General features: G+C 47.0%; 1 protein-coding gene, 1 long non-coding RNA gene and 1 other non-coding gene across 4 annotated transcripts; 2 read left to right on the forward strand and 1 right to left on the reverse strand.

The window, feature by feature from the left end:
• Positions 1–38,634: 38,634 nt before the first annotated feature.
• LOC111151371 (A-kinase anchoring protein 1) lies at positions 38,635–75,778 on the reverse strand. 2 transcript variants are annotated; one of them, XM_022509349.1, is made up of 11 exons: positions 75,709–75,778; positions 54,094–55,705; positions 51,434–51,567; positions 49,724–49,850; positions 49,015–49,142; positions 47,024–47,201; positions 45,470–45,620; positions 44,929–44,996; positions 43,561–43,634; positions 43,272–43,334; positions 41,729–42,695 (listed from the first exon to the last, which is right to left on the reverse strand). In XM_022509349.1, the coding sequence occupies exons 2-11, from the start codon at positions 55,679–55,681 to the stop codon at positions 42,621–42,623; spliced, it is 2,586 nt and encodes an 861-aa protein (XP_022365057.1). In that variant the 5' UTR covers positions 55,682–55,705; positions 75,709–75,778; the 3' UTR covers positions 41,729–42,620. The 2 variants fall into 2 exon arrangements, with proteins under 2 accessions (XP_022365058.1, XP_022365057.1); XM_022509350.1 differs by lacking the exons at positions 41,729–42,695; positions 75,709–75,778 and adding an exon at positions 38,635–38,732.
• A 398-nt stretch (positions 75,779–76,176) lies between these two features.
• On the forward strand, positions 76,177–85,041 carry LOC111151722. The gene is made up of 3 exons (XR_002640871.1): positions 76,177–76,324; positions 77,928–78,129; positions 84,949–85,041. It is a non-coding gene; the product is annotated as an uncharacterized LOC111151722 (long non-coding RNA).
• A 15,871-nt stretch (positions 85,042–100,912) lies between these two features.
• Positions 100,913–100,985, forward strand: TRNAK-CUU. The gene has a single exon. It is a non-coding gene; the product is annotated as a tRNA-Lys (tRNA).
• Positions 100,986–111,590: the final 10,605 nt, after the last annotated feature.

The raw sequence follows: 111,590 nt of genomic DNA on the forward strand, positions 1-111,590 counted from the left end.
CTCCTATTCTGTTGCCTCATCTTCACTCTGCTGCCTCTGCTGTCTCCTCCTATTCTGTTGCCTCATCTTCATTAGAGGAATGCACTGCAGCAGGAGCTAACAGGTTTAAGGTGAGCAAAAGCCTCAGCCCCAGGAGCCAGGTGAGCGCTGCTTCTCTGGACCTACAGACCTCGTGTGCCCCATCCGCATTCAGAGCCTCCGTCAATTTCTTGGCCAGCTGCCAACATCCACTCAAGCAGCGCTCTGGGCCCTGGTCTGAGCCCCGTTCTCCATTTGTCTGCCTGGCTCCTGCTACCCCTGCCTCGTACCTTGATCGGTTTCTGTCCTTGGTCGGAAGACCCCCCTGCCATTCTCAATCCAGCTGCCTTGCTTGGGGACGCTCCCATCACAGATGGGGTTTGACCCTTTCGGCTCCTCTGCCTGTGTGCTGACCCTCTTACCCTCTTCTTGCACGGGCCAGGGGGCAGAGAGCAGCATTCCCCAGAGCCGGGTGAACTGAGGGAGCACCCAAAGCACTTGCTAAGGTCATAGGTGTTTTTTTTCTACCTGGCTCCTGCCTTGCCTACTTGCCCAAATCCTCATTTTATGCCTCTCAAAGCCCATGTTCTCATCTTGTAGTTTAACTTTCAGAGCCTTGCTCCTTTGAGGCAGTTTTGATTTATGTTTTATGGTGATCCTTAAACTCATAAGTGAAACTTGTTTGAAATGCCAGTCACTCTGTTATTACAGAAACAATATAACAAATATTTTCACATAAGTCTTTACGCTGAAAAGACAAATTGTTCTCAAACTCAAATATACTGGCATGCTTTGAAAATATCAGGACGAAGAGATGGAAAAAAGGAGCCAACAGGTGAGAGACATAGAGGAATAAGTGAGGATCCAACCAATCCAAGTTTGTGGAAAAAGAGGAGAAGGAACAGAGGAGGGGCGCCTGGGTGGCTCAGTCAGTTAGGCGTCTGCCTTAAGCTCAGGTCATGATCCCAGGGTCCTCGGACTGAGCCCTGCTGCTCAGCAGGAAGCCCGCTTCTCCCTCTGACTGCTGCTCCCCCTGCTTGTGTTCTCTCTCTCTGTCAAATAAAATAAATAAAAATATCAAATAAAATAAATGTCAAATAAATTTTAAAAAAAGAAAAAGAAACAGGGGAGAGGAAATTATCAAAGAATATAGGAAAATTTCTGATAGGCAATGGACACAATATCAGAACAATGAATGAAGCAAGGCCCACATCTGGGAACGACAATGAAATAACAAGTCACCAGAAATAAGGAGAGGACCCTAAAAGCTTCCACTGAGGGTCAGGGTCCTTTTGAAGTGATAACAATGAGAGTTTTCAATGGGAAAATCAAATTTTTTCCATTTTCGAAGGGGAAATAGAGCAGTGCCTTCAAAGTTATAAGCAAATTTAAGGGCACCTGGGTGGCTCAGTCAGTTAAGCAGCTGCCTTTGGCTCAGGTCATGATCTCAGGGTCCAGGATATGATCTCAGGGTCCTGGGATCAAGGCCCGCGTCGGGCTCACTGTTCAGCAGGGAGCCCGCTCTCCCTTTCCCACTGCCTCTGTGCTCTCTATCAAATAAATAAATACATAAATAAAATCTTTTTTAAAAAGTTATAAGCAAATTTGATTTACAACCTAAGATTCAATGCCCAGTGCAATCAAAAATCAAGTACAAGAGTAGAATACATAAATTCCTTCTTTTTTTTAAGATTTAATTTTTAAGGGCCACCTGGGTGGCTTAATTGGTTAAATGTCTGCCTTCAGTTCGAGTCATGATCCCAGGGTGCTGGGATCAAGCCGCACATTGGTCTCCCTGCTCGGTGGGGAGCCTGCTTCTCTCTTGTTCTGCCTGCCACTTATGCTCTCTCTCTCTGTCAAATAAATAAAATCTAAAAATTAAAAAAAAAAAAAAGATTTAATTTTTAAGTAGTTTTTACACCCAACATGGAGCTCAAACTCACAACCTTGAAATCAAGAGTCCCATGCTCCTCTGACAGAGCCAGCCAGGTGCTCCTAAATAAATTTCCAAAATAAAAGATTTGGCAATTGTAGTCAAATACACCTCTGCCTAGGACATCATTTACTCTGGCAAATTATGCTCTGGCAAAATAAGGGAGGAAAACTCAAGAAAAACCACCCAAATCTCAGGAACTTTGGGTTCAGGTCAGGGAATCAGTGAAAGGAAGCTCCCAGATGGTTACTGTCCAGATTGAAGCAAGATGACAGAAGGTTCTAGAAGGAAGATCTTGGGGAGAGGGGAAAAAAAACTCAACAGAATGCCTGTTAGGATGGATAGTAGGGGGAAATGGAGAATATGCTAAGTCAAATAGTGCAAGACAGGAAAAAAAATGCTATTTGGAACTCCAGCTCTAAGAAAAGTACTCCAAGGAAGTGAATATTAGCGGGAATGCTACCTGCTGGGCACAGAACCATACGGGTATGTAAGTAAGTGTCAATAATGATGGTACTGGTCATTGATTTTAGAATCAATCTTTAAGTAAAACATTGATTCCAGTTATGGAACAGAATGAGGATGCCATCTATCAGACCTGTTAAAGTAGGTGTGACAGAGATGTGGAGGAGAAGAAGGATGGAATGGGGGAGGGGAGCCTGCAGCATTAGGTGGGGGACCTCAGGACTAGTAAATAGTGAACAAGAAGAGTGTCATGTAGTTCTTAAAGTGACAGTCGTATATATATATACTATACCAGTTTTTTAAATTATACTATATACTTTTTTTAAATTATCCATTCATATGTCAATGGACATTTGTGTTGTTTCAATATTTTGCTCACTGAGAATAATGCTGCTGTAAACATCGGTGTACAAATATCCGAGTCTCTGCTTTCTATTGTTCTAGGTATATCCGAATTCATCCAGAAGTGGGTGAGTTTTCAAAAACAAATCAAAACTCTACACTCTCTGTTTCCAGCTTTTCAGAAGTCTGGGAAGGGGAGGCAAGCATTACAGAAGAGTGGATGGGTAGGAGAAAATATCTGCAAATCATATATCTAATTAGGAGCTTGTATTCCAAGTATATAAAGAACTCTCACAACTCAATAATAAAAAGACAATCCAATTAAAAAATGGGCAAAGGAACTGAATAGACATTTCTCCAAAGAAGTTACATGAATGGCCAATAAGCACATGAATAAATGCTCTGTATCATCAGTCATCAGGGAGACGTAAAATAAAACCACAGTGAGATACCACTCACACCCACTAGGATGGCTGGAATAAAGGAGTCGGACAAGAACGAGTGTCACTGAGGATGTGGAGAAATTGGAACCCTCATATACTGCTAATGGGAATATGAAACAGTGTGAACACTTTGGAAAACTGTCTGGCTGTTTCCTCAAAATAATTAAACATAAAGATAGCATATGACCCAGCAACCCCACTCCTAGGTATATACCCCAAAGACTTAGATATTAAAAAATGTGTACAAGAATGTTTGTAGCTGCATTAGTCACAGTAGCCAAAAGGTGGAAACAACCCAAATGTTTATCAGCTGATGAAAGGATAAGGGACACCTGGGTGGCTCAGTCAGTTGTTTGTGACTCTTGATTTCAGCTCAGGTTATGATCTCAGGGTCATGAGATCAAGCCCCATGTTGGGTTCTGTGCTCAACATGGAGTCTGCTTGAGATTCTCTCCCTCCGCCTCTGCCCCTGCTCCCCACACTATTTCTCTCTCTCTTTCTCTCAAAATAAATGAATAAAATCTTTGAAAAAAGGATAAACAAAATGTGGTGTATTTATGCAATGGAATGTTATTTGACTGTAAAAAGGAGTATAGCAGCCTTATTCACAATTACCCAAACTTGCAAGCAACCAAGTTGTCCTTCGGTAAGTGAATGGATAAATCCACTGTGGTCCATCCAGACAATGGAAGGTTATTCAATGCTAAAAAGAAATGAACTATCATGTCATCAGAAGACATGTTACTAAGTGAAACAAGCCAATCTGGAAAGGCTACATACTATATGGTTCTAGCAAGGTGACATTCTGGAAAACACAAAACTATGGAGACAGTAAGAAGACCAGTGGTTGACAGGGGTTGGGGCTGATGGGAGAGAGAAATAGTTGGGACACAGAGGATCAGTGAAACTATTCTGTATGAAGCTATCATGGCAGGTACATATCATTATACACTTGTCCAAATCCACAGAATGTACCACACTGAGAGTGAGCCCTAATGTAAACTATGGAGCCTGGGCTGTGTGTCAAAGCAGGTTCCTCTTTTGTAACAAACGTCTCACTCTGGTGTGGGATACTGATAGTGAGGGAGTCTGGTTTGGGTCAGGGGTGGGCCAACTCTGGGTTAGGTCTGGTTTGAGTCTGGATGGGCCAGGGATGGAAACTTTCTATACCTTCTGCTCAATTTTTCTGTGAACCTAAATTTGTTCAAAAATATAAAATCTGGAAAAATAAAATGAAGTATTGACGCATGTTCCAACACGTATGAACTTGGAAACTATTTTACTGAGTGAAAGAAGCCAGTCCCAAGAGACCACATGTCATTTGACTCCATTCTATGAAAGGTCCAGAGCAGGGAAAGTATCTATAGAGGCAGAAATCTGATTAGTGGTTGTTTAGGGCTGGGGGATACAGGGTATGGGTGCTGATAGAGAGGTGGGAGCCTAAGGGAATGGGATTTCTTTTTGAGATCATCAAAATATTCCAAGATTGACCGTAGTGATAGTGTATCGATCTGTGAAGATACCAAAAATGACTGAATCCCACACTTTAATTGGATGAATTGTATGGTATAGAAATTATATATCTCTATTAAGCTTTGAAAGAAAGAAATAAAAGGAAAGAAAAGAGAAAGGAAAAAGCATGTAGGATGGCAGTCTCCCAGAAGCCCTTTCTAATACCGTCCTCTGTGGCCAAGGGGCTGCCCCACCCCTAGCCCAAGCCTTTCTCTAAAAGAAAATGTTGGACTCAGCATCTTGAGTGATGAAGGGTGGGGCCCAGGTTCCCACCAGACCTGAGAGGCAGCCACAAGCTCTGCTCAGCTGTCTGCCAGGCGTTCTCACCTCCAGTGGGCACCTAGACAGCCACACCCTCGCCCTCATGACACTGATAGAGCCCAGCGCGGAGGGGACACGGCTGCCCTGTTGTAGGGGAATCAGCCAAATTGGCCAGTGTGAGAGAGGGCCTGGCTGTGATTTAGGAGCCCTCAAGGTAGGAGGAACCATCCCTCCCTCAGCCCAGAGGCAACTGCAGGCCAAGGCAGATTCCGGAAGCCCAGGAGCCTGTGGCTTGACCTTTAGACTTAAAAAAAACAAAGAAAGAAAAAGTTCTAAACGTTCAGACCTGAAAAAGACTTGAGAGGTATGCAGACAGTGGCTTCTAGACTTCCAGAGTTCATAGCCGATATCATTCCAAAGTATCTGGGAAGTCTGACAAGTTTGACAGCTTCTTATTTTGCTAAATAAAGACAATTTTTAAAATTAATATCCTTATTTGATTTTTTAACAAATTGAGGAGGCAGAATGTCAGAATAAAGAGAAGCTGTTTAAATGGAACAAATTTAGCTTGATGAAAAACTCACTACATTCCCCAATCCCATGAAAACTTGCCAAACACAAGGAAAAACTTTATCTTGGAACAAGGTGGCTTTGGGGCAAGGTGACTTGGGGCAAGGCTTTGGGCACCCCTTCCCATTCAGCACTTGAATCTTCTTGAAACCATCTCTGGAAAACAGCTTCTCAATTGATAGGGTTTTAGGGCCACCAAGATGTGGGTTCAAATTCTGCCTTTGCAACTTACTGGCTCTATATAGACTTTTGCAAATTTCTTACCTTCTCTGAGCCTCAATTCCGTTATCTTTAAAATAACGCTTATCTCACAGATATTTTTATAAAAATTATTATAAAAGAAAAATATGAGAGATCTTGGCACATAGTATGACATTACATTGTTGTTTTCATGCCTAGTGATAAAAATAGTCTCCAAGGGGCACCTGTGTGGTCGACTTGGTTAAGCCTCGGTCTTCGGCTCAGGTCATGATCTCAGGGTCATGGGATTAAGCCCTGCATCAGGCTCCTGGCTCAGTGGGCAGCCTACTTCCTCCTCTCCCTTTGTCCCTCCCCCAGCTTGTATTCTTTAGCTAGTTCTCACTCTCTCTCAAATAAATAGATAAAATCTTAAAAAAAAAAAAAAGTCTCCAAGACAATGCATTGCATTGTTCCAGCACTTTAGCTGATAAAAAATTTCTTCCCTAAGCATAGCTCAAACTGCCTTCCTGTCTAACTACCCCTTGATCTCACACATGGGCTTTCAAGTCACAAGGAACAAATTCAATCTTTCTGCCATGGCAGGTCTTAGTTCCTTTTTAATCTTCCATTCTCTAGACAAAGTACCCTCTTCCTGTCAATCATTCCTCAGAGATGTCCTCACCAGCCTGTTTGTATCAGTCAGCTACTGCCAGAATAATGTCCTGTAACAAACCTCTCCAAAAACTCAGTGGGAAAAACCAAACACTCAACAGCACACAAGCTAGGCCTGGTAGGGCTTCACTCCATGCTTCACATCAGCTCGAGGTGTTTGTCTGTCTCTCATCTTCCGCGGATTCCCCGAGTCTTGTTCTTTCAACGACCAAAGGCAGAAGTGTGTAATATACTCAAGTGTGTAAGCATATGTCTAGGCTTTGCTGCCTTCACATACCATTATCCAAAGCAAGTCCCCAAGGTCAAGCCCAAAAGCAAGAGGTCATGGTGAAGGTATGGATTTAGAATACAGAAAGGTGAAGAATTGAGACAATAATTCTATCTTCCCTCTGCTCACTTTTCCTGTGTGCTCTTGGCCTTAACCTATGTACATTGAACATACTCCTCTAAGGTCTTACTGAGATGAAGCAGTAAGAGGTCTGGGAGGAGACACAAAGCCTCACATGATCAGGCCCCTGCCTACCTCCCTTACCTTTTCTCCTACCATTCTCCTCCTTGCTGTCCATACATTAGCCACACTGGGTTTCTTTCATTTTCTTGAGGGCTTTAACCTCTTTGCCACCTCAGGGCCTTTGCATGTGCTTCTTCTTAACACTCTGCACAGAAAACTCTTCCCCCCAACCCCTTCCCCTGCTCCTAGTTTAAATTTCTTCTTACCTTTAAAATAAAATTATATGTCATGCTTCAAAGAGATGTTTTCCTGACCACCAAATCCAATTAAGTCTCCCTCTTTTGCTCTCCAGCAGATGAATCTTATTTATTTTCCTCTTCATACTCTACTTGGATTTGCAATTATTTATTTGTTTATTTAATTTGTTTTTTTCCCCCTGCTAGACTCCAAGTTCATGAAGTCAAAGACCATGTCTGGCTTGCTCATGGTTGTGACCCCAGTGCCCAGCACAGGCACAACACACAGTAGATGTTTAATGCATATTTACTGAGTGAAGGAACACAGGATTAATGCAAAGGAATAAATGAACAAAGGATTTCCCCTTCCCTCTGTCCAATGACAAAAGGTAAAGGAGGATAGGAAGCATAAAGCTGGTCTTGGAACACAGCCTGGAGAAGGCTCCTAATCTTTTCTTAGGTGCATAGCCTTTGCCATCACTGCTTAACTTTTTTTTTTTTTTTTGAGAGAGACAGAGAGCATGTGCAAGGTGGGGGAGGGGCAAACGGAGGGAAAGAGAGAAAATCTTAAGCGGGCTCTACTTCCAGCACAGAGCCCAACACAGGGCTCAATCTGATGACCCTGAGATCACAACCTGGGCCAAAATTGAGAGTGGGATGCTTAACTGACTGACCCATCCAGGTGCCTCTCCTGGACTATTTTTTTATGAGGATTTGCTTCCACAACTCATTTTGCCTAGACATCTACTCAGAGGAATTCAGGCTCTCTGACCACATGCTTACTATCCAGGTAGGTGATCAGATGTGCACCAGGGGGCTTGGGATCAAAACATGCCACCAGTAATTCTCCGGAGAGATACCTGACAAGGGTCAGCATGGGGAAACTACAGATAAATGGAGCTCCATGACACAAGCCACTGCTTGTGGGGTGGAGATGTTTGATGATGACAGCATTGTTCTACCTGCCAAAGTGCCCATTCCAGCTTCCTCTCTGAGATCCTTCTGTCTCCTCTCACGCAGCCTTTCAATCAGACTTTGTCCTACATCACCCCCACAAACTGCTGAACCAAGGAAAAGTTTTGGTCTAATCTGTCTGTGGCCCTTTGAAAACGTCAGCATCTATTTAATAAAACCCTCTGTAGCCTAGAAAAACAAGAACAGAAAGTCAAATTCCTGAATCAGTTTCCTCACCTGATAAATGGGCATGGCCACACTCAGCAAGAGGTGATGAGGACTGGTCGAAACAACATAACAATCAAGTGTTTCCTAAACTGTGATTGACAATTCAGAGGTTAGTGGTATTTTTTTTATCTCTTTCAGTCAAGTAAGCTTGTGTTGTGGCACACAAAGGGTTAAGGATTTGGGAACCAAAAATTCTTCCTAGAACAGAAGAAAAGAGAAAAAAAAAATGCCCACTTCTCCATGCACTTGAAGGACAGATTGCTTAGGATGGGATTGCAATCGGGTCTCCAAGTGGGAGAAATGATTGCCATCCTCATCAATATTACTGCCGACTGAGTCTACATGGGACTCGATCAGGTAATTGAGGCCCCAAATTTAGTTTTTATCCAGACACCAAGATTAATAGGAATGGCTTCTGGAATTAACTCTTTGTAGCTTTCCAAGGCACAATGCACTTAGGACTTGATGTTAACATTTTAGACCTAAACACTTGAAAGGCAAAGATCTATCGTCTGGTTTCACTAGCCCGAATGTTAAAAAGGTCAAGGTCATTGGATCCCTGTATAGTTGTCAGTTCTGGTTTGACCTGGGGAACTTCAGCTCCCTGAACTCCTACACAGCTGCTTCTAAGTTGCTGTAGGTCCCCTGGAAGAACGAACAGTCATAACTGGGGACAAACCACCTTAGATGCTAGAGAAACAACAACAAACCGACAGTACATAAACATACAACTAAAATATGCAACAATATTGCTCTGATGTTGTTAGGGCAGCAGCATTTTTATCATTAACTCAATAAGTATTTACTAAACCTTTATCATGTGGTCAGTACCAAATTAATAGTGAAAGAAAAGCTACATGACCATCTTAATAGATACAGAAAAATCATCTGAAAAAACAATCCAATATCCTTTCATGGTAGAAACTCTCAATAAACTAAAAGAAAACTTTCCTCAACCTTTATAAGGGATCAATGAAAAACCCTATGCTAACATCACACTTAGACTGATTCTTTCCCCCTAAGAATCAGGAAGTAGACAAGGAAGGCCACTCTTGCCACTTCTATTCAATATTGTAGCCAGGAAATTCTTGCCAGTTCTTACCATTAGGCAAGGGGAAAAGAGGCATTCAGATTGGAAAGGAAGAAGTAAAACCATCTCTATTTACAGATGACGTGATCTTACATATAGAAAACTCCTAAAGAATTCACCCACACCAAAAACAAAACAAAACAAAACAAAAAACTATTACATCGGGAGGGAGACAAACCATAAGAGACTCTTAATCTCATAGAACAAACTGAGGGTTGCTGGGCGGTGTGGGGAGTAGGGAGAGGGTGATTGGGTTATGGACATTGGGGAGGATATGTGATATGGTGAGTGCTGTGAAATGTGTAAGCCTGACGATTCACAGACCTGTACCCCTGGGGCAAATAATACATTATATGTTAATAAAAATAATTAATAATAAAAAATGGCAAAAAAAACTATTACAACTAATAAGTTCAGCAAAGTTGCAGGATTAATATACACAATGAGCTGTGTTTCTATACACTAGCAATGAACAATCTAAAAGGGAAGACAACAATTTCATTCACAATAGTATAAAAAAGAATAAAATAGTAAGGAATAAATTTAACCAAAAAAATGTAAGACATGTACACTCAAAACTACAAAATGTTGTTGAAAAAAATTAAAGAAAACTCAAATAAATGGAGAGACATTTTGTGCTCATGAATTGGAACACTGAATATTGCTAAGATGGCAATACTCTCCAGATTGACCTTCAGCGCAATCTCCAGCAAAATTCCAACTGCCTTTTTAGCAGAAATGGACAAGCTTATCCTAAAATTTACATGGAATTATAAGGGATCCCCACATAGCATAAACAGTTTTGAAAAAGAATGGAGTTGGAATTCTCATACTTCCTGATTTAAAACTTACCATAAAGCTACAATAACCCAAACACTGTGGTACCAGCATAAGGACATGGGTAGTTAAATCAATGGAATGGAGTTGAGTATCCAGAAATAAATCCATACATCTATTTATGATCAACTGATTTTTTACTAGGGTTGCCAAGACCGCTCAATGGTGAAAGTAATACTCTTTTGACAAATGGTGCTGGGACCACTGGATATCCATATGCAGAATGAAGTTGGATCCCTACCTCACACCATATACAAAAATTAATTCTAAATGGATCAAAGACCCAAATGAAAGAACTAAAAACTACTGAACTCTTTAGAAGAAGACATAGGTGTAAGTTTTTATGCCCTTGGATTAGACAACAGTTTCTTTCTTTTTTTTTTTTAAGATTTTATTTATTCATTTGTCAGAAACAGAGAGAGCACAAGCAGGGAGAGTGACAGGCAGAAGGAGAAGTAGGTTCCCTGCTGAGCACGGAGCCCAATGTGGGACTCAATCCCAGAACCCTGGGATCATGATCTGAGCTGAAGGCAGATGCCTAACTGACTGAGCCACCTAGGCATCCCTAGGCAACAGTTCCTTAAATATAACACCCAAAGACAAGCAACAAAAGAAAACAGAGATAAATTAAGCTTCATCAAAATTTAAAAACTTTTGTGCATCAAAGGACATTATCACAAAAATGAAAGATCACCCACAGAGTAGGAGGAAGTATTTAGAAATCATGTATCTGTAAGAGTCTAGTATCCAGAATATATGAAGAACCCTTACAACTCAACAATAAAAAGACAGCCCAATTTAAAAAATGAACAAATGACTTGAACAGACATTTCTCCAAAGAATATATACCAATGGCCAACAAGCACATGAAAAGATGTTTGACATCATTAGTCATTAGGGAAATGGAAACCAAAACCATAAGATACCCCTTCACACACACTGCAGTGGCTATAATCAAAAAGACAACAACAAGTGTTGGTGAGGATATGGAGACACTGGAACCTCAGACATCACTGGTGGGAATGTAAAATGGTGTGGTCACTGTATAATTTGGTCATTCCTCAAAAAGTCAAATACAGAATCACCACATCTGCCAGCCATTCCATTCCTTGGTATATACCCCCAAAGAACTGACAACAGGTGCTCAAAAAACTGGCAGACAAATGTTTATAGCAGCACTAGTCACAATAGCCAAAAGGTGGAAATGACCCATATGTTCATCAACTCATGAATGGATAATCGTGGTGGGGTATAGCTATACAATGGAATATTACTCAGCCATGAAAGGCAATGGAGTACCGATATATACTGCACCATGGATGAACCTTGAAAGCTGCTAAGTGAAAGAAACCAGACATAAAGGTGGTATGGTATGATTCCATTTATATGAAACACCCAGAACAGGTGAATCCATAGAGACAGAGAAAGTAGATTAGTGTTTGCCAGGGGTTGGGGAAAGGGAAAATGAGGTTTGACTCTTTAATGAGTATGGGGCTTCTTTTGGGGGTAATGATTATATTCTGAAATCAGGTAGAGGGGATGGCTGCACAACATTGAACTAAAATCACTGAAATGTACACTTAAACGTGGATTAAATGGTGAATTTTATATAGCACAAATTTTATCTCAATTCCTTCTCTTCTTATTTGTTGACTTTTTCAGTGAAGTGTACTTGACCCACATTGTTATATTAGTTTCAGGTGCACAACATAATGATTCAACAACTCAATGTGTTATACTGTGACCATAGTATAACTACTGTCTGTCACCATCAGGGACAGATTCCAAATCCCATCAGTCTATCACAGGGCCAAGAAAACCCTGAAAACAGTGGGACCTCAAAACACAGAGCCAGCCCATCAACAACTGACCCAGGGAGAAAAATGGGACCACCTTGACTCTTACCCAAATCCAGTGGTGCCTCTTAGAGTAACAGTGTTTACAGAAAAAAGGAACTTCCCCCAAACACAGGATAGCACAGAAAAACAATCTAAATTTCTTCTTCTTCCACCCCTCCTCCAAAGTCTAAGGCATCAGGACTGAAAAAGAAAGCATCCCCAGGCAGGTGCGATGAATGCCAAGGTTACCGAAGGGAAATCACGTTGATTATTGAAATATAAAGATCCATCCACTCAAAGCACTAGGAGCTGTTAAAGGCAGAATGAGCCAATTCCACGGAGGAATCAGACAGCCTTTCAGGGGTTATGATGACAGAGTTTGGAATGCTCATTTCAGAGCAAGTAGGAAAAAAAATAAAAGCCAAAACTATACTTCATCACCTGACATTGTCACCCTTTTCTCCAGGCTTGGCTAAGCCCCACTCTCAGATTCTCAGACACTTAGCTCATCTTTTCCCTGCACCACAGTGAAGATACATTCTGGGGTGTGGACGAGAGTTCCAGCCATATCAAAACCCCCCAGTTGCTCGTCAGCCTGAGACCCTGCCTGTTCTGCACTTGGTGTCAGTCTTTCCACCTCCTGCCGTTCTTCAAACGTACACGTCCCTGGGTCTTCACCGAAGCTTCCACATCCCAGGCTGGATGCCACCACTCCTCCTCAGTCCTCACAGGCTCCAACTCCATCAAAACCTGCCCCTGCTCCCTGCCTTTACCTCACCAGACTGTGGGCACTTTGGAGGTAGGAGCTTGTGGTTAACTGCCTTTATTTAAACTGATAACTGAGACCGCCCTATCGAACATGTCTCCTCCTCCATAAAATCATGGGGTTGGACAACCCCCTCATCATTGATGTTGTCTGAAGATGGCCTTCACGCCTATTTGGCCCACACTGTACGATTGTATTTAAGTAAGCATTTTAAAATTGGAAAACTTGGGCACCTGGGGGGCTCAGTTGGTTAAGTGTCTGCCCTTGGCTCTGGTCATGATTCCAGGATCCTGGGATCAAGTCCCAGATCAGGCTCCCTGCTCGTCAGGGAGCCTGCTTCCCCCTCTGCCCCTCCCCCCAACTCATTCTCAAAATCTCTCTCTCTCTCAAATAACTAAAATCGTTAAAAATAAATAAAATTGGAAAGCTTTATGTTAAAACCTTGATTTCTGTCTTGTCTAGAAAACTCAGGCGATCTGGCAGCATGGGGCCCATCTTTGTGGCTGGAACAGTCAGCTGCTCTATTGAGCACTGGGGTCCCTCACTCATCTAGGCTTCTGGAGGCATTGGACTTGAGTCTCCTGGTCTAGGTGCCTTCTTCTCTTCCAAGTCTGAGGCTCTACCATTCCATCATTCCAATTTCTCTTCCTCCTCCAGCCCATCATCACTGGGTTGTTTTGTCGGGGTTTTTGTTTGTTTGTTTGTTTTCTGCTTTTTGTTTTTTAAATCTTCAACTGTCCGTGTTTAGTTTTCTTTACTTTCCAAGCACTACTACACTACGGCAGGAGCCACAAGCCTCCCCAGTTAATTCCTCAACAATTAATCACCAGAGACCATCCTTACAAACAATGCCAGTCTTCTAAAAAACCACTATCACTTTTAGGTTATGCAGACCACTCTCCTCTTTCTCAGCACGGGACTGGGAACAGAAAAACTCCCAATTTCAAAAGCACATTTCAAAGGTAATCCAACTGAATGCAGACTTCTTAAAAGGACATCAAATGCTTGAGTAAATACTACCTCTATATAATCATTTAAGCAATTTCAAATACATTTCCGTTGTATAATTATGCGAGGACTTTGGTCATAAAACATCTCTGGCAAACTTAAGAGAAATCGCCACAGATTTCCATTTGTGAGGAAAATGCCCGGTTGCAAGATAGACACCTGTCATCAGCTTCTCAGTGGCTTTCCATCCGGTCATTCCCCACCAACCTGCTGGCCTCAGTGGGTCCTCACTCAGGTGAACAAGCACCCAGCCCAAAGAGGAAACTCAATTAGCATCTAGCTGGGCCTGAGCAGATTGGCTTGTAAGGCTGCAGGTTTTGAGCCTTAAAAGCAGAAGTCATTATGTTTCGGTATATTAGTGAAAAGGGACCATTATTTCCTCCAGAAACCTGCTATTCCTCCCGTATTCCCTATTGACAGACTTTGGAGCAGTGGTTCTCATCCCTGGCTGCACATTAGAGACACCCTGGGGATTTTTTTTTTTAAATGCCAAAGTCCGGACACCGCTGCAGACCAATTCAGTCAGACTCTCAGAGAGGGGAGCAGGCTGCCATCAGAATTTTGAAGTGCTCAGGTGATTCCAATGCACAGCCAGCGCTGAAAACCAGGGGTGTATGGGGCTGCACTGGTTCCCAAAGTGTGGTGCCCAGGTCAACAGCCTCAGCGTCACTCAGGAACCTATTAGAAATGCAGATTCTTGGGTCCCACCCCAGACCTACTGAGTCAGGATCTCTGGAGGCAGGGCCCCGTAATCTGTATTGCAGTCTGTCCTAATATATGCTAAGGTTTAAGGACCACTGGTGTCATGGACTCCATCAGGCTTGGGTTTCCATCCCAAACCCACCACTTACCAACTCCGTGACCTGAGCCAAGTGCTTTCCTAGATGAGGCTCAGTTTTCATATCTGTAAAATGTGTAGAACGAGGAATTAAATTGGACAATGCACAGAGTGCACTTAAGATATGCTCCAACACAGAGTCAGCACTCAATTAAATGTGGGCTTCTGTTACCCAGGTGCCCCATCTGTAACGTATCTCCCATTTCCCTTCACAATGCACCGTCTCATACAAGGTTCGGCCAAGTCTATCCATCCCTCACCCTTAATATTTCTTCCTCTCTCCTCCCTTCGTCCCACCACTACCCCCGGGGTCGAACAGAGTGAGGTACAGATTCTGCACAAGGGCTGAGAATAGGAATGAGAAGACAAAGGGAATGAGACAAAGGGAATGAGACAAAGGGGAGCTCAGGCGGGCATCCCTAGGACATGAGTCTTCTTCTGAGAAAGAAGGTGAGTCCCTGCTGGTCAACCATACCAATCTTTTCTCTCCTAAGATTTCATGCTGAGTGACACGTGTGGCCCTAAAATTTTGAATAAAACCCCTTGAGATGACAGACCTGCTGTCCCTGCAGCAGGATACATCCCAGGACCTCCCGTGTGATTTGTCGACGCTCCAGGCACCCACGAGACCTAATGAAAATATCTCCTGATCGGTCCCTGGGGGCTGCCCTCCAGGAAGGAAGAATACTGCGGGCCGGGGGGGGGGGGGGGGGGATGTCAGCTTCTTAATGAGACCTGATCAGTTTGTCCTGAAGCAGCGCCTTCAGCTGGGTCCTCAGATCTCCTCTGTGAAGGGTGTGATTGCTCCAAGAAACAGCCCCTCGTGTGTCCTGCTTGGGTGACTTTTCCCAAATCATCTCCCCAGGCAACAGTCACATGGATGGAATAAGAAGAAACAGGGGATGGGGACCCAGAGGCTTGGTGAATGTGGCTGGTCCCAACCTCAGTGGACTCACTACCACTCCTCAGGCTCACCAGGCCCACTCCTGCCGGTGGCCATCCCTGCTGCCCCGTCTCTACCTGACTGACGCTTCCCCCGAGGAGCCCTCCTCATCCTCACATCTTTACTCAAATGTCACCTTTCCGCTGAGCCCCACATCGACCACCCTCTCCGTACTTGCGGACCAACCCCCACCACACGCCCTCTCTGTCTCCCTCCCTCTGCTCTTCCACTCTCTTTCAGGTTGGGAACTCGCAAACCTGAGTCGCATCAGAATCTTCGGGAGGGCTTGTTCAAACACAGACGGCTGGACCCCAGCCTAGCAAGTTCTCAAGTGGTACTAACACTGCCTGTCCAGGACCCTGGCTCTGACAACCTCTGGGCTCACATACCGCACACCCTGCCAGCACATCCCCTGTGAGGGCAGGCTCCTTGGTTGGCAAGTATGGTCTCGGGAGTGAGACAGCCCTGAGTCTAAGTCCTAAGTCCACTGTTTCCAAGCTGTGATCTTGGGCGGGTGATGTTACCTCAGTTTTAAAGATTTTACTTATTTATTTTATTTGAGAGAGAGAGAGTGAGGGGTGGGATAGAGAGGGAGAAGCCGACTCTCCGCTAAGTGCAGAGCTCAGAGTAGATCTCCATCTCGTGCCCCTGAGATCGTGACCTGAACAGAAACCAAGAACCAGACACTCTACCAATGGAGCCATCCAGGCGCCCCTACAATGTCAGTTTTAGAACCTCAGTTTCCGTTTTTGTAACGTGGGTATAATTAGGACTGGCTGCCACATTCTCAGGGTCCAGTGTGGAATGGCAATATAGAACTGTTGTTAGAAAACTATTGGGAATTTCAAGGTTTTGACCAGCTGAGGATTTAAGGGCATGCAGGGCCGTTGCTGAGCACAAGGTTCCCCATACGGACGACACTGGTTGCAATGCCTAGGACGCTGGGCCTGGGTTTAATGATGAATAGTATTTATGTCTCTGGTTTGTTGTGAAGACCAAGTAGGATAAGGTATGTAGAAACACATTCTATGGATCTTGGCACATACTAAGTATTTAAAAAAAAATACAAATACAAATACCACCCCCCTTACATCTTCCCTTCCTCTTCCACCCATCTGTTGTCTCTCAGGATAAGCCTTCTTGGCTCACATGGCTGTAGTCCTCACCCTTGAGCTTGGTCCTGCTGGGAACTAACAACAGAGCCCTCCCCCATCCACTGCTTGGCCTTGGCCTGCTGGGGCTGCTGGCTGCTGGCTCAGCTGTTCCTGGGAAGTGGGGGCCATGGCCCCCTGCCTAGGACCCTTTGTGGTCTGGGTAGTTCAGGGGGGCAGTTCCGGGAGGAGCAGGCCAGGCAGCGGGAGGAGCAGAGCCCCAGGCGGGTGGCCGTGCAGCTGGCCCCAAAGCCTATGGCCTTGGGCAAATGAGCAATCATAAGCACGGGGCGCTCCACTGGGCTGCTGACCTCCCACACGAGTGAGCCCCATGCAGGGCTGGTGGCTTGCTCCTCCCACCCACCCGAGGGGACAACCAGAGGCACAATTATTTTTGGAAGTGGAAAACATCACTTTCTATTGCTTTTCTGCGTTAGCTTGTCTCACAGACTCTGAAATGATCAGATCCAGCAGAAATGACTGGCCCTTCGGTGGGTGTGAGTTGGGGCAGGGGAGGGGGGTGGAGGGGGTAGGGGTGGCAAAGAATAAGAGCCTGCCCCCCATGCACCACCCTGAAGATACCTCCTACCCATCCTAGCTGCAAGCCGGAGTCAAGGGCCTGGCCCACATCAGGTCACAGCAAACCAAGGCAAGACTGAGCTCCTCATGGTGTGCACATGATGGCACTGGAGCAGAGGGGAGGGGTAGGGAGCAGGGGCTGGCAGGGGGGCCGGGTATCTCATTCCTGTTTTATAACAGGAATAAGTTCCAACTCCAAAAACTCACAGACTTACACAGAAGCAAAGAGAGGGTCACATCTTCTTATGACCTCCCCTAATATCTCGTTTTAGGTCTTAAAAAAAAAAAAGGTCTCCTGGTAAATACCGTAATTCAGTTTACAGGATATCCATTTGTGCTTAGCCTTTCAAAAAGAGGAGCGCCTGTCCCGGGAAGTAGGCGTCCCCAGGGCCACGTCCCTGCATGTGCGTGTGCAAACGCCAGCCTGCACGTGCGTGTGTAAAACTGACAGTAACAGAGGCTTCACGTTTTGCTTCCCCACTGTGCTAGGCCTTCTGGTTCAAGTCCTGGGATGGCACGTACTAGCTAAGTGACCCTGCCCGAGTTTCTTATCTCTCTGCTCTGCCTTTTTTCTCTTTTGTCCACAGAGGAGTCATGAAGATGAGCGATAATTAATATTCACAAGGTGCCTGACACAGGGTGATAGTTACTCACAGCAAATTTGCAAGGCTGTAGAACAGCCAGAGTGGGGGTACCAGGCGTGTGGAAGCTGCCCCAGAAATGTCCCCTGAAAGGAGCCGAGGACCCCAAGTCAGACACTGAGACCCCACGATGAGAAGTGTAACCCGGGTTCTCTTCCCCGCCCCCTCCTTTCTCCCACCCGGCCCTCCACTTCTCCATCTGGTTGTCCTTTTCATTACCTCGTTGACAGAATGGTGGGATTTCGGGGGGGTCCCCCCTTCTCCCCAGCACCAGACTGTTTGCTTGGTGACAGGAAGATGATGACTGAAGGCCGATGGGTGGCAGTGCAATGGTTAATTTTAGGAGCTGAAGGCCCAGAGAGCTGCACATTGTCATTTCTGGGTGTGCCCCTGGGCATGTTTCTGGAAGAGACGAAGCATTTAAATCAGTAGACCGAGTACGGATCATCCCCTGATGGCCCAAATACAATATGGAGTCCAGGAAAGAGGGAATTTATGGAGTTGAGGGAAGAGGGAATTTATGGAGTCGAGGGAAGAGGGAATTTGGTCTCTCGGCTTGAGCGAGGGTACCCACCTTCTGCTCTCAGAAGTCGGTGCTCCTGGTTCTCGGGCCGTCAACTTCTCTGTACAATGCATGCACAGAGGAGCACCAGAAGGGGCCGAGGAAGATAATGGTCACCCTATGTCTCTGAGTGTGTATTCCACACGCCCACGTGCTGCATTAAGAGGGAGGACCAGTCAAAGCACTTTAGGAAACCACTGGGAAGTGTCATCTGAAGCTGAACGTACACACACCCAGCCCAAGGCAAGGGAGTGCATACGGTCCCCCAAAATCCAGGCCCAAGTGTATCATCTTGGGGGGCGCCTGGGTGGCTCAGTTGGTTATGCATCTGCCTTTGGCTCAGGTCATGATCTCAGGGTCCTGGGATCGAGCCCCACATGGGGCTCCCTGCTAGCTGGGGAGTCTGCTTCTCCCTCTCCCTCTGTCTGTTGCTCCCCCTGCTTGTGCTGTCAAATAAATAAATAAAATCTAAAAAAAAAAAAAAAAGAATATTATCCTGGTCTGTTCAGGCTGATAGAACAGAAACATCAGAGACTGGGTGGCTTTTAAACAACAGAAATTTATTTTGAACAGTTCTGGAGGCGGGGAAGCCGAAGGTCCAGGCGCCGGCCAATTTGGTGTCTGGGGAGAAGACGATGGCCGATGGCCGTCTTCTCACTGTAACCCCACATGATGGGAGGGACAAGGGAGCTGTCTGGGGTCTCTTTGATGAAGGCTCTAATCCCATTCCTCAGGGCTCTACCCTCATGACCTAATCACCTCCCCAAAGCCCTCCCCTGCTAATACCACCACACTGAGGGACGCAAACATTCAGTCTATTATCAATGTGTGTTAACAGTCTGTTCATCACAGCCCCAAACTGGAAACAACCCAGATGCTCATCAGAAAGGGAATGGGTAAGCAAATTGTACATCGTCGTACAACGGAATACCACACAACAGTGAAAAGAGTGCACCACAGCCACATGCAAAAACACGGATGATTTGGGACATAATGTCCAGTGAAAGAAGACAGACTCAAAAAATATTCCTTTTATATGAAATCCAAGAACAGCCAAAACCAATCCCCGGTGATACAAGTCATAATGGTGGTTGCCGGCTGGGGGTACTGACTTCAGAGGGGCATGTGAGACCTTTCTGGGAGCTGTAACTATCCTGATCTGGGTGGTGGTTACAGGGGTGTAGACATATGTAAAAACTAGCAAGCTGCATACTTGGGATCAGTGCACTTTACCCATGCTTTACTATATGTGTGTTATATCTCAATAAAAATGGGGAAAAATGGGGGACACCTGGGTGGCTCAGTGGGTTAAGCCTCTGCCTTCGGCTCAGGTCACGATCTCAGGGTCCTGGGATCGAGCCCCGCATCGGGCTCTCTGCTCAGCAGGGAGCCTGCATCCCCCTCTCTCTGTCTGCCTCTCTATCTACTTGTGATCTCTGTCTGTCACATAAATAAATAAAAAAATCTTTAAAAAAAAATGGGGAAAAATGATTATATTCTTTCACCAGATTCTAACATATGTGTAGAGGATACAATGAAGGAATCCAGTAACTGTCTTGGGAAAAGCACACTTATATTGCATTATATGATCTTTTTTGTGCAAATGGCTTTAATTTTAAACAGGCACACATTTGAAATAAGCTACAGTTCTTGCAGCCAGCTTTGATGTTGGTTCATTGTTTAACAAAGCGAAGCTTAAAGACAGCAATGGTCTGGCCCGCTCTGAGCTTCTGGGAGGCCGCATCAAGGACACAGCCACAGGACAAATAAGAACAGTCAGGATCCCCAACACACAGCCTGGAGAAGCAGTGGGGTCTGGCCAAGTGCCCACTTGGGGATCCTGATGAGGCAGGAGGATGGCCTCATGGTGTCCAGTCCACACCCTGAGCCCTTTCTGCCTCCTGCCTGGGAGGCACCCACCACCGTCCCAAACTTTCTAAAGCCCAGGCTGTGCTGGTCCTTGCCACAGCTTTCCCTGCATCCTAAGGCACACCTCTGTGAGAACCCCGGCCTGGAAGAGAGGCCCAGGAGCCAGAAGATGCCAGGAAACTGCCAAAGCGGGTAGTCCGGACTGACTTCCTGGGCGTGTGTTGTGTGCAGACACACAGGACCCCATGAATGGTGTCACCGTCTTGAAATTCTTAATAGTTGTTGGATAAGGGGCCCCACATTTTCATTTTTCCCCAGATTCGATGGCCAGTCCTAGAAGTTGCAGAGCCTGGTGTTAACAACCCCATGTCCAGCATTAGGGTCTAGTCCCCCTCTGCCCCTCGCCAGGGGGAGCATCTGGGCCAGGATGCTTCACGTCTGTGCCTCTGGTCCTGGTCTGTAATGTGGGGGTGACAGCAAGACTCACCCAGGAGGTGTTAGGGGAATTAAACCAGCCTGCAGCAGTGGGCCTGCCACATTACAAGCGTTCAGTAAAGTGTTGTGATTGGCGTTAAGATGATTGAGGGCCGATTACTGAGGCTGCAGTCTTGCCTGGACCTGTCTCAGAAATGCCTTTTCTAAAGGCAGGAGCCAGAGAAAGAAGCTTTGGGATTAACTCTTCCAAAATAGCAAATGTTCTCTCTTTGGCATTAGGTCTAACACCAGCTGCATTATTACACCCCAGGAGAAATGTGTCCTCATCAAGTCACAAAAGCCTGGTTTCAACCCAAGGAGAGAACAAAAAAAGAGTCTGAAATCCTGAAAAAGCCAATAGCATCAGGTACACGATATCCAGTCCATCTTTGATTTGGGGGTTCACTGAAGCATGGCTGACACGTGGTTATCTTGGGTCCTAGGTGTCGCTTCTGTAAATAGACTTTTGTTTAAAAAAAAATTGACTGACTTGGAAAAAAAATGAAAGAAACACAAGGAGCAGCTATAGCTTTTCCCATAGAATCGACAGATCTGTGAACTCCAAGGATCCTGTCTGTTCACACATTAATTAACCTCTTCTAGCCTCCTTTCTGCCCTTGTATGCAGAAGTACACAGCAGCGATTAGGAATGCAGATGCTCGAGTCAGACTCCATAGGGTGTCTTAACACCCTTGCTCCCCAGCTGTGTGGCCTGGGACCAGGCACTGGGCCTCACTGTGCTTCTGCCTCCTCATCCATAAATAGGAATACTACTGGTAATTCCCTCCAGGGGTTCTTGTGAGGATGAAGCAAGCTCATACATGTGAAGTGTAGAGAACAGCGCCTGGCACATAGTGAGTGCTGCGAAAGCGTTAGCCACAGGTCATGAGTACCAAGCACCCAGCTACAGTCACACAGACTCATGGGAGAAGTAGCGGTACTGCCAGTTGTTGTTGTTTAGACTGCCCCAGGGTCTTTGGTCATATGACTGCAAACCCCTTCTGAGGAAGCCTCCGGAAGGCAGAAGGCAAGAGGAACATGAGGGATTGTTCAAGGTCTCGGGAAAACCTCAACCCAACTGAGATCTTCTCAACCTCGCAAGGGCCATGGCCACAGAGCTGAGTCATTTTAGATGTCAGAGGGGAGGAGAAAAAAGAGACCCTAGAGGTCAGCAAGTCCACATCCCTCATCTATACATGAGGCTCAGAGAAGGCAAGCGAACTGCCCAAGGTCACACAGAAGAGGGGCTCTGCTGGGCAGACAGCACAGGGTTTATGACTTGCCACAGTCCCACCCAGCTCGATGCCTCCTACAGCTCATTCAGCCAGAGCTTCCGGCTCCTCGCACAGTCCTCCTCACCCCTCCATCTCTCTGGTGGGCTTTCTATCAGGCTATGGGCTCATCTCATTCTTGGCCACATCCTGCTGAAGACCCATTTTTCTTACTGAATCAGGCCGCCATTAGGCCCTGAAAGCCCCATACGTCTTCTATGGATGAGCAGATCCCTTAATCTATTATTCCACAGTCCTATTTATATATATTTATCCATATGGCTATATAAATAGGGCTTTGAGACATATACGTGGCAGGTATTGCTGTGGCATAGTTGTTCTCCCCAAGAGGAAAACAAAAATGATGTATGGCCAAGGCTCTTTTCCATGCAGAAAGCTCCCGCCTGATTTATTAAGAGTGAGGTTGCAGCCCTATGCTCTGGAGGTAGAGAAGCTATTGCAAAGTTATCTAAGAACAGGACACTCTGCTCCACATGCCAAAAGGCAATTGAGGGTGTGTTGGAGCTCAAAGCATCTTAGAGCGGTTGCTTACAGGCACTTGCTGTGTCCCAGGCTGTTAACTAGGATTCCTTTGGTTGCAAGTTTAAGCAAAAAAAAAAAAGGGGGGGTGTTTGTTATGAGGGTACTGGGTGTCTCTGCTAAGTCAGAGAAGAATGTGGCTGGGTGTCAGGAACGGCTGAGCCTGGAGAGATGAACGCCAGCGTGCCACTCTCCCTCTCCCATCTCTGCCCCTACCTAGGTCCATTCTCTCTCCCTCCAGAGTGACGTCCTCCATATGGAAGAAAATGTGACAGCCAACGGCCTCAATGGATTGACTCTGTGCTTTCTCTGGTCCCAAGTACAAAACCCCATGGAATGGGACTCATGCTCCCTGCCTGGGCTGGGGGTTGTGGGCAGGGTCTTGAGAGCCCAGTGCAGCTGCCACAGGACAGACTAGATATAGCAAGGAGCAGGGCCAGTAGACAAAGCAAGCAGATGGGTTCCATTCACTGTGTGGGCTCAGAAAGGCACTGAATGTCTCTGCGCTCCAGCATTCTCACATAGTAAGTCAGGATATTGGTGCGCTCCGTAAAGGCAGAGAATTTTGACTGTTTGGTTCCCTGATGGATCGCCAGTGCCTAATCAATGCCTGGAACGTGGTCCTGTTTGATAAATACTTACTGAATAAATGAGTGAATGAAAACTCCCTTGCAGGACTGTTGGAAGGATTAATTGAGATAAAACATTGAGAGGGCAGGGGCGCCTGGGTGGCTCAGTGGGTTAAAGTCTCTGCCTTCAGCTCAGATCACGATCTCAGGGTCCTGGGATCGAGCCCTGCGTCGGGCTCTCTGCTCAGCAGGGAGCCTGCTTCCCTTCCTCTCTCTCTGCCTACTTGTGATCTCTGTCAAATAAATAAAATCTTAAAAAAAAAAAAAAAAAACATTGAGAGGGCACTTCTGTGCCAGGAACAGGTCTAAGCACAGAATCAAATATAGGAAGCACACTTATAACAGTGCCTGGTGCTTGCGGGTACACAGAAGAAAAAACTACTTGCCCAGGTCACAGCAGGAGGTGGCGTTCTGAAGCCACTACGCTCCCTTCCCTTGCACTAATTCCCTCCAGTCCCGTAGTCTCCAGCCACGGGGCAAGAGACAGAGGGAGTCAGAATAAATCTGGGGTATGGAGTATGTGTCCACATGCGTATAAAACATGGTGGGCAAACTGAATAAATTATGGTGATCACGGATACGTTGACGGCTATTTCAAAATCTATTACATGTTACACGATTTAATGAAATACAAATTCATTATAAATCATGAATGAACTCACAGTTGCCTAGGATCATGCTGTATTTTCTCAGTCACTGACTACAGTAAGGACATGTTTTTATGGGGAAGGTTTGGAAAATTGCATTTCGAGTAAAAACATTCTGATTAGGAACCTGTGGCTCCTTCTCATGCCACAGGTGCGGAGAGTCAGACTTGGGATCAGGGGACATGGCAGGAAGTGACTTGCCCAAGGTCACACAGTGAGTTAGGATGGGCTCGGCGCTAGAACACAGGACCATCAAGGTCTCCAGAGGGCAAGGGTATCACATACCAGAGGGTTGGAGGGGGGCACTGCCTCCTTCCATTCGGATGATACAACGTAGTGGTGAGGAGGAGAGCCCAGGGAGTCATGCTCATTAGCAAGAAGTGGGGCATTCTCTATTAAGCACTTGGGAGAGCAATCTGGAATTTTCCCAGTGAGGTCGAGGCCACATACACCCTATGACCCAGCAACAGCACCTTCAGGGAAGCTCTAGACACGTGAACAAGGAGGTACGTTCAGGATAGTTCACTGGAGCTTTAAAAAATGGAAACAGCATAAATGAGCATCTGAAGAACAGACAGGCTGAAACAGCCAATGACTTCCTATCCAGCAGTTCCCAGAAAAATGATTCAGTTACATCCACTCATAGAAATAAACCCTATGGCCGGGAGCAGGACAGCCTGAGCTGGTCCTGGACTTGGGAGACCTTAGTTCATTTTCCCGGCCGGGCCTCAGTTTCTTCATCTGCAAAATGGGAACTCGTGATTAGACTGGTGGTTTTCAAACCGTTTGGCAAAGCCCTAAAGGTGCTTCATGGGCTCTGCAAATGATTGATTCAGATGTCATCACCCATAAAAAGTTTTAACTTTTAAAAAACAGTGAGAACAACATCCACGCACTCCAGTGTGCTTTGTACAAAACATTAACCCATTGCAGACTGGCACTGTACTGCCGTCACATTCTACAGAGCTCACAATGAGCTCCTTGTCTTCTCAGTCTCAGAGCGACAGATCCCCAAGGCCGTGGGACTGGCAGCTGATAGGACCCACTGCCATTTTCAACCATTTCGCGGAGTCCAGATTTCTTTCAATATTGTGTAACCAGAGCAACACAAAGCAATAATCTGCAGGTTGTACAAGATGATCATTGTTGCACATAATGTCACATAGATAGTTTTTATTTGTTAGATTTTACTTACTAATGCAATAAAATTTTTTAAAGTTTGTTTTTTTTGGGGGGGGGGTGTCTCCGGGAAATTAGAGAGGAATGTGGCTGGGTGTCAGGAACCCAGCCTGTTCATTTATTTATTTTTGGTTCCCCAGGTGGCTCAGTCAGTTAAGTATCTGCCTTCAGCTGAAGTCATGATAGCAGCGTCCTGGGATCCCTGCTCCTCGAGTAGTCTGCTTCTCCCTCTGAAAGAGTACGTGGAGCGGGGAGAGGCAGAGATAAACTCTGAGATTACTACCTGAGCCAAAACCAAGAGTCCGATGCTTGACCAACCAAGCCACCCAGGAGCCCCAGCAAAAATTTTTAAATAAACATTTTCTTTTGGTAATTTTGTATTCACACTTACATTGCAAAGATAGTCTTGAGAGTTCCTGAATATTCTTCGCCCCATTTCGATCCCTCCACCTATCTGCCTTCATACAGGATGGCATTGTCAGACAGGACATAACATTTGTCAAAACAAAAGACACCAACATATTGAGTAAAAAGATGTCACTGGTTTTCTTTTCTTTTTTTTCTTTTTTAATAAGATTATGTGTTGTTTTTTTTTAAAGACTTTATTTATTTATTTGACAGACAGAGATCACAAGTAGGCAGAGAGACAGGCAGAGAGAGAGAGGAGGAACCAGGCTCCCTGCTGAGCAGAAAGCCCGATGTAGGGCTCCATCCCAGGGGGCTGGGATCAAGACCTGAGCCAAAGGCAGAGGCTTTAACCCACTGAGCCACCTAGGCACCCTGTCACTGGTTTTTCTACTTACATCCTTTTTCTGTTCCAGGATCCAGCAATCGAGGCTACCACATCGCTGTTAGACTTACATTTTCATCGAGCCAATGTCCTCATTTCATAAGTAAACATTATAAACACAAACCTGGAATTTTATGCTAATAAAATACCAACTTTATCTTATTTGGCAGAATGAAATGCTAGGAAGATTTCTTAGAGGAGAAGACAAAAGGGATCCACTGCCTTTTTTTTTTTTTTTTTTTTTAAGTTTGCCAACAATTGAAGGCATTGCTCCTAGAGGCCGGGTCTGACTGACGTCCCCCCCGCCCCCCCAAGGCCCCAGCACAGAACTAGGTCTGTTGGGACTTGCCAAGAACAGCCAAGTGCCCTCAGTTCACAAGATAGAAGTTTCACACCCATTGCAGGTTGAAATTGCCCTGGACTGTTCATCCTGGGGGTGGGGGGCAGGGAGGAATTTTCTCCAATAAAATGAATGTAAGCTGGGTGTTCATTTACTCATTCTTTCTTTCAACCTGCTATGTACCAGCAACTCTAGGAGCTGGAAATACCAGTGAGCAAAGCAAACAAAGGATTGCCTTTGTGGAGTTTATATTCCAATAGAGGAGATGATGATGAACAAGAAGGAAGTAAACTATATTATGTGTCAGATGATGATGCCTAGGGAAAAAAACAAGATGGGACAGGGGGAAATAAAAGGTTGGTGAGGGAGAAATTTTAGCAGACATCTGGAAGAAGAGCATTCTAGGCAAAGGGGAAAGCAAGTGCAAAGGTCCTGAGGCAGAAACACACCTGTGTGTTTGAGGAACAGTAAAGGGGGGCCAGTATGGCCGCCAAGGACTGAATGAGAGGAAGAAACCAGTCAGCAGGCTGGATGAAACAGGAAGAAATCTGATGAGAAAGCCCAGAGCCTTCCAGAAAGAGCTGGACACCCCGTGGGGTAGCAATGAGGTTCCAGCTCAGCACCAGGGGCTGGGTGTTCATACTGTGAGCTTTCACAGGAGTGTGACCATTGTGCACTTCTGGGGGCAGCACCCAGAATACACCTGAACACAGTTGAGAGGCACTACCGTGTCTGACTTGGAGCAAACTGGGAGAGCAGGGCTAGCATGGACATTGAAGAAGTCTCCAGGACTTCTTCTGGCCCAGATCCCTGAGGAGCCACAGACACGAGGAACAGGCAATAGCCTGCCCCCAACACTCAGGTCCCAGCCGGCCAGTACAGATAAGGCAATGAGGGCAGAGTGAGGCAGGGAGTGGCCTAGGGCCTGAGTCTGGACACGTCTCCCCATGCTGGCAGCAGGCCCTGAACTGACCAACACACGAAGAAGTGAACCCCGCAGCCCTTAGGGCTCTTAAGAATTGAGAAGCCTGGAAAGAGAGAGAAACGTCTTGCAATTCCTAGCACAGGGAGTGTTAGCGATATTTTTGTTTGAAGATCAAACCCAAACGTCCTCCCACAGGCGGCTGGATAAATAGTGCGGTACCTCCATGCAACGGAACGCGGCACAAAAAGGAGAGAGTCGATGCATGCACCAATACGGACGGGACTCAAAGCACGCTGAGCAAAGGAGGCAAGCGGAAGAGAGTGCACGTCACGTAATTCCACTTACTGAAACCCAAATGATTGACAGAGACATGCAGCAGACTTTTGGCTGCCTGGGGACGGCATCAGGAAGGAACAGGGGGATTATAGAGGGACTCAAGTAAACTACTGGGGGTGACTGGATCTGTTCATTATCCAGTGACTCTGGCAATGCACTCACTGGGGCATTCACGTGAAGATTTACCAAGTTGTACACTTTAAATACATGTGACTGACTCTAGGCCAATTATACAGCAATCAAGTTGAAAGATATAAATGGACTAAACTCTCCAAATAAAAGTTAGACGTGGTCAGAGTGGGGAAAGTAAACGACTTGAGTTTGTGCCCAGATTTCGTTTATATAATATTTTATGTATATACATAAATTATACATATTTAAATCATTCTTACATGTTCTATATTTTATGTATAATTATATACATGATATTATACTAGAATGTATACTTTTATATGTGTTATATTTGTATTATGGGAATATATTTAGCTTTTATATCTTTTTTTTTTCCCCTAAGTAGGCTCCATGCTCAGCGAGGAGCCCAATGTGGGGCTTGAACTCATGACCCTGAGATCAAGACCTGAGCTGATAACAAGAGTCAGACACAACCAACTGAGCCACCCAGGCACCCCTGCATTCTATATCTTTTATATTTTATCTCTTTTATGTGATTTTTTTTACATTTATAAGTATATTTATACATACTATGTGTAATTTATTCATATTGTATGTGATGTATAACTTCGCATTTATACATTATATATATTATGAATATATTCGTGTGTGCGTGTGTGTGTTTACATGGAGAATCCCAGATGTCAGCCACAAGAGACCATGTCACATCTCTTGGCTCCAGAATGGGTAACACTGATCCAACTGCCCCATTCCACAGATTCCCCAAGATTTCTCCAAATCCCCAGCTGCTTGAAGTTCTAGACTTCCAGCCTCCCCTAGTTCTGGCTCTCAGCCCTGTCTCCTGGATGTGGCTTTATCGATCCCCTGACATTGATTCACAAACAAGACATACACCTCTTCTCCCTCCCCGCACCCTAAGCAACTCAAATACAAGGCTGATATCTAAAAACTGAATTTTCCATGAAGACTCCGGAGTGACACAGGCATTTCATGGCAAATAGCTTAAATAACAGGGTATTCCTCCGGCCCTCCTTGTTGAGAAGGTGGTGGTGGGGTTTCTCCTTGACCACACCAACTTAGCCCTCCTCCGTCTTGTCTCCTCCCCTCCTGACCCTTTTCCCCCTTTGCACCCCCACCCCTGCTGGACCATCTTCTTCTGCTCCCCAAACTCTCTTCAGAGGAGGCCAGTCCTGCCCCCTACAACAGACAGATTTATAACTACCCGTGCAAATGTATCCACATGCTAACCCAAAAAGCAGCACCTGAGACTGGCAAGCCCCCCCCTCAGGGCTCCTTTCTCCCCTGCCCATGCCCAAGTTCCTGGGACATGAGGGCTCAGAACCCCTGCCTTGCCCCCTCATGCTCTCACATGTCTTTCCTTCCTGTCCTAAACTGGGGCTTAGCACCCCCAGCCTCCCCCTCTGGAGGCTGCGTTTCCTGAGTAAGGAGCAAGCCAGCCAGTACAAAGGCTGAATAAATAACCGGTAGAAATTAACTTGAATGTTCAGGGAGAAGAACAAAGACTTTTGACGTGAGCTGGGGAGGGAATCCTAATTGCCAGAGAGAGAGAGAGAGAGAGAGAGGAGCGCCAGACTCCTGGCTATATCCCTGGGACACGGGACATAGTATGCTGATGGTGGCTGAGACAGGCAGGGGCGCTGCTGATTTGGGAAGTAGAAGGGCAAGAATTCTAATTGAATGAAGACACTGTTGGGAAGGGGAATTGCGACGGAGACAGGAAAGGCGGGTGAGGGGTCCCAGAGGCAGCCAGCTGAGGACATGTGCTGGGGTGAGGCGTCCCAGCCTCTCCCCAGGAGAGGGCATTTGGGAACAGAGGCCTGGATGGTAGGGGTTTTGATGGTGGCGTCCCCCTACAGATGTAATCAAGCTAAGGAGACATCCTGTGGTGGTTCCAGAGGATGAGCAGGGAGTAGAGATCGACAGTGGGGTTTTCAATGTGGAGGAAATGATAGGCCTCCTGGACCCAGAAAGAAGGGGGAGAGCCCATCCTGAAAGAACCCACAGAAACAAAGATGACCAACCAGTCTGAGAGATTTCTACAGATCTTATCCTCATGCCTACCCCCTGTGGCAAGCTGAAGGCCACAAATAATAAAATATTTATCAAGTGCATCCTAGGTGCCAGGAAATTCACATTTAATTCCTACTGTTGGAGGTGACTCTAGATTACAGATGTGCAAGCTGAGGCCCAGAGAGGTTAAGCAACTTCCCTGAGATCACAGAGCTCTTAGCCAGTAGGCCAACCCAGAGGCATCCATATGCGCAGACGGCCTTTGAAGCTGGGAGGTTCCGGTCTTAGTGGCACATACCTGTGATACATCGTGTTCAAGGGCCCCAAACCCAGATACATCGTGTTCAAGGGCCCCAAACCCAGCAGGCTATGTCCTTTTTACCATATGACCTCACATCTGAAATGCCAGACCTAGCCCGGACCCACCAGCAGCAAGACGGGCACCCTCTGTCCCACACCTCCCCGCCACTGGCGTGAGCCACTTGCCCGCGGCTCCGCACACATTTCCTCACATAACCTCCTCCAGCTCCCCTGAACGCAACTCTTAACAGGCACAGGTGGGATCTAAGGAAGGTTCCTGACCCAGAGGCGTGAGAGGCTAGAACCCAAGACAAGGTAAGCGTCAGGGAACCCCTTTGGGGCATTTCATCCTGTTAACCGAGTTTCTGCGGTATCTGCTTGAAGGCAAATGCCCTCAATCATTTGTTCACTCAACCAAATATTCTTGAGGACCTCTGACGCTCCGGGTCCTGTTTCACGTGCTAGAGTTACCTGAATAAAAGATACATACCCCGCTCGCAAGGAACTCACAGCGCCAGGAAGTGACGTCACAGCAGCAGGCCACGTGGTGGACTCTGGGAGGGGAGCTGCCGCTGGTTATATCCCACAGGTGGGGCCAGGGAGGAGTGAACAGGAAGTACTTCCTGGAGGAGGGAACCTCCGTGCGTTCGGAGAAGAAGGGGAGAACCAACAGGGTACACCAACCATGCAGAGGCTCAGAGGGGAGAGGCAGAACTTTCTACCATCTGCAGTGAAGGGAGTTGAAGGTGGCAGTGAGGCGGGGGCTCTGGAGGCCCACAGGTTCTGGGAGACTGTCTAGGGGGCATCAGGGATCTCCCCTGAGGATGGTGAGAATGGCCGGTGCCATCCAGCTTGGAAAAGGGGCTACAGGAAACTTCTACTCCCCAGACTTCCCAGGCCCTCTGACCAGGTCTACCCAGGCTGGTCCACCAGGATGTGAACTTCGGCACCCGCACCTTCCGGAGGGTAACTTCTCCGGGCCGCCTCCGGATGCCCCTGAAAACCGCAGGAGGGACGCGCCATGTCCCTGTTGCCTAGTCGCACCGTGTTCCGTATGTCCTCGGGTCCGTGTGCAGGCCATAAATATTCATGGCTAGAAAAACAAGGTGACGATCCTTCCGTGCTCCGGAAGAAACCACAGAGGGCACCTGGCTTTCCCATCCTCCTGCCTTTAAAGGCTGTGTCAGAGCCCAGGAAGAACCACACCTTCTAAAACCCGCTTCCTTAATTTGTTTAACAAAAGACATCTCCATGCTCTGTGGCCTCTTAATTTCCGTAGATGTTAAAGTGCAGAGAATTAAAGAATCAATGGCCAATTAAGGAGGCACTGGCAGCTTCTAGCCAAGAGCATATTATTTATTTATTCAGCCAGCCACAGTCATTTTTAAAGCGCCAACTTGCCATTTTGTTTCTGACATCAAAAATAAATCAAACTAAACTGTATACGTCATAGCCGAAAAAAATTATTTGCATGATGCATTGCCCCCTCTGAAGCCTCAGTAGCCACCTGCAAAGGAAATTTGTGTCAAAAAAAAAAAAAAAAGATATAAATTCATTCTGGCACTGGACTCCCCTTAGGATACAGATAGGATTGAAACGATAGAAATAAGATTTTAATTCACCAGTGATTTTTCCACCTACTCTCGAGATTCTTTTTGATTTCTGAGCATCCATTTTCCTGGATTGCCCTGGGAGGGTTGCAAAGGTTTTAGTCCATTAACCGTGGTGCTTTGGTGAAATGTCAGAATGGGCAGAGTGGGGACACAGGCTGACCTTTTTCTGCTCCTGGTCCTGGCCTTCCATCCAGAGTGGGGGTTACCCAATGACTCCCTTTTTCCTCCATCCAAATGACACCCTTTGACATGCCTTACCTTAAAAGAAATAGGAATTTGCCACCCAGTCTCTAGTCCCTTAACTGCTTTCCCATTTGCACAAGCCCTCCCCAAATTTGGACAACAATTTGGAGTTGTTCCTGTGATGGCTACCTTCACTCTCCACCCCCCATCTGCCCCCCACCCATCCTACCTCACTCCCACCCTCTCTCCAGCAAGCCCTCAATCCCACTTTCCACTTACATCTACCCAAACTACCCCAAAGGTCGACTCTAGGACAGTGATTTCAAACATCCATGTGCACCCAAACCACCTGGACAGCATGTTGAAAAACAGTTTCTGATTCAGTGGGTCTGAGGTAGGGCTTGAGAATTTGCATTTCTGGTAAGTTCTGAGAATGAGACCTTACTTGGAGAACCACCTTGGAGGCAGTTGTAGGAGAGCCTCCCTCCCGAAACTTGTGCTGTGGCGCCATCTAGTGGTCCAAGGCCACAGTGACAGCCATCTGCACAGGGCAAGTTGCAAGACCCTGAAATTCACTCCCCCCCCCCCCCCCCCCGGCTTCCCCCCCCACCCCCACCAAGAACTTCATGGCTTGGGAGCAATGTATTCACTTTTGTTAGCTCTACGTTCTTGGTAAGCTTTTTATTGAAATTAAATGGTCTCTTTTCATCCTTGTAACAACCACAGGGCAGAACTGAGACTGAAACCTTTTGAGGCCAGAAACTACACAGTACAAAGAGACCTTGGTGTTTGTCCTCCAAATGCTGCTAACAAAAGGCATGACAATCCTCACACAGGGGCAGACAGCAAAACAGCCACCTCGGTCACACAAAACCCAAACCCCAATTTAACCCAAACCTTGGTCTGGAATACTCCTGGTAGCCAAGTCAAGGTAGGAAAAAAGTTTCATCTTTTCCCAATCTGAAGAAAAGGAGCATACCTTTTAAGAGGGAAATCAAGCTGCCCCAAGTTCTAGGAGCAAGGGAGCTCAAATTTAAGTGGGCATGAGTTTAACTACGAAGTTAATTGAAAATGCAGATTCCCAGACCCATTAAGAGTTTCTGGGTAGGGCCCAGCAATTTGCATTTTTAACAAGCCCTGCATGTAAGCTCTGAAGCAAAAGGCCTGAGCCCCAACTTGAGAACATTATTTGAAAGACTGTGACCCCCTCTAATGGCGTTCCTCCACCCACGGCTGTCCCACAGATGACAGGAGCCATGAAAGATGTGCGCGCATCCACCAGCCAGCCTTTAAAAAGCAAAAAGAAAACACATGTGACTGATCGTATCTTATTTAACCCACTGTAACCAAAATGTTTCATTCTTCTTCTCTAATCACACCTTTTCTCACGAAGTGTATAGTTTACGCTTACAACACCTCTCCATCTGGACAAGTGGCCAGAGGCTCTACATGTGGACAGCGGCTACCATGTTGGACAGCACGGTTCTCGATGCACTGAAATTTGGAGAGGGTAGAAATGTTCTGTGATCTGCATTTAGGCATCATTTATTGAACATGTTCCACTTTCCACCGTGCCCCGTGCTAAGTGCTTTCCATGCTTTATGCCAGTGGTTTCATGCCACCCCTCTTAGTGCAATCAAGATCGAGGGGATGCTGGGAATCATCCACTGCCACCACCACGACCACATGTCCGGAGGGCCCAGAGGATGCAGAAGGAAGAGCGTGATGGACACTGAGCTCAGCCACTGCAGGTACTGAGGACCCGGAAGGGAGAGATACTAGGGCAAGTCTGGAATCCAATCAACAGGGATAAAGTGGATGCAGGGTGGGATTGGCCGTGGAACCACACATCTGGTTAGAGAGCAATCATAGTGGCAAGCAACAGAAATGGATTAGGGATTACCCGGAAGGCCACTGGGCAAAGCAACAGGATGGCAGCCGGAGGGCAGGTGGGTAGGAAGAGCTTGGAGCCGTCTGTCTCTTGAGCAGGATTCTCAGTCCCAGACGCACATCAGAGTCACCTGGTCACCTTTTATTATGATTATTTTTTAAAGATTTTATATTATTCTTTAAAAAAACTTATTTAAGTTATCTCTACACCCAATGTGGGCTTGAACTCATGATCCTGGTATCACGAGTCACATGTGCTACTGACTGAGCCAGCCAGGGGTCCCCCTGGTGAGCTTTTATCAATCCTGATGTGCCAATAACCAGAAGCTAAACATAGTCCAACCCCACGGCCCAGGAGTCCTCTTCCCAGGTGCAGGCCCAAGAGGAATGAATATATACATCCACCAAAAACCCAGGAATGAATCATGGCAGATTTATTCACTCCAGCCCCAAAGGGACACCTAAATGAACACTCATCAGAGAATGGTTAAAGAAGCTGTGGTATGTTCATGAGGCAGAAGACACACACCTTCTCATATCTCGTGGCCAGTGGAGAGAGCAGGACGCAAGTACTTATTGGATGATTCCATTCATTCAAAGTTCCAGAATAGGCGAAACTGATCTTAGAGAGGTCAAAGAATAGTGGTCACTAGGGAGAGGGCGCTGGCCAAACAAGGGCATGAGAGGAACCCCTGGGGTCCTGGAAAGGTCTATCTTCACTGGACTAGAGTGACCCAGGTGTATCTGTGTAAGAGTGCATCATACCCTAACCTCCAGAACTGTGCACTTTGTGTACTTTAATACTGGTGTTATACTCCAAAAGTAATAATTTTTAAAAAAATGTATCTCAATGCCCACGCGGCAACCCGGCACGATGTAATCTGCATCTCTGGGGCATCTTGGTGGCTTAGTCGGTTAGGTGTCTGCCTTTGGCTCCGGTCATGATCCCAGAGTCCTGGGATCGAGTCCCCCCATCAGGCTGCCTGCTCACCGGGGAGCCTGCTTCTCCTTCTGCCTCTGCTGCTCCTGCTGCTTGTGCTCTCTCTGACAAATAAATAAATGAAGTCTTAAAAAATACATCTTTCAGTGGGTTTCATTATTTAAAAAAAAAAAAAAGAAAAGAAAAAGAAATCTGCGTCTCTGAGAACGGGTCTGGGTTTCGAAGCAGTTCTAGCATACAGCCAGAGTTAGACACTACTGCCACAGAGCGCGACTCGAACTTGCCTGAGCACATAAATCCCCTTGGGGTCTTAATAAAAGGAAGATGTGGGTTCAGTAGGATGGGGCGTGGGATCCTGCCCCCAGGTGCTGCCAGCAGTCTGGAATTGTGGACCACACTCTGCTACCCAGAAAGGGCCTTCCTGGTCTACCCCGGGTTAGTGCCCACCCTATGAGAGCGGAGGGTTCTGGGCTGGATTGCCCTGGCCAGGACAAGACTTCTACCAGGACGGGGTCTACAAGACACAGAGCTGCCCACCACGGAGAACCTTAGGGACACTGAAGATTCTGTAATTCTAGAAGTCTAAAGAATTCATGGTTGGAAAAGAGGCAGGAAATACTAAGGCTGCATTTAAGTTTGGTTAAATAGGGGCAAGTATGCAGGAGTGTTTACAGTAAACTTTTTCTGTTAAGGACTTTATGTGGGTTTTTTGTTGTTGTTGTTTTATTTAATCATTTGACAGAGCACAAGCAGAGGGAGCTGCAAGGAGAAGGAGGGGGAGAAGCAGGCTCCCCGCTCAGCAGGGAGCCTGATGTAGGGCTCCATCCCAGGACCCTGGGATCATGACCTGAGCTGAAGGCAGATGCTTAACCAACCAAGCCCCCCAGGCACCCCAAGGACTAGGTATTTTTGACCTTGTAGGGCATACGGTCTCTATGGTAGGTCCTTAAGTTGGTAGTTTTAACACAATGGACACTATGCAACCCAGTGACCATGGCTGTGGGCCAATAAAACTGCACGTACAAACACCAGTCAGGTTTGTGACCTGAGGCTGACACAATGCTGTCCCATGGGTGTGAGGGATGGGCCGTCTCGTAGAAAACATGAGAAACTCAATCATCTCCCCTGGAGAAGAAACAGGGGAGCCTGGGGGACACAGAAAGGAGAAACCTTTCCCTGGTTATCTTTAGCTATCCTTGGAATCATGAATTGTGTGTATCACCTATTCAAAAAAAATGAGAAAAAAAAAAAGTTAGGACTTGTACACATGACATATTTGTAGACTGCCTCCTGTGACATGACTCCTCCTCTAACATCTCTCTCCACGTGTCCCTGAGCCAGAGCTATAGCACAGGCCCATCTTGGCAGGATGGTGGCCCTACCACCTTCACCTCCTTCCTCAGCCTCCTCTATCTTCAAGGTGGTGGAGGCTACCTCCTCCAAGGAGCCCTCCCAGAAACACGGGAATGCTAGCCTCACTCATCCCCGCCATCAACATGGCCCCTTTGGCCCCTTTGGCCCCTTTGGCTCCTCTGGCCAGGAGAAGCAGAGACATTGCATGAAGGGGAAGAGCAGAGTCTGCGGTCTGGAAGGCCCAAGTCCCAGTCCTGCTGCTGCTGATCGGGAGCTCACCTCCCACTTTCCCAGCAGCTACCAGGATCCCCTAAGGAAGTGAGGGAAGGCACCTCCACAGGAGAGCACCATCTGCGTAGAGACCACCGAGCCCCCCCTCCCCAGGGAGATATGCTTCCCTACGGGCCTGTGTCTCTCCTCGCAGCCCCCTCACAGGATGCTTGGCATACAGCAGGCACTCAGTGGAGAGAAAGACATCAGTGGGAGTGGGCAGAGCTCCTGCCTGTCACCAAGCCAAGGAAGCTGGAAAAAGGCAAGAAATCCATCCCAGGTCGAGGTAGGAGGTGTCTGCCTTCCGGGGCCTCTCAAATGGTGTCTGTCCGACCAGATGTCAGCCGGGCTTATTTCTAGCAACAAACAGCCAAAATCTCGCTTAGATAATTTGCTTTGTAAAAATACAAAGTCAGTCAGCCTCATTAACAGGAATCTACAGGAAGCCTCTTATTTACAGAACAAATCAGTCTAAAGGCAAAGCTGGCAAGTACCTCTGTGTTCATCTAAGTCACCCCCAGGTTTTACGGATGGGGGGATGGGGGAGAGAGGGCGAGAAACTTGCCCCAAGCCCTATGGCCAGAGCTCTGAGTCCTCAGAGCAAAGGTCAGGGGCCCAGGATGAGAGACCATCCGATCAGGACAGGCTAGAACAGGCTGCAGATGAGACACCACCTCAACCCCAGTGACTTACACCAGACTTGCTTCCCATACCAACATCCAGGGATTGGCTGCAACCCTGCTCTATGTCGTCTTCACACTGGGATGCAGGTGCATGACTTAGGCTCCACCTGCAACACAACCACCATCGGGAGGGAGAGAACAAGTGAGTCTGCCTCTTGGGACACACACTGCCTCTACCCACCTTTCAGGGACCATGCCTGAGTGCAAGAATACAAGGATTGCAGGGCGGGAGGGGAGAATTTTTGGCAAGGTGACCTTCACTCCAGCAGAAATGCTCAGCCTAATAACTGCTGGTATTGTCGGGACACAAAGAAATGTTCAGACATACAAGGTGTTCTGAAAACCAGAAAAAGTCAAAGTCATACTCCAGACGAAGTCAATCAAAATAAAGACCTCAGGAGCAGGTGTATAAGAAACAGCAGGAGGAAAGCTGGAGAAACAAAGTTGGGCAAAAATGTTTCCTGGAAACAAACAGGGTCGCTGGCAGGTGGGGGTGGGGAGGCATAGGGTGGCTGGGGGATGGACACTGGGGAGGGAAGGTATGTGCTATGCTGAGTGCTGTGAACTGTGTAAGACTGATGATTCACAGACGTGTACCCCTGAAACAAATAATACATTATATGTTAATAAAAATGTTTTCTGGAAACATGACCGAAGTTTAATGTCACCATTCTAAAACTCCCGAGATAGAGGCATATGTGAAAAAAGTTTGTAATCTGAACAGGATTCTAGATGATTCTAACAAAACCCAGGAGAGAAAGTGTGCGGATGCACATTTGTAGGAAGAAAGGCAGAAATTTTTCTGCTGAGTTTCCCTTTTGGGGGGAAAGGAGGCCTTAACTATGTGATATTAAGAGAAACATAAATTCAAAGTTATTGGCCAATAACTGATACCCACTTAAAACACAGAAACAAGATCTGAAATGCTAAATTTAGGGGTGCCTGGGTGGCTCAGTTAGTTAAGCATCTGCCTTTGGCTCAGGTCATCAGGCTTCCTGCTCAGCCAGGAGTCTGCTTCTCCCTCTCCCTCTGCCCCTCTCTGTCCACCCCTCCCCCACTCCCCGCTTGTGCTCTCTACTCTCTCTCAAATAAAATCTTTTTTTTTTCAGGTTTAAAACAACAGTGTGGATTTTATTTTATTTTTTTATAAATTTATTTTTTAATTATTTTTTATAAACATATATTTTTATACCCAGGGGTACAGGTCTGTGAATCGCCAGGTTTACACACTTCACAGCACTCACCATAGCACATACCCTCCCCAATGTCTATATCCCCACCCCCCTTCTCCTAACCTCCCTCCCCCCAGCAACCCTCAGTTTGTTTTGTGAGATTAAGAGTCACTTATGGTTTGTCTCCCCCCCAATAAAATCTTTAAAAAAAAAAAAAAATGAATGCTAAATTTACTACAGGGAAAAATCCTGATCAAGCAAATGAGAAAAGGAAAAAAAAAAAAATCACAAACCAAAAAACCAAAACCACCCAGAAACAAAACATAACAGAAAAATGAACTAAATGGCAAATAATAATATTGCAACAGTGATCACAATGAACAAGTCAGATTCACATACTGACCTCTTAGATTTCAATAAAAGAAAAAAATTCTAGCAGTGTGCTGTTTACAAGCCATCCACCCACCTCATTAAATGACAGAAAAAAATATATAAAATTTAAAACAAAAAGCACCAGAGTATCAAAGATACCTCACATTGATGAGAAAATATCACCCATGAGCTTTTTCAAACTAAGCAATGTAACAGCATCTTTCAGAAGTTTCCACTTAAGAACAGGAAAACCAGAATCTTTCAATGCATTTTTCCTGGGAACGGACAGAAAGTACAGACAAGGAAAAAAAAAAGGGGGGGGGTGGGAGAGGGTAAGAAAGAAAAACTAGATATGAATAATTTACAAACTCAATTTAATATAATACATAAAACTTTATAACAAGCCAACAACATGCATTATTTTTTCCAAATGTCGGTAAAACATTCACCATGATTCCCTCTCAAAAAAATCATGCTAAAGGTCATCTGGAAAAGTAAATGTGCAAAAGAACCTAGAGCTTTCTGAGTAAGGACAAACATCAACATAAGGCTGTCAGTATCGGTGTGATGCTGATCCGTGGGACAGTCTGGTACCCAACAAGGCAGCCACCTGTGGCTGAGCACCTGAGCCGTGATTAAGCAGAAAAGACAGGCTAGAAGTATAAAATGTACACACAGGATTCCCCCAGACTCAGTATGAAAATACTATAAAATCTCATTGATATTTTCAATGTGCATTATGTATTGAAATGTTGGATTAAACAAACTATTTAAACTAGTCTCACCCGGTTTTCTCTTATTGAGGCTCCTATAGAAAAATTTTAAAATTACACGTGTGGCTCCCATGTTTCTACTGGACTGTGCTGGTCTAGAAACAATCCAGATGTTCTCTTTTCTGTCTATATCCCTGATGATCTTTCCCAGCGGAGGTTTTTTTTTTTTTTTCCTTTTTAGATCAGCAAGGACCAAAAATGTTCACTCTGGCTGGGATGCTACATGTTCTTCCTGGCTTTGTTTACATTTCTTGAATTTTAATTTCTCCTATAAGCAAAATGATCACATTCTGGTTTTTTTTTTTTTTTCCCCATTCTCAGTTACAAGACTGTTTTGTGGGGTGATGACTTCATGACTGTAGCCTTTACTTGGGGATGCAGAATGAAGCATGATCAGTTCTCACGATCCTTCAGAGGAGCTGTGGTGGAGACCTGCCTTGGGACAGTGGGCTGGCTTTCAAGTGCAGTGTTCAACTGTAAACCACTTTCTAAGTCACCGTCTATTTCCAAGGTCAGTCCCTGCCTCCCTGGGTTGTCTTAAGGACCAAGTTTATCTCCTGCAAATGAGCACCTTGTCTCCATCACTCCAGCTACTCATCTTGCTTTATCTTAAGCTGGAGATGGTTAAGAGGTATGCGCAAGGCTGTATCGGGCTTAGCAGGAACACGGGCCCCAGCATCCATGCTGACACCCCACCAGGAGCAGCCACACCTGGCAGGGCCCTGAGCACTGGTGAAGGGCGGGAGGTGGAGAAGCGGTTGAAATAAACACCTATAGTGAGAACAGACTGGAAGCTCTAGGCTCCTGCACCCAGCACTCCACCTGGCTCCACCATACCCTCGGGCAGGTGACCAGCACCCCTCCAGCACCATGAGTTTTCAAAGCCATGCTTAAGCCATCCCCTGGATGGCCCAGCTAACTCAAAGCAGATGTCTAAAATATACTGTCCAGAGGACTGATGTCCACAGTCGGGGAGTGAGGACCTCAATAAATCTACCCCTCTGTAAGAGCAACAAGATTACCAGCAAAATGGTCAAAACCAACTTTTTCTGAACCTGTATAATCTGAGAAGGGTTAATTCAGAGTATGTGACCTTCACCAACCTCTACACTCACTTTACTCCCGTATACCAAAGCCTCCTTAAATGGACTCACCCCTGAAAGCTAGGACTATTAAGTCCCACAGTAGCCCACCTCCTCATCCCCACTGCCCATCTCCCCTAGTCCTGGAGGCCTTGTCCAAGGGATCCTGACCCATCAACTTGTCACCCCAAGAGCTGTTCCATAGAACAGCATCTTATCTGGACTACCCTGACTTGGTCTTGGCTTGTCCTCTATCCTGTCCCCCACTAGGCACCAGATTCTGTAGGTCCCTCTCAATAGCTCCCAAAGGCCAACTCTGAACACCAGGCTCTGCTACTCTCCCCACACAAGCTTGAGGGCTCCCACATACCCTTGTCTGTTCCAGTGATACAGAAAAAGCTTGTACAGAAAAAGCTTGGGTATAACCCAAGCTGGCCAATGTCACAGCCAATTACTGCTGGGACTTAGGATGACCTCCAGCTACAACTGCATGAGAGCTTGCCCAGGGCCAAACTCTGTACAAGCAGGGGACACTCCATGATTTTGCTTCATTGCTTTGAGGTTGGTCCCATAAGCTGATCCTACAGATGAGGGAAACAGGCCGTTAACCACTTGTTACCCATGGCCGGGGAGGGTAGTTGCAGCTCTGTGGGGCAGCCTCCACCTTCCAGAAACCCCTTTTGAGGGGGTGGGAGTGGGGAGCGCCAAGACACAGGCCAACGGGCCCAAGCCTGCCTTTGCCCTAAAGAAGAGAGGCCGTTAAATAAAAACTTCATTCTGGGGCGCCTGGGTGGCTCAGTCAGTCAAGCATCAGACCCTTGATTTCCATTCAGGTCATGATCTCAGGGTCGTGATATCAAGCCCCATGCTGGGCTCCATGCTCAGGAGGGTGTCTACTTGATTCTCTCTCTCCCTCTTCCTCTGCCCCTCCTTCCTGTACGCACACACTCCCTGTAAAATAAATCCTTAAAAAATAAAACTTCATTCTGTTCTCCCCATGTAGGTGTAAATTGTTCCTACACCACAAAAGAGGACATAACTTCAAAGATCTCTTGAGACGGCCCAAAGAATTATGGAAGCCAGTGCTTTAAACTCAGGCCTGGCTTTCTGAGACTTTCACTAGGGGAAGCCAGAGGAAGCATGGCTGCCACCTTGTGGGGCAAGGAGAAGGGGAAAAAAAAGAAAATCTCTGGCTAACTGGTCTTCCCAGCGCCCTGGGGCTCCCTTAGAGGGGCCCCTCCAACCCACCACATTCACCACCACCTCCTCACTCCCCACCCCAACCCTCTCACCCTGGAAGAAAGGGACTCAAAGCTACAGTGCACACAGTTCAAGATTTATATAAGTTACTTTCTTATGTCGGCACAATGCTGAAGCCAATCTAAAAAAAGAATCAAACACACCACGGGAAGGTAATTCAAATGAGTTGATTTTTTTTTTTTTTTAAACAAATTTTTACAGGAAAAAAAAAAAATCCCCTCTCACAATCTATCCCCTATAGTCACCCTGTCCAGTATGCAGGAAGCCACAGGAGGAACCTGCATTGACAGCTGCTCTGCTCACAGATGATGTGGGGTGTGGAAAAAATCTTGAGTTCCCTTTGTTCTCCAGTGTATCTTATACAAAATATTACATTTTTTTAAACATATATTTACAGAGTTTGCACAAATAGAAAATGGTTACAAATTACAACCAGGCTTGGCAAGATAACGTTCCCCTCCACCACCGACCAAGGCAGGAGGTCTGACTGCTTCGTATTTACATATGCATTAAAAAGTCTGCCTTCCTAGAGACCTAGATGAAGTTTATAAAAACTGGTTAAATATCATAAATTCATTGACATAAGCTGTACAAATAACCAATACCAATTAGTGATTTCATGTCTTGCTCCCTGAAGAAAGATTTTGAAGGAAAAGAAACCCTCCCAGGCAACACATCCCTTGGCCCGTCTGCTGCGGTTGGTCTGGTTCTGAGTGAGGGGAGGAGGTGGGAAGGAAGAAGGGAACGGAGGTGGCAGAGGACAACCTGGTTGAGACCGTTTTACTCTCATTTTTTCTTTTTTTTAAAGGCTTGGAACCAGGCTAAACTGACTGGCTTGTTCAACACCATCCTATGGCTTTTGAAAGAACCCATGGTTCCTTCCTTGTCTCAGAGACGAGACTTCTCAACATGACTACAGTGTGGGGAAAAAAAGACGACTTTCTGGGGAAGACAACGATTGTTATTCTGATGTAATGTCTTTGCCTCAGCGCCAAGCCCAATTTCAACAGTGCAAAAAGACTCCAGAAGCGTCTGTCAGGGACGGGGGTCAGAGGCTCGCGTAGTAGCTGTCTACCCATTGAGCAAGTCCTCGCTCCACCAGCGACCGGTTTATCAACACCGCCTGGAAAACAAAGTTCCCTTGAGAGCTCGGCCCACTGCACCTCGGGGCCAGCAGTCAAGGCCAGCGAGTGTCCTCCCACTCCAGGTCCCAGAAGACCACCGCAAGCTATGAGTAGCAGAAGATTGGGGTGGGGGTGGGGGACAGGACTCTTCTAGGCTAACGCGGGGTATTTACGGAACGTTCTGTTGGCATGAGGGCAGGCTTCTCAGTACACTAGAGAAATTTAAGCATGAACACCACGAAATGGGGTGGGAAAACCCACTGGACACAGGGTCCAGAAAGATTCTAGGTCCCAGAAGGACCACTGACACTTTGTTGTGGGGCCTATTCTGTGCACTGGGGCATGTTTAGCAGCACCACCCTGCCTCTACCTACCACACACCGTTAGCATCGCCACCCCCAAATGAGGCAACCTAAAACATCTCCGGACATTGCTAAATGTCCCCGGGTGGGGGCTGTGGGGTCCACTGGTTAGTTACAACCTCTGATTAGCTCAAGAGAAGATAGTGGCAGAATCAGCTCCAAATCCATCCATGACTGCTGGCCAATAAATTACAAGAAAAGCATAGAACTTACTTCATTTCCAACCACACTCCATAGCTGAATTAGAGGAAGGCCAGTCGGGCTGTAACTTGTCACCTAGAAACAGAACAGAAGAAAGCAAGCATATTACAAAGCTACCCCACGCACCCCTCATTAAAGACTGCTGACCAAACCAGGGCCCAAGCCACAAAGGAGAAAGGAATTCAAAGGTCAAAGAATCCAAGATCCTTGATAACAGAGGCCGTGGGAGGCACAGCACAAAAGCCAGCAGGAGGCTCCTCAGACAGACCCTGTCCAGCCTGCCTGCCCCCCACACACACACCTGAGCCAGCAGCGCAGTATTTCCGGTCATCTCGCTCATGGCTGCATCTGCTTCAGGGGAAAAGTGGTCATCATCTTTAAAAGGAAAAAGAAAAGCAGCATTTAGGTTTTCACGGAGGCAAAGCACCCTTGTCACTCACACAATTTCCAGGTGTTTCCAGAAGCCTCGGATGCTGCCAGAGCCCGGGGAACTTAGTCTGGAAGAGCCACCTGTGGCAGGAACAGAGGCCAAGCCTCCATGGGGCTCCAAGTGGATACACTCATGGGGGCCCTGCTACAGGCTACCTGCTGGGGGACAGGAGCAAATGAACGGAAACTCTGCCTTCAAGGGGAACAGCATCACCGCCACCATCTAATTTGGGTGCTGACCGGGATGAACCTTCCTCGCGTGAGGCAGTGACACCTGGCGAAGGTGGGGCCACAGAGCACAGCATGGGCAGCCCCCCACTGGTGGGCAGGGCACAGGGGCAGCAGTCTCCATCTGCTTACGCAGCTACGCACAAGCGCACAGCCAAGGCAAGAGGCGGCAAGGATGGAGAGGCAGGGTCAGGGAGGTCTGCGTAAGGCCTGATGGAGGAGGGACCCCTTGGCTGGGCTTGGACAGACCGCGGAGATGTGAACTGCACAAAAGCAATAAAGGAAAACAGGAGGAGGCTGCCAGGACACCAGTGAGCCTGCAGGGCCCCCAGCACGCTTCCTGTACATGGACCAGAACAGTAAGAGCAGAGCGGGGCACAGTCGGACTATCACCTACAAATACAAAATTCCCCGTCGTCAGCAGCTGCAACTTGACCACCGTCCACATCCCAGTTCCTGGGTTTATGGGATTCCCTCGGCCTCCCTGAAGGACAGATACTATCCCGTTTTCCAGAGGTTTTAAAAAACTAGCAAGGCTAACTTAACATGCCCCGGATCACTCTGTCAGTACCCTTCTGTCTGGGGACAGGGTCAGTCTAGGATACCACACAGGTGAGTGTCAGCACAGTCCCCACAGTGCCCGGGGGCTGAGGCCCAGCTGAGCAGTGCGGCACGCCTCCACACATACCCCTTGACCACAGAGGCTGGACCCTAGGTCCCAACCATGTTCCACAAAGTGCCCGAGTTAGAAACCTCTCAAAGTTGGCGGCCTGGGTAAAGCCCGGAACAGTGGCCCTGAAAGGGTGGTTCATGGGCCAGCGGCACTGGCATCAACTGAGTACTGGCCAGAGAGGCACGTCCTCGGGCCTCGGCGCTGAACTATCAAATCAGAAACTCTGACAGAGGCACAAGCTGTGTTAGCCTAAGTCCTCCGGGCACAAACGAAGGTTCTCAAAGAGAAAGACCTACTCTCAACCACGGTTCCCACCATGTCAGAGGCCCCATCTGTTACCTGACAAGGGCATCACGCTGTCCAGAAGGACCTCTGCTCCCTGGAATGGCAGAGTCACAAAGTCAGATCTAGAAAGGCAAGGAAGGAACAGTTTATGAACTTGAAGGATGATTCCATTTCAGGCCAATATTTACCTGGTGCTTTAACGCTGTGCCCTCACCAAACCCAAGATGAAGCCAAGCAGAGCCATGCAGGACGGGCAGCAGAGGCCGCAGCTCCCAGCCATGCAGGACGGGCAGAGGCCGCAGCTCCCAGCCATGCAGGACGGGCAGCCTGACCTCAGCAGGACTGCTGGCATCAAGTTCCCAGAGAGAAGCCTGCCCCACTTCTGTCCAAGGATACTCGGGGGACCTCTGCCACAAGACCAGCCCTTCTAGCAGAGGCGAGCAATGCAGCCTGTCTATCAGGCTCTGCCAAACCAGAATAGGCAGCCAAAAGAATCAACCCATGTCCCAGGCTTGGCAGAACTAAGCCAGCTCTGCAGAAATCCCACACCCCCTGACACACACAGAGTGTGCATGTCTGAGGAGTGTGGACCCACCGGATCTGCCGGAGCACATCCACTTTCACTCTCTTATAGCCACCGTAGTCCACGTAGCGGATCTCCACTTCATTGCTTTCCTCATAGGAGGCCACCACTTGGGCTCGCCACCAGGCACCGTCCACGCCGGGGGCAGCGCAGATGACCGTTACTGCAGGTCAGGAAGAGAGCATGTGGGTACTCCTGGCATAGGGCAGGGCACCAAGGGTCACCCAGTCGATGCTACCCACATCCCCATGCTACTTCTCAGAGGCCTGTGCTTCTGGGGCCAGGAGTCTCCAAAGCTTCCCTGGAGCCTAAGACTGGCCAAGGGAAGGACCTGGACATGGGAAATCTGGCCTCCCATGTATGCCACCCAAAAAGCTCTCCAGACCAAAAAGCAGTCTTCCAAACCCATTTATTCTGAAACTTACTAAAACCTGAGAGGGACAAGGATTGACCAGAAGGAGCCAATCTACAACTCAGGAAATGGGATATATATTCTTAAAGTCCCAGAAAAAAATCAAGAACCTCCGAGTACGGCAGATCTTGTCGACCTGGTGTCTAGAGCCTGTTCTGGCCTGTGGCGACTCAGAAGTTGATCAGAAGAAGATCCCCAGGCTTAAGCCCCCCACTTCTAGCCTTTGCTTCAGGAAGGCACCAAGAGCACAGCTGTCCCAGGCAGCCAAGGCCAGGGAGCAAGCGCACCAGCAGTCACCAACACCCCCATGGCAGCCGGGACAGGACAGATGGAACTCTGGGGTGAGGGCCTGCACACACAGCTGACCACACTATGTCCTCCCTTTGACTCTTAAAGGGAGCCCCTGGCACAGTCACCTTTTAAACCCCAGTTCAGTCTTTACTGGTGGATCGAAGTAACATTAAGAGACTCTGATGATAATTAAGTCCTTATTTCTGCTACAGGTATCTTCAAAGTTTTCCCTAAAGCCTTAAAACCATCAGGGTGCTCCAGGTTAGAAGCCCCTGCTACGGGTGGATGAAGAGATGTTGGGACATTAGATTCCTGCCAACAAGGCAATAAGGAAAGAGTGACAAAGCACAGACCTAGGAGCACAACTGAGTTTAGATCCCCGTTCCTGCTCAGGGATCACCTGGGCCAGCCACCGGACTTGAGGGCCCGTTTTCTCATCTGTCACATGGAGGTGAGACACCCCACAGCAGGAGTCTATGGCTCGTCAAGGAGCTTCTTCGAGAACCATCATCTGGATCAGGCACTTTACATACAACACACATACAATCCAACCCGACTCCTGAAGCAAGCGGGCACCGCCCCACTCAACAGATAGATGGCAGAGCTGAGACCTGAGCGCATGTGTCAAAAATCTACTATAACCCCAAGGGACTCTGTCAGCCAGTGGGGAGACCATTTCCACTGGGACAGCTGGGAAACTCAGCCCAGAGTAACTCCACGCTGACGGCAAGAACTCAGGGATGCTGCTCCAATGAAGGATCTTGGGACAGCCTCCTCCTGGGTCAAAACCAAGGGCAGCAGAGGCCACCCCCAAAAGCCTGACTGAGCCCAGGGCTCCCCACTGACCTGCGGGCAGCACTTACCTTCCACGGGGGTGGGCAAGGTGGGGATCCCGGGCTGAGAGTAACACAGGCACATCTGCTGGTCCAGACTGCGCAGCGCGTGGAAGGTAGGGTGCGTATGCTGCTGCACGAACAAGTGCCCGGCGTTGACCTGGTTGACCACGATCACTTCCACAGTGACACCGTCAGGCAGCATGAGCTGTCAGGAAGGGGAGGGGCAGCAGGCACTGCAGTAATCCTTCTCTTCTCATGTCTGGCATAAGCCCTGAGGCCTCCAGGCAAGCCTCTAAGCTGGCATATCTTTGGAAAGGGCATGGTAGCCCAAAGCAACATGGCACCCAAATGAAGGAAGCCCAAGAACAACAACCTCAGCCATGCAAAGTGTGGCCCTGCGGCCCTTATCCTGCAATGCCAAGAATCACCTCTCGAGGAGGCCTTGTCACAAGGCAGGGAGGAGCCAGCTGTGGATGCCCTGTAGGGGCCTGGGCAAAGGCCTCTCTGGAGGCCAAGGAATGAGGGGCCATGGAGAAAAAGGCACCGGAGAGTAAGAGGTAGGCAGGCCCCAGGTCCATAGCCAGCAACCTGGGCCCTGCAGCTGACCCCAGGAGCTCCAAGTCCCACAGGGTCCCTCTACTCTGCTTTCCTGCCAGCAAGAAACCAACAGTCTGAGTCATCCTGTCTCCTCCTTTCTGCCCTCCACAGATAACCTCCCAGCTCATCCCCACTCTGGGATGTGGAATGTGGGTTGCTCCGTGGTCAGGTCCCACATTAAGACCCTAGCAGAGGCCAAGATTGCTCTCAAAATGACGTGTCCCTAGACACTAGTTTTCCTGATGCCAAGTTACAGGCAACAACTAGGTGCCCTCGACAGAAGGATGTAGAGGTCACCTTCCAGTCAGGTGGCCAGGTCTCTGACTAAGAGTCCTGACCTCCCTCCTTCCCCCATGCAGCTAGTTGAAAGGCACCTGCGACCTCCTCTCCAGTTCCACCAAGCCACACAGAGAACCAGGGAAGGAAGCCATCCACCTGCTCAATTATTTACAATTAAAGAGCGTGGCTGGTCCAAGCCTGCTGGGGAGAAAATGCTAGGATTCAGAAGTAAAGCATGGAGTGGGTTTCAGCCCACTCCCCAATATCCAGAGGAAAGTAACAGGACACCCACCCCTCCCCCAACAGCACAAACTCTTTGGAGGGGGCAAGATACAGAACCAAGAAGTCAACCCTCCCAAACCAACCCCAGGGAGACAATTCTCTGGAAGCAGCACATCCAGCCCATGTGTGAAGTGTTGTCGTCATATCTGGCCTACAGAGCCCTACAATTCTTCTCCCGGGGAGAGGCGGCTCAAGCAGAGCTGTGGGCATGCTGCAGGATCCTGAGGGACAGGCCCCAGAAAGCCCACAGACCCCAGCACACAGGGGCCTCAACATGTTAGCTTTCCCTCCAAAGAGCCACCTGGCTGCCTGGGGCCGGATGGGGAGAATTTCTTCTCCTTTATAGTCCAGGTACCTCCTGTGAGAAGGAAGGGGAAGGGATTCCTTCACCAGGGCCACCACTAGACTAGAACTAGGAGCAATGAACACAAGGACCCACTCCAAGCCCATGCAAACACACAAGGGTGGGTCCCACCCAGGCCTCTGAGGTGTTAGGCTGGGACTCTGAACACATCACCAAGCCAGTCTGGTGCACCCAGTCTCCTATATAGACTATATTCCTTTCTAGGCAAATGCCTTGAAGACACAAAAGATGCCAGGGCGGGAGAGCCCAAGAACGGTCCTTCCAAGTGGGGACAGAGACACATCTGGCTTTGAACCAGCACTTCAGCCCCAAAGCCCAGCCACAGAGAGCACAGGCTAGAAGCAGAACCAAACTGACCAGAGGCCAGCGGTGAGAGGTCACAGCCATCAATGAACTCTGGCCTTCTCGGCCCAGTGTTGGGAGTTTCTTATCTGGGGCAGGTTGGAGTGAAAGGGAGACAAGAAGGTCTTGTCTGGTCCCCTAGGTGCATGCTCACCCAGGAAGTCATTGGAAGAGAAGGCAGTGCCAGTGACGGCAGTGGAGGAGCGTAGATATTGGTGAGGTTCAGTTCTTTGAACTTCTTCCCAATTAAGTTCAGCGCCTTGTCTACATGATGCTGAGAACCTGAACAGGGGCAGAGGCAGGAGAGTCATAGTGGGTGTGATGAACAGCAAACCAAACTCACATACATATCCCACCCCACAGTTTTCTTAGAGTTAAGGTGTAACTTGGCATCTTTAAAGGTGCCAAAAAGCCAAGTTTCACCTTAAGAAGAAAGGCATCTAATGAGGCTTGAAACCCACTGTCCTTTCAAATGGTACCTCTCTGGTGCCGTGTCCATGCTCTGAACGCAACAGAAGGCTAGCTAATGGGAAAGGCCTGCCCTCACCAACCAAAGGGGAATCACCTTCTGCTCTGACGCGATGCAGCAGCAGGCACCATAAGCCCGGGCCACCCCACCTGCCCGTCTGAGTGCTCACACCTCTCCCGGCCAGAAGATCTGGGGGAGGGAGCCGAGGCTCCTTCAGGTAGCTGAACTGGAGAGGAAGGCTGAAGAAGACCCCCCTACCCCAGGCTCCCTTCACCTGGGAATAAGCAGGGTTTTCTATTCAGAGATGTGGATTTCAAAAAGGGGAATAACTGGGACTCAAATGCTTTACATTTCAGGCAAGACAATGAAACCCAGGCCAGCAGCTGCCACTGACCTTCTATGTGGCAAATCTGGATGTTCTGGGTGTAAGGCAGGGTTGAGATGTAGATCTTGGCACCAGACGTTTGCTTCAGAAAACTCACATAGCGCCCCTGCTTGCCAATTAGCCGACCAACTAAGTGCTGAGAGAGAGAGAGACACAATTGGGGGTGTTAATGGGAAACCAATTCCCTACGTTCCCAAAGACTACCTTTGTTTTATACAAGGTCAAGCTCAAACATATCATTAACTATGAACATGCCAGCACTCCTCTGCCACTGTTCTGAGCGCTTAGCTCTGAAACCGATACCTTTATCACCACTTCACAGATGAGGTTAACGAGCTCAAGGAGACTAAGTAACTCACCCAACATGACACAGCTACCAAGTGCTGAACTACATAGTCTAGCTCCCAGACTCAGCAGTTCTCCTTTCTTCCCCGACAACTTGGCCCACATCCAGAGAACTGCAAAGCCAGCATCTTCTCCTTCCAAATCTACACTAGGAGAGGTTTTACCAGCACAAGGGTGGGTTTACGACTTCTCCGACCTCTTCAAGTCTATCCGTGCTCGAAGATAAAGAGGCTCCATTTGAAAATAAAAGTTGAAGAAAGAACCTCTGGGCTTCTGCTGCTCACTGATAGCGGCCCAGGGCCTCCGGAGCACAAGGCTTACCGAAGTGCCTGGCGTGCCAAGAGCTCAAGGCAGACAGAAGCAGCCCAACTTAGCCATGATGTAAGTAAGACAAGCTCTGAGACAATCCCAAATGACCCCACCCCAGCAGAGCTACCAGGGACACAGCTGCTTGGTACACAGAGCTGCCCGCCCATGCCCTTTGAAGAGGGCATGACGGCTCTTGGGGTCACAGGGGGAGAAAACACCAAGGGAGCCAGCACCCCGGGGTCAAAGCAGCCTGCCTAACCCAGGGTTCAAACCAAGCCAAGTCTCCACGGCAGCAGGGAGCTAGTGCCCAGGAGAATTCAGGTGGCCAATTATTTCTGAGCCCCGGTGATAAACATCAAGATCAAGCCAATAAAATTGTTAAGTCAGAACAGCAAGAAGCTCGAAACTACCTCAGTACCCTGGATTTGAGGACCGGCGAAGTAAACTGACATTCATACAATGAATAATGCAGTTAAAATCCTATTTTCGAAGAGTAACACAGGAAAATGAAATTGGTAAATATTTAAAAGCATTAATTAGAGCACCATCATCTCAGTTTTGTTTAAAAACCACAGGGTGCAAGACGAGAAGGAAACACACGTCTTCACAGTCACTCCCGGGGTGAGATTAGAGCAGCCTGTTATTTTCTTCCTACATGCCTATACTTTTCAAGCTCTCTGAAATACGGATTTATGCTGTGCTCAATTATCAAAAACACTTTGCGTTGGGGAGCTCTGAGCAGGCACAGCAAAAGGACTCTGGGCTGGCCCACATCCTCAGTCTGGTTTTTGGTAGCTTCTCCAAACAGACTGGAGCCCCAGCAAACCCAAGGAAGCCCAGGGAAGAGTGAGTAGCCTGTGAGTTTTAAAGGAGATGAGAACAGGCCCCTCCTGAAGGCAGCTGCAGGCACTTCACATCACAGGAAGCTCTCAGGCCCTCGCAGAATGTGGGCCTCCTTTTCCCTCCAGCCCCTGGCTCACTCGGGGGCTGCTTTGGGTTTACTGTCCCTCCCCACTCAGCCCGATGACCCTGGGCCTGAGGCACCGTGGACCTTGCAGCCCTTACCTTGGGCACCTCGATCTCCCAGATGATGAGGTCCACCTTCTTAGGACTGGAGCCCACTTGGGCGTTCTGGAAACTGTCAGTCTTCCTGGGCCCACAGCAGCCATCCACTGAGTCCATGCTGTTCCCGTCCGAGCCTGCAGGGGAGGAAGCAGCATGCACAGACATACAGACGCCAGCTAAGAGCAGTCAGTAACACAGAACTTTCAAATTCACATTCCCAGGAGGCCCCCGCCCCACACCCCCTCCTCAAGCTTGGCAGGTGACTGTCAACCCGAAGTCTAGAAGGCTTATTAGAACAACCCCAATGAAAGGAGGACTGGGGGTGTAGATACACCTAATTTTAGCCTGTCACTCACAGCCCCACTTGCTGAACTGGCAGCCACACCCAGCCACAGCTGCCGGAGCAGAGACAAGTGGTGAGCTGGGAAGGGGGGGTCCATAGGGTGGGGGAGCAGGCCAACAGGTCCACATGGTCCCCTGAGCCAGCTATCAGGGCTGGCCTCCACAGAGACCAACCAGTCACAACGAGCCCACGCCCTTCAACTGCGCCAGCCCCTCGGACCAGGGGACTCTAGTCCCCCACAGCCCCCAGCCTGGGCTCATGGGCTGTGAACTTCAGTCAAGCAGAGCTAGAAGAGTCCTTCCTTGATGGCTCGTCTAAGGGCCCCATTCTTATCCTGCCCTGGAGCCCTACTGGGAGTAAATGAAGGAAGGAGGCTCCCCCTCTTCCTCTGTGGAGGCCTGACTTGTACACTCTGCATACTCTTTGGGGCTCATGGCGGGTCTTTACCCCCCCGGTCAAAAGACTCAAGTTCATGCCCCAGACGACAGGGCAGGAAGCAGGACCCTGGCATCGATGTGGTCTGCTGCACTCCTTTTCATGAGTGTGCCCGAGGGGCTATCCCGGAAAAACACAGGTACAGACCAGCTCAAGAGGAAGGATTCTGGCTTAAACATGGGACAACTTAACTGCCAGAAATAGATTGCTCCTGAGATTCTACTAATTAGGTTATTATCCACATGGTTTCTCCAAACTCTGGACATAATCCTTTGCCAAGCAACACATGTTGTCTGGATGCAGAATAAGACTTAAAAGAGATTCTGTCCCCAGCTAAGGATGAGTCACCTGCGAAATGGCCTTGTCCCTCAACATCAGGGGCCCCTGCCTCCCCTGGATAGAACAGGACTGGCCGATATGGGTCACCCCAGGGATACGCAGAAGTGGCTCAGACTCCAGCAGGCTGCGCTCACAGGCCAGCCTCCTCAGTCGGCAGTCCCCGGCCCCTAGGTTCCAACTTCCTCACCCATAGGCAGGGCTATGCGCGCTCGGGTGCAGATGCCAGGGAGGCGGGAGCCTGTGCTTCGCACGAGTGCCGAGTGATTGGCACTGGCAGCCCCTGTCTGTGGTCCCTGTACCTCCCGGCCACCAGCCGCTCTCCCGAGAGGCCTCAACTCCAGGCCCTCGCCACACCTGAGCAGCTGCCATGCTGCATCTGCCGGTGGCAGGACATGGCTAATGGGCTTAACTCAGCAGAGGGCCAGCGGATAAAGGGAAACTCCATTCTTAGAAAAATTTTTGTTTACTCATGTTAAGATCTTTAAACAACATTTTAACGTCCCTGAAATCTGGATGCATCTTCGAGTCTCTGGCTTCTATGATCATGATCACAATGATGAGTTTTCTTTCATTTAGAGGTAGAGGAATCAGTGGTGTCTTAATTTAACAGCCATCTCAGAGATGACAAAACACGGTGTGGGGTACACACCAGATGTGGCTGGAAGGAGTCAAATTCCCACAAAAGACTCCCAACCTTCCTTGAGCGGAGGCGGTAGGGAGTGGCTCCGGGATAAGCAAGGCAGAGACCCCCACGGGGAATTCATGGCCCCTTTTGCAGGAGATAACTGAAAATACCCCAGGGTGGCTGCGAAACCAGGGTCAGGAGCTGCTGACCTGTATGTGAGCGGTCTGAACTGCCTATGTTGGGGTCAGCACTCGAAACCCCAGTGGACACTTCGTGACCAAAGCGCCCCTCTTTCCCAGGGACGGAACTGCAGCTGCACAGAAAGTAAATGGCGGAGGCTCTCTGCGGAGGAATAGTGGCGACAACAAGGCAGGAGAGCGAGAGCCTCCCTCAAGTGTCAAGGCTGTGGCCGCTCTCTGGGCACTTACCCGGTAAGAGCTTCTGGAGAAGGAAGGCAGGTGAAGACATGGGAACAAGCACATGATTAAAAGGAAATAAACCATTGAAAAAAAGTTCACACCCATTCTTGGTACTTGGGAATTAAAGCTAAGGAGGCCTCTCCGTTATAAAAACCTTTAAGAGTTTAGGGTTGAGAGAGGAAAAGAGGCAGGTGGAGGTTAACCACCAAACCCAACATGGAGCTGGGTCCTTCAGGAGGACTGAGGATGGTCCCCGGGTGCCGAACCAAGTTATAGCTCCTGTGGCTTTGGGGGGTTGGGGAAAGCCTAACTTCTCAGCTACCCACCAGTGCTACACTGGGCCCCGACTTTCTGCAGGCCCACGGGAACACGGAGTTGAAGAGCATTACTACTGCGCAAGTAGCAGAGGGACAGGCAGACTGGCAGCCTTTGCCTACAAACAAAGGAGAACCACCCCCCACTCCTTCCTCTAAGAGAGGACCATCCAAGACCCTCCTACCTCCCGAATGATCTGCTTCTGCATCCACGGTCCATCCATCCTCATTCCCCAAGTCCGAGAGCTCCCCTTTCAGCACCCCATTGCTGAAGGGCACAGTACTTTCTGGCAGCGGCGGGGAGATGGCCTTGCTCCTGGGGCTTGAGTTGGTGTCTGTACACGAGTCTTCAAGCCCTGAAGTGCTGGTGGAATCCGAGCACTGCTCCGAGGCCACTGAAGGGACATCCTGGCCACTGTCAGAAGTGCAGGGGACGCAGGGGACGCATCCGGCATTTTGCACCAGGACACTGGCTTCATCAGGCGACTCTCCCTGGGGGACGGCTGGCAGAGGGCAGGGGGCCAGGGAGATGTGGTGTGCAGAGTTCTTTGGCTTCCTGTCCTTGGTGGGACTGGACAAAGGGCTGCTCAGGCAGCTCTTGTAGGTCTTTGGTGGTGGCAGGTCCTCTGCGGGCAGTCCTGGCGAGGGGAGGGAGGCGTCTGTGCCAGAGGCCGCCTCCGGCTCCACGGTGGCAGGAGCGGGCTCCCCGGCATCTTGCCCAGGGGAAGGTTTCTGGCAGACTGGCCCAGAGCTCTCTTCCTTCTGCCCTTGGAGCTGACCAGCTGAAGCCTGATACACCCGATCTGCAATCCTGCCCACGGTGGTGGCCAGCACCTCTTCAGTTGCCTCCAAGATCACTCTGGAGATGATCTGGTAGGCAGCCTGCTCGATCTTCTCATTTTGCTCCACGGCCTCCTCCTTGCCCAGCCCCCTGGCACCATCTGCGTCACAGGCTCGGTCGCCAACCCGGGGTGCCCGCAGCTCATCATCCTCCATCAGCTCTGAGTGAGCCGACTCGATAAGGCTGCTCAACAGCTTCCCCACAGCATCCTCCTCCGTCTGTGCCGGTCCGTCCTGCCTCTTCTCCCCTGGACTGGGCGCCTTGCGGATCTCTGAGTCGGAGTCATGCTCCTGGTACAACACACCCTCCTCAGGCAGGCTTTCTCCAGACACTGCGTCCCCAGTGCCTTCAGCCCCACCCGTCTCTCTTGGCTTTTCTTGGGGGGCTGCAGCCTGGCCCTGCCAGCCCCGCCCTCCCATCGCACTGAACAGCGCCTCTTGCTTGCACATCTGGGCCGCCGAGTGGGGGAAAGGAACACTCTTTGGGGTTGGAAGGGGACGCTCTGGAGGAACCGACCCGGCTTCGTCACCCGTCAGGGCTAGTTCCACCTTTGCACTGTCATCTCTTCGCGTTCCTGGTCGCAATCTTGTATCTGTGGTGTTAGGAAGGCTGCCGGAGGACTCGGACCGGCGACAGGATGCATGTGGCCACAGCAAGGCTGGGGGCTCCGAGGGAGGCTTGCTCACAGCGGACGGCTCTTTTTCCGCCGGGGCTCCGATGCTGGGGGGCGGGGACACTACTCCAGGACAGGGGTCCTCCCGGGCGCGTGCCTCTTTGATGGCACGGCCAGCCCTCCGCTCCACAGCGCCGGCCTCCACCTGTCTGTCCTGGCTGCTGACGTGCTTTTTACGAGAGAAAAACCACCACCAGCCGAGGACTGCCAGCATTCCAGGCAATGCCAAGGGGAAAAGTGAACGGAACTGGATGGCCATCCTGGAGGACTGAAGAAATTATACCTGGAGAGGAGGAAAAGAGAGAGGGATGCTATAAAAGCCAAGTAGGGGGATCCTGATGCCACTACACAAGCAAGACAACCAGCTGCTCTCTCTCCCTTTCCTGCCCCTGTAAGGGGCTTCCTTCCCCCTGCTCATATCCACAGAACGGTCCACCTGAGGCAGGTGGGCAGGGAGACAAGCCCCCTTCTGCTCCCTCATCCACGCACACTCCCTTCAAACAAGATGAGCCTTCTCTTGGACCCAAATCCCTTCCTTCATCACTTCTCATTGCCAAATTCCATGTTCCCCCAAGGGGATAGCATGTTTAGTATTTTAGTTCTCTGAACTCCCAGAGCACTTATCTACTCAGGTGACACTGGAGGGTTTTTTTGTTTGTTTTCTTGTTTTGTTCTGGATTTTTTTTTTAAAGATTTTTATTTATTTATTTGACAGAGAGAGAAATCACAGTAGACAGAGAGGCAGGCAGAGAGAGAGGGGGAAGCAGGCTCCCTGCCGAGCAGAGAGCCCGATGTGGGGCTCGATCCCAGGACCCTGGGATCATGACCTGAGCCGAAGGCAGAGGCTCAACCCACTGAGCCACCAGGTGCCCCTGTTCTGGATTTTTTTGAAAGAGAAAGAGAGGACACGGGAGAGAGAATCTCAGACTCCCTGCTGAATGCAGGGCCTGATGGGATCCACTGATCTCACAACCCTGAGAGTTCATGACCTGAGCCAAAATCAAGTCAGATGCTTAACTGACTGAACCACCCAGGCACCCTGACACTGGAGTATTTTTAAAGACCCGTGAAACTACATGTATCTATGTCCTTCACATCGCCCACAAAATCATCAGTCAATGAAACAGTTATGCAGCAAGAAAGCCCTGGGACCAAGGATGAGTATGATTTCGAAGGGATGAGGGGGAGGCTCCAGGGGGACGGACCAGCAAAACAGACAGTGGCATGGAGGTACAGTCATGCTTGAAGAATCAAGCTGTTTGGTGGACTAAGTGAGGGTTCTGGGGCCTCACTGTGGAGTCTGGACTTTAGCCTGTAGGCAACAGAGAACCCTCGGAGGTCTGCAAGGCACACACACCAATCTGTGTTCCCAGGTGATCCTGGGAGTAGGAGAAACAGGATACCAAGCGACAGGAATCTGGACACCTAAGTCAACTGGATCCGGGCGAGGAGAAGGCAGTAGACACATAAAGGAGATAGGAACCTCAGTTTTCTTCCTCATAAGATGGGGTCACAGCTCATAAAGCATGGCTGGTACAAGGATTAGTTGAGATATGTATTAACGGCTATGCAAAGCTGGGTTAGCTCTCTTTAGAGGTTTGTGACAGACTTATTTTAGAATGCTTATAATTCAGTACCTCCCATGCCAGTAAATTTTACTGTCTGCGAAAATCACGAGCCTTCTTAAAACCAAAAATCCTCCACTGATATTGCAAATTATACCTTAATTTGGATTTGTGCTTTATTGTGCTTAATTTGGATTTATGCCTCCACTGGGAACCACTGCTCTAGGACTCTGCTTCTTAAAGGGTGGTCTATGGACCAGAAGCACTGAGCATCACCTGGAAACCTGCTAGAAACAGAGCCCCAGCCCAGACCTAAATCACAAGATGCAATTTAATAAGACCCCCAGGGGATTCACAAACACATTACAGTTAGTGAAGAACACAGGAACCATGTTCTACCCCAAAGTGAGGGGGCGGGGAAAGCCATAAACCTTCTTGTTAATATCTGAAAGTGAATCTCTGGGACTGAAAAATATCAAGCAGAGCTAAGCAGTGGCCAGGCTCGGAAGATCCTATCAATCCCTCCAGGTAGAAAGTTCAACGACACTCCTCACAACTTTAGATTCCAACAAAGAACCCCATTAGGTGTTCTCCCTTGTATCACTTAATCCTCAACCACCTGGTCTGGAATGTATTGCCATCATCAAGGTCAAAACAGCTCAGGGTCAGCAGGGCACCTGGGTGGCTTGATCGGTTAAGTGTTCCACTCAATCTCGGCTCAGGTCTCGATTCAGGGCCCTGGTCTCAAGCTTTGAGTTGGGCTCCATGTTGAGCGTGAAGCCTGCTTAATTAAAACAAAGAAAGAAAAAGCTCAAGCAGGGCACGTGGCTGGCTCAGTCAGTGGTGCATGCGACTCTTGACCTTGGAGTCATGAGTTAGAGCCCCATGTTGGGTATAGTTATTACTTAAATAAATAAGTACTTCAAAAATAAAAAAGCTCAAGGTCATATAGTCAAGGATTGGAAGTCAGGTTCTATTCCACGTCAAGTCTGGAACACACTAATGTGTCTGAGGAAATGAGGCAGCATATGGACCAAGGAAAGAGGGAGTTCATATTGCTCTTAAAACGTTATAACTATGACCTAAAAACCTCACACCTGCCATCTTAAAAAAAAAAAAAAAAATTCTAGGGGCGCCTGGGTGGCTCCGTGGGTTAAAGCCTCTGCCTTTGGCTCAGGTCATGTCCCAGGGTCCTGGGATCAAGTCCCACATCGGGCTCTCTGCTCAGCAGGGAGCCTGCTTCCCTTCCTCTTTCTCTGCCTGCCGCTCTGCCTACTTGTGATCTCTCTGTCAAATAAATAAATAAAAATCTTTAAAAAAAATAAAGAAAAAAATTCTGCATAGGCAAAGGCCTATATAAAAGTTCACTGGGGCATCATTTGAAACAAAGTTCTAGAGACTCACTGCTAAATATACTGCAGAATCCAAGGACATACCAGTGATAGAGAAGTAGGCTGATCTCCCATACAGATGTAGAAAAACAGCCGTGACAACAAAAATAAAAGCTGCAGACCACCATCCATGGAATGTCTACATCCGCATAATCCTACTGAAAAACCGGGAAGGATACAGGCCAAGCCTTCCAATTGTAGGAGAGGAGATGGTTTTGCACACGGATCCTGTATCCTATAAACTTACTGACCTCATTTATTAGTTCCAGTAGTTTTTTTCTTATCTGCTAACCTAAGATAAAAATCTCTTCCTTTTGGGGAGAGAGATTTAAACTGCTCTCTCTCAGCAGTTCTCCAACTCAGTGGCACCTTATCATCACTTGGGAAACTTTTAAAACCTCAAGGCCAAGGTGGCACCGAAATCAATTAAATCATAATCTCTGAGAGTGAGACCAAGGTACCAGGTTTTTTGGTTTGTTTGGCTGGGGGTGGGTGTTGTTTAATATTTTTCTATTTTTAAGTAATCTCTATACCCAACATTGGGCTTGAACTCACAACCCCAAGACAAACAGTTGCTCGTGCCACTGAGCGAGCCAGCCAGGTGCCCCCAACCCAGGTGATTCCAATGTACACTCAAGTTAGAGAATCACTTTCCTGAACAAAGTGCACAGCCTCGAAGAAGTGGTAGATGACATTAGAGTATTTTCTTTGCAGTCAAGGTCTTCCACATAAAAATAAAATCTGAGAAGGAACAGAGGCTTTGGGGGAAGGGTGTGCTCAGGATAAAGCAGTATGACTGTGATGTGGCCTACTGTCAGATCAGTCCCACCCAATAGGTAACAGGCAACAGGAAAAGTGTGGCTGGGATCTCAACCTGTGTTCTCCTCTTGCCAATTTAGATTCTGATTCCTTACTAACTAGTCAATCTCATTTCAGCAGGATTTATAGTTCTGATTCCCATGGTCTTCTACCAATTCTCTGATCTGAAGAACAAAATTCCATGGAATGGGGTAGAGAGGAAGATAAAGAATCCTAAGGTAGAACAACCTATAGAGGGCAGTCTCCTGTTTTAACAAAGGCACAAGGCCAAACTCAAATTGAGGTGTGCAAGGAGGGAGTTGCTACCCAAGATACAAACTGCCTCTCGAAAGAGCTGGGAGAAGCCCCCACCCCTTTGGTACTAGAAGTTGATCCTAAGGACCCAGCAGTTGACCCCGGTTCACCTCTGGAGATCCCAGGAATGGGCTATAAATCAGAAGCCCACACTCGAGCATACCCTCCCAGCCTGGCTTTGGTCCTACACCCTAATTGATCCACACTACAACGTACCCCCTTGCCTGCCCCCGACCCAGGTCACTGTTCCCCAGCCCCACTTCATCCCTTTTTCTCCCGGACCAGGTTCACATTGAGCACAGGACCAGTCACCTGGGGACACAACACTGCCCTGTAGTTTGGCAGGAGACCCTCACCACACACCCACCTAGCCCTCCCCACCCTGGCCCACTAGTATCCCAGAGATGGAGGCTCTGAGCCCCCAAACCCACCCTCCCCAGCCTTCTGCAGACAGTCAGCTGCAGCTACGTGGCTAATTACAGCTCAGGAAACCATTTCGGCACCATTTCCAAGCCAGATGCCTCCTGCTGTTGTGGCATGAAGGCCCCTGAGGTTCAACACTGGTACCCTGAGGCGGCATCACCCAACCCCAACCCAAAGAATAATGAATGCCCCACCTGGATCCCCAGTGCCCACCACTCTGCCCTCGGACTAGAGCTGGAGAGCCAGGAGACAGGACCCCTGCTCCTCCATGCAGACCTCTGGGGACAGGAACTACCCAACTGAAGTGCTCCTGCAACTTGAGGAAAGAGGTAGGAGATCCCCAGGCAGGAGAAGGCAGGCTTTGTTTTTTTCCTTGCTACCTGGGGACTGTGGTTAGACCTACCAGTCATCTCCACCAGGAACAGGCCCAAGAGCCTAGAGGATGAGCAGCCGGCCAGCCCAAAGGAGCCTTGCTGGGACTCACTGGAGGCACTGCTGCCCAGAGGCGCCGCTTGGGAGCACCTGGTGACTGAAGGCCCCACTTCCCGCAGTCCTGAGAAGTCCCTCCCTTCCTCAGCCCTTCACTTCCAAGACTCCTACCGGAGCCAATCTCACCTCAGTCAAACGGATTTCTTGTGAATCCGTACAGTGCCATTTTCCCTGCTTTACATGGTCTGATAGGCCTGGACAGGTGCTGAAGAGTCCCCTTGCCCTTCCTGAATTCTCAGACACAGCCGCCTTCACCCGCACATACACACGCAGGCCCACGTGCACAGGTGTGCACGCTTCAGCCTACCTGCCTTCTCTGGGAACAGACTCTCGAGTTACTCTCTTTGCCCCGGTTTTTGGGTTTTTGTTTTCTGTAAAAAACCCAAACTTCAAGATATAAGTGGCATTTAACACCATTGGTCTACAAGCCTTCACACTCACAGCTAACTGAAGGCACCACCTCCCCCAGGGACTCCCCCTCCAGAGGCCCCAGACACTCTGGCAAGCCAGAGAAAAGCCTTGCAGAAGGATGCAGAGCCCTGCCTGAGGGCTGGCAGGGAGAAGCCGCATCTGTTTTGAATCTGTTGGGATTAAATAGCTACCTGCTTATTTTTAGCAGGTCCGTTTGCCCGGGGATAGATGCATGCTGGCTGCCTGCCCAGCGGTCACACAGAGCCCAAGGCAGGCACGTGCTGCGGCCCCACAAAGCCTTAGGTTCACCTGCTCTGTCTGGGTTCTAAAAGGATTCCTTTCCTTCCTCCCAGAGGAACCTGCAGCTTCTCAGAAAAGCTTACCTCTGGAGAAGTAATGGCCTCACTCCCAGCACCGATGACCAACCCAGTTACTGCAGTCTAGAGCCTTCTGCTAAACAAGAAAATAAATTTCTGGGAACAGTACAAACTGTGGGTCCCAGTGACTAAGCCCCTTTGGCTGCAGTTATTGTGGGGAATAAAAGAGCTTCATGTAGCTGACTGATGGGAAAGCTGATCATCAATACAAGCACTTGGGAGCCGAGCGGCCACCAAGTCCAGTGCGGACCTGGGCCTGGTCAGTGAGGTCACATACACTCAGCAATCTAAACGGACTTTTATGTAATGCCCGCTCCAAGTGGAAATATGAATAAATCCATTATTCCAGGCCTATGTGTTCATATCACCAAAGACTCTCCCCAGGTGTTCAACCCAGTCCATCTCTAGAATGCTCAGCCCATCAAGTTGTTGCTGAAGGCCTTTTCCCCTTGAGGGGGTCTTCAAAGAACAGGAAACAGCCACATGATCCAGAACCTGAAGTCCAGGACTTGCTGCCACTGCCTTCAAAGAGCAGATGGCTGTGGGCCAGGTCAAGTCTCCCTCGCCCTCTCCCTTTCCCACTCCACCCCCACCAGTCAGCTAGAGGAAGACCCCACACACGGAGGTCTGTGCAAGACCACAAGAGGGCCTTTTGGTTTCTACAGGATGGGTTTACCTGACTCCTCATCAGGTTGAGGCTACACACATACATTCACTCATGTAATAATTCACACATAAATAGGTTTAAGTTGCTGTCAGGAAAAGACTCTGTCCACCAGAAGCTCACAACGCATACTGAAGAATCTGTGTGCGTCTCTCACACACCTGCACCAAGCTGAGCCCGATTTCAGAAACAGGCAAACAGAACCCAGACAAGATTGCCTCAGAGGCAGCCAGAATTTGCTCAGGTTGCAATGGTGGGTTACAGACATAAATTAAAGTTCTAAACCCAAGATGCCTTTGGGGATGGAAGGGAGAAGCAAGATCCAGACAGAGCAGAACAAGTCCTGGGAGCCAAAGCTGAAGAGCTGGTAGGGGGCCAGACAAAAGGAGTTTGACCTTTACTGTCAAGGCAACAGGAAGAAGAGGCAGCAGCTGAAACATGGCCAAAGCAGAGCAGGTCACAAGAGGCAAAGGCCCGGGTGATCTCCAAGTGGAGACTATCTGGCAGCTACTTACTCACTTGAAATGTGACCAGTGTAACTGAGAAACTGAATTTTAAAATTTTATTTAATATTTAAATTTAAATAGCCACATACAGCTGGTGGCTTCCTACAAGAAAGCGCAGTCCTAGAGGTGTTCCCAGCAGACCAGAAACAAACACAAGAGCTGGGTGAATGCTGTGAAAACCAAAGCCTACCTTGTTGGGCAGAGTCTGGTGCTGCCACTGAGGGTGAGGCTGATGGTAAGCTGGGCCACTCCCCCTCAGCAGCATGGCTGGGGCCTGGGAATCAGAGTGCTGGAGCCATGCCTCAGCGATGTAGCTCTCAGCCCAGCCCTGATGTTCAAACAGTTGTTACCTTCAACCGTAGGGGGGCTGTGTGGGCTGTGACTCATGCTGGCACCGTGAAGATTCCAAATTAGCTCACAGTGGGGCTGTGAGGTCCTGCCCCATACTTTCCCCCCCACCCTTCATTGTGATGGCCCCACAAAGCAGCCAGGTGAGGCACTGTGCCTGGCCCAGGCCCATTCCCTGTTCTCAGTAGATCAGCTATCCAGAAGTCACAGATCACTTCCTGGGCTGCTCTCCAGGAAACTGGAGGCTTAACCCAGTAGTGTCTGGGTGGGAACACCTGCTCAGTGAAGGTTTTTCCAGCCAAAATGGAGACCCAAAGCCCAATCCCAGGAACTCCAGGTTAAGAAAAGCCAGAAGCGAAAAATCCCCTCTCAGGACATGGTCTCAAATTAAGAGCTGTTTCTCCTCTAGATCAACTACAAATTAAACGAACTCCCAGTTTGGAAAACTTGGTAAAAAGGAGAACTCCATACAAAGGTGACATGCCCAGTCTCCCTCACTCTGCTGACAGAACACTTGACAGGTCCAGTCTCATTAGGTTTCAAATGATAAAGGGGAGATGGGGGGAAATCAACATTTTCTACAAAGGTCTTCCCACTGCTTCATGGGGGGGGTAGGAATGCAGCTTTCACATGGTTGTCACATCCATCCTGTCCCTTATTCCCAGCTCTTGGCCACCAGATTGCTTTACCAGTAAATTCTGACAGATTTCTGAGGGTAGTGATAAAGCAGGTGCCAGGGAAGTATTCCCAGGTACACAGAGTTCCCAATCATGACCACGGAACACTACCCAAGACTGCCCGAAAGATAGGACTGATAGGTTCTGACAACAATCTTACCCAAAAAAGCTAATGAAGAAGACACACACCTTCAGAAGGAATCAGAAAAGACCGTGTAAGGCAAGCAGACCTTCACACCATCACCTCAGGTAGGCAAAGCAACAGGTAAGACAATGATTTCCCAAATGGCAGATAGTGGAATATGACCAACTCAGAAATCACATAAAGGCCTAAGGTCATTTCCACCCAACAAATATTTATGGGCACCTACAGGGTACAAAGCACAGCAGAACACAGAAATGAAACAGACAGACTGTACTTTTGAGGCACTTTAAAGTCTGTTTCTTTGGGGGCAAAAAAAAACAAAAACAAAAAACAATGACCTTCTTCAGTGGGCCTCTTGGTGCCACCATCTGCCACTGACCAACTGACAACTTTGGTCCAAGAGTCAGGCAAGTATCCTAGCTGGGGCTGGGGACAAACAGAAATGAGGCTGCCAGTTTCCACAGATTAGAATGTTCCAATGTCCCGGGGTGGAGAGGTTGTCAGTTTGAACACCAGCACTGTGAAAGCCAAGAGGGCTTGCTTGGGTTGTCCCATTCAATACGTAGACTTTCATTCCATACCCTTTCTCCTCACTACCCGACGTCCAATCCAGATCCCCTCTCACTGAAACTATTCCATAAAGTGAAGCCAGATAACTCGGCTGGCATGGTGAAAGGACTGTGGGCACCTCGTTGTCTTTGCTGACTTCCCACCAAGTCTTCAGCCACACCCCAAACCCATCCCTTCAAAAGAACTTGTCCTTGAACATGAATCAACTTGCTTCTAGTTGGCTGCCCACCCTCCCCCATTTTTTCCTCAGCAAGCTCCTGAAGACAAGACACCAAGACACCTTGTCCACCAAGACAAGGGAGTAATCCAAGAAAGGAGGGGGACACCCATCCACAAAGCAACACAAAAGAAGGGAAGAATGGATTCCCAGGATGAAGGGGAAGCAGAGTCAGGGACAAGGGTGCCTCCCAGGAACAGCATGAACAGCTGAGAACCTGCTGTGTTTAAGCATAATGAGGTACTCAACTATGGCCAAGGCTCAGTGAGGAGCTGGAGATCAAGTGAGACATAGACAATGGAGGTAAAGAAACACAGGAAATGAACTAGGAGAGGAAAGGTGGGGGGGGTGGATACAAGAAAGGAAATAGGGAAAACCAAGAACTTTGAGGCCATAAGCAATATTTACATCATAATGTACACTTAACAGCAGCTTGACTAGAAGTTGTGCTAGCTACCCCCATGCCAAGAAGATGAGGGGAGAAAAAAAGTGTAGGAATGAGCCAAGTCCTTACCTTCCAAAGTAGAAAAACAATCACGTAATATTTAAAAAAAAAATTTTTTTTTAAAGGAAGAAAGAAAGCAAAGAAAAGCATCCCACCTAGAAATACAGATGTAAATGGCAAGGAGGACAGCCTAGAAGAATTGAGGGCAGCTGCCTCTAAAGGAGAGGACTGGTCAAGGAACACTCAGAAGAAAGGGCTGTTCTTTCAAAGAGTAACTGTGTATAACTTGTGTATCAAATCTTTCTACCAGCAGTGCTTTGATAGAACAAAAAATATATTCTTGGGCACCTGGGTGGCTCAATCAGTTAAGTAACTGCCTTTGGCTCAGGTCATGATCCCAGTGTCCTGGGACTGAGTCCTGCATCAGGCTCCCTGCTCAGCAGGGAGTCTCCTCCCTCTCCCTCTGCAGCTCCCCCTGCTTCTGCTCCCTCTCTCTAATAAATAAAATGTTTTTTTTTTTAATTCTTAACTATTAAATAGCAAGAGATGCTCTATTACCATAGATTTTTTTTCTTTTTTTGAAGATTTTATTTATTTATTTGACAGAGAGAGACAGCAAAAGACAGACTACAAGCAGGGAGAGTGGAAGAGAGAGAAGCAGGCTTCCCCTTGAGCAGGGAGCGGGATGCAAGGCCTGATCCCAGGACCCTCCTGGAACATGACTGGAGCTGAAGGCAGACGCCTAACGACTGAGCCACCCAGGCGCCCCTCTATTACCACAGACCTTTAGGATTCTTGTTAACCAGTATAGCCTGTAGTGTCAACTCTATGTACAAACTTGGATTGCTTTAATTTTCCCGTAGTTGACGTCAATTCTGCTTCAGAGCCCCCGAACTGCCCTGCCAGTATGACAGCAGTAACCACAAGAGCAGGGGCTTTAGTGACGACGGCAAGATCCTCCAGCACTAAGGTACTGGGGCTCCCCACCCTCTTGAGGTCTAAACCAGCATCAGGCAGCAGGACCCCTCAGGGTTAGTCGTTGAATAAAGCTTTTAATTCCCACAGTCAGCCAGGTCCAGTGGAGGGGGCTGAGGAGGTGGAAAGAGCCCTCAGAAAGCAAAGGTAGCGGGAGGGGTAGGCAGTCACATTTCAGAGAAGACGCTGTGAAGATACAGCGACCCAATAGCATAAACCTGCAGCCTTGCAAGGGTGTTCAGGGAACGGAGCCTAAGCACCCCTTGTAGATAACAAATTAACTATATTCCTGTGCATCTGGAAGGGTACTAGTGGAGTTAGTCGCTCAGTCACGTGCTCTGTAGTTTAGACGAGGAACCCAGGTCGAGAAGAGCTGGGTTAAGTACGCCTGGCAGAGGGAGCTTCAGACAGAATGGTCAGGGAACGCCTCTCCAAAGGTGGCAGCAGAGCTGGAACAGTGAGGGGTAGCCGTGCCAAGATCTGGGAGGACAGGGAAAGGAGAGGCAAGAAAGTTCCAGGCAGGGAGAACATGTGCCAAAGTACCAAGGCAGGAACACACTTGGCTGACTCCAGGGACAGCAAGAAGTGGGGAGAGGAAGAGGAGGTCGAAGGGCTGCTGCCGGAGAAATCGCTCTCCACCATCACCCAGCTGAAGCTGTGCTGAAGGTCAAGAACCTGGAGGGACAGGTTCACCCAACTTCCTCCAGAGAGGAGAACGGACTTGCTCAGCTCAAAAAGCCAAGGGGCTACAGTTTCTTTTCGTTTCTTTTTAAAATTTTTTGAGTGATGCAGTTTTGAATTTTATTTTTTTAAGAGTATTTATTTATTTGAGAGAGAGAGAGAGAGAGAGAGAGCATGAGGGGGGTGAGGGGCAGAGGGAGAAGCAGACTCTCCACCAAGCAAGGAGCCCAACGCAGGGCTCAATCCCAGGTCCCCGGGATCATGACCTGAGCCGAAGGCAGACACTTAACTGACTGAGCCACCAGGCATCCCTTGATTTTTATTTTTGAAGTTTTATTTAAATAATCTCTACAGGGGCGCCTGGGTGGCTCAGTGGGTTAAAGCCTCTGCTTTCAGCTTGGGTTGTGATCTCGGGGTCCTGGGATCGAGCCCCGCATTGGGCTCTCTACTCAGCGGGGAGCCTGTGTCCCCCTCTTTCTGCCTGCCTCTGCCTACTTGTGATCTCTTGTTTGTCAAATAAATAAATTAAATCTTTATAAATGAATAAATTATCTCTACACCCAACACGGGGTTCGAACTCACAACCCTGAGGTCAAGTTGCATGCTCTTCCAGCTGAGCCAGCTAGGTGCCCCTATAGTTTCTTAATTAATAAATAGAAGCAAATTCTGGAATCTATTTCAGAAATACAGTGCCTTTCTGGCTGGTAGATTAGGTACACACTACATGATCCAATAGGGGCTCACTTTCTACTTGGGAGTTCTCAGCAAATGCATTTGCCAGGAAGCCCTGGGGTCACACCACTCATTGGCCTTGGAGCCAATGCTAGGCCCTCACCCTAGCACCCCCCACAACTCCACCAGATGAATCTGTTCCAAGAAGGCAGTCCAGCCCCAGGGAGCAGATGGGAATGGAGGCACGCATGCGCGCGTGCGCACACACATACACACACGCACGCACCCCTTGCTACTTCTTTGAATCAGACTTTGCAAAAACAACCTCGGTCTCCAGCCAACATAAACCATAGGCAACAGAGGGCCTTATACGGCTTGAAGGTTTCTTAATCAGAAAAAGATAGATGGGCTGGAGTTGGCAGCTCCAAGTTAGAGGATAGGAGGAACAGAAAAAAGGGGGAGAAGGCAGGATGGTGGTGAGGAGCAGAATTCATCAAACTCCTTCATATCTCTTCAGCTTCTGTAGCCCCCCAGTGAGAATTCCTAGTAAGGGGCATGGCTCTTACTGCCTCTTGTTTTGTTTTGGTTTTTAAGCCAGAAGACGCCAGTAATCAAAGCTGCCAACAGAACCACAGTTTGACAGACTTTTTAGTGTCTGTGTGGAGGACCGCTTTTGAGTCAGGTGACTTCCCATGAAAGTGGGATAATGTCATTTTCAGAGAAACTGGCCACTAGGGCAGTAAGAGGTCCTAAAACCAGGGAGTTCCCTGACTCCGGGCTGCCTCTGCCACAGATCCAGAACAGAAAAGGCAGCCCCAGGGAACTTTTAGGCAACTACCACCCCACACACACCCCACAAGAGTTTTTAGGGTGACTTTATTCTCCTCACCACCCCGCCCCCCACACTGACTGGGAGACCGCAGCAGCGTCCACACCAGGACCTGCTTGTATGCTGAAACCACATGTACTTGGCCTTCCTAAAGGATGCCACATGCTAAAAATAGCACACAGCACAAGCTTGGCTGGGTGGGCCTCACCAAAGTCAAAGGACAAAGCAAGGAGGTTATTCTCAGCACAGCCTTTTCTCATCAGAGCTCAAGGCACATCAGGGTGCAGGCCTCCTTCCAAGGCAGCTCGGGAAGTCACTCCTACTCCTTTCTCTGTGGAGGGACAGGAAGGAGGTCTACGGAAGACTGAACTGGCCTTCAGATCCATCGTCCCAGGCCAAGGCTACAGGAGACAGCGTAGGGGTGGCAGTGCAGCATGCTGAGGATTAGGCTTGAACAGATCTGTGCCTCCTCTGGCAGAGACAGACCAGGCTACTCCTAGGTGACAGCCAGTTGAGGGCTCAGTGCTGGGTCTCATGACCTCCATGTGAGGTCCCACAGGCCGCATTATTATGAGCCAAGGAACGACCGACTTGAGGTTGTCTTTTCAGCCAGGTGACTGAACTACACCAGAAGTCTGCAGAGCCATTTCCAGGCCCTAAGGCACAGCTGCCTAGCCTACAAGTCTGTCTTAGTCACACTCATCATTTGTGCCACTCAAAGGCACTGGACAGTTGCATAACTTGGAGCTAAAACCTGACTTTGGAAAGACAAGAGCATTAGAGTAGGATCCTGAACTTCAGTTTCCCATAAAATGAAAATATCCTGCAAAATGGGTTACAAATACCTCCACAGGGCTGTTAATGAGGCTGATGACTCAAAACACTGAAGAGCTTGACTGTTTGTGGGATACATCATTTCAATCTTAGGAACCCAGTTTTATTTTCCAGATGAGGATGGAACAGTAACAGGGCAGTAAGAAACTGTCTCTAAGCATGCAGCTAGAGAGAGAACCCTCACTTAAGTGCAAAGCAGCCCTGTGTCCCCAGGTCGGCTTAGTTTTCTGAGGGCCTCAGCTCCCTCACACGTAAAGGAGAAATACTTTACCTCCTAGGATTGAGATAAAATAAAAAGGGAACATAGCTGACTCTCGAACATGGGTTTGAATTGCATGGGTCTGCTTCCATGCAGATTTTGGGATGTAGTACATTACCATAAATGTTTTCTCTTCCTTATGATTTTCTTAATAACATTTTCTTTTCTCTAGCTTACTTTTTTGGTAAGAATACAGTAGAGAACACACACAACATACAAAATATGTGTTCATTGACTGCTATGTTCCCGTAAAGCCTCCATTGGCCTGTTAGTCTATTAGTTCAGCTTCTGGGGAGTCAAAGTGATTTTTTTTTTACTGCACGGGATGGGATGGGGTGGTGCGGCTGGTGCCCCTAACCCCCATGTCATTCAAGGGTCACTGTAGTTTGGAAAAAAAAAAAAAAAACAACCCTAAGATGCCAGGTGTACAGTAGATTCTGTATCCTATGCTGGCTGGGTCTGGGACAAGAGAGCTCTCACATTATATGCCAGTCTAGCAGGGTTCAAACTAGGCATGCCCAAGACTGGATGAGAGGGTATCTGGAAGTAAAGCTCACTCCCCAGAGCTTGCCCACACCTACACTTCAGGACCCCCACTGTGGCCCAACCTCCCCCAATGGCTTCATAAAAACAGGCCTCCTAACACCCAGATGGATTGGAGAGGCAGAATGAAAAGGACATTTGTTTGTAAGGTGCCTGCAAATCTGGTCCAGCCTTGGTCCCACAGTGGGATCCTATGGGAAGTCACCAGGTGGGTGAGTGAAGGGCCAAGTAGCAAATTCACAATGAGCAAAGGCCTCAGACAACCAGCAAGGGCCTTTAAGATAATAAATAAGTTTTCAAACCAAAACAGCTTTCTGAGGGCTTAGCATCTGCCTCTCCCGTTTTGCGCTCCCATCCCCAGCCTCCTTACTATGTTCTTCTCTAGAACCATTTCTTAATTGATCACTGCCCTCCAAACTGGCAAACCAAAACCTGTTGAACACACCATACAAAGAGCTGATAAATGTCACCAAAACTGTGGATTCGTGGACTCTAGAGAGGACTAAGCCCAAACATGTGATGCTTTACAAGGTGAGACAATTAAGCTTTTACAGTTGGCCCAAAGCTAAGACCAGCACTGTCCAACGTTACCTTCCGTGATGGTGAAAATGTTCTAAAGCCTGCCCTGTCCAATACTGGCCACATGAAGATACTGAGCACTTGAAATGAGACTAATGTTACCAAGGAATGGGTTTTTAAATTGTATTTAATGCTTAGAAGTTTTTGTTGTTGTTATTGTTTTTTAAAAGATTTTATTTATTTGACAGAGAGAGAACGAAAGCAGGGGGACACACCAGAGGGAAGAGAGGGAGAAGCAGGCTCCCTCCTGAGCAAGGAGCCCAACTTGGGGCTGGATCCCAGGACGCTGGAACCACAACCCAAGCCAAAGGCAGATGCTTAACAACTGAGCCACCAGGTGCCCCTAATGCTTAAAAGTTTAAATTGAAGCAGACACGCATCACTGGTTGCCACCCTACAGGACAAGGCAGCTCTAGACCCTCTCCCCTAAGGGTAGGTTTAGGAGATAAGAATAGAAATTAATAAAAAATAGTAATAATAAACAAGAGGTGCCTGGCTGGCTCAGTCAGAGGAGTATGCAACTCTTGATCTTTGGGTCGGGAGCTCAAGCCCCATGTTGGGTATAGTGCTTACTTACATAAATTAAAAACTTTTAAAAATATAGCACTGTAGGACGCCTGGGTGGCTCAGTTGGCTGGACGACTGCCTTCGGCTCAGGTCATGATCCTGGAGTCCCGGCATCGAGTACCGCATCGGGCTCCCAGCTCCATGGGGAGTCTGCTTCTCTCTCTGACCTCCTTGCTCATGCTCTCTCTCACTGTCTCTCTTTCAAATAAATAAATAAAATCTTTAAAAAAAAATATATATAGCACTGTAGCATCGAAAAGCTAAGAGAACTTGAGATGCACTTAAAACAGTGGACTATGGCTTTTTTTGGAGGGGGGGGCTTTGACTTACACTATCCACAAAGCCATGCTTCCTAGCCCAAACACATCCCTGCCCATACACACCCCTGCAGGTAAATCCACCCTGCAGTATCCCAGAGGCACTCTAAGGAGCAGAATCTGAACACTCTTGACTGATGTTGATCAACCCTCCTTTTACCAGCTGAAGAAACTGAGACCCCAGAAGGGTCTAGAGCCACTGCCAGGTTTCAGTCCTGAAAGCTGTCGTCGTCCCACCGCCCCCCCCACCCCCGTCCTCATCCCTCAAACCAGGGCTCTTGCCAGCTAAACCCAGGGTTGAAACAATTCTCATTCCTAGGTCCTCAGCCTTTGCATTTTGACTTCCACAACTCACCTGGGGCTCTGCTTTGTTCCTGAATGCTATGGGCCTCAGTAACACGGGGCTGAGTGAAGGCAGGCAGCCAGTCTTACCAGATGGGGACAGAGTGTTTACTACCAACTGCTGTAAACTACCAAACTGAGCTGTAGAAATATCCAAATGGCCAGGATTTGGACAGAAAGAAGACCACTCAGCAGGAGGAAAAGAAAGTTAAGGAAAAGGACACCTTGAAAGCTACTTATTACTGAAAGCCAGTCTTCAAAATGCTGCATGATAACATACACTCCTTCACTCCAACAATCTGCTTAGAAAGCAACAGAAAGATTAGGAGAAAAGCCCACGGATTTGACTATTCCTTGGTTCTTCTCACAAAAGCCCTCCAGAGGACCTAGTTTAAGCACAAAGCCATACTTGTCGGTATCTCTGCCCCTCAATCTGTATTTATACTAGCCATTGAAAAAATCCCAATTGACCTCCAGCATCACCCTCCTCAATTGTACTCAGAGGTGTGAGGATTAAAGGATCAAGGAGGTGTTTGCATGTAACTCTCCCAGCACAAGACAGTAACTGTCAAGGAAAAGGCATCCTCTAATTTATAGTTCCCACATCCCCACCAGCTACCTCTTCAGCCAGATTCTGTCCCACTCAAGACACTGCCATTGATCCTGTTTTCCACAACCCAAGTATAAAATCAGGTATTGGAGCCAGCAGAGCTGCTCTGTGGAGCGCCACAAACAATGGGTATTTCATGTTAAATGATCATAAAGGTGAAACCTGCATGAAGCATTACACCAGAAAGGGCTGTGGAAAAAAAAAAAGAACTTGCCTTAGAAAGCCAAGGTTAGGATTTAAATACATCCCACGCAGATTAGCAGCTCAAACCACAGGAGAGGATTTCAGTGGGACAAGAGGCCCAGAGGACCCCTGCCTCCCCAGAGCAGAGGAAAACAGAATGGCAAACAGAAGGTGGCTTACTCATACACAAAATTGACTTCCTTACAAAAGCACAGCAGACCAAGCTACAGAGAGGTCCTCTCCTTCTACACGCACAGCGAAGATTAGGAAGGAGTGGCCTGGGGAGAATGGGCAGGAAGGCACCAGCTGGCCAGGCACATGGGGTGCCCACTCCTCAAAACCCTGAAACGTGTACTCAACCAAATCATGTGGCTTCAGGCTAGAGCCAGGAGGCTGGGAGCAGTGTGGGGAAACCAATTTGCTTTCCTTCCAACCAAGTATCCAGGTCAGAGGCTACCGAGGAGGGGTATCTTTAATAGAATCCAAATCACTCCAGTGATTCAAGAGAAATTAACGTTAATCTCAGAGATTCTTTAGGAGGAGAAAAAAAGCAATGCTTGAACAGCCATCATGAACCAGGCACAATGCCCAGTCTAAAATATAATCTCAATCTGTCTTTAGGATGAGGGGGAACACTGTAAAGGCTAAAACTAGTCTTCACCCACAAACGAGGGCTATGGCCAGGCCTGGGTCCAACACCCACAAATAATTTAGATTACCAGCTACAGCAAAACAGACTGCTTTAAAATATTGATGTTCAGCAACCTTACACCAGAGCCACATCCACCTGGCATCTGAGCAGGTCCCGTTGACAGCAGACACCTTTGTGCTCACCCTACAGGGGCCAGGAGTTGCTGTACTTCCTAGAAAATGGCTGGGTGGAGGAAAGGATATTCATACAAAAGGCTCTAGGGACCAAGATCCGTGTCACTCAAGGGCTTAGATGGGATCTATTATCTGCAAATTTTGGGCCATCGCCTAGCAATGTGCATGACAAAGGAGCCAGTTTAATCCAGGTAGGCACCGAGGCTTCAGTGATTTGCATATCTGTAGGATCAAAAAGCCCTCTCTGATCCTAGAGCCATATTTCCTCTGAGAATACACCCCAGAATTACTTCCCAGAACCCACAAAACTAGTTAAGAGGTGGAAGAGGTGGGCGCCTGGGTGGCTCAGTGGGTTAAAGCCTCTGCCTTCGGCTCAGGTCACGATCCCAGGGTCCTGGGATCGAGCCCCACATCGGGCTGTCTGCTCCGCAGGGAGCCTACTCCCTCTTCTCTCTCTCTGCCTGCCTCTCTGCCTACTTGTGATCTCTGTCTGTCAAATAAATAAATAAAATCTTAAAAAAAAAAAAGAGGTGGAAGAGGTTAAAGTTCAACACAAAAGCCCCCCCAAAACATAATTTCACTTGTTCCCAGTACTCAGAACGTTTTTTTAAGTTTTATTTTTTAGTAATCTCTACACAATGTGGAACTCAAACTCACAACCCCCAAATCAAAACTCGCATGCTTTACTCACTGAGCCAGCCAGGCGCCCCTCAGAAATTTTTTTTTTTTAAGATTTTATTCATTTGACAGAGAGATCGTAAGTAGGCAGAGAGTCAGGCAGAGAGAGAGGAGGAAGCGGGCTCCCCACTGAGCAGAAATCGCGATGCGGGGCTCGATACCAGGACCCTGAGACCACAACCCGAGCAGAAGGCAGAGGCTTTAACCCACTGAGCCCCAGGCGCCCCCAGAAAATATTAAATAATCAGCAGGTGAACTACTTGAATGCCAGAAACAAAGAAATGTGAAAAATGATCAAATCATGCTCATGCTATCATCTATCCACTCATTTCAAAGGTGCTCTGTGCCTTTAAGAGCAAAGGGGATGGGTGGTGCTTACTAAGAGTCCAAGCTTTGCTTTCTGAATAGTTTAAAAAAAAACACAACAAACTAATTTGAGAAGCACTTGGTTACAAGAACACAGTAAGGTTACCAGTTGCTAGAGTTAACAGCTTTTTGTGAATGGTGTTCCTTGATCAGTAATTGCGACAAAGGGGGGAGGGGGGAAGGGATTAGGAAACCAACAGATATGACCATACCAGGTGTCAAGCAGCCCAGATTCCCCTGCGAGAGATAAATTTAAACACAAAGTAGCCTAGACTTCAGTAGGGAAAAGATAGTTGGCTTAACCTAATTGCTCTGCCCATACCCACTACCCGGCTGTAGCGGCCTTCACTAACACCTGGGGTGAAGAGCACCGGGTTTCTGTTAGCTGCTGCCGAGCGGGAGGAAGGCACCAGCCAACCTCCGCATCTCTGCAGGAGAGATCTCGAAAGGCCCAGGGGTTCCAGCAGTCCCGGGTCTGTTCGACACCGCCCACCATCAACAGTGCCTTTCCTTCTCTAAGCCTCCCTCCGAGGTGGGGGGATAGGGAGGGACTGTACCTTAGGGCACAACGGAACTGGTGAGAGCCTGCCCCGAGGCGTTCAGACCACAGTCTTCCCAAGCCCATTTTGACCCATAACCCCGAAACTAGCGTGGTCCCTCCACACCGCGGGCCGGGGGGGGGGGCGGTGGTGCAGGCGGAGTGTGACACGTGACCCACGCGCCCCGGGGCATGAAGTCAGCGGGCACTACGGCCAGGACAGCCTCCACCTCTCCCGACACCCTTGAAGGGGCTGCATATGCTAATCCTCTCGAGAGACACCAAGCCCTTGACCTCAGGGCCCTAATTCGGTTCCAAAGGTCCCTGCCCCAAAACCAACCGTTCCAATCACCACGGTGCCCTAGCCCATCCTCCGCGTTCCGCAAATCAACCCTCTTCCCAGGTTCGCCGAACTGAACTCCCAGGGGCTAGGCTACCTGCACGGGTTTGCCACCACCGTGCCTGGGTGGGGAGCAACCCAGTGCGAGCTTAAAGGGCCCAGAAGTTGGATACGGTTCCTGAAGTGACCATTTCAACTCCAGCCCTTCAGGAGGAAGAAAGGGGTGCCCGTGGGCCTCGGGGCAACTCCTCGCCCTTACGAGCGCCTGGCCCTGCCCACAGCCCGCCCCGCCGCCGCCTCTCCCAGTTCCCACTTGGGTACACACGACCTTTGAAAAGTAAACGCGTGTGGGGTTGGGCGACCTTGGGTGGGACGCGCTCGGGTCTGTCTCACGGGAGGGAGTGCACGCTCGGGGAAAGTTAAGCCGCAGAGGGGTGCCCCGGGCGTCGCGTCCTCGCCTCCCTACCCCCTGAGGGCTGTGACGCCCGTGGGGGGCACCATGCGGCCGCAGGCCATGGCTCCAGCCGCGCACACGCGACCTGTCAGCAGGAGCCCGCGGGCAGACAACCCCGGCGGGGGAGGAAGAGGGGGCGCGCAGGCGACGACAGCGAAAGGGCCTGCTTGACAGCAGGCGATGGCCGGATCCCCTCCTCAGGCTCTCGGCTTCCGCAGCCTAGCGCCTCCGGGACACCTGGAGCGCGCGTCGCACACCGCACCTGCACCCTAGACTCCCCGCGCCCGACGGCGCCGCCCTCGGGGGCCTGGCAGGTGGTCCTCGTGCCAGCCGCCCAGGCGGCCCCAACTCACCAGGTCCTCGGCGACAGTCGGGATGCAGAGTCCTCGCCCGCCGCCGCCCCCCCCCACCCCCGGGCCCAGCAGCCCAGCCCCGCTGCGCTGCGGCCGCTCCCCCACGTGCTTGCCCAGGCCGGAGGAACACAGAGACATTAAATACTGAGGACGCGCAGCTACGTGCCCACTGCGCGACGCAAGGCCCCGCCCCCCGCCCTGGTGCCCCGCGCCGCCCCACTCACCTGCGCGTGCGCGCCGCCTGCCTCTCCCGCCCGCGCTTCTCCCAGCTGCGCCAGAGAGGGCGCGGTCTGGAGCGCCTAGCCAGCATCCCGCAGCCGCCGCCCGCAGCCTGGCCTCGCTCGGGCTCTCGCGAGAGGAAGTATAATCTCGGCGTGGTTGGAGAGAGCGGCCTGGCTGGAGCCTGGGGAGACGTCTCCGAACCTCAAAGGTCTACCCGGCGAGCGCCGCGTGGGGTCTCCTGCCTCAGCTCTGGGCGGTTTCCTGGCGTCAGTTAGACCATCTGCCTGTCGCGTCGCGGACAGCCTCCTGGAAAAGGCGGAGTGGCCTGGCCGGGGAGGGGCAGGGCTCCCCTTTGCTTCCCCGGAACTGTCAGTACTTCGTAACGCATAATCAGGTGGCCATTAATAATTGTTCAATAATGACTGCAGAATAGGGAGTACCTCGCACTACTCAAATGCAACTTTTTTGCCCATTTTCACATTCGGTGAGGTTGAACTGAAACAAACACTTTCTTCTAAATGGGTTTGAGTTTTGGAAAAATTCCTGTGAAGAGGTGGTCACCACGAGTCACTAACTCTGCCAGGAAACTTGGGAAAATAAATTGCCCCCAGACAAGTGAACAGGATGGGTCGCAGTTGGCTGGGCCTGTTCTCAGTCTTAAAAAATAGGGACGTGAAGTAAACATTTGGACAAAATACAGAAAATAGATCATGCTAACCACTAACCATTGTTTGGGAAAACGCTTCATTCATCCTCATTAGTGACCAAAATGCAAATTTAAATGACAATGAGATGCCATTTACTATTGAGTTTTAAGTATAAATTCATATATATATATATATATATATGAATCCCAGTTGCATGCTGTGATTAGTGTTATGAAGGAAACAAAGAGGAAGCTGAAATAGGAAAGAAATAGCAAGGTTCTATGGTTCCAAAAGACATAGGGTAAAACTTAAACTGAAACCTAGTGGATGAGAAGGAACCAGCCTTGCAAATAGCATTTGGGAATAAGGATTAGGAAGTATTCCCAGCAGAGGCAACAACACAGGCAAAAGGAAGAAACAGCTTCTAGTGAACTAGAAGATCAGTGTGGATAGAATATATAGCGGGGGTTGAGCGCAATGCTGGAAAAAGAAGGTTGCAAACAGGTAAAAGAAGGTTGCAAACTGGGGAGAGGATAAGAGAACTAGACCACCTTATAAACTATAGTAAAGCTTGGATTTTATTCTACTCTGCTTAGCCCCAAAGCCGAGCATGCTTCCACCTCAGGACCTTTGCACTTGCTATTTCCTCCGACTGGAATATTCTGCAGACTACACTCACCTCTTTCAAGTCCTTTGCTCAGTGGTCAGCTACTCAGTCTCAGTGAAACTTTCTCTGTTCTCCCTATTTAAGATTGTAATTACACATATGCATGCGGGTGCACACCCCCACCCACACAATTCTCTGTCCCTCACCCCTACTTTATTTTTCTTCACAGCACTTACCACTATATACATTCTATATACTTCATTTATTCACAAGAGCTGATATCATTGGGGGCATGACATATGGAGGGCACTCAGTAAAAAAAGCATTTAGTGAATAAGCGGGAATCCATTTAAAAAGGTTAAGTAGAGGGGGCGCCTGGGTGGCTCAGTGGGTTAAAGCCTCTGCCTTCGGCTCAGGTCATGATCCCAGGGTCCTGGGATCGAGCCCCACATCGGGCTCTTTGCTCCACGGGGAGCCTGCTTCCTCCTCTCTCTCTCTGCCTGCCTCTCCGCCTACTTGTGATCTCTGTCAAATAAATAAATAAAATCTTTTAAAAAAAAAAAAGGTTAAGTAGAAAGTAAGACTAAGAGTGCATAGGTGGCTCAGTCAGTTAAGCATCTGACTGTTGATCTCAGCTCAGGTCTTGATCTCTGGGTCCTGAGTTCAAACCCTGCCTTGGGTGTGGAGCCTACTTTAAAAGAGAGAGAGAGAGAATGATACAATATAACTTCTGTTTTTAAAAGGAAGCTGAAGCTGCTATGAAAAGAATGGATTAGAAGACCAGTACAGAAGCAGGGAGACCAGAAGAGAGACTGCTACAATGAGCCAGATGAGAAATTGTGCTGGCCTGAGCTAAGAGTCATGGCAGTGGGTATGCAGAAATGGCTTTGAACACAAGGTATATTTTGGAAGAAGTACCAACAAGACTACTTCACTCATGTTGAGGTAAGGAAAAGGGAACAATTAACAGTCCTTCCTCTGGCTTGAACCACTATGTTAAATGGGGTACAATTTATTGAGATGAGGGAAGATGGGGACAGTGAATCATTGGTTTTATTTGGGACCCACTATATATATAGTGATTTGTGACTGTCAAGTGCAAATAAGTAGTTAAGTTGTATATGCACATCTGAAGTTCAAAGTGGCAGAAGTTGGAAATACAAATTTGTGTTGAAAATCATTTAAAAAGTGGATATTTTAGGGGCACCTGGGTGGCTCAGTGGGTTAAGCCTCTGCCTTCAGCTCAGGTCATGATCTCAGGGTCCTGGGATCAAGCCCCACATGAGGCTCTCTGCTCAGCAGGGGGCCTGCTTCCCCCTCTCTCTCTGCCTGCCTCTCTGCTTGCTTGTGATCTCTCTCTCTGTGTCAAATAAATAAGTAAAATCTTTTTTTAAAAAGTGGATATTTTAAAGAAAGACAATGCTCTGGTGGTGGTGGAGGGATGGAATATCTATGGGGGAGAACCTGGGAAAATGATGTCCAAGCTGTTATGTCCTGGAAGGATTGGTAGGAAAAAATGGGAAGAAGGAGGAAGTAGAAGAAAGAGGGAGACAAGACTATGAATATGATTATGAGGAGGGGCAGAAAAGCAGGAGGAAATAATATCAATGTGTTAGTCCTATCCTAGGTGTGGTCACATGAGCAAAGGAAGAGGTGAAGTGGGGTAACTGGAGTACTAGGGAAAGTGTAAGACACAGTTCATGGGGCGGGGGGTGGGGGTGGGAGCTGAAGACAGGATTAACTATAATCACAGCTAAAGATCAACCCAGCAGCTGTGGCGGAGGCAGAGGTGGCCAGCCACAAGGTCAGGGCAGTGCAGAGGTCACAAGGTGGCCCTAGTATGAGAATGAGAAGGTGGAGGAATAAGAAGGGAGGTGAGGATGGAGGGCCATCTTAAGAACTTGGCCCTGAGGAAGAAGCTTAAATTTTAGCAAGTCTGCTTAAGACAGGGATTTTAAGGGGTGCCTGGGTGGCTCAGCGGGTTAAAGCCTCTGTCTTTAGCTCAGGTCATGATCCCAGGGTCCTGGGATTGAGCCCCGCATCAGGCTCTCCCTCCCTCTCACTCTGCCTGCCTCTCTGCCTACTTGTGATCTCTGTCTGTCAAATAAATAAAATAAAATCGTTTGCTTTTTTTTTAAAAAGTTTTTATTTTATTTATTTGACAGACAGAGATCACAAGTAGGCAGAGAGGCAGGCAGAGTGAGAGGGAGGGAAGCAGGCTCCCTGCCAAGCAGGGAGCCCAATGTGGGGCTCAATCCCAGGACACTGGGATCATGACCTGAGCCGAAGGCAGAGGCTTTAACCCACTGAGCCACCCAGGTGCCCCAATAAAATAAAATCTTAAAAAAAAAAAAAGACAGGGATTTTAAGATAGGATATATAAAACAGCTTCAAGGACTTTTGTGAACCCTCTGAAATTGCTCACATAGTTTTTTAAGTATGATGTTTTTCTGTGAAAATAGTCATGGATACCTTCTATCAGATTCTCTAATCCTGATGTTAAAAAATAATAATAACGGGAACCTGGCTGGTTTAGTCTGTAGAGCATGTAACTCTTGAGCTCAGGGTCGTGAGTTGGAGACCCACATTGGGAATAGAGATTACTTAATATTTTTTTTTTTACTTAAAATTTTTTTTTAAATAGAAGAATAAGAATCTGGTAAGTGGAACAAGACAGAAGGTAACAGTGTATCTTTAAAAAAAAAAAAAGGAATATGTCAGTTAGAAGTAGGAAGTGACAAAGGAGACCAAAAGAAAAAGCTGGGGAGTGAGTAGTGCCTGTCTTAGGGAGAAGGCACTCAATCCAGTCTAATCAAGACACTGCCCTCTCTGGTTAAGTGGCAATGGTCAGATCAGAACCCAGTACTATTATTCATTTAAATCCTAGAACTCTGCCCCTCATCCTGTTTCCATACCCACGAAGCAACCTTCTGATAATTCTCTCCGAGGAGAGAAGCCATGGCTGGACTGCCTTACAGGTAGATTTTGGTCACTGTAAATTACACAAATGACCCTCTTGTTTTCTCCATCTCGTAGACCTTGTAAAGGTTTGTTGTTTGAGTCAGCTGTCAGTTCTGGAACTCAAACGTGGTGGAGTTTCTGAACCTGTCATAAGGCTGAGTGAGGGCTTTAGGACCACAGCAACTTTCATCAAAACATCACCAGTATGTCCTCTTGTGAGGCTCTTGTTTTTTGTTTTTTGTTTTAAGCAGGCTCCACACCCAACGTGGTGCTTGAACCACAACCCTGAGATCAAGAGTCACACACTCTACCGACAGAGCCAGCCAGGTGCCCCTGTGAGGCTATTACAAAGTCAACCAGTTGTCTTCTCTTGGCAGCAGAAGGAACTTTTCCAGCGCTAGCAAATATGAACTGTCCCCTTAATGGGCAATACAGTGAGGGAGTGTCCTAGCACCTTCAGTTTCATTGAATAAACAAGTGAAACTAAACCCCTCCCATTCCCCACTGGTTTTACCCCCAGGATCATGGTGTGTCTACAGAGAAGAGTAAATGATCTACTCCGAAAGAAGTCAATAGAAAGAGTTAGGGAAGGACATCTGGGTGGCTCAGTCCATTAAACGTCTGCCTTTGGCTCAGGTCATGATACCAGGGTCCTGGGATTGAGCTCCACGTTGGGCTCCCTGCTCAGCAGGAAGCTTGCTTTTTCCTCTCTCTCTACCCCTGCTTGTGTTCCCTCTCTTGCTGTCTCTCTCTCTCTGTCAAATAAATAAATAAATAAATAAAATCTTTAAAAAGAAGAAATAGAGAATAATAATACCCATAGCTAATACTTAATGAGCACTTAATGCCCAGCACTGTGCAAAGTACTTTCTTCCAATCCTCCACCAGCCTCAGATAATAGACGCTCTCATTCTACTGCATTCCCATTCTGCAGCCCTTAGTCACACAGCAGTGGAGGCAAGGTTTTAACCTCAGAAATCTGACTTGAAGCCCATGGATTAACCAACTCACTATAGCACTACTGGAGACAGACCTAGAGAATCAGCAAGCAGTTTGATACAGAAACATGGCTGCTCCATGTTTGTTTTGTGTCCCCTTAAAAAAGATATGCTGAGGGGCGCCTGGGTGGCTCAGTGGGTTAAAGCCTCTGCCTTTGGCTCAGGTCATGGTCCCAGGGTCCTGGGATCAAGCCCCACATCAGCCTCTCTGCTCAGCAGGGAGCCTGCTTCCTCCTCTCTCTCTGCCTGCCTCTCTGCCTACTTGTGATCTCTGTCTGTCAAATAAATAAATACAATCTTAAAAAAATATATATGATGAAATCCCAACCCCAGTACCTCAGAACGTGACTTTATTTGGAAACAGGTTTGTTGCAGATTTAAGTTAAGCTGAGGTCATGCCAGAGTAGATTTGACCCCTAATGCAATCTGACAGACAGCCACAGGAAGACAAGAAACACAGGGAGAAGCGCCATGGGACAAGAGAGTATTGGATTTATGCATCTGGAAGCCAAGGAATGCCAGAGATTGCCAGCAATCCACCAGGAGTGAAGAAGAAACAACACTTCTCAAACACCTTCATTTTTTACTTCTTCCTTCCAGAACTGTGAGACAACACATTTCTGTTGTTTTGAGCCACCCAGTTTGTGATACTTTGTTCCAGCAGCCCTAAGACACTGACACAGTATCTTTCTTTCTGGAACCCATGGCAGACAGTTGGTGAAAGGGAATGTGAAGTCATTTAGCTGGTGATAAAAGGGGGCTGTCCCCTTCCTCCCCCTCTGGACCTAAGGTGTGCTAGCTTCACAGGGCAGAGGCCCCATCCAAGGGGTTATCATGAAGGGGCCTCAGATAGCCAGCACTTAGGCTATCGCCCCATCACCACCATATATTTCTTGGGAACTTTTCAGCTACATATTTAAGACCTTGATTCAGGTTCTGTTCAGTGGGCGTCATGCAGGGGTGTGTTCGGCCCTTTCCCAGAGCCTCTCCACTCCTCTCAGCTTCTTGCAATGGTAGTACAATTGGGAAGTGGAGCCTAAGAAACTCTGTAAACTACTTCAGACAGGGTGAAGTTGTACCCCAAAGCAATTTAGGTCCTTCAGCTATAGCGAAGCTCGTGGACACAGAGAAGCAATTAATTATCAGAGATTGTGACCTACTTTATTTTATCCCGTGGGAGGGATTTCCTTCTGGGCCCACTGTCACGATCCTCCCAGGAGGCCACCTGACCATGCTGCATGTCTGTGTAGGGATGCTCAAGTTGCTTGGACTCTCTAAGAACGCTGCAGTGAGCCCTCTCTGGTAAGGTTTATAATCTGTTGTGCAGTGTTTAATTTGTTAGTGTGCATGCCTTTTGGTACACCACTGCAACTGGGATTGTCTGAAACAGCAAGATCTAGGAGTCTCAGATAACCCACAGGGATGGGAACTTCTGTGGGATGACACCTTTTCCCAAGGCAACTCACCTCTAGGAGTGATGGGGTAGAGCACATAACGATACGGGAGCTCAGACACTGCACCCAAATTTTTCCATTGTCCCCAACCTCCACTCACCCTCCACGAGTCCTCTGGAACCATTTTCTTGGCTCTATCTATTCTAAAACCTGGCAAGTTTCTGACTTCTGTTTGATGAGACACTCCAGGTTCCTACAAACTAACGTGTTCCATCGAGAACTGCCAGTAGCCCACATGGTGGCATTGTGCAAATTAGGTAACAGGTGTCCCCTCCCCCAGACAGACACAGCTCTGTGCCAGGCTCCATCGTGAGCAGAGTGCAATGGCACAGTCTAGATTTCAGCCTCTACTTGTCCTTGGGCTAGATGTCCTTGTGCAGGACACAACCTGCACAACCCTCCATGACATTCCTGCAGTTGGCAGTGAGCCCTAACAGGACAAGTGCTGTCTACTATGACACAGTCAGGCAACCAGACCTCCAGGGGTTTTGTGCACCACACTGCAATGGCTTCATTCACTTAACCACCGCCAAAGCCTAAATAAAGTATTGCCTTGTTCAGTACAGGTTTTGGTTTGGTTGGTTTTGGTTTTTTGTTTTTAAAGATTTTAAGTAATCTCTATACCCGACATGGGGCTTGAACTCATAACCCTGAGATCAAGAGTCACATGTTCCACTGACTGAGCCAGCCAGGCGTCCCTCAGTACAGGTATTTAAAATGCTCTTGTGGCAAACAGTCTCTCCTTTGCTAGCCTGCCCACTGCTCCCTTGCAGTGTATTCAATAAATTTCGATCTCCTTTGTTCTGCCTTGGGTGAATTCTTTCACTGCCCACACATTGGCCTCCACCGGATTGGGTCACCCCCATGACCCCCATGGAACCGCAGCCATGCAGGGCCAGGACTCTCCACGGATTTTCTGGGAATGTCTCCGGACTCTCCCTCGGTGGACCGACTCTAGTACTCCCTGGGAATCTGATGACCTCCTGCTGAGGTTACTCCTCCATGAGGATCTGAGCCCCAGAGGGAACCTGCTGGACCACCCTTGCCCAAAAGGGTGAGGGATTTTCCCCCTTGCCCTTCAGAGGATCCTTCCCTCCCCCTTCTTTCAACTTTCGGTCCTCTGTCAGCCTAACCCTAGTGTTCCTCAGACAGCTGAAGGTCTCTGGCCAGGGCAGCTCTCTGGTGTTGGTCTGAAGGGCTAAGGGCAGAGAGGTGGGACTGCCTGTGTCCTCGCCTCTCACACTCCATCCGCCTCTCACACTCCATCCCCCCGAGGTGTCCGTTCCCAATGTGTGGCACAGTTGGCAGTGGCAGCCCACCCAGGGTGAATCCACACATGCTGCAGACTCATTTGGAACCCCTCCTGAAGCCAGGTGACTCTCAGCCTTGCTTCTTGCTTCTTTCCGCATCCCCTTTTTTTCCTTTGTTCCCATGGGTCCAGCCACCATCTTGATCTATGTTACTGTGGGCCTGAGTGAATCCAACAATTCCATACACAAGTGATGATTCCACAAGGGTTCCAACCCATGCCATCAGGGGTCCCCTCCCCCGAAGACCCATGGACCTGACCACCAGAGAATCTTACTCAGATTGCCTCTGAGCACATTCATCTAACACCATGCTCTGGTCTTTAACTGCACAGAACCCCTGATGGACAGCTTAGGTCGAGACAGCCCCCACCCACATCCAGCAGAAAGCAGCTACTGAAGATGAGACCTCCACCCAAATGCCAAAGATTTGTCCTCCTCAATCAGTCAGGGAGGAATATAGAGGCCACTTTCAGGCAAACAGGCTTGAGCAATGGAAGCTTGATTAAGGCAGAAGAACCCACAGTGACCCCAGGGCTGAATACAGACAGGCCATCAGGCAACACACCTCAAAATAGCCAGAGTCCCTGGCTGACCAATGGGCTACTTACAACCGGGAACAGGAACCAGAAAATTCCCTATATTCCCATGCCTTCTCACTACCCCCAACAACAACAGCCACCCTCCCACCCCACCTCCTGGCAGATGGTCTCTCCTTTGTTGTCCCACCCTCTGCTCCCTTGCAGTGTACTCAATAAACTTCTCTCTCCTTGTTACTTAATTAAGAAAAAAGAAACAAAACACTTGTAACCTCAAGTAATTTGACCTAGCCTCTCAGTATCCTCATCTGTAAAATGAGGGTAATTACAGGACCTACTTTATGCAATTTTTGTGAAGATAAACTGAGATAATCCATATGAAATACTTTGTACAGTGCTGAGCCCAATAAATAAAAGCTATTATTCCATTTCAAGTGCTTTTATTAAGCAATCAGGAACAAGTCAAGATTAATTCAACATATGTGTATTAATTATTTTGTGCTAGGTCTTGTGTAAGGTGTTGTGGTTACCAAGGTGGAGGCCCCTCATCTGGTAGAGAAGGCAGACATGAACATGTGTGAAGGCCATGTGCAGTGGGGTCAGTGCTGTGACAGAGGTAAGTACAGACGTGGGATGAAAAGGTGGTAAATGTCAGTGACTTTTATTCTGCCTGTGTTAGAGTTAGGGGAGCTCAAAGTTATCCCCGGTACTCTTTCTGCATTTGTTATTTACCAAAATAAAATATATTGCTCCCATTATTTGTTGTTGCATACCAAACCATGCCATCCCCAAACTGAAATGGCTTAAAACAATCACTGATTGTTAGCTCATTGGATGGTTTGTTTCTGCTCCCTATGTTTTTGGCTGGGTGACTTGACTAAGATTGGAAGATCCAAGATGGCGTCACTCACATGTCTAGTTCCTTGGCTGTCATGGCTGGAATAGCTGGGCTGGCCCAGTGTTTGTTTCTCTCTCTTTGTGATCTCTCCAGAACTCCCTCTTTGCTGGACCTCCCTACATAGGAGCTGGGGGCTCTAAGAGGAGGAAGGCTGAGGCTGCCAGGAGTCTTAAGACCTAGACCCAGATCTGGGTAGCAAGTTACTCAAAATCTTTTCCACTCTTTCTTCATCTGTAAAAGGAGGGGCAGTAAGATCTAACTTGCAGTTTTTGTTGTTGTTGTTCGTTTTTTTGTTTGCTTTTTTTTTAGGATTAAAGAGAATGCAAGGAAAATACTGGCACATAGTAGATGAGATAGTTGAGGGGTGACCATATACTGTTGTTATTCGTTTTCTTAACTTACTTCTTAAGTAATATGACTGCTACATTTGGAAACATTTTTTCAACCTGTTATGGGAACACCAAACAGGCCTCTAGTATTGCCTGCCCCTCCTTGAAAACCTCAGCAGTCATGCCATAGAGTTGGGGCATGGCTTTGCGAATTTGTTCAACCTTTTGGAAAGCAATTTAGTAATCATTAACAGACTCATAAAAAAACGTTCATATCCTTTGACCCAATAACTAGATTTTCAGAAAATTATCTCAAGGGCATTGATTCAAAAGGAAAGCAGCATACACACCAAGCTCTTCATTGCCATTTTCTCTAGAGCATTCTAAAATGGAGAAACAGGGGCACCTGACTGGCTTAGTCAGTGGAGCATCAGACTCTTGATCTCAAGGTTGTGACTTTGAGCCCCACACTGTGTGTAGAGATCACTTAAAAAAAAAAAAAAAGAGAAACAGCTTAAATGTCCAATAGTAAGGGAATGGTTAGATAAAATATGATACAAATAAATGCTTTAATATGATACAAATGATTAAATGCTAAAATATGATACTACTTTCTGGAAATAAATGCTTTCTGGAATATCACATATTTCCTAAAGTGGCAATTCTTACCACTATATGATAGCATGGAAAATTTTATAAATAAAATGTTAAGTGTCAAATTCAGAATTCAAAACTGTCTCTACATGAAAAAGGACTAGAGCCAGACATGGGGGAAAAAATTTCATGTGTTTGGGAAGTGGGTTTGGAATTGATTTATTTTCCTTAAAAATATTTTTTATTATTTAAAATCAAAATCAGAGGAAAAATTTAGGTGAGGCCATATGGAAAAATCATTCATTAAAAAAGAAAGGCCATAGAGTAAATGGTAGAGAATAAGTTGCAAAGCTTTTAAAAATACAGGTGCCTGGGGGTACTGGGTGGCTCATTAAGTTAAGTGTCCAACTGAATTTCAGCTCAGGTCGTGATGTCAGGGTTGTGGCCTGGAGCCCCAAGTCGGGTTCCTTGCTCAGCTTGGAGTCTGCTTGAGATTCTCTCTCCCTCTCACTTGCACCTCCCCAGCTGCTCACATTCCAAATAAATAAATAAATAAAATCTTAAAAAACAAAATACAGTGGCACCTGGGTGGCTTTGTCAGTTAAGCATCTACTTTCAGCTCAGGTCATGATCTCAGGGTCCTGGGATTGAGTCCCACATCGGGCTCCCTGCTCAGTGGGGAGTCTGCTTCTCCCTCTGCCCCCCACCCCCAGCTTGTGTGAGTGCACTCTCTCTCTCTCTCTCTTGCTCACACTCTCTTTCTCTCAAATTAATAAAATACAAGTGCCTAAGCTTCTCCATACAGATTCTAATTGAGAGGTTCTCAGGTAGGGCTTAGCTATTTATATTTTTGCAGAGCTCCACAAATGATTTTGATGTATACCTCGGGGAGACCCACTGAGATGGATACATTGTTACCCTTTCAAATGATTGAATAAACATTCAGATCAGAAAGAGTAATGCAAGGGGCACCTGGCTGGCTTAGCGCTATAGCATATGACTCTTGATCTCAGGGTCAGGAGTTTGAGCCCCATGTTGGGCATAGGGTTTACTTTAAAATAAGAGTAACACAAGGAAGATTTACATAATTAAAACATTTTTCCCCCTAATAAAATTTGTTCCTACTTGTGGACCTTTTCTATTTCCATTTATTTACTTGTACTCTGATGAATTTGTAGCCTTTGTACATAATCCAGAACACAGAAGGGACAGCTTTCAATAAACATGTGTAGTTCTGTACAGTGTAAGGAAAAAAACATGGCATAAGAGCTGATGGCCTGGGGCTTAGCAGGAAGAGCAATAGAAGTAGGGAAAGATCTCATCTCCATATCAGTTAAAACATATTGACAGAGGTACGACTGGGTGGCTCAGTGGGTTAAGCCTCTGCCTTCGGCCCAGGTCATGATCTCAGGGTCCTGGAGTCAAGCCCCACATCGGGCTTTCTGCTCAGTGGGGAGCCTGCTTCCCCCCCACTCTGCCTGCCTCTCTGCCTACTTATGATCTCTCTTCCTGTCAAATAAATAAATAAAATCTTAAATATATGTATATATATATATATGTATATATATATATATATGTATATATATATATATACACACACATACATACATACAGAATTTCAAGGATGATTCCCACTGTGACCAGCTGTGGGCCGTTTCTAAGGAATAGAAGTAGTAGGTAGTCTCATGATATTTAATATGAATATTTTTCTTTCTTTTATAATACTGGCATTAACTCACAGGGAGTTATTGTTAAAGACTGAAGAATAGAAACTACAAAAGCCAAGCAGAACCTTGTTCTACCCAGCCCAGCTTCCAGAAAATATAGTGAAAGAGACAGTAGATTCTTTGAGAAAATCCTGAAGTTAAGCAATTTTCACAATGACTATGTTTCCTAAGACCATCATTTCCCAAAGTGTGCCCTTTGTAAGAAGTAGTTTCTCAGAAGACTGGAAGATATTGCTTGAAAAGAGGTTTCATGATAAAATCAGTTTGGAATGTAGGATTTCACCAAGTTAGAAAGATTTCTTTGCAGGACTTCTCAGAGCCTTTGTGAATCCCTAAGAAAGAATATAGTATAAAATATGAAAACCTTATGTTGGTGGATGCAACACACTTTGCAAAACACTTCCATAGACCATAAGATTTCCAGTCAGAGCTAAATAAATATTAGTTTATGTATAAATGTTAATGCAAGGAAAATTAGTACAGAGTATTATGGTCCTAGGTTTGTATTATTTCATTTGGATTTTTCCCTGAAGGAAAGTTAATCTTCATGTGAAAATTAGGAGACAATATATAGAAAATTCAAGAGCCTCTCCGGATAAACTCTTAGAACTAATGAGAAAGTTCACTAAAGTTTTTAGACATAAGATCCTTGCCCCCACTCACAAATTGCTTTCCTATTCACCAATAGCAAACAATTAGAAAATTTAATTTTTTTGAAGAAATTTTAATTTTAAAAGTACCATTTATAATAGGGCCAAAATCTGTTCACTAACTAGGAAGAAGTCTAACAAAATATGGTCAAACCTACTATGGAGAAAACTTAAAGTCTTTATTCAAAGACATAAAAAAATTCCTAAACAAACAGAGAGATTATATACCATGTTTGTGGTTAGGGAGATGCAACGTGGTAAGGGTATAATGGTCTCCATCTTTCACTTCCTTCATTTCCTGATTAAAACTTGTATTTATCTCTTACCCTTCCTTCTCTTGTTTCTTGTAATGTCTAAGAACAAAGATGGTCTCCACTCTTTCATTGTCAGAATGTCTTCTGCCTGTCTTAGCCAATTATGAGACATGTTTTAGAGCTCCATCTCCAGATGCCCAGTAATACCCAGCCAGGTCAGTTGGGAGAGCATGTGACTCTTGATCTTGGGGTTGTGAGTTTGAGCCCCACATTGTGTGTAGAGATTACTTAAAAAATAAAATCTAAGAAAACAAGCAAGCAAGCAAGAAGGATGCCCAGTAAACCCTGGTGGGTGGTTGTAGGATTTCTAGTACAGTGTAAAAGGTCTTAAAGCATTTTAGAGTACTATCAGATTCTCTGAGCAGCCTATGCAATTAGTTTGTGTCTTCTAACCACTAAATATCTCTTGGATGCCTTAGCTAGAAAGGGCTTTATCTGTGCTCAAAATCACCCAATTTAATCTACTAAATGGGTTCTGTCAATGTAAATGAAGGTAGCTTCCTGGCTCACAGCAATACCCACAGAGGCCACATTTGTGCTACATTTCCTCTGATAATAGACTCAACCCCAAATCATAAAGGTGGGGAGGAGGTGATCCAGGCTGGATTGATTATAATGCCTCATTCCTCTGGCCTGGTGTACACATGACCCAGGCTGCACTGATCAGTCTTTCCTGATGGAGGAGAGAATGAAGCTAACAGGAAAAGAGCAGAGAGACCAACCGTTTTTGAACTCCTGGCTTTTGTCACCCCTGCACTTTCGTGGGTTGAGGATACAAGCCAAGAAAGGTCCCCTTTTTTTTTCTTAAATTTGTTCAATATGGCTTTCTGTCTCTTGCAGCCAAAGAATTTTCATAAGAAAGCAAGTGGAAAGTTCCATTCTTCAGTTGCCCCGGAGTCTATGAAGGCTACCAGTAATATAGTAAGAAGTTATTCAGGGAAGCAGAAATGCCATAAGTTATGAAGTTATGGGATAAGGAATTTATTACAGGAAGGAGAGCATGCACAATGGTGGGAGTAGCTCAGGAAGTACAGGATCAGTCAGAAAATCGGGAATCAGAGAAGAGGTCACTGTTTGGTCAATCCGAGAAGCTAAACACGTCCAGCACTGAAATGGGATGGCAAAGGCAAGCTCCCGGAAGGTCAGTGGGAAGCTGTGCCCCTGTATAGTTACTTACTTTGAGGATCACTGTCAAGCATCTGGCACTGAGTCCCGGGCCACCAGTTGGTAAAAAGTCAGTCAATAGGGTCACCAGTTGGTAAAAAGAGGCCAGTCAGGAGCAGAGGAGAACAGGAACAATCTGGAACCCCCACACACCTCTCTCTGTAACTGCTTCCAACCGTGACAACCTTCAGAGGGTAATGGCTGCTGCTTCACCTCCACCTTCCAAATCTTATGCAAATCCCCCTTATGGCCAGCTCCTGCCTGGAACCATGCAGAGAGGAGGATTCTGGGAAATACAGATCCCAACTTATTCAAACTGTCACCGCACAAATTGCCCTAACCTTTATCCAGGCAGCCACACATGGAGAGAGCCTCATGTAAAGAAAGAAATCAGGTGCTACACCACCTGACTGGCCTGAGGCTTCTGCAGCAGTCTGACCCTGACCCACCCGCTGCTCTTCTCACTGGGCAATTTTTCTCACACCCTTCCAGGTTCCTAGCTCTGCCGGCCCCTGGTCCACCTAAGAGCCCTCAGTCCTCCTCCCAAATCTGTAAGCCCAGCCCCGTAATAATTGTTAGGACCAATTTTAACTTTGGAAAAGGAAGATGAGGGATGTTCAATCTGCTGCTTGGGGACACAACACAAAGTTAAGATTGCTCAGAGACCACCTCTGACTTCTTGCCCCTGTCCTAGGTTCTGTTGGCTGGCTTCTGCCTTGCTCCTGGAGCAAAAAATAGCCTGATCATCTGCTGAGCATTCTCTCGAGGCCTCCTAGGACTAAGTTCCTGACTTGCTGCACCCAACGAACCCCACCGAAATCCTCTGAACTCCAGCCAGGAGCTGTGGGCACTCCTTCCAAATAGGCTTTCCTGATAGCAGCTCCTTCAAGTCTGATTTCCGATAGCAGCCAACCCATGACATGCTTGAGCAATACTCCTCCAAGCCACTCTGAACCCCTACATTGTTTGTACAAGTGGTTCTTATTCTCCAGAAGCAGAGTCACCTGCCTGTTGTACATATCCTCCTTCCATTTTCATCTCCTTTTCAAACTTCACTAAAATGGAACTTTGCCTTAATCATCAGCTTTTGTGGCATATTCAAACAGCTTCTTCAATTTTTTTATAGGGTCCAATCGGAATGTTCCTCCCTTTGAGCCCAGCACAGCTGATTCTGATATTCAGTTATATTTCATTTTCTGACTGAATTTCTCTTTGCTTTAATACTTGCATCAGCAGCTGACTGGTCATTCATTCAGCTAGTTCCCATGTGTCCGGTGTTTAAGATGCTTGTCCTGGCAAAATGACAAATGACTACATGTCACAGATCTTTGGGGGTCACTCCAAAGCATCTTAAATGGTGAGTGTGGCATCCAAGAGTACCAGGGATGTCAATTTATTACTTGTTCTGTTGCTACCCTCTGTCAACCTCTTGCCATATCAGATGACCCCGATACCTCCTGCTTTACTAAAAAAAAAAAAAAAAATGCTTTTCATCATCAATTGTCCTGGTCCCCAGATTCCATACCCTGCCTACAAACTGGACAGCCTCCCAGAACCCATACCTATAGACCATGTTTCCTGGGTATATATCCTGAGTGGATGGGTGTATGTATGTTTTAAATAATCTCTACACCCATTGTGGGACTCAAACTCATGACTCTTGAGATCAAGAGTCATATGCTGTACTGACTGAGCCAGCCAAACACCACTGAGCAGGTGTGTGAAGTACCACATCCCCACCCCTTCCCATGTGTCTTCTTCAGTGCTCTGGGCCAAGTTGGCTAGGAGGACCACCATTACCAATAATGCATTGAGCACTTGATCCCTGGATGTACTGACTCATGGAAATAGTTTAAAATAGCTTTGCTGGCTCCAGGGAAATATACCAAGAGAAAATAAAGTCATCTCTGAGATATTTTGGGTCATTAAATCATCTCATATGAGCCATCCCAAACTCTAACAAATTGAGCAAGGTTTTCATTGACGGTATTATGGCCATCCAATTAGGCTCTAGATCAAATATATGATCCAATGACACTTTTATATACTCCACAGCTCATTGGACTCCCTGTGTAATCATTGCAGAGAGTACATTTAAGTCTGTTTTATAGAAATTGTGGAGTCTCACACTTCTATTGTTCTAGGGGATTACAGAATCTTTTAGGATTACAGATGATCTTTTAGGACCTATTTTTGGTCATATCACTGACTTACTCAGTGCCAAGTCCTCGGTCAGGAGTCCATTGTCCTATTGTAATAGTATTCCTAGGAGAGCATGAAATGCATATTTGTTTTTTCACTCAGTGAATATTCTAAATTTTTAGGTAGGCTCCAGGGGCGCCTGGGTGGCTGGCTCAGTTTGTTGAGCCTCTGACTCTTGGTCATGATCTTGGTCATGATCTTAGGGTTATGATACTGAGCCCACAGTTGGGCTCTGCACTGGGGGTGGAGCCTATTTGAGATTCTCTTTCTCCCACTTCCTCTGCCCCTCTTCCCTGCTCTAAAAAAATTTAAAAATTAAAAAACTGGCGCACCTTGGTGGCTCCGTCAGTTAAGCATCTGACTTTGGCTCAAGTCATGATCTTGGGGTCCTAGGATCAAGCCCTCTGTCCAGTAGGGCTCAATGCTTAGTGGAAAGTCTGTTTGTTACCCCCTCCCCAGCCCTCCCCCACTCATGCGCATGCTCTCTCTCTCAAATAAATAAATAAAATATTTAAAAACTTTTTTTAACTTAAAAAAAAATTTTTTTAAAGATTTTATTTATTTATTTGACAGAGAGAGATCACAAGCAGACAGAGAGGCAGGCAGAGAGAGAGGAAGAAGCAGGCTCCCCGCTGAGCAGAGAGCCCGATGCGGGGCTCGATCCCAGGACCCCGAGATCATGACCTGAGCCGAAGGCAGCGGCTTAACCCACTGAGCCACCCAGGCGCCCCAGACTTAAAAAATTTTTTAATTAATTAATTTATTTATTTTTAAAGATTTTATTTATTTATTTGACAGACAGAGATCACAAGTAGGCAGAGAGGCAGGCGGAAGCAGGCTCTCTGCAGAGCTCAATCCCAGGACCCCGGGATCATGACTTGAACCGAAGGCAGAGGCTTTAACCCACTGAGCCACCCAGGTGCCCCCCAAATTTTTAATTTAAAAAGTAGTCTCCATGCCCAGTGTGGGACTTGAACTCATATCCCTGAGATCAAGAGTCACATCCTCTACTGACTGAGCCAACCAGGTGATCCAAATATTTTAATTTTTGAATGAAGCGCTCTGCCACTGAGCACATTGTGAGAGGTTTGCCTGATTTGTACACTGAGAGGGTGTATGTGTTGCAGACAGGGAGGAAGGAGATGGTGTGGAATGGATATGATCCTTGAGGAAAAGCTTTGCTTAGGAAACTGTGGCAAGTTTCCTAAACAGAGAAGGAAAGAAGGAAGGAGGGAAGGAAGGAAGGAAGGAAAAGAAAGAGGGAAAGAAAAGAAGGAGGGAGGAAGAGGAGAGGAGAAGAGAAGAGATGAGACAGAGGAGAGGAGAGGAAACAGGAAACCTGTTAGGACAATCTTGAACCAGGTTTTACCTCAAAGACCCAATACCTTCAACTTCCTCCATTTTTCTCCTATGGAATTTCAACTTATTGAAAGAATGAGCCATTCTTTCTTTCCCTGACCCTGCTTTGGCCGAAGGCCCTAACATCTTTCCCCTGAAGCCTCAGCCTCTCCTAAACACCTGTGGTAGGCAAATACTGCCTCAAAAAGTTGTCCCATCTTAATCTCCAGAACATGTGAATTCACGATCTTACCAAGGAGACTTGGTGGTTGTCATTAAGTTAGGATCTTGAGATAGAGAGATTATCGTGGATTATCTGTGTGGGCCCAGCGTAAACTCAAAGGTCCTAATGAGAGGAATGTGGGAGGGTTAGAGTCAGGGAAGGAGATGTGACTATGGAAGCAGAGGTGGGAATGATGGGGCAGTGAGCCAAGGAATGCCAACAGCCTTCTAGAAGCTCAAAAAGGCAAGGTAACAGTTTCTCCAGAAAGGAGGCCGCCTCATCAGTATCTTAGCCTGATAAGACCCATGTTGGACGTCTGACCTCCAGAACTATAAGAGAATAAATTTGTATCATCTTATTCTATGAAATTTGGGGTGATCTGTTACAGTAGCAATAGGAAACAAATACAGTGCCCCAGCCAGCATTGACTAAACGGTAGAAATGGTGGGGTTATCGAGAGCTACCCTGCTTTGTGTGGTGGCCACGAGTGACAGATTGCTGTTGAGCAACAGGAATGTGGCTAGTCTGAATTGAGATGGACTGCAAGTGTGAAACACATACCATGGCTTAAGGACTTCATTAATATTTTGGATACATCAGGGTAAATAAAATATATTAGAAATACTTTCATTTGTTTATTTTTACTTGTTTAAATGTAGCCACTGGAAAATTAAAAATTCCACGTGTGACTTGCATCATATTTCTGTTGATCAGAGGTTTGGATGAATCTCGATGCTACAGTTTCTAACATTACTGTGCAACCTGACTGGGTTGGCCCCAGGCCTTGTGCTTTCAGTTCATATGCCTCTGGTTCCCATCAAGTATGCCAGGATGCTACCAGAAGGGGACATACCCTGAACTACCCTGAACCTGCCTGGCTTGAGTCTTGGTACCCTGCTTTAAGTTTTTCAAACTTATGTTTTATAGGCTGAGGTCATCTTTAAGAAAAAGAACACAAAATTAGGTATGGGTGTAGGAGTAATCTGTGTCAAGTGGAGGACCTTAAAGCTTCATTAACCTTACTGTGAATCTGCCTGTCTTCACTCCCAAACATCATCAGGACTGACTCCTTTCTTCTAGTTTCTTTCTTCCTTTCTTTTTTTAAGCTAGTTTGTTTGTTTATTTATTTATTTATTTATTTATTTATTTATTTTAATAGTCTTCATGCCCAACGTGGGGCTCGAACTCACAAACCCAAGATCAAGAATCGAACGCTCCTCTGACTGAGCCAGCCATGTGCCCCTCTCCTAGTTTCTAGTCTGCCAGGGATCCCACTTTCCAAAGATCTCTCACTCCTTCCTAAGACAACATACAAAGTGGCCCCCACTGCCCTTAACCCTGGCAAAAGAGGCCCAGCCCTTGAACTTTGGAGAACATCACATAACAGTAACACACTGGCTAGGTATGTTAAGGAAAATAAGGATGCCTATCAGTTGGGATTTGGCACTCAGTGCTGGCACAGCACAATCCTAAACATTTGTTCTCATGACTAACACTATTCAGGTCCCAAAAAATTGCTTCACTACGTTTCCAGCCCTGTGTCCTTGAAACAAAAAAGAACTGAGACCAAATGCCATGAAGATTTGTAAATTGTGGTGCTAATAACCCAGAGCTAGACACTGCACCCGAGTGAAAGGAGGAGGAAGCATTAAAGAAAAAAAGAAGAAAAGACAAATCAATTAACTTGTCAAACCCTCCTCCCAACTAGCATGAATGCAATGGGTTCTTACATAACAAGGTATCATTTCCCAGGGGTACAGTGGTTCTGGTTTTTGCAACAGTTGCAAGTGACGGCTAAGGAATATTTTGTAACACCAAATAGTTCAAATTACTCTTGAATGTTTATATATGCAGGTCTAGATGCAACATTCTTCAAACATTATATGAATTGGCACCTGGATAGACAAATACAGGAGCAACTAGATGGACAGTGAATGCTAGAATTATGAGTTTTTATAAAAATTTTAATGAGAATGTAAATTTTCTAAAAATTTGGATATGAATTTCAATTTTATTAAAATAATTTTGAAAGTGAGTACAAGTCAAGATTATCATAAAGACAGAAAGTGCAGAAGTGGAATTCAGAGAAGAAAAAGCCTGAAAGAAGAGGAAATAGAAAGTCATCTGTTTAAATTTCTAAAAACTGGAAACAGTGATAGTGAGCTGAGCATGACCCACATAAAAACTGCAGACAGGACTTTACGAATCTTTAGTGAACAAATATTTCATTACTAATCAAACGAACAGTGAAAATAAACAGGGGGACGTCTGGTCGCTCAGTCAGTTAAGCGTCTGTCTTCCGCTCAGGTCACTATCCCAGGGTCCTGGGATTGAGTCCCACATCGGGTTCCCTGCTCCACCGGGGGTCTGCTTCTCACTGTGCCCCTCACCCCACTCATTCTCTCTTTCTCTCCATCTCTTTCTCTCAAATAAATAAAACCTTAAAAAAAAATCTTTCAGCCCACAATTTGAAAAGATCAGATGAAATTTCTGCAAGTTCTCTTTCTTCATTAAATGAAAACTTAATTATGGATTAAAACAATGAGGGGGAAAAAAGAATTATTCATAACAAAGTCATGACTCAGAAAGCCAAATGCAATTCTGGGCAGTCCATTTGCACATGAAGAAAATTGCATTTATAAAATCTGCAATTCATTGTGAAAACTAAAAACCACTGGAGTTTTACTGTTCTTATTGGATAGTGATCCTGAAAAATGCCTGTCCCATCTTTCAGACAGTATAAATACATCCCTAGCAAAGTGCAATCTAATTCAAATTAATGGTGATGGGGTGCTTGGGTGGCTCAGTCGGTTAAGCATCTGCCTTCAGCTCAGGTCATGATCCTGGGGTCCTGGGATTGAGCCCTGTGTCAGGCTCCCTGCTCGGCAGGGAGTCTGCTTCTCCCTCTTCCTCTGTGCCTCCCCCCACTCATTCCCTCCCCCTCAAATAGATAAATGAAATCTCTTTAAAAAATTTTTAAAAATAGGGGCGCCTGGGTGGCTCAGTGGGTTAAGCCGCTGCCTTCGGCTCAGGTCATGATCTCAGAGTCCTGGGATCGAGCCCCGAATCGGGCTCTCTGCTCAGCAGGGAGCCTGCTTCCTCCTCTCTCTCTGCCTGCCTCTCTGCCTGCTTGTGATCTCTCTCTGTCAAATAAATAAATAAATAAAATCTTAAAAAAAATTTTTTTTTTAAATAAAATGCACTGGGCGCCTAGCTGGCTCAGTGGGTTAAGCCTCTGCCGTCGGCTCAGGTCATGATCTCAGGGTCCTGGGATCGAGTCCCGTATCGGGCTCTCTGCTCGGCAGGGAGCCTGCTTCACTGTCTCTCTCTCTCTGCCTGCCTCTCTGCCTACTTGTGATCTCTGTGTGTCAAATAAATAAATAAAATCTTTAAAAAATAAAATAAAATAAAATAAAATAAAATGCACCAAATGAGGGGCTCCTGAGTGGCTCAGTTGGTTAAGCGTCTGAGTCTTGATATCAGCTCAGGTTCTGATCTCAGAGTTGTGATTTTAAGCCCCACATGGGGCTCCATGCTTGACATGGAGCTTCCTAGATAGATAGGTAGGAAGATGATGGATAGATAGATAGATAGATAGCACCAAATGATCACTATATAAAATGAAGAACTAAAGATGAGATTATTGGGATACCTGGGTGGCTCTGTCATTTAAATCTCTGCCTTCGGCTCAGGTCACGATCCCAGAGTCCTGGGATCAAGACTCACATCAGGCTCCTTGCTCAGCGGTGAGTCTACTTCTCCCTCTGCCTGGCACTCCCCCTGCTAGTGTTTGTGCTCTCTCTCTCTCTCTCTGGCAAATAAATAAATAAAATCTTTTTTAAAAATGAGATCATTAATTTAATTGTTTCAACATAAGAGGAGAAATCATACACAACCTAATTAGATCCTTGTTACTCAATTTACCTAGATTATTATATTATGAAATATAATAAAAATATCATACTGCTTTTTCTGTATTATTTTAGAAGTAATATATTTCAAAATTCCTGGAAGACAATTTATGTATATTATCTATAGATGACTCACCAAAAAACAAACAAACAAACAAAAAAAAACAAGGAAGTTAAAAAAAAACAAAAAAAAATCACTGACAACACATTAATTTTAAACACCATGCTTGACCCAACCCTCAGGCTTCCCCGAGAGAGGGCCAGGAGGGCCTGGGGTGGCTCGCAGTTTCAGACCCAGCCACAGCCGCCACTCCCCCACTTGCCATGGGCGTGCTTGTCCCCGGTCCCTGCCAGAGGGGACAGCACAGACACCGTGCTGGCACCACGGGCTCAGGTCCCCACAGTCTCCTTTCTCAGCCTGTTCTACCTGGAAAACCAGTGATTCCTGGTGGCCAGATGACTCCTCTCTGCCTTCCACGTCCCGAACGGCCATCTGCTGGCACTGGACCTTAGGGTGGGGAAGGCCACGCACAGCTGCCCGGCCTACCTCCAAAGGCGCAGCAGAGCGCCCTGCGGAGCACAGGCCTATTCACCCCAAACCCAATGCTGCCACTCCACCCTCAGGGACAGGAGCTGGCTGGGCGCCCGGAAGGTCACCAGCAGGAGCACCCCCAAACCGGAGGTATAGGCCAGGTTGGCTCACGGAGGGGCCCACCAGGCACACCAATAGAGGGGAGGCACAGGGGCCTGCAAAGCGAGTGGCAAGTAGAGGCTGTTTGGTGGTGAGCTCCCCAGGGTCCCCTCAAGGGTGACCAGACAGCACCTGCAGCCCAGTCCCCTCACAGGGACGAGGGGTGAAGTGAGATCCAGGAGATGGGGTGGCATGGCCTGCAGACACTGATGCTCAGCACCCCCTTTGGGGCATGGAGCCCTAGCTGGCAGCCGGACACTGTTCCCCCACCCGGGCCCGCAAGGTCTGGGGACGTGGGCTGGAGTGGCATGAGACAGAGCCATCCACACGGTCAAACCGTCGGGACGCTGGCCTGGGACCAAGCCTGGTCTCCCCCAGAATAGGGAGAGACATCTTCCCAGCGCCCAGCAAGCGCTCTCTCCCCACACCACCATGCTCACGCAAATACGTCCTCTGTGGAGAGACAAGAGAGGCTAAGGCGTCTCAGGACAGATATCCCACGTCCCACACCAGCAGCTCAAGAGAGGTTGGCTTTACATCTGCAGTAATGATTACATTCAGTTTTCTTTACTATTTTGCTGGTTTTCAGTCACATAAAAACTGTAGCTCTATGACTTTTTAAACAGATTTTATTTTTAAGTAATCTCTACACCCAGCATGGGGCTCAAGTTTACAACCCTGAGATTGAGAGTCTCATTCTCTAATACTGAGCCAGGTGGGGCCCCTGATGGATATTTTTTATTTCATTTTCTTGCCATCAAAGTATGTTTTATTGTAATGAAGCTATATTTGTTAAAGTAGAGAGAATACATTTTATTTAGCCATTTGTTTGTTTGATTTTAAGCTTTTAATTATATAAGACGTGGTACATGATTCTCTATTTGTATTCTTACCTGGGACCAACAAATGTTGGAAATAAGCCCAGTTCTATCCACCCACCCGACTTTCTCAGATATGGGGATCAGTCACCAATTCATGGTCACCCCAATTCCCAGCTTCTTTCTCCATCTACCCAGCCAGTTGTTGACATACCAACAGATGTCAGGATCAAGTACATCAGCTATTTCAAATCTAATTTCTGTCATTTGCAGCTGAAAGAGACTAGTCGCACTCATTCACAGGGCTCTTCACAAATTTTCTGTTTCCTTCTTCCCAGACCATATCCTCTTTGAAGTTAGGTATGGTTATGGCAGCTGCTTTGACCAATAACAGTGAGCAGACAAGAGCCAATACAAGATCGGCCACTCCTTTCTCTCTGCCCTAGCAACCAGCAACACTCCAGATGCTTTCTTAATTTGTGTATCATTTAAAAAATCATCAGCATGCACAACATGTACTTAATGCCACTGAACTATACTCTCAAAAATTATTAAAATGGTCCATTTCATGCTATCTATATTTTACCATGATAATAATAATGAAAAAAAAAAAGAGTATCATCAGCAGGCAATTGGATATTAACTAAGGCCCTAGGGGTAACTCCACGTAAATGGCTGTGATGGCCAAAGAAAGGGTCTTCCTTTCATTCATTTGGCAAACTTTTATTGAGCATCCACTATGTACTCACCACCATGCTAGGCACCGGTGGTACCGACACTATACTTCTGACCTTGAAAAGGTTTCTTCCTGCTATAGAGCCCTCATCACACTGTCTTCCATCCTAGCCCATCCACCGCCCACTCCTAATGGCCCCACTTAGGTTCCTGCTTTGTCAGCAGATCCACCTAGCCCATATTAAGCAGTAATAGCTGAAAGTCACCCTGGCCACTTAAGGAACCCTTGCTCTTCCTAATCTTTTTGTCCTTTAACTCACTAGTGTGGTGTGTGAGAGGACAGGGTCTCAAGTCCAGCAAGCCAGACTCAATTCTCTGCTCTACCACATAATATTTTGGTGACCTGGACAAGTGACTTATTTCTCTATGCCTCATCTCTTCGTTGGCCAAGTGGGGATACTAACAGTGCCTGCCTCTTAGGATCAATGCAAAGCTTACATGAGATATCTCATATAAGCATTTACCCCAATGCCTGGTACAGATTAAGTGCTGAATAAGTATTAGTGGTTGATGAGTCATTCTAAGCTCCTGTTTTGCCCTGTGATGCTGGTGTTTCTGGCTCACTAATGGACATTACAGCAGGGATTCTGCACCCTGTACTTCGCCAGCTCTCTCTGTACCGATACGTCTATACTTACAGTTTGGCTCACACATCTTGCCTCTCTGCAGGGGCCTGTTGCTGGTCTACAGCCACTTGGGAGCACCCTCGAGTTAAGAGCAACCCGTTCTCCTTCCTGACAGGTGGCTTAGTTCCCAGCCAGTGAGAACCTTTCACTTTCAAATCTAGCTGGAGCTGGTGAACTGGGTGCGTCCTCCCAGACAGTTGGTGGGAAGATGCCTTTCAACACTTAAGAAACAATAAACCCGGGGGAGGTGCCTGGCTGGCTCAATTGGTAGAGCCTGTGACTCTTGATCTCAGGATTGTGAGTTCAAGCCCCACGTTGGGCAAGAAGCCTACTTAAAAACAAAACAAAAACCACCACCACCACCAACAACAACAAAAAAACCATAAAACTGATTGAGACCACTTCTGCTGGGGAAGGCTTTTAACAGCACAGTATCCCAACCTCTGGAAGCAATTCCCAGCCATATCATCAGTGTTTGTAAATGTGGCTGGAATTAATATTTCAAAGTTCTTCCTCACTCTCCTCAAATTTCTGGACGGCCTCCCTGCACACCCTACCCTTTGTGGATATGAGTCACCCTCCCCTGGAACCAGAAAACAGGCAGCAAATACAGGGTGGTTAAATACAATCACACTGCTGGGCTAAACAAGAGAGATTGGAGCACACATTTGCAGAGTAGAATGATTGGATATTTCTGCCTGTCTTTTACATTTTTTTAGGATTTCCATTTTTCTTGTTAAGGTGCAATGAGAACTTGTTCACTTAGAGGAAATCTGAATGTAAAGTCCTTCTAGATGGTAATAATTTTCTTCCTGTCATTCATCGTTATCTCAACCAAATGTAAGTTAAATGATGTTTTTAATGATTTTTTTAAGTGACTCTCCCTTATTGAGAAACTCCAAAACATGTAATATGGATTTTTTTCTTTTATTTCCCTTATTTTGTTAAAAATTAGCAGATTTTTTTTTTAGAGCAGTTTTAGATTTACAGCAAAATTAGTGGAAAGTACAGAGAGTTCCCCTATATTCCCTCTCCCAAGTACACACTTTCCCCCATTATTAACATCTTGCATTGGTGTGATACATTTGTTAAAATTAATAAATCAATATTGATACATTATGTTAACTAAGACCTATAGCTTATCTTAAGCCTCATCCCCTGTGTTATACAGTTCTATAGGTTTGTTTTTTTGTCTTTTTTTTTTTTTTTAGATTTTTGTTTATTTATTTGAGAGAGAGGCAGAGAGAAAGAGCATGAGCGGAGCAGGGAGGGGCAGAGGGAGAGGGAGAAGCAGGCTCCCCACTCAAGGACACTGAGGCTTGATCTCAGGGCTGAGATCCTAACCTGAGCCAAAGGCAGCCGCTTAACCAACTGAGCCACCCAGGCACCCTTATAGTTCTTTAAGTTTTGACAAATGAATGATGTCATGCACAGTATCAGAGTAGTTTCACTGCTCTAAAATCCCCTGTGTTCCACTTACTCATTCTTCCCTTCTATCCCACCTCTCTGACCCCTAGCAACCACTGTATAGTTAGTTTGCCTTTTCCAGAATGTCATATAGTTAAAATCATACCATGTGTATGTAGCCTTTTCATACTGGCTTCTTTCACTTAGTAATATGCATTTAAGTTTCTTCCATGTCTTTTCCTGGCTTGGTGGCTCATTTCTCCCTCCCCCTTCTCCACCTCCCCCACCCAAGCTTTATTAAGAAATCATTGACACATAACATTGTGTAAGTTTAAGGTATACAGCATACTGACTGCATATATTACTAAATTGCAAAATGATTACAACATAATATTAACTACCACCCTCATCCCATCATGTAATTACTACTTCTTTTCGTAATGAGAATATTTAAGATCTACTCTCCTAGCAACATTTGAGTATATGTGCTGTGGGATTGTTGAGTGTGATGGTCAAGAAAGAATTCTTAAGATGTTTTATGGTGCAGCTTAGTAAGTTTAATTAGTACGGGGACAGGATCTGTGGGCAGAAAGAGCTGCACTTTTTGCTGTATGAAACCGGCGACCAGACACTTCGTTCCCAAGGGGAAGGGGATGTACAGGGAGTATTTGATCATAAATGTCTTCAGGAATAATATTTTCCTCAAGGTTTCTCTGGTGCTTGTTATTTAGTTTGATATTAACTATAGGTGAGATGTACAGGCAGTCATGAGACCCTTTAAGAATGCAGCAACCAGCACGTATCTGATCCTTATCAAAACTATGCAGGCCTTAGGCCAGCCTTCTGGGCTAAAGGTGAACATTTTTCTGCTTCTATCCCTCATCATTTCTCCCCAGACCAATTTTCAGTCCTTAAATCTTTAAGGTTCATGAGAGACATGAATCCCATTCAAGCTGATGGGGTTGTAGAGATGTCCCTACCTGTGGACCAAAATTGATTACTATCTGTCCTTACAAGTAACTGCAGCGGAAAGCCATTGCTGTAGAGTCCAGAGTAGATATCAGGGTGAATCTATGTAGAGTACTAAGGGCCATCAGTTGGCTGGGCAAAGGAGTCAGGAACTGTGTGCATGTATCTCAACAAGAGGAGAGAACAAAGCAGAAGAGACAACACATTAGGATTCTTAGAATGATGAAAATAAGAGAATGAGAAGACCTTTTAGTGTAGACCATAGTCCAGCTCCTAACCAGGAATGTGGCCAATCATTAAATGACAATGTAAGGCCTTTAAGAGCACCCATTTGATTATTCGTATCAGTAAGTAACCCTGTTATATTTTTGTCATCATCCGGAATGTAGACACAGTATTCTGCTCTAGTTATGGCACATATTCCTCCTTGCACTGCTGTGAAGACATCTAGTACCATTCTATTTTTTTAAAAAGATTTTATTTATTTATTTGACAGAGAGATCGCAAGTAGGCAGAGAGGCAGGCAGAGGGGGAGGGGGAAGCAGGGGCTCGATCCCAGGACCCTGAGATCATGACCTGAGCTGAAGGCAGAGGCCTAACCCACTGAGCCACCCAGGCGCTCCTACCATTCTATTTTGTAACTGCTTTACTCACTTGGGTCATTTTAATGTTTAATAATATAATGGTATTTTGAGAGCCTTTTAAGACCTTAATTGTATATTTATCAAGGGATTCCATGTGCCATATAACATTTTATAGACCTACTGGTGGAAGAAAAACAGATGTCAGATGGTCATAGTTATGGAATGCAGACCTTGTCCATCATTGTTTTAGAAATGGAAAATTAGCTGGATTTAGGAAAATCTTATTGCCACAGCCATGTGTCCAGCCTGTTGGAAGCAATGGCCATAAATCTGATCCACATAACCATTGTGTTCCATTAAGTGCTAGCCATCTGATGTCTGCTCACCTTGTCCAGTCAGTAGCAAACCTATTTGGTTGCCTTAAAATAATGGTATGGTCACGGGCTTCTACAGGGAGCCATCCCATTTAGCAAGTATTACTGGGCCATGAATCAAGGGTATAGTTTTTTTTTTTTCCAAGCATAAAAGGGCCTTTTGGCTTAGGTGTCCTACTGTGGGAGTAAGCTACATAGATCCATCCTATATTTGATTTAATCTTTCCTGGTTGTATTGATAGGAAGGATTAGTTAGTCAGGGAATCTGTTGACAGGAGCCTATCTGTGGATTGGCATATTCAATTAAAATTTTGATAGTTTGAGGATAAAAGAAAGGTCTCTTATGGCCTGGAGAGCCCCATGTAACATTTACGATGTAACACAGGCCAGCAAGAAACATTCTTCTTACTAATAGAAATATCCCTGTATGTGTTGGTATTAAGGTGAGGTATCCTACTGGTGACGCATTGATGTAAATAATGCCAATCTTTGCCTTGTCGCAGAGGAACCCACCCAGGGAGGCCTGAAGTGCTTGATATGGGCAGTAAACCACATGGTTTTGGAGCTCAGAATAATGTTGTGCGTGTTGAAGAAAAGAGTTACCATTTAGGTGTGGTTTGTAGATAGCAAGTAGAAGAAAAAAAACCTTCGTTTCTTCTTATCTTGTTTGAAGAGGAGTTTGAGATCTTCCACTGGTTCACAGAATATGAGGACACGTTGTCCAGTTTGTTGTCAGCTTGTGTTGAAGGGGGTATAAGTTTAATTCTGGAAATATAAGTCCACATCGAGTGGCCTTCTAGCTCTACAACAGTGGGAGTGCTAATACAACCCTCTAAGGTCCTTTCCATTTAGGAATGAGTTCTCCAGAGTTCTTTTCTTTCCAATCTTCTAAATAGACTAGTTGTCCAGGGCTTACTTGCAAAGAAATTTGAGTTTCCTTAGGTCTGGTTTGGGCAGTACCTTATTGGCATATTTGTTGAGAGTTCTATGGACTAATCCAGCTTATGAAAAATTTGAGAGGTTATTATAATCTGGGTCCAAGGATAAGTCAATGGTAAGGAAAGGTCTACCTTATGTCAATTCAAAAGGGCTTAGGGGTGCAGGGGTGGCTCAGTCAGTTAAGCGTCTGCTGTTGGCTCAGGTCATGATCCCAGGGTCCTAGGATCAAGCCCTGCACCGGGTTCCCTGCTCAGCAAGGAGCCTACTTCTCCCTCTGCCCATCCCCCCCTCATGCTTACACTTTCTCTCTCTCTCAAGTAAATAAATAAAATCTTTAAAAAGAAAAAAGGCTTTACCCCAATCTTTTCCATGGAGTTTTTTTGTTTTTTGTTTTTTTTTTTAAGATTTTTTTTTATTTATTTATTTGACAGACAGAGATCACAATAGGCAGAGAGGCAGGCAGAGAGAGAGAGTGGGGGAAGCAGGCTCCCTGCTGAGCAGAGAGCCTGATGCGGGGCTCGATCCCAGGGCCCTGGGATCATGACCTGAGCTGAAGGCAGAGGCTTTAACCCACTGAGCCACCCAGGCGTCCCCCACGTTTTTTGTTTTTTTTTTGAGAAAGAGAGAGAGAGAGAGAGCAAGTAGGGGGAGGAGCAGAGAGACAAGCAGACTCTCTGCTAAGCATGGAACCTGATGCAGGGCTCTGTCCCAGGTCCCTAAGATTCTGACCTGAGCCAAAGTCACATACTTAACTGACTGAGCCACCCAGGCGCCCTTTCCATGGGGAGGTTCTTACTCTTAAAGAGACCTATTAGTGAAAGAGTTATCCAGTTTTCTTTTTTTTTTTTTTCTAGACTCATCTGAGTGAGATGTCTTTTTTCTTTTTAAGATTTTATTTATTTATTTATTTATTTATTTTTAATTTATTTTAGAGAGAGAGCAAGCAGGGGAAGGGGCAACAGGAGAGGGAGAGAGAAAATCTCTGCATTGAGTGTGGAGCCCAATGTGGGGCTCGATCCCACTACCCCAAGATCACAACCTGAGCCGAAATCAAGAGTTGGACACCTAACTGACTGACCTACCCAGGTGCCCTGTGAAATATCTTTTTAAATTATTTTTTTAATTATTTTTTTAAAAAAAGATTTTATTTATTTATTTGACAGACAGAGATCACAAGCAGGCAGAGAGGCAGGCAGAGAGAGAGGGGGAAGCAGGCTCCCCGCTGAGCAGAGAGCCTGATGCGGGGCTCGATCCCAGGACCCTGGGATCATGACCTGAGCCGAAGGCAGAGGCTTTAACCCACTGAGCCACCCAGGCGCCCCTCTTTTTAAATTATGATTAATCTTTTCAACTTCGCCTGATGATTGAGGATGTCAGGTTGTATGCAAAAAATATTTAATTTTAAGGGCTTGGGCTTTGTGTTAAGTTACTTGGGCTATAAAGGATCAGCCCTTGTCACTTTGAAGAGATCAAGGGAGCTCAAACCGAGGATAATTTCCCTTATAAAGTCTTTGTTACCTCAGTAGCCATTTCTGTCTTACATGTGAAGGCTTCCACCCATCCAGTAAAGGTAGACTAATAAGTATTTATATCCCTCACAAGGTAGCATTTGTGTGAAATCAGTTTGCCAGTCTTCCCCAGGATATAGTCCATGTTTTTGTTCAAGTTTTAAAAGAGGAGCTGGTCAGGGCACCTGGCTGGCTCAGTCAGTAGAGCATTCTACTCTTGATCTTGGGGCTGTCTGTTTGAGCTCCACATGAGGTGTGAGGTTACTTAAAAATAAAAATCTTTAAAATCTTAAAAAAAAAAAAAGAGGCGGATGATTATAATACACCTTCTCAGTTAACCTGGGCACATATTGCATAGGACTTACATGCCTTTTGTAAAAGGGCTCTTAATCCTATTCCATCAAACAAGGATTTGGTGAAATCCCATAAAGCTTTTCTTTTCATATGAGTAACCTGGTGCTGGCCTATTGCTAATTTCCATTGTTTTTCCTTAGGGACAAAGATTTTTCCGTTATCATTCTTGTACCATCTGTTGGCAGTTTTAGTAGATCCTTACCCAAGTGCTCTGTTGCTTTCTTCTATAGTATACTTGGGAACCACAGTGCTTAAGGGATTAGAGACTGGTATAAAACTCATAACTAGTTTAGTGTGAACTGCCAGGTTGGGTGCCGATTGGCTAAATTATTTACTTTAGATTCTAAATGTTTTCCCCTTTTTTTTTTAAATTGAAGATTTTTATTTACTTATTTGACAGAGAGAGACACAGCGAAAGAGGGAATACAAGCAGGGGGAATGGGAGAGGGAAGAAGCAGGCTTCCCGCTGAGCAGGGAGCCCAATGCGGGGCTCCATCCCAGGACCCTGGGATTATGACCTGAGCTGAAGTCAGACACTTAACGGCTGAGCCACCCAGGCACCCCAATGTTTTCCCTTTTGATATCCTCTCTAAGATATATTACAGCAACTTCTTTAGGCAGATGAACTGCCTTTAGTAGAGTTATAATTTCAGGTCCATATCTAATAGGGGAATTACGACTAGTTAATAATTCTCTTTTCTTTCCAGATGACACCATGTGCATGAAGTACAAGGAAAGCATATTTTGAATCTGTATATATTAACTCTTAGGGCTTTAGCTAACTGAAGAGCTCAAGGGAGAGCTATCCATTCTGCTTTTGAGCTGAAATATTGATTGGGGGTGCCTGGCTGGCTCAGTCAGTGGAGCATGTGACTCTTGATCTTTTGGTTGTGTGTTCAAGCTCCATGTTGGGTGTGGAGATTACTTAAAAATAAAATCTTGGGGCATCTGGATGGCTCAGTCAATTTAGTATCTGATTCTCGATTTTGGCTCAAGTCATGATCTCAGGGTCATGGGTTCAAGCCCCATGGAGGGCTCCATGCTCAGTAGGGAGTCTGCTTGAGTTTTTCTCTTTCCCTCTGCCCTTTCCCCCACTCACTCACCCTCTCTCTCTCTCTCTCTCAAATAAATAAATAAATCTTTAAAAAGAAAATATTTTTTAATATTAAGAGAGATTAATTAATATTTAAGAGAGAGAAAGCATGAGCAGGGGAAGGGGCAGAGGGAGAAGCAGACTCCCCGCTCAGCAGGGTTCCATCCCAGAACTCTGGGATCATGACCTGAGCCGAAGGCAGATACTTAACCAGCTGAGCCACCCAGATGTCCCAAAAATAAAATATTAAAAAAAAAAAATACTGATCTGTAATGGGTTGGCCTCAGTAGTTTTCATTAAACCAACAATTGTGTAGCCAGGCTTTCTTTGTCCTCCTATAAAAATACTACCGTCCATAAATCAGCTAACATCAGTGTTGTCTATGGCTTGATCTTCTAGATCTGGATGGCTGGAAGAGACTAGTTCTATTAACTCTTTACAGTCCTATACAGATGCAATAGTGTCATGGTCTCATCCAGGTACGAGGGGTGCCGGGTTTAAGGTTTGACAGATTTCAAGAGCAATACTGGGGGAGCTAAAATCATTGCTTGATACTTAGTCATCCCCCTGTCATTCGCTGATGTTCTTTAGCTTCTGAAAGTCCTTGAACCTGATGAGGAGCCATCACTGTCAATGGCTGTTCCATTGAAAGTTTGGACGCTTCTACTAACAGTGCAGCAGCTGCTACTGCTTGGAGACATGCTGGCCATCCTCGGGCTCCCTTGTCAATGGCTTTGGAAAATATCCTACAGGTCCAGATTCTTACCTGCATTTTTGTGTTAGTACTCCTAGGGCGTGGCCCTGACTTTCAGCAATGAATAAGGTAAATGGCTTTTCTAAGTTTAGTAGCGCTAGGACTAGGGCCACAGATAGTTTAGTTTTTAGTTGTTGAAAGGCTCCCCTGTTGTTCTTTAAAGCCTCTTCATCTGGCCCTCTAATGGACTCCTATGGAATTTTAGCTAAGATTCCAAATCCTGGGATCCACAGGCTACAAAATCCAGCTATTCCTATAAAGGTTCAGAGTTGGTTTTTTGTGGCAGGTGACCCCAATTCTATTATTGTTCTTTTTCTCTCAATGGACAGGAAATGATGTCTAGGAATTAATTTATATCCTAAGGATTATACCTTCTGTTTAGATATTTGAGCCTTTTTCCATGATACTCCGTATTCTCTAAGAAAGTTTAGTACAATACAATTATAGTCTGAGGCCTCTTTTGTGGGGCTATATATTAAAATAACATTGACATGGGGTGCCTGGGTGGCTCAGTGGGTTAAGCCTCTGCCTTCTGCTCAGGTCATGATCTCAGGGTCCTGGAATCGAGCCCCACATTGGGCTCTCTGCTCAGCGGGGAGCCTCCTTCCTCCTCTCTCTCTGCCTCCTCTCTGCCTACTTGTAATCTCTCTCTGTGTGTCAAATAAATAAATAAAATCTTTAAAAATAAATAAATAAAGGGACGCCTGGGTGGCTCAGTTGGTTGGACGACTGCCTTCAGCTCAGATCATGATCCTGGAGTCCCGGGATCGAGTCCCGCATCGGGCTCCCTGCTCCGCGGGGAGTCTGCTTCTCTCTCTGACCTTCTCCTCGCTCATGCTCTCTCTCACTGTCTCTCTCTCAAATAAATAAATAAAATCTTTAAAAAGTAAATAAATAAATAAATAAATAAAATAAAATATCACTGACATATTATACTACTGTTCCCTGAGGCCATACAAGAAGTCTCAGTTCTTTCCTGAGTACATTGCCAAACAAATGGGGACTGTCTCTAACTTCCTGCGATAGGACTGCCCATGGAAGCTGGCATGCTTGGTGTTCTCCTAACGGAATCCCTTCGAAGGTAGATAGAGGTTGGGCCCCCTCCCTTAAGGGATTACAAAAGAAAGCATCCTTTATATCAAGCACTGCAAACTATTTTGTATCGCTGAGAATTTGAGTCAGTATAGTGTAAGGATTTGGCACTATAGGGTGAATAGGGATGACAGCTTCATTTATTGTTCTAAGGTCTTATACTAGTCTCTATTCTCCATTAGGCTTCTTAATAGGCAAAAGAGGAGTATTGTAAGAGGACTGGAAAAATTTAAGAATCCCACATTTAAGAAATTTATCTAGGAGTGGTTAGAGGCCAGCCCTGGTTTCTGTCTTAAAAGGATATTGGTGTTTTGTGTGGAATAGTAGCAAGATCCTTTAGAGCTATTTTGATGGGATAGACCCATATTGCTTCCTCTGGGGTATCACAATTCCAAACTTGTGGGTCTACTCGTTCCCAAATGTTAGAGGAAGTTCCAGGATGGATGTCTAGTTTTTCTTTAGCCAGCAAGGAGAAGAGACCATCCCCCTGTCTAGTTAGTTTGAACTAGATTCCCAACTTCAACACGAGGTCCCTTCCCAATAGGGGAGCAGAACAGGAAGGGAAAACCAGGAAAAGAGTGTATAACTAATAGGTTTCTATATTTACAGGTTAAAGGAAGAGTTTGTAAGCATGATTTAGGTTCTCCTTCTACTCCAGTAATTTTACATTTAGAAAGGTCAGGCCAGAATGCGGAACAAGGGCAGAGTAAGTGGTTCCGGTATCAATAAGTGAATCAATGAACTTACCTCTCACACCCAGGGCTGAGCCATCTTGATGTTCAGGGGAGCTGGACCAGCCTCAGGGCCCTGTTATACTATCTCTTCAAGTTGCTGCTCTCAGGCTGGGAAATGAGTTCCTGGGACACCTGGGTGGCTCAGTCAGTTAAGCGTCTGCCTTTAGCTCTGGTCATGATCCCAAGGTTCTGTGATGGAGTCCTGCATCGGGCTCTCTGATCAGCGGGGATCCTGCCTCTCCCTCTGCCTGCTGCTTCCCCTACTTGTGCTCTCTCTTGCTCTTTCCAACAAATAAACAAATAAAATCTTAAAAAAAAAAAAAAAAAAGGAAATGGGTCCCTGTCTTTGTCTCTCTCTGGTGGCCAATGGGTTCCTGTCTTCCTCTCTCTCTGGTGACCTCTCTTTTCCAGTGTCCCCCTGCCCTGCAGACAGAACATGGTCCTGGTGGAGGGCATTTATCAGGACATCCTTTACTCCAGTGTCCAGTTTGGGTGTAGCTATAGCGTGGGGTCTTACCTGGACTTCTGTCTGGTACTGGCTTCTTCTGCTGCTCCTGGCTTGCTGACATTGTAGGGGATCCACAATAGTGCAGCCAGTATTTAAGCCTACATTCTGCTGTGTATTTTAGCACTGTGGTCCTTTTTCTGTCTTGGAGTCATATCTCTGTTATTAAAGACTCCAGTGGCCACTTCCAGCAGCCACTGGTTTGGAGTTTGAGGGCCTAAGGCCATTTTTGGCAATGTACAGCCAATGTCTGCTGTGGACTGGCTCATAGAATGAGCATTTAAGATAGCCATCCCTTCCAGTGTGGCTGGGTCTAAATGTGTGTGTGTGTGTGTGTGTGTGTGTGTGTGTGTGTGTATTTTTTTAAGATTTTATTTATTTATTTGACAGAAAGAGATCACAAACAGAGAGGCAGGCAGAGAGAGAGAGAGGGAAGCAGGCTCCCTGCTGAGCAGAGAGCCCGATGTGGGACTCGATCCCAGGACCCTGAGATCATGACCTGAGCCGAAGGCAGCAGCTTAACCCACTGAGCCACCCAGGTGCCCTAAATTTGTATATTTATGAATTGCTTCTATTAAACATCCTTGAAACAAGGCTGGATTTTCATCTTCTGC

This window comes from Enhydra lutris, unplaced genomic scaffold, assembly GCF_002288905.1.
Source record: "Enhydra lutris kenyoni isolate GAN:26980312 unplaced genomic scaffold, ASM228890v2 scaffoldscaffold26, whole genome shotgun sequence".
Lineage (NCBI taxonomy): Eukaryota > Metazoa > Chordata > Mammalia > Carnivora > Mustelidae > Enhydra > Enhydra lutris.

What these genes read in the sequence shown, in the direction of transcription:
- LOC111151371 (XM_022509349.1), bottom strand. Translation starts at nt 55,681, where the DNA reads ATGGCCATCCAGTTCCGTTCACTTTTCCCCTTGGCATTGCCTGGAATG. An exon ending in AGAAGCAGATCATTCGGGAG is followed by an intron (nt 51,568 to 54,093) that starts GTAGGAGGGTCT and finishes CCTCCCCTGCAG; the next exon opens with GCTCGGACGGGAACAGCATG. An exon ending in CTCTTCCAATGACTTCCTGG is followed by an intron (nt 47,202 to 49,014) that starts GTGAGCATGCAC and finishes CCTTCCTGACAG; the next exon opens with CTCATGCTGCCTGACGGTGT.